General features: G+C 45.6%; 3 protein-coding genes, 2 long non-coding RNA genes and 1 pseudogene across 8 annotated transcripts; 4 read left to right on the forward strand and 2 right to left on the reverse strand.

Moving 5' to 3' along the window:
* The first annotated feature begins 32,432 nt into the window (after window positions 1–32,432).
* LOC146690077 (uncharacterized) lies at window positions 32,433–32,864 on the forward strand. The gene is made up of 2 exons (XR_014915699.1): window positions 32,433–32,505; window positions 32,604–32,864. It is a non-coding gene; the product is annotated as an uncharacterized LOC146690077 (long non-coding RNA).
* A 3,671-nt stretch (window positions 32,865–36,535) lies between these two features.
* Window positions 36,536–104,259, reverse strand: LOC146690078 (uncharacterized). Of its 2 annotated transcripts, XR_014915606.1 has the most exons (5): window positions 104,095–104,259; window positions 39,294–39,385; window positions 38,435–38,592; window positions 37,952–38,009; window positions 36,536–37,005 (listed from the first exon to the last, which is right to left on the reverse strand). It is a non-coding gene; the product is annotated as an uncharacterized LOC146690078 (long non-coding RNA). The 2 variants fall into 2 exon arrangements; XR_014915605.1 differs by lacking the exon at window positions 104,095–104,259 and having other exon boundaries at window positions 39,294–39,579.
* Window positions 41,840–43,061, forward strand: LOC146690079 (trace amine-associated receptor 13c-like; annotated as a pseudogene). The gene is made up of 2 exons (XR_014915598.1): window positions 41,840–42,082; window positions 42,248–43,061. The product of XR_014915598.1 is annotated as a trace amine-associated receptor 13c-like (transcript).
* LOC146690080 (trace amine-associated receptor 13c-like) lies at window positions 76,757–77,974 on the forward strand. Its single transcript, XM_085434604.1, has 2 exons — window positions 76,757–76,923; window positions 77,161–77,974. Exons 1-2 carry the CDS (start codon window positions 76,757–76,759, stop codon window positions 77,972–77,974), a joined length of 981 nt encoding a protein of 326 aa, XP_085290730.1.
* On the reverse strand, window positions 90,749–91,935 carry LOC146690081 (trace amine-associated receptor 13c-like). The gene is made up of 2 exons (XM_085434882.1): window positions 91,760–91,935; window positions 90,749–91,565 (listed from the first exon to the last, which is right to left on the reverse strand). Exons 1-2 carry the CDS (start codon window positions 91,933–91,935, stop codon window positions 90,749–90,751), a joined length of 993 nt encoding a protein of 330 aa, XP_085291008.1.
* A 3,499-nt stretch (window positions 104,260–107,758) lies between the features above and the next one.
* On the forward strand, window positions 107,759–113,191 carry LOC146690082 (uncharacterized). 2 transcript variants are annotated; one of them, XM_085435153.1, is made up of 3 exons: window positions 107,759–108,036; window positions 108,114–109,234; window positions 113,003–113,191. In XM_085435153.1, exons 2-3 carry the CDS (start codon window positions 108,328–108,330, stop codon window positions 113,107–113,109), a joined length of 1,014 nt encoding a protein of 337 aa, XP_085291279.1. In that variant the 5' UTR covers window positions 107,759–108,036; window positions 108,114–108,327; the 3' UTR covers window positions 113,110–113,191. The 2 variants fall into 2 exon arrangements, 1 of the variants encoding a protein (XP_085291279.1); XR_014915723.1 differs by lacking the exons at window positions 107,759–108,036; window positions 108,114–109,234 and adding an exon at window positions 111,982–112,925 and having other exon boundaries at window positions 113,003–113,067.
* The last annotated feature ends 8,705 nt before the right edge of the window (window positions 113,192–121,896 follow it).

Raw genomic sequence — 121,896 nt, forward strand, 5'->3', positions numbered from 1 at the left:
TGAGAGCCCAAGGGTGGACCATCGGAGGGGCTACCGTGCCACCCTCCTGGAGCTGAGGAGAGCACCAGATGAGGGGTCCCACGGAGTAGAAGCCAGAGGGAGCTGCAGTGGCATGCCCGCGAGCTCTGCCGGCAGCCTGCTGTCCAGAGTGAACAGGAGAGAAAGAAGAGAGGTTAGATTTAAAGGGAAGGAGTGCTCAGTGGGATTTGATAAAGTAGAAATTTAAAACTTTGTCAACATTAAAATGAATATATAAATCATCATCATCATTTCTGTGAATGATAAAAGCCTTACTGCTTTATGATTACAGGACAGTTGAAACTGAGATGTAGTGCTGAAATCGCACTTCTTTTTCTTATATTGAGACATTTCAGAGGTAAATGTGCAGGTAAACTACTTTTCACTGACAGAAACCAGGAACTTGTCTGGCCCACTTAAGATCAAAGTGGCATGTATGAGGCCAGCGATGTAAGACACAAAAGGGGAGCACAGCTGGGAGAAATCAGACATGACGAGACCCAGGGGAAGTAAAACTGAATACACTGACATAAGACAAGGACCTTCACAATAAAACATTGTGAAAAACCCAACAATCATATGACCCCCTATGAGCAAGCACTTTGGCGACAGTGGGAAGGAAAAACTCCCTTTTAACAGGAAGAAACCTCCGGCAGAACCAGGCTCAGGGAGGGGCGGCCATCTGCTGCGACCGGTTGGGGTGAGAGAAGGAAGACAGGATAAAGACATGCTGTGGAAGAGAGACAGAGGTTAATAACAGATATGATTCAGTGCAGAGATGTCTATTAATACATAGTGAGTGAGAAAGGTGACTGGAAAGGAAAAACTCAATGCATCATGGGAATCCCCTGGCAGCCTACGTCTATTGCAGCATAACTAAGGGAGGATTCAGGGTCACCTGGTCCAGCCCTAACTATATGCTTTAGCAAAAAGGAAAGTTTGAAGCCTAGTCTTGAAAGTAGAGATAGTGTCTGTCTCCCGAATCCAAACTGGAAGCTGGTTCCACAGAAGAGGGGCCTGAAAACTGAAGGCTCTGCCTCCCATTCTACTTTTAAATACTCTAGGAACAACAAGTAGGCCTGCAGAGCGAGAGCGAAGTGCTCTAATAGGGTGATATGGTACTACAAGGTCATTAAGATAAGATGGGGCCTGATTATTTAAGACCTTGTATGTGAGGAGCAGGATTTTGAATTCTGGATTCAACAGGAAGCCAATGAAGGGAAGCCAAAACAGGAGAAATCTGCTCTCTCTTTCTAGTCCGTGTCAGGACTCTTGCTGCAGCATTTTGGATTAACTGAAGGCTTTTCAGGGAGTTTTTAGGACATCCTGATAATAATGAATTACAGTCGTCCAGCCTGGAAGTAATAAATGCATGAACTAGTTTTTCAGCGTCACTCTGAGACAGGATATTTCTAACTTTAGAGATGTTGCACAAATGGAAGAAAGCAGTCTTACATATTTGTTTAATATGTGCATTGAAGGACATGTCCTGGTCAAAAATGACTCCAAGGTTCCTCACAGCGTGGTGGCTGGTAACCTAAGGATGCTTCAAAAGGTGAAAGACCTGTGGCTGAGGTGGTGAATGTGGTATGGGCATATTCAACCCACGGTAAGAATGTGGACCAAGAGGCTGGATTATGAGCAGTAACGCAGCGAAGAGTGGTCTCTGAGCTCAAACAGGGCTTGGCCCCCAGGGCCGTACAAAAGGCTCTCCAGGCCTGAGAAGCAAACTGGGGACCCCTGTCAGACACTATTTCCATTGGTATCCCAATGGGTCTGAAAACATGTTCAACCAACAGTTTAGCTGTTTCTGAAGCAGTGGGCAGTTTATCTAGAGCTATGAAATGTGCTGCCTTGGAAAATCTGTGAACTATGGTAAGTATGGTAGTCTTTCCTGCCAAGTCTGGGAGTCCTGTAACAAAATCTAATGCAATATGTGACCATGGCCGGTGTGGGGTGGATAGCGGTTGAAGCAGTCCTGTAGGGCACTGATTTTTGGACTTATTACGAGCACAAACTGTGCATGCAGCTACGTATTCCCGTACATCTTTGTCCAACGTCTCCCACCAAAAGTGTCTCTTAAGCAGAGATGGGCAGTAACGCGTTACTTGTAACGCGTTACTGTAATCTGATTACTTTTTTCAAGTAACGAGTAAAGTAAGGGATTACTATTGCAAAAACAGTAATTAGATTACCGTTACTTTCCCGTAGGAACGCTGCCTTACTGCATTACTAAAACCGTGATTTTTTTGCGAGAATGTCTCACGACAGTGACGTAAGCGAGTGCGCCGTTAGTGACAACAGCTGTGTGCAGATCAACAATGGATCACATATCGATTGTGGGAGAGAGTATGAGCGTGCAACGTTTAAAGCGTGGAAGTACTGACCTTACTTTGAGTTTGATTCCATAAAAGTGACAAAAACATTAGCATCCATCGTGCGTGGGAAGAAAACTTCTTTTTACAGCGAAAAAACCCCTAAACTTCCAAGCAAGCACCGAGTGCGCAACGACGTAATGGGAAATTCACAGAGAAACTCGCGGATTCTTCAACTGACCGCGGCACACCTGCACCAGGGTAAACCTCCGCCTACGCCAGTCCTGCTTTACAGGTGAAAATAGAGCAACAGGACCGCTGAGTCTTTGACTTTATTTATTTTCTGCTGTGTTTTACTTGCATATATTTGAAAGAGTGAGTGTAAACACAAAAAATATTTTATTATATGTGCTGGAATGTGCAGAAAATAGGTTTAAAGGTTAAACTAATTCATTCAAGTCAGAGAATGTTGCATATAATTTTATTTTTGCTTGATGCATAAAGTTAAAAGATTAAAACTGATAAAACAAGTTAAAAAAAGAGACTTTTCCATTTGATTACATTTTGTATGATGGATTATGTAGAAAAAGTAGAATTGGGCTGAAAGATCTATCGCTTTATCACCTATTCAGGTTGTAAATCGTGTTTTTAAAAAGTAACTAAGTAACTAAGTAATTAATTACTTTTGAAAATAAGTAATCAGTAAAGTAATGGGATTACTTTTTTGGGGAAGTAATCAGTAATTAGTTACTGATTACTTTTTTCAAGTAACTTGACCAACACTGCTCTTAAGTAGCATAGCTGTCCTACCTCGGCCTGGGTGACCTGTGAACTTGGCCATGTGAACCCATTCCAAAACCTTGGAGTGGGCTGCTGTGGGTACATAGCGCTTGTTAGCTGGACCGGTGCCTGGATCAGGTTCTGCTAGTAAATGGTAAATGGTAAATGGACTTGTTCTTATATAGCGCTTTTCTACTCGGTCTGAGCACTCAAAGCGCTTTATACAACTAATTCATTCACCCAATCACACCCATTCACACAAGCACTTTTTTCTGACGTAAGTGCTAAGTAGTCTACCATTCATACACATTCACACTCCGATGGATGCATCGGAGAGCAACATGGGGTTAGTATCTTGCCCAAGGATATTTGGCATGCAGACTGGAGCAGCCTAGGATCGAACCACCGACCTTCTGGTTAGTGGCTGCCACCTGAGCTACAGCCAAAAAAATTATGTGTATGAAAGTATAAAAATCCTTCCTCTCTCCTACTTATAAGTTATTTAACGTGTGGAGTCTCTGCCTGAAGGTGGAGCCCAGCAGAGCTCAGACAGTCTATCTCCCATGTGACAGCCCCTATACGACAGCTGGCAGGGAGTATGGAAGGTACTTCTGACTGCTCCGAGGCAGCTTCGAACTGGTGGGGGAGAGCATCTGGCTTAATATTCCGGGTACCTGGACGATATGAGATAGAAAAGTTGAAACGGGCAAAAAACAGTGACCAACGGGCTTGGCGTGCATTTAGTCTCTTTGCATTCTGTAGGTATGTTAAGTTTTTATGGTCTGTCCAGACTATGAATGGGTGACTATGAGGGCTCCTCAGGGACCGGGGGACATGCCGACATCAAACAGTTAGAATGGCAGAATACACTCCAGCTGATTATCTTTTGTCCAGACCAATCAAAGTGTGGATTGTGTAGCTTTAACCAAGAGTAGCCAAATGTGAGGGGATTGTCAGGCGACGAGAGGGCGAAGAAAGTGAGGTCCGCCCTATGATTTCCTGAAGTGATTACAGTCACTGGCTCTGTGTGGTGAGGTATTTGTGCAAAAACCTGGTTATTCAGTGCTCTTGCTGAAATAGGTGGGTCTAAAGGCACAAGGTGCAATCCTAACTGTGTAGCGTGGTCAAAACTGATGACGTTTTGCTCTGAACCGGAGTCAACCAGGGCCTGAAGGGAGTGCGTGGCACAGTTGATAACTAAAATGACTGTGAGAAGCAAACAGGGTTTATCATCACTATGAGAACCGCCCACCCGTATCCCCGAATTTACTGGCGGGCTGACCCTTTTACTCTCTTAGGACATGCTGCGATTAAATGCTCCGTTGACCCACAATAAAAACACACGCGTGAGTGAATGCTATATACAGAAATGTGAGGGACAGATTCCAGGGAAATCCAAGGGGGAGAATCGCTTGCTCTCCAGCTCTCCACATACACGACGGCAGTCCTCTTCTTTCACACTTGACGCACAGATTCACATGGGAAGGGTAATCCAGGGGGTCTGCAGATAACAAGACAGGAATGAGAACGATATTCATAGAAGACACTTGACTTATCTTGAGCTGAAGTTCGACTTTCACTGACGCGTGGCAGACAACGATCCAGTGAAGACCAGCAGTCACCTTCTGGCTTAAATGCCGTTCACCTTGTTGGGCATCAGGTGTGTTCTTTTCCGTGGGCGTGGGCGTGAACCCAAAATGAGTTCCGCCCCGGCGACAGAGAGGAGCAGGAAAGAGAGTGAGCACAAGAGAGAAAAAGACAGAAAAGGCTGATCAGCGTCTCGCCGATCCCTCAGGCCGTGACAGTTTCTGCTGCGGCAGTTCGGAAGTCTGAGGTAATCAGCAACACTACGGCGACCCTGGCGCAACCATAACAACTTACGGGCCGAACTGCCCTCAGAGACAGGATGAACGAATGTCTATTTAAACTCACCTTGACAGGTTTGCCTCTGCCCATTTTAGAGCACTGTCCCGTAATTTCCCTATAAAATAAGAAACCAGAGTGGTGTCGTCAATGAAGGTCCGCGGTGAGCAGCCAAATACTAGATCGCACTGAAGTAGGAAACCCGTGCAGCTCCCTGGATACCCAGAAAAAGGTTCGGGCTCCGGGGATGATGCATCGCGAAAAATTGGCCCACTTTGGGGCGCGGAAGCCGAGGCGGGGGACAAAGTGGATGGCTGTGTGTCTTGTACGGGGGCCGCAGGTTCAGGTGCAGGACGTGGCGGCGGGGCGAGGTTAGTTTGTAGAGCCTCTAAGGCAGCAAAGATCTTAGCCTGTCCCTCACCAAGGTCTTTCTGTGAAGCTAAGAGATATTGAATGGATTGCTCGTGTTGACCTAGGATGGCACCTTGTCTTTGGATGGCTGTCCGCTCTGCGTCTGCTGAGTCCATATTGTGGCCATATCTAACTGTTAAAAATTCAAATTCAAATTCAAATTCAAATTTTTATTTGTCACGTACACAGTCATACACAGTACGATATGTAGTGATATGCTTGGACAACTGCTCGTGACCTAAAGAAAACAAAAAAGGAAAAGGCTATGAATAAGAAAGGAAATAAATATGAAAAATTAAAAAGGGTAAATTTAACTAGGAAGGAATAAAATATAAATTAAGGTTAAAAATGAAATAATTGTACAACACAAATTAGAATGAAGGGTAAATTTAACTGGGAAGAATAAGATAAAGATGTTACGGCCGAGAGGGCCAGGCTGTGGGTGTGGACTCAAATGCAGACACGGAGGGAGGCAAAACAGGCGTGAACACAGTGCTTTATTTACAGTGCCTTAAAGTTAAATGCCTTAATGTTAAATTACAAAGCAGGAAACTATGAATGCTATGAACTGAGGAAGCTATGAACTGAGAACTATGAGGCCAAACTATGAACATGAAACTCTGACTGAGTGCTATGACTAGGTGCAAGATTTCATGGACGGATCCTGGGAATGGAAAAAGGGGCAGCGGCTTGGGTGGAGGTACACAGTCACTATAATGACAAAAGACAGGCAGTCAGTGGCAGTCTAGTGAATCATAGCCGAAGGATTAGACTGTGGTGGTTAGGGCTTACGCGTTGTAGGTGAAAGTGTCATGCGAGGAGGGGGTGTCCAAGGGGGTCCGGGTGAGGAGTGTCCAGAGACGGTCCAGAGACGGTCCAGAATATACTTGGAGCAAGGGACCTGGCAGGTAGGCAGGCAGGTGGAGTCTTATGATGATAAGGAAGCAACCAGATGACAGAGAACCAGCGTCCAGGCGGAGATGTGTGTAGTTCAGCTTGTGAAGCGTGACGGCCAGGTGGGTCCTATGACAAAGAAAACACAGTGAGGAGAAATGCAATTGTTAAGAGGCTCTCACAAGGGCTTGGCGGCCTAGCACTAACGTGAGTTAGCAGTAGATCTGGCAGAGGTCTGTTGTGAGCGCTGGTCTTATATACTGGTGACTTGATTGGAATCAGGTGTGAAAGCTGATTGGAGTCTCTGCCTGAAGGTGGAGCCCAGCAGAGTGGAAAAACCCCGCACTCACCCGGACCATGACAGGCCTGCCAGTACCAATCAGTTCCCTCTGAAGTCACTATTGTTAACCAGGTCTCCTGGTCCAGCTTTATGGCTCCCTTCACCGGTGATTAGCACCATGACAGACACCAACCACCATGTGCTCCTTGCAGCTGCAAGGAGCAAGGTGGATAGCATGGTCCATTTGGCATGGTCCATATCCCTTGCCTGTCTAAGAATGCTGATGATGTTGTGTCGTAGGTGTAAGTTGAAGATCTTCTGTACCTCTCAGTCTACCTCCACTATACATTTTTGTGTGCCAGATCTGTCTGGCATCCTCCCCCACCATCTAATCCGACAGTCTTGTGGAGGGTATACTGGAGCATTGATCTTTATTTCTTTTACTCAACTTTTTTGTTCTTTTTGTCTGAATCACTTTTTTCCAGCACCGCACATATTCTTTCTCTAGTTCCAAAATGACAGTACAATTCCTTCTGACCCTTTCTACACTTCTTCAACACATTCTCAAAGCAAACACTGCATCTGTAGTGCTCTTTATTAGAATGATTATGGTTATGTCTAATATGGAAAAGCACTAGTTTAATGTTAGTTAAAATTAGTACTTATTAAGTAATAAAAAAGGTTTAAGGGTTTTGTGTTTTGCTTAGCAATAGATAAATGAAAAGCTGGTCCAATCACAGCAATTTGGTGTGGGGTTTTAGGTTGTTTATTTTACTCTACTGTCCATGTCAGTATAGATGACTAATCTGAACTGACTTCATTTAGTCACATTCCTACTGTTAGCACTAACAATAAAAGTAATTCTAATTTAAGTAAGAGCAATGTGTGTTCTGAGTATGCTGTACTGGTTTCTCGCTGGTCAGGCGACACAATGTGAACACACTGTGAACAGTAAAAAAGAAAACAAACATTGCAAATAATATACAGTCCAATCCAGACGTGTTGATAAAGCACATTTAAAAACAACAAAGCTGATCGCGTTGCTGTACGTGATACTGCATGTATTTCTTGCTTCCTGCAGTATCATAACATTAAACTGTTGTATAAGTTTAAGAATATAATCCACCCACTGTTATCATCTTCACTGGCCTGTAGCTGTAGCTGCTCTGCTCTGTACCAACATAGAGCAGAGCAGCTATCTGAACGCTACCCCAACAGAGGTCGATTATCTTGTTAATAATTTTTACCTCCTCACTACGTACGACTCTGGATACTGTAGCTCCTGTGAAAACTAAGGCCTCAAATCAGAAGTACCTGACTCCGTGGTATAATTCTCAAACACGTACCCTAAAGCAGATGACTTGTAATCTGGAGAGGAAATGGCGTGTCACAAATTTAGAGGATCATTATTTAGCCTGGAGAAATAGTTTGCTGCTTTATAAGAAAGCCCTCCGCAAAGCCAGAACATCTTACTAATCATCACTGATTGAAGAAAATAAGAACAACCCCAGGTTTCTCTTCAGCACTGTAGCCAGGCTGACAAAAAGTCAGAGCTCTTTTGAGCCAACCATCCCTTTAACGTTAACTAGTAATGACTTCATGAACTTCTTCACAAATAAAATCTTTATCATTAGAGAAAAAATTACCAATAATCATCCCACAGATGTAATATTATCTACAGCTACTCTTAGTACCATTGATGTTAAGTTAGACTCTTTTTCTCTAATTGATCTTTCTGAGTTAACTTCAATAATTACTTCCTCCAAACCATCAACGTGTCTTTTAGACCCCATTACTACAAAACTGCTCAAAGAAGTCCTGCCATTAATTAATTAATTAATTATTCGATCTTAAATATGATCAACCTATCTCTAATAATCGGCTATGTACCACAGGCCTTCAAGCTAGCTGTAGTTAAACCTTTACTCAAAAAGCATCTCTAGACCTAGCAGTCTTAGCTAATTATAGGCCAATCTCCAACCTTCCTGTCATGTCAAACATCCTTGAAAGAGTAGTTGTCAAACAGCTAACAGATCATCTGCAGAGGAATGGTTTATTTGAAGAGTTTCAGTCAGGTTTCAGAGCTCATCACAGCACAGAAACAGCTTTAGTGAAGGTTACAAATGATCTTCTTATGGCCTCTGACAGTGGACTCATCTCTGTGCTTGTCCTGCTAGACCTCAGTGCAGCGTTCGATACTGTCGACCGTAATATCCTATTAGAGCGATTAGAACATGCTGTAGGTATTACAGGTACTGTGCTGCAGTGGTTTGTATCATATCTATCTAATAGACTCCAATTTGTGCATGTAAATGGAGAGTCCTCTTCGCACACTGAGGTTAATTATGGAGTTCCACAGGGTTCAGTGCTAGGACCAATTCTGTTTACATTATACATGCTTCCCTTAGGCAGTATCATTAGAAGACATAGCATACATTTTCACTGCTATGCTGATGATACCCAGCTCTATCTGTCCATGAAGCCAGATAACACACACCAATTAGTTAAACTGCAGGAATGTCTTAAAGACATAAAGACCTGGATGGCCGCTAACTTTCTGCTTCTTAATTCAGATCAAACTGAGGTTATTGTACTCGGCCCTGAAAATCTTAGAAATATGGTATCTAACCAGATTCTTCCTCTGGATGACATTACCTTGGCCTCCAGTCATTTTTGACCAGGACATGTCCTTCAATGCACATATTAAACAAATATGTAAGACTGCTTTCTTCCATTTGTGCAACATCTCTAAAGTTAGAAATATCCTGTCTCAGAGTGACGCTGAAAAACTAGTTCATGCATTTATTACTTCCAGGCTGGACGACTGTAATTCATTATTATCAGGATGTCCTAAAAACTCCCTGAAAAGCCTTCAGTTAATCCAAAATGCTGCAGCAAGAGTCCTGACACGGACTAGAAAGAGAGAGCAGATTTCTCCTGTTTTGGCTTCCCTTCATTGGCTTCCTGTTGAATCCAGAATTCAAAATCCTGCTCCTCACATACAAGGTCTTAAATAATCAGGCCCCATCTTATCTTAATGACCTTGTAGTACCATATCACCCTATTAGAGCACTTCGCTCTCGCTCTGCAGGCCTACTTGTTGTTCCTAGAGTATTTAAAAGTAGAATGGGAGGCAGAGCCTTCAGTTTTCAGGCCCCTCTTCTGTGGAACCAGCTTCCAGTTTGGATTCGGGAGACAGACACTATCTCTACTTTCAAGATTAGGCTTCAAACTTTCCTTTTTGCTAAAGCATATAGTTAGGGCTGGACCAGGTGACCCTGAATCCTCCCTTAGTTATGCTGCAATAGACATAGGCTGCCAGGGGATTCCCATGATGCATTGAGTTTTTCCTTTCCAGTCACCTTTCTCACTCACTATGTATTAATAGACCTCTTTGCATTGAATCATACTTATCATTAATCTCTGTCTCTCTTCCACAGCATGTCTTTATCCTGTCTTCCTTCTCTCACCCCAACCAATCACAGCAGATGGCCCCGCCCCTCCCTGAGCCTGGTTCTGCCAGAGGTTTCTTCCTGTCAAAAGGGAGTTTTTCCTTCCCACTGTCGCCAAAGTGCTTGCTCATAGGGGGTCATATGATTGTTGGGTTTTTCTCTGTATCAATGAAGCGCCTTGAGGGGACTTTTGTTGTGATTTGGCTCTATATAAATAAAATTGAATTGATTTGAATTGAATTGAATAACATTATACTGTGTGTGAAGGATGTGGCTGTTAGGTTTTGTATAGTTGATTGTCATTTATGCTTAGAAACATTTAACCATATATGCTTAGAGGTGTATAATCAATTGTGTAGTGATAGGATGTGTGATCTTTAACAGGCTGCAAAGGCTTGGTGTGTATTCCACACTAGAATGCACACCCACATCCTGGGAGCATGAGAGAGGTCGTACCTTGTTTTATTGTTTTATGGTAGGATTAACGTAGCTACGTCTGTTCTAGTCTAAGTGCTTTTTGTTTAGATGAACTGCTGGACTTCCTCACAGTGTTATAGGGTGAAGCATCTAGGGTGAGGGGGAGACTACCCTCTTCCTGACCAGGGATGTTTGCTTTTGTGCTTTCATGTTATAGGACCCTTTGATCAGCAGTACGACACACACACACACACACACACACAGGCAAGGTACTCTTTGTGTGTATGTAGACATCATATGTTAATGACCCTATGCATATTCATGTAACCACAATAAAAGGAGTGCTATGGGGAACCTGGCTGAGAGTCTGATGGAGGTCAAGTGGTGGAACGACACTTGGCTCCAGGCAGGTCTCCCTCATGCATGAGTAACAAGAAGAACTTTGCCTACTTCGTGTCTTGCTTGATGTGTAATTATATTGTCCTCAACGTTCCAGCGAATAGGTTCAAGCTACAAACCTATCAGTGGCATTCCTCATATAGTTAATAACAGCTTGGCCTTCTGAAAGATTTTTACAATATTATTACAAAAGTATGGTAAATGGACTGATTCTTATATAGCGCTTTTCTACTCTCCCGGAGTACTCAAAGTGCTCTATACAACATGCTGCATTCACCCATTCCTATAGTCCAGTGCAACTAATAAGCATTCACACTCCGATGAACGTATCGGAGGGCAATTTGGGGTTAATATCTTGCCCAATGAAATTTGGCATGCAGACTGGGGGAGCCAAGAATTGATCCACCAACCTTCCAATCAGTAGCTGATCTGCTCTACCACCTGAGCCACCCACGAGTATGAGCATGCATTATGTATTTGTAATATTCAGTTACAGTACTTTAAGGTGAACAGTGTCCTACTGAACAAGCATTGTCATTGAAATCGGACAATTGTTTTTCATTTCCAAGCGAACCACAAAGTTTAGACTGCTATGAAAGGTTGCATTATGTTGTTTTTTGTCTCCTTGTGAAGTTTCCTGTGTGATTTCACAATGTGTGTTTACTTTGGCACACACATGTTTTTGTTAACACCTTTGATTAGAACGACTCCCCTGAGATGGGAGTGTGTGGCCATCTGGAAATAATATAAGAAGGTGTGAATGTTCGATGACAGTGATTCAGACCAATTACATATAGCATGTTTGTTTCGTGCCTGTGTCAAGTTCTTGACATGAATCCATTTGCATGAACTGGGAGAATAATGTACCTGTGTGTGTGTGTGTGTGCATACACATACACTTACAGAGTGCATTGATATGAATGATGACATGAATCCTTGGCTACATAACAGATAACTAGGGATGACACCGGTTCTGACATAAACGGTAGTAACCAGACCGAAAAGCAGCACACATTTCGTTGCTTTATTTCGGTGCTTTATTTCGGTGCTTTTTTTTCCTGAGCTGTGATACACTTCTAGCCAATCATTTTACGTTTCCGAGGATAGTAGGCGGGCCCAGGTACATACGTTCTTTTAGAGCAGAGCTACAGATTAAAAATGACCAAGGCGAAGCGGTCAAAGTCTGGCTGTACTTCACAGCAAAATATGCAAACTCAGCAGCAACAAGTGCTTTAAGCTGATACTGTGATCCTGTCAAAGGAGGTAACACCTCAAATCCGATGAAACACCTGGCGACACATAGCGTTTTTTTTAAAAGCCCAGAAATGCGCCGTATTTGATAGCTTGCTGCGAGACCTCACACCGAGCACATCTACTGCGGGTGTGGTGCCTGTTATCGGACCCGGAGTTAGCAACATCCCCCAAAAACCCGAAGAGGAGAGTCCTGGTCCCTAGCCCTGTCAGTGTAGCAGAAATGATGACGGATGATGATGGCAGCAGCCGTTCTTCTCTGCGTGAGTAGCTTAATGTTGTTCGTGTGTAATTTACATTGAGTAGGCTAACCACGTTATTACATTAATGCATGTAAGGTGAACTAGCAAACACCATCATAGCTACATGTGGCTGTCCTCTTGTTTGATGGCAGATACTCCCTTCACCCTGGCCAAAAAGGCTAAAATGACCAAAGAAAAAGTGGAAAACAGTTAAACATGAGAGGTTTTGGACAAAGTTTGTGTTTTTTCCATTGTTTAAGCACTGCTTCCAGCCAAGAGTGATACCATATATGCCCCATAGCTGCAGAAAAGGCTAACATTGTTATCTTTTTTACAAAAAACAGCTGAACATGAGAGGTTTTTGGACCAATTTTGGGTTCTCCATTCTTTAAGCACCGGTTTGAGCACCGTTTGAGCACCGGCACCGTTTCAAAAGTACCGATTTGGCACCGGTATCGGATAAGACCTAAACGATACCCATCCCTACAGATAACATAATTTTTTTTCCTCTGTAAAAGCTACCAAATGACTTTAAAAATCTCATCTGCCACATTGTCTGTTCTGACACTTTATAACAGTGCTTCTCAAACTATTTTCACTAGGACCACCTTTGTTTTACAAGAAAATCTACCTACCTTTATTAGGTAGAGGATCATCAGGGGGTTCTTTTGTCCCTCTTTGGGGGGATACTCCCACGGGGTTTAAATCTTGGACTCTCCACCATTTAACCTGTTGAGAATAGATTCCTTCATATAGATCAGAGCTAAAGAGAATATCGTTTGTAATTTCTTTCAACATTATAATATTGCGGTTAATGGGTGTAAGAATACAAAATAGAAAATAGGCCTGGGATGGGGACAAAGAACTGAGGTTCAGGGCAGGAGGACAATCAACCCCCACCCCCAGGGCATGAAGCAAGAGTTACTGAGGCTGAGGAGCAGACAGAGGGCAAATGGACACTACCTTAAAAGGAGATGGGGGTCAGAGTGTCAGTACCCTTGGCCACTGTACTAGTGTATTTCCATTGTGGGGGTGTTTACTGTAGGCGGGAGGAGACCAGAGGTTATAACTGTAACTGTTGTGTGGAGTTCTTTAGATCAGCCTTTAGCATAGGACTGCATAGGAATGCAGTGTGCCGATCTCCAGATGCATCTGTAAGAATAATGGGTAATAAAATGACTGTGTAAAACATGGAAACATCTCAGCGTGATCTCTACCAGGACCAAAAGAATTGCAGAGACCGGCGTTGTCTCAACAGACCCTAGAACTGAATAAGCTTCTCGGATGAGAGGTGAAACGTCTTCAAGCAACCTAAAGAAGTCCAGACGCTTTTCTTTCCAAGCTCCTTAGACTACTGAGAACCTTCACAGACATAAAGGATTTAGTCATTCTCTATGGTTAAAGAAATTTCACTAATGAATTCATATTTATTATAAATAATCCTAATTATACATCTTGCTTACGTGTTTGTGTCGTGTGTCGCTAAAAATACATTCTATTTTGGTTTTATACGTTGATCAATGACCTGCAGAATCTCCTTATCATATTAAGTGATCCATACAAGTCGAACTTTATGCTTTCTCCCTCTTGAAAGTGGTTACATCCTTGCATTACATACTTTAGGTTCATTTTTTTGCTGGCAGATTAAAAAAAACAACAAAAAAGAAAAGAGGCAGATTCAGAATATAACATGCAGCGTTCTATAGATGGATACATAAGAAGAAGAAAAATAACATGTATGTGCTAACTTTCTAAACACTTTATTTGTTACATTTATGATGAATGGATTTGAAAGTATGTCTGTGAAGGTTCTCAGTCATCCAGGTCATTGTAGTCAAAGGAGCTTGCAAAGAAAAGCGTCTGGACTTCTTTAAGTTGCTTGAAGACGTTTCACCTCTCATCTGAGAAGCTTCTTCAGTTCTAAGGTCAAATGGTGGAGAGTCCCAGATTTAAACTTAGTGGGAGTATCCCCCCACAGAGGGACAAAAGGACCCCTTCATGATCCTCTAATCGTCTGAGCCAAGGTGTGAAACTGGGTGGGGGTCCCAATCAGCCAGGGTTTCGGGGGAGCTCATTGTGAAACCTGGCCCCACCTTATCATGTGATTTCCTGAGGTCAGGATTTGAAAGTAGAGTAAACACATGTGTGTCGGCCTTGGCCCATTAAAGTTCTTGTCTTTACATGAACTTTGTCTGTGTGTGTTTCAGGTACTGCACTTGTTGTCGTAAATTTTGAAGCCATCCTGATAACCTTCTCCCACCAAGGATGTGGAGATCCAACCTCTTTAGATCCAATTAAAATCAAGACACTCAAAAAGATGCTCTGGAAAAGAGTAGAATTCTTGGAACAGAGTTTAATACACTGAATCATATGAACAGCAGGAAAAATACATACAGACATTTAGCAAGAGAATTACATAGCAGAAAGCAAGCAAAGCAAAATCCCGGGGTGTACAGCCTTAAGCACAGACAGCAGAGCAACAGCAGAGGGGAAACAAGTGCTGGGGGTGTCCTCTGGTCCCCTAATATATAGGGATCAAGCATAGTTCTGTTCTGAATAACCCATAATGTTTTATTTAGGGGGTCTATATTTATGCCTGAAGTGAATTGCCATGTAAATAATTTGCATTTACTGAATATGTACTTACTAAGTAACACTGTTCAAAAGTTGAATAAAGAAACAAACAAATTTTTGCCTTTTTTTTTTTATTAAAACCGCTTTGTAGAACATAACATCAGTAACAATGTACAATCCATGTCGTTTATAGTTTACAAGTGACAAAATGTTCACATAAAATCATGACAGCATTTAAATAATATCACCCTCTACTAGCATTCTGTAATTTACTGTCTCTTTTGAAAACGTATCACTACATATACAGCACAAGACTTTTAAGAGTATTTAACAAGAGCATTTTCCCTGGTTTTACTACCACTCTGGGGCACATGTTCACCCTCACATGAAAGAAGTAATCTGATTGGCATAGTGGCATGTAGCATGTAGTTTGAAGCAGGGATTTGTGTAGCGTTGGAACCCAGTCAGGATTTGTTTCATTCATTTCATAGGCTGGTTTGCTACAATAATGAAAAACAATTAGCAACTCTATAAATAGAACATAGTTCTACAAAATTACTCATTAGGATGTTTGTTCTAATTTGCTATGACCTCAGAGAGCATTGAAAAAAAAACCAAACTAATAGGCTATAAAGAGTAATATGAACCTATATAGATCAAGCAACATCAAAGTGCCTTTTTTCACGCTGTGCGCCACGTTATTGTTTACATGAGATGAATTTCTACAATGGCGAACAGAGACAAAATATTGCTACTGTTAATCTTACTATCTGCAGTTTTTACACGCTTACACACAGTTACTGTCCCTCCATTTAGAAAAGCAGAGGTATCAGAGTGTTATTATTTAACATGTAGTTGTTTTTTCCTGTGTAATAATATTCAACATTGCTATCAATACTTCTTTCAACAAAAGCCTCTCTGTGCAAAATGGGTTCAAAAACATCAAATAACTGTGGGATACTGTTTGTCTGTGATTTGAACCGGGGGAACAAGTTGTGGCAGGATCACCCTGATATTATTTGTATCCCATGGTAACTTTATTGGATAAAGAGCAAATATCTCCAAAATTTCAGAAGTAGTTAGTCATTATAAGAAGTGTTTGTGAACTAAAAATCAAGAATGTGGAATACTGCTTGTCCATAATTTGGACAGCCTAGTGCGTGTTCCCAACGCAGGAAAATCCAATTCTGCAGGGAGACCTACCTCGGCACTTTTGCAGGTGAAGCCAAAAGCAAGATAGGCTTCACCATATTTTCTAGTATATATTCTTTCAAGAAAGAAAGAATGCATTTAGTAGAAGTCTTTCTGAAAGTGATATAACTAAGTTTCAGGATATAATTTGTCCACTGTTATCTTCTTCAGTGACATGTACTAACACAGTGCAGAACAGCTACCTAAACTCTACTCTCACAGAGGTTTATTATCTTATTAATAGTGTCACATCCTCACTCTGCATGACTCTTGATTCAGTGGCTCTTCTGAAAACCAATATTCATGAATATTGGTCCATAGCGCCAAATCACAATAACAGTCACCTCAAGGTGCTTTATAATGTACAGTAGATCATACAATGAAAAATACAGAGAAAAACCCAGGACTTCCTGATAATAATGAATTACAGTCGTCCAGCCTGGAAGTAATAAATGCATGAACTAGTTTTTCAGCGTCACTTTGAGACAGGATATTTCTAACTTTAGAGATGTTGCACAAATGGAAGAAAGCAGTCTTACATATTTGTTTAATATGTGCATTGAAGGACATGTCCTGGTCAAAAATGACTCCAAGGTTCCTCACAGCGTTACTGGAGGCCAAGGTAATGCCATCCAGAGTAAGAATCTGCTTAGATACCATATTTCTAAGCTTTTCAGGGCCGAGTACAATAACCTCAGTTTGATCTGAATTAAGAAGCAGAAAGTTAGCGGCCATCCAGGTCTTTATGTCTTTAAGACATTCCTGCAGTTTAACTCATTGGTGTGTGTTATCTGGCTTCATGGACAGATAGAGCTGGGTGTCATCTGCATAGCAGTGTAAATGTATGCTATGTCTTCTAATGATGCTGCCTAAGGGAAGCATGTATAATGTAAACAGAATTGGTCCTAGCACTGAACCCTGTGGAACTCCATAATTAACCTCCATTTACATGCACAAACTGGAGTCTATTAGATAGATATGATACTGCCCAATCAGAAGCTACGCTACAGGACGCACTCAACGACGTCGACTGGGACATGTTCAGAGCATGCGCAGTCGACATCAACGAGTTTACGGAAGTAGCAGTATGCTTCGTCAATATGCTAGCGGAGGAGATTATCCCCACTGCGAGAGTCACCACATTCCCAAACCAGAAACCGTGGATGGACAGATCGATCCGCACTGCAGTAAACGCCAGGACCGCCTCCTACAACGCGGGTCTCGCCACTGGCGATATGAGCGCCTACAAAGCGGCCTCATACGGCGTGCGGCGCGCAGTGAGAGATGCCAAACGCCGGTACCGGGAACGTGTGGAGTCCCGCTTCCACCAGGGCGACACACGGAGTATGTGGCACGGACTACGCACCATTACGGACTACAAAGCCAGGGACACTGCGCCGATCAACGCCGACTCTGCATTCACCAACGAGCTGAATCAATTCTACGCCCGTTTCGAGGTTAGCCAGGCGGCTAATGCTATCTACCGCCTGACTACCGAGGACAGTGACGTCATCAGCGAGAGACCGGTGACCAGCATCGCGGAGCATGACGTCCGAGCGGCACTGAGGAGAGTGAACACAAGGAAAGCGGCGGGGCCAGACGGCATCACCGGCCGTCTGCTGTGCTGCTGTGCTGACCAGCTAGCAGGTGTGTTCACTTACATCTTCAACGAGTCCCTGGCGAAGTCTGTGGTCCCCACATGCTTCAAAAGATCCACCATCATCCCTGTGCCCAAGAACAGCAAACCCTCATCCCTGAACGATTACCGGCCAGTTGCACTGACCTCGGTAGTAATGAAGGTGTTTGAGAGGCTGCTGAAGAACATCATCTCCTCCTCCATCCCAGACACCACAGATCCGCTGCAGTTCACCTACAGATCCAACAGATCCACAGAGGATGCCATCGCTCACGTCCTACACACCACTCTCAGCCACGTGGACAAGAAACAGGGTAACTATGTGCGAATGCTGTTTGTTGATTACAGTTCAGCGTTTAACACAATAGTGCCCTGCAGACTGTTCACAAAGCTCAGGGATCTGGGACTTAACAGCCGTCTGTGTGCATGGGTGTTGGACTTCCTCACTGGCAGAACTCAGGTGGTGAGGGTGGGCAGGTGCTTCTCCAACAGCATCACCATCAACACAGGAGCACCTCAGGGATGTGTCCTCTCGCCACTGCTCTACTCCCTCTACACTTCAGACTGTGTGGCCACCCATGGCTCCAACACCATTGTGAAGTTTGCTGACGACACAGTGGTGTTGGGTGCCATCTCCAACAACGATGAGGCGGCCTACATGGATGAAGTGAAGAATCTGGCATCGTGGTGCCAGGACAACCACCTCCAGCTGAACGTCAGCAAGACCAAGGAGCTGGTGGTGGACTTCAGAAGGGGTCAGCACAGAGACTACAAGCCCATTATCATCAATGGAGCTCCAGTGGAGAGGGTGCAGTCCTTCAAGTATCTTGGTGTCCACATCTCCTCAGACCTGACATGGGCTGCCCACATTCAGATCCAGACCAAAAAGGTTAGGCAGCGCCTGTATCACCTACGACAACTGAGGAAGTTCAGGGTCTCTCCAAAGATCCTCAGGATTTTCTATACAGGCGCTGTGGAGAGCATCCTCACACAGAACATGACATCGTGGTTCGGGAACAGCTGTGTGAAGGACCAAAAAGCTCTCCAGAGAGTGATCCGTACAGCAGAGCGCTGCTGCAGGATTGCTCTCCCCCCGCTTCAGGACACCTACACCAGGAGATGCCGGACTAGAGCAGCGCAGATACTGAAGGACCTGTCCCATCCTGGCAACAAACTGTTCCAACTTCTGCAATCTGGTAGAAGGTTCCGCATCATCCGGGCAAGGACAGAGAGACTCAAGAGGAGCTTCTATCCCCAAGCCATCCGTGCCCTAAACACACACACCCGCCCTCTCACATCATCTATAATTGACTGAGACAGGACTCTCTTCCAGACACTCTAAACCAAGGCACAATGTACATTTCAAATTCCTTTAATTTTAAATATGTTTATATTGTCTATCCTGTAAAATAGTCAGATGTCTATTCATATTAATGTACAGAATTCACCTGCTTGCTGCTACTGCTGCACATTCACCCAGTGTATATACTATATGTGTATATATATAATGTTCTTCCTCTACACCCCCCCCCCCCCCCCCCCCAATTTTTGCACATGTCGAGGAGCGTGTCAGGCTACATTTCACTGTGTGTTATACTTGTATAACTATTCATGTGACAAATAAAGAACCTTGAACCTTGAACCTTGATACAAACCACTGCAGCACAGTACCTGTAATACCTACAGCATGTTCTAATCGCTCTAATAGGATATTATGGTCGACAGTATCGAACGCTGCACTGAGGTCTAGCAGGACAAGCATAGAGATGAGTCAGAACTGAGGGGATTGAACTACCAGAAGGCAACATTGCAGACATAGAGGACAGTTACAAGTACCTGGGGATTCCGCAGGCAAATGGGAACCATGAAGAGGCCGCTAGAAAGGCTGCAACCACCAAGTACCTGCAGAGGGTCAGGCAAGTCCTGAGGAGTCAGCTGAATGGTAAGAACAAGATCCGGGCCATCAACACGTACGCCCTGCCCGTGATCAGGTACCCTGCTGGGGTAATAGGCTGGCCAAAGGAGGAGATAGAAGCCACTGACATAAAGACAAGAAAGCTCCTTACCATGCATGGAGGGTTTCACCCCAAGTCCAGCACCCTGAGGCTGTACGCTAAGCGGAAGGAAGGGGGCCGGGGACTGGTGAGTGTCAGCACCACAGTCCAGGATGAGACAACGAACATCCAAGAATACACTGGGAAGATGGCCCCAACTGACCGAGTGCTCAGTGAATACCTCAGGCAGCAGAAACCCAAGAAAGAGGAGGGAGACGAGGAACCATCATGGAAGGACAGGCCCCTGCACGGTATGTACCACCGGCAGATAGAGGAGGTGGCTGATGTCCAGAAATCCTACCAGTGGCTGGACAAAGCTGGACTGAAAGACAGCACAGAGGCACTAATCATGGCAGCACAAGAACAAGCTCTGAGTACAAGATCCATAGAGGCTGGGGTCTATCACACCAGGCAAGACCCCAGGTGCAGGCTGTGTAAAGATGCCCCAGAGACAATCCAGCACATAACAGCAGGGTGCAAGATGCTAGCAGGCAAGGCATACATGGAACGCCATAACCAAGTGGCCGGCATAGTGTACAGGAACATCTGTGCCGAGTATCAGAATCAGAATCAGAATCAGAATACTTTATTGATCCCTGGGGGAAATTATTTTTTGTTACAGTGCTCCATTATAACCAACATTAAGACAAGACAGACAATACACTAACTAAGAATAGTACAATATATACATATATATACATACATACATAAGTCACTCATAAATAAATAGCTGGAAAAGAAACATGTGTAGCTGTAGCAGCAAACAGTGTGTTAAGTGGATGCGTTGTACAGGGAGATGGCCACAGGCAGGAAAGATTTCCTGTGTCGTTCAGTGGTGCTTTTGGGTAATCTCAGTCTCTCACTGAACGTGCTCCTGTGACTGACCAGCATGTCATGGAGTGGGTGGGAGGTGTTATCCAACATTGTCTTTATCTTGGACAGCATCCGCCTCTCCGACACCACCTTGAGGGAGTCCAGCTCCATCCCCACAACATTGCTGGCCTTACGGATCAGTTTATTGAGTCTGTTGGCATCTGCGACCCTCAGCCTGCTCCCCCAGCATGCAACAGCATAGAGGATCGCACTGGCCACAACAGACTCGTAAAAAATCCTCAGCATTTTCTGGCAGATGTTGAAGGACCTCAGTCACCTCAAAAAATAGAGACGACTCTGGCCCTTCCTGTAAAGTGCTGTGGTGTTTTTAGCCCAGTCCAGTTTATTGTCAATGTGTACTCCAAGGTAAATGGCCTGTATTTGTATAGCGCTTTTCTAGTCCCTAAGGACCCCAAAGCGCTTTACACAACCTGTCATCCACCCATTCACACACACATTCACACACTGGTGATGGCAAGCTACATTGTAGCCACAGCCACCCTGGGGCGCACTGACAGAGGCGACTATAAAAGGTATTTATAGTCCTCCACAATGTCAACACTGACCCCCTGGATTGAAACAGGGGTCAAGTGTTTCCTGGTCTTCCTGAAGTCCACGATCAGTTCCTTGGTCTTTGCCACGTTGAGCTGCAGATGATTCTGCTCACACCACGTGACAAAGGAGTCGACCACAGCCCGGTACTCTGCCTCATCATCCCTGCTGATGCATCCAACCACCGCAGAGTCATCAGAAAACTTCTGAAGATGGCAGGTCTCTGTGCAGTGGCTGAAGTCTGTGGTGTAGAGGGTGAAGAGGAAGGGGGAGAGGACAGTCCCCTGTGGTGCCCCTGTGTTGCTGATTACCTTGTCAGACACACACTGTGGGAGACGTACATATTGTGGTCTTCCTGTCAGGTAATCAACAATCCAGGACACCAGAGAAGCATCCACCTGCATCGCTGCTAACTTATCACCCAGGAGGGTCGGCCTGATGGTGTTGAAAGCACTGGAAAAGTCAAAAAACATGACCCTCACAGTGCTCGCCGGCTGGTCCAGATGGGTGTAGACACGATTGAGCAGGTAGATGATGGCGTCCTCAGTTCCGAGACGAGGCTGATAAGCGAACTGAAGGGGATCCAGATGTGGTCTTACTATGGGTCGCAGCTGGTCCAGGATGAGCCTTTCCAGGGTCTTCATGATGTGGGAGGTCAGTGCCACGGGCCTGTAATCCTGGGGGCCACTGGGACGTGGCGTCTTTGGTACAGGGACGAGGCATGATGTCTTCCACATCACCAGGACCCTCTGGAAGTCCCGAGATCAAAATGGGAGATGCCCCCAAGGGTGGTGGAGAATGACCGAGCTAAGATCCTGTGGGACTTCCAGATACAGACGGACAAAATGGTGGTGGCTAACCAACCGGACATAGTGGTGGTAGACAAAGAGAAGAAGACGGCCGTAGTGATCGATGTAGCGGTTCCGAATGACAGCAACATCAGGAAGAAGGAACACGAGAAGCTGGAGAAATACCAAGGGCTCAGAGAAGAGCTCGAGAGGATGTGGAGGGTGAAGGTAACGGTGGTCCCCGTGGTAATCGGAGCACTAGGTGCGGTGACTCCCAAGCTAGGCGAGTGGCTCCAGCAGATCCCGGGAACAACATCGGCGATCTCTGTCCAGAAGAGCGCAGTCCTGGGAACAGCTAAGATACTGCGCAGGACCCTCAAGCTCCCAGGCCTCGGGTAGAGGACCCGAGCTTGAAGGATAAACCGCCCGCAGGGGCGTGCTGGGTGTTTTTATATACACACACACATATACATATATCACTGACTTTCAGCTTGTTGTGTTTGTGGATATATGACTGACTTTAATTATTAAACATTCGCACATAAATAAGTGACGTCATATTCAGTACTTTTGACAGTTCACTCTTTGGCCGCTCCATCTTATTAGGGAAATTCCATATACATAAATGTAAATTTCAAAACTCAATCCCATCATTTAATTTGTTTTTGATTGAAATTGAATATTACTTAAACTCTCTTAAATTAACTTCCAATAAAAAAGGTTTATCATTGATTGAAATTCATTCAGAAATGTTTAACGAATGAGCTGTCACAACTTTCAAATACAAAGTTGTTATGAAGTCTGTCACATTCCCCCCCTTTTTTCTTTTTTTTTCCTTTATTTATTTATCCTTCTTATTTCATTGTACTGTATATTGTTACTCTTATTTGCCTTGTATGTCTACTGTACAAACTGAACTGGAATGACTGACTTTTCGCTTTATAATTTCAATAAAGTTTGAAAAAAAAAAACCTCTTCGGCCGCTCCCTTCTGCCGTATTTTGCGGCAAAATTCTCCACACCCACCGCCGCGCTATGAATTGTGGGATATATGGGACCACGAAGCGTGCACCGGACCACGCTTGATATTTGGGGAAATCGACGGCGCATTTGGAGTATGCATTTGAAGTACACTTCGAATTGGGACAGCCGTCGTCGCGTGGCGGTGACGTAACCGCACTTAAAATGCGTACTTCAAGCGTGCAGACTCTGAATTGGGACAGAGCCTTAGTTGCTGTCTCCACTGTGCCAAGTTCACGTCTCTGTGTCATACTTCCTGTTTTACTTTGAAGGTCCGTGTCTTATGTGAATGTGTCCTGCTTTGCTTCCTTGTCTCGTCAGTCCTGATTTCTCCCAGCTGTGTCCTCCTGTGTCTCATTCCCCTTGTTACTTCCCAGTGTATTTAAACCCTGTGTTTCTCTGAGTCACTGTTGCGTCGTCTCTCTTGCTGTGTGGATCTCCCTGTGAGTTTTAGTTCATTGTTTCCCCAGTTTAGCTTCGTTTACTTTGTCTGCTCGTTTTTTATGTGACCAGCAAATAAAGCTGTGATTTTGAGTTCATCCCCTGAGTCTGTGAGTCCTGCACTTTGAGTCCTCATCTCCTGCCTGCCACACAGCGTTTCATGACACCTACAATCCGTCCTGCTCTGTAGTAAATTCAGCGACATCTGACTGTCCTGTTGCTCCCATTGAAATGTATACAGCCTATTTAAAATCTAAAACTTATAATTGTCCGTAGCCTACTGTTGGTTACCACTGTCCTGTTTGTAATGGATACTAACTAGCTAACTAACTGGATGCCCATTAACCTTATAACTCCTGTTGTGTGTGTGTGTGTACAGAGAGAAAGCCAGGTTCATAATGGATATAAGGAAGTTTTTTGAAAAAAAGGAGCCACATTCAGGTAAAAGTGTAAAATCAAATGATCTGTGAATCAAGAATAATATTGGATCAGTGTTTCAATGTTTATATCTTTTATTAGATGTTCATGTGGTTTGGTTATTTGCCTTTTGGTTGAAAGTACACTGAGAGAGGACTTTTTGTTAGTGATCTTAATATAATTTTTTTCATATTAATGTAATTTATCATCTAATTGAATACAATCTATTTGTGTATGATTGTCAGTCCAAAGAGGGAGAGAGGAAAGAGGGAACGTGAGGAGAAAGTACAAGGTCAGGAAGAAGCAGGTAACAGTGACAGGCACAACAAACTGTTAAACTGACAAAGAGAAAAAACCTGATTTTACTCACAATCTGGAAGTTGTGTCCTCCCTATATTAAAGCTGCTGTACAGAGTCTGCTAAACAAACTGGGTTGAAACATTTTGACCGTCTTTAACAACATTCCAACATAACATTATCATTGATCGGGGAGATTTTTATGTGGTTCAGCCACAACTCTACTGAAACCTCAGCCAGTAATAGGTCGGCCAACTTTTGGACCGTCCAGTTGTCTGTATGACTGCTGCAGTACGTACATCACATTTGCACACTATCAGTGCCAAACAGCCCTGGTGGAGTGAGGAGCTGTAAAGAGAAGCAGATGCTCTGTTTATATTCTAAACATGTTTTAAGCTTGTTTCAAAGATTCTGTACAGCAGCTTTAAATGTTTTCCAAAAGCACACACACACTTATCAGTGTTTCTCAAACTTTTTACAGTGTGGACCACCTGAGAAAATGTCAAGCTCTCCTAAGGACCACTATGAAAGCATGAAACTCATAAATCTAAAACACAAAATTATTATTTTTAAATTAGTAAAATTATTGTTTGCAGTAAAGATTTTTTCATAGATTGTATACATTCTACCACAGGCTGTCAGGGTTCCTGGGTCGGTGACCCAGTGTTTTCAGTTTTGTTCATGTTCAGTTTATTTTTCCACTTCCATGTGCTCACTTCCTGCTTTTCCTGTGTCAGCTCGTCTTGTGTCATTAGCCAGATTATGTTCAGCTGTGTACTCACCGGTCTCTCATTGTCATCCTCATCAGTCAGTGTATTTAAGCCCTCTGTTACCTACTCATTCACTGTCGTGTCATTGATGTTATGTTGTCGTTTCTTCCTGCGTTCAGTCAGCCAGCCATTCAGTCAGTCCTTTGTTCATTCAGTCAGCCGTCCAGCCAGCCATTTCCTACCTCTGTTCTGTTTGTTCTCTCCATCGGCAATAAACACCCACCTTCACCTACCTACCTGTGAGTCCAGCATTTGGGTCCTCCCTCTCTCATCCACGACACTACTCCTGACACAGGCAAAGTTGCCTCCATTTTTATATATATATTTTTAAATATTTTCTAATATATTTGTAATAATTTATTCTGTTTTGGAAGTGTTTTTTATGCATCTGTATTATATTATACATACACATTAAAAGTGAATCTCTTTCCAAAAAATGCAGTCAGTTTACTTTTTACTCACTATGAGCATCATTCATTAATCTCCCCAGTAATTAAGGTTAGGATATGTATTTTTTTATTCCAATCCATTCTTCGTTTGCAGCATTTAAATAACCTTTATCAGATTTGATGGGTTTTTTTACAGACTTTTCAAAAAAGTGTTTTGCTTTTCTTTCACAAATGTGGGATTAAATTGTGTTAAAATGTACAAAACAGTGATGTCATGTTTTGTGACGAGGACCCAGGCACAGAGAGACTTGATGAATTCAAGAATCTTATGATTTAGTAAAGAAATTTGCAGACTTGCACGGAGATGGTAAAATTATGATGACTGATAACAGAGACGAAGACAACAGACAATGAGGACAGGGAGGAACAGGGGTTTAAATGTACCAAAGAGACAGTCAGAGAGAACTCGGGACAACATTTAAGGATGCAGGGACTGACAGAGACAGGTTTATCTTGCCTGGCTGGGCAGCTCTCTGGGTGCTCAGCACCCCCAAAGCTCTGATCCTAGAATCGCCCCTGGGGCAAGATACTAACCCCCACTTGCTCTCCGATGCATCCATCTGAGTATGAGTGTATGTTAGTTAGAAAGCAGTGAGAACACAGAGACATCAGTGCTTGTGTGAATGCGGTGTGTTGTATAGAGCGCTTTGAGTACTCTAGGAGAGTAGAACAGTGCTATGTAAGAATCAGTCCATTTACCATAGGTCTAGTGATGGATAAGAGTTCTGGAATTTGGGTTGCTCTTTTAGTTGGTGCTTGGGAGGGTAGAATCAATAAATATCCAGTTCATGATCTTTATGACAATTACGGTACAATATAAGTTTAAAATGTAAATTAATTATCTGCATAAATTTTTCAAATTTTCACTTTCATCTACTAAACTAAGAAGATGGAAAGAAAAGGGACTCGCCACCATTTGGTTTAGAATTGAAGAAACATCTTGGATGAGAGGCGAAACATCTTCAAGAAACTTAAATCAAAAAAATTGTTATTACTGTTCAAAAATAGGTCAGCTGTTCAAGAGTCTGATGGCAGTGGGGAAGAAGGAGTTGTTGAGTCTGGATGTTCTGGATTTCACACTTCTGAATCTCCGTCCCGAGGGCAGAAGTGTGAACAGTGCAACACGTTCTCACTCCCAACTCGTCAAACGTGTGACGCATGGTCAGGCTCCCTCTGCTGCACTTATGGACGCGCAGGTACCCCCCTCGCGTCGGGAATTGACGTGAAGGGTCCTCCGATTGAAGAGATTGCCGCGGAAGTGCCTGTTGTCGGTATATTTAGACATTTTCCAAATCACATTGTAGTGACGTATACAGAACACAATAAATTATATAATGTAAACAACTACCTGAAAAACAGGTAGAACGATGCTTTTGTATCGTTTGTTGCATTTATGGAGGGAGTGATGTATGCTGGGTAATGGCACAGCTAGCTACTGGGTGACTTTATTCACCCGCTTCGGCTGTTATCAGTCCATACAATGGGCGTTATTAGCACAAATCAGTCCCATAGATATGGACAATCTCCTGCTAGATTGTTCAGAAGGTTGTTCTCATCCATCCAGATGGAGGATCACTAACAGGAGCGTGGAAGACTCCAGAATCCACTCTGGCTGCAATCCGGTGGATATGCAGTGGGTACAGGTAAGACCATTTAAACGGACAGCATTTATAGACTGACTATTAAAAGTCAGCGAGTGTCAGTAATGTTAATGTGGTTATGTTAGTAATACAACGAGTGCTAATATAACAGCTTTAAGATGCATTTGTAGATATTATTACGTGTTTTACCGTCTTTATGGTGCTAGCTTAAAGTTACGGTGTAAACGTTAGCTTATATTGGAGTAAAGCTGTTACTGTTTAAACGATGTTAGCACAGAAATATTAGCTTCTGTCATGACTGATGAAGTTACTAGTTAATAAAGTTTCCAGTAAAATGTTTAATCGCAGCCACAGACTGACAGCAAATATCTCGATTAGCTTCAGTGCATCTGTAATAATTATGTGCAAGTTTCAGTGCTTCGTTTAAACTGTATGATACTTATACTGACCCAGGGTCAGTGTAAAATACAATCCTAGCTGTGTGAACAAAGCCTGGCTCCTTTAATCCTGCATGACAAACCTGAGGATGCAGGTTATTATTACTCTTTCCTGCTGGCACACCTGTCACACCTGAGAGTCAGCTAGAAACTTACAGTGACGTGGACATCATGCAAAGACTTCCAGACTCTGTAATACTGCAAATGATCAGTGACTCAGGTTAACACTAAACTTTAAACGGCACCTCTGTGTCTCTGTGTGCTGAACATCTAGGATTGAGTCAGGCTGCATCAGCTAAAGCTGTTATTTGTATATATCAGTATTTTTTATTCAGGTGTGGGGAAAATACGTAAGACTGCAGTGAAGCGATGCACCAGATGAATCCCTGGCCAAAGGTATCGTACTTAAATCAGACTACTGATCCAGCCACATCAGCCTTTTGTGAGGTCTGTTTAAAGTAGACTAAAAATGAACTGCAGGTTCCTGAGAGGTGGACTGTGAGCACAGAAACACATGTTCATACATACAGCTGCAGCAAACTTACATTAATTTTAAATAGATTTGTTACTCTGATGTCTGTCTCTGTGTTAGTCCTCTGACAGACTGGTGACCTGTCCAGGTGTGCTCTACCTATGACTACTGGGACAGGCTCTGGCCTCTGTAAAATAAATTTTCTGTTATTCTCATTTAAAGTGCTTATGCATATGCTTAGTTGTGACACTGTTCAGTGAAAGTTTCTAAAACTAGATGAACTTACTTCAGCGTCAGCAGTTTGTGTCACGGTTCTGGGTCCGTTGGACCCAGTAGTTTGAGTTTTATTATGTTTTAGTTTGCATCAGGGATTGTTTTCTTGTTCTCTTGTAGTGTTGATGATGATGATGTTTATTATTTGAGTTTCATGTTTCTGTGGTGTTTAGGATTTGTTCTTCGGTTGTGTCTGCTTAGTATTTGTCTAGCTCCATGTGCCATTGTCTGTCTGTCTCTCTGTCGAGTTTGTGTCTTAGTGTGATGGTTTCTTGTTCCTGTTTTATTGTGATGGTCTGCGTCTCATGTGAGTGTGTTCAGTTTTACCTTTGTCTCGTCTTGTGATCATTCCCAGCTGTGTCCACCACCTGTGTGTAATTCCCCTGTGATTCTCCGTGTATTTAAGTCATGTCTGCCATCATTGTAGTTGCTGGTCCGTCTGTGTATTCCACCCTGCGTCATCTGTGTGTTTCCCTGCTGTCAACCGCTAAGTGTTTCTGCTCATGCTCATGTTCAGGTTCGTGTTCTGTAGTTAGTTTGTTCCCAGTCTAGTTAGTCATAGCTCCCTTTGCCGTTTGTATTTACTTTCATGCTCAATAAACCACCTTCACACCTTCACGACTGCCTGCGTTTGGATCCTCCTTCATTGCCTCCACACGGCTCACCTCACTCGCCGTGACAGTACGGACCAGCCAGATATGGATCCAGCGGCATTCACCCCACCCACGGAGCTTCGGGACCTCATCACGAACTCCGCTTCACAAATAATCAACCTGTGGCTAGAGCATGAGGGAGAAGCATTCCTCCACGTTCTGGAAGCCAGACTGCAACAGCTGCTCACGGATTATCCCTGGCTATTGGACTTACTACACCCACTCGCGCAAGACTTCATCCTTCACGAACTTCACCTACACCCACCAGCCGCTATCGCTTCCCAACCCAGCCGGACGCCGGAGGTTTTGCCCGGCCCGCCGGAGGTTTTGCCCGGCCCGCCGGAGGTTTTGCCCGGCCCGCCGGAGGTTTTGCCCGGGAGGAAGCGACGATCGCGCCGTCGGCCCGTCGCCCCACAGCTGGAGAATAGGACTTCAGAACTGCCGGCTGTGGTGAGTGGAAAAGACGCTCTGTCTGTTTCACCAGTTCATATGACTGTTTATACCGGGGCTGTGTTCGTTGAGTCAGCTGCTCAGCCGGTAGCTCGGTTAGCTTCCCAGCAGTCGCTAACTCAGTCAGCCACTCACTCATCACCTCCATCACAGTCACAGTCAGACCCAGTAGACACCATGTTACAGTCCATAGCCCAGTCAATAGCTCAGTTGGCAAGAGAGTCATCAGCCTTATCAGTTCAGCCAGCCACTCCACCACCTGTTACTACTTTGCTACCTGTAGCTCAGTTGCCACCAGTTCAGCAGCCTGTCCACTCATTTACCCAGCCTTTATCCTCACAGCCTCATTACAAGCAGGGAACACACTCCACACAAACTTTTGCTGGTTCATTTAAGCTGGCCATCTCAGAGGCAGTTGCTCCCTCTAGGGCCTCCCCAGAGGCTGGGTGTCAGTCACCAGCAAACTCTGGACCCCTAGAGGTCAAGACACCAGCACCAGCAGCCTCACCGGAGAACTCACCTGAACAGTCTCGGCTCTCAGCACCCCCTGAGAGCTCAAGTGAGTTCACCCGTCCGCCTCAGTCCTCTGCTGAGTGTATTGGGGAACACTTCCAGCCCTCTGAGGACTGTATCCCACTGTTGCTGCCTGAGTCTAGCCACGGTGCTGCTCAGTCCCAGCCAGTGTCCACACTGGCAGAGGTCTCCGTACCTGCTGCTTCAGAGACTGCTTTCCCTGGAGGGCCTGAGGAGCCCGTCCAGCCTCAAGTGTCGTCTGCTGGGGGTTTAGGAGAACCCAGCCAGCCTCAAGCCTCGTCTGCTGGAGGGCCCGTGGAGCCCACCCAGCACATCCTCACATCTGCTGGTGGTCCTGGAGGACCCAGCCAGCACATCTCCACATCACCTTCTGCAGCATCACCGCCGTCAGGTTCCGCAGCCGTCCCGCTGCCGTCAGGTTCCGCAGCCGTCCCGCTGCCGTCTTCATCATCTTCGCCTGGTCCAGCCTCCGTGTCTTCATCATCTTCGCCTGGTCCAGCCACTGCTTCGTCCTCGTCTGGTCCAGCCTCTGCTTCGTCCTCGTCTGGTCCCGCCTCGTCTGGTCCCGCCTCGTCTGGTCCTGTGGTTGCCACGCCGCCGTCGGTGCCAGCTCGACCCGTTCCGCCTCGCCTCTGCCGGCCGTTTTCCGGGCCTCTGAGATGGCATCATGGCCTTCGGGGACGGCCTCCGGAAGGTGTTCGTCGCCGCCGCTGGCATCACGGCCGTCCTCCGGCATCGCGGCCGTCCTCCGGACCTGCTCGGTGGCCGCCACTGCCTTCCACATGGTCGGCCTCCGGAACTGTTTGCCCGCCGTTGCCGTGTGCGCGGTCGGCCTCCAGAACTGTATTCGCGCCACCGTTGCCGTCCGCACGGTCGGCCCCCGGACCTGCTTCCTCGCCGCCGTTGCTGCACGCACGGTCGGCCTCCAGAACTGTTTGCCTGTCGCCGCCGTTGCTGTGTGCAGGGTCGGCCCCCTGAACTGTTTCGGCTCTTGTGTTGTCGGCCCCCGGACTTTACTGTGGACTCGTGTATGGTCTTGTTTTGTGTTGGCCTGTTTTTGGTTTATTCTGGTCTCTTGTGCTCCTTGTTTTTGTTTCAGACCCTCCTTCCTGGACCCCCTCCGCCCGCCCTGGCTTGGTGCTTTGTGCTTTTTTGTTTGGGGCTGTCGGGAGCCAGCCCTTTGAGGGGGGGGGTACTGTCACGGTTCTGGGTCCATTGGACCCAGTAGTTTGAGTTTTATTATGTTTTAGTTTGCATCAGGGATTGTTTTCTTGTTCTCTTGTAGTGTTGATGATGATGATGTTTATTATTTGAGTTTCATGTTTCTGTGGTGTTTAGGATTTGTTCTTCGGTTGTGTCTGCTTAGTATTTGTCTAGCTCCATGTGCCATTGTCTGTCTGTCTCTCTGTCGAGTTTGTGTCTTAGTGTGATGGTTTCTTGTTCCTGTTTTATTGTGATGGTCTGCGTCTCATGTGAGTGTGTTCAGTTTTACCTTTGTCTCGTCTTGTGATCATTCCCAGCTGTGTCCACCACCTGTGTGTAATTCCCCTGTGATTCTCCGTGTATTTAAGTCATGTCTGCCGTCATTGTAGTTGCTGGTCCGTCTGTGTATTCCACCCTGCGTCATCTGTGTGTTTCCCTGCTGTCAACCGCTAAGTGTTTCTGCTCATGTTCAGGTTCGTGTTCTGTAGTTAGTTTGTTCCCAGTCTAGTTAGTCATAGCTCCCTTTGCCGTTTGTATTTACTTTCATGCTCAATAAACCACCTTCACACCTTCACGACTGCCTGCGTTTGGATCCTCCTTCATTGCCTCCACACGGCTCACCTCACTCGCCGTGACAGTTTGAGAAAACAACTCCCTTTACAGGTGCTGATAAGGCCAAGGGCACAAAACAGCATAACCATTGATCCGTTAGGTTTCATAGCGAGACACGTGAAGTGTGGTAGGATCAGTTTGTAACTTCCTCCCTCTTCCTTGGAATGCATAAAGGAGGAGGAGCACCACTTCTGTGGCAGCGCTGACATGACTGAACTGTGATGTTTGATGTGTGTTGGCGCAGTAATAAATAGCTTGATCACAGCTCTTTCTGTGTTGCAGACTTTATTTAAAAAATTCCACGACACCCCCCCCCCACACACACACACACACACACACACACACCCTCCCACTGTGAACCTGAATTAAATATTCAGAAGACATTTGTTTAAATAGTTCTACAAATCTGAGCTGTTGGTGTGTCCTTGGATTGTGTGGTAATAATATTAGAGCCTCAATCTTTCTTACTGAATCTCTACTCTGAGTCATGTTACCTGAGATTAGTTCTATGTTTTCCTGTCAGCCTGGACAAATGTGCTGTGTGAAGGAAATTAAATTAAATCAGATCTGAACTGCGTACATTTGAGGAACCTGTTCATATTTAATTGAAATATGAACCAGTGATTTTTTTGATTGCTGATTCCAAGAGAGTCTTTGTGGAAATCCTGTTTGGCTTTTTGTTATTTTAATTCTCTTCTCTGTTTTCCAGAACAGTTCTCCACAGTCGCTGTCCACATGGGTCAGTGGGACCAAGAAGCACTCTGCTAATGTGGGACTCTGCCCAGCAACATCCAGCAGGACCCAGACAGTTTTCTATCTCCCAGCTGGAGTTTTTGTTTGTCTGTGACTGGAGAGTCAGATTTTTGTTGAGCTTCACACTTGCAGAGGTAAGTCAGTTTGCAGAGATCCCTCCCACCCTGGCTTTTATGTGCTAGATTTCTTATCTGAAACAGTAATATTTCAGTGACTGCTGCTTATACCACAGGTTAATACACGCTACTGATCCCTGATAGGAGAATCATCACCTCTGCCAACAAAGAAGCCTGGTGGATGTTTGTTTACAGTCTGATGATGGGACATCATGCTCTGCATCTTCAAAGTTTGTCTCTTGATTATTATTCATACCCAGTAATGTGAAGTATGCTCATATCTACTATAACTGAACCAACCTGGTGCTGTTCATTGAGTCTGAATGTTGGATGTTGTGTATCTCGTGTTCTCTGGGCTTTGTTGTCCTCAGTCTTTTTGCAGGTTCAGAAAACAAAACCAGGATGTAAATGTTTCTTCTCCATGATGTTTCTTCAAATGTTTCTTCTGGATGATGATAAGACTGTGACACGGGACGCCACCTTTGGTCTTGTGATGAAGCAAAGCTCAGGAAGAAGTGGGATTAAATGGTACTCGCATGTGTGCTGCTGAGAAGGATGTACAGGGGCACCTGCAGCCAAATCCAAGCCTCAGGTTAGTTGTAGTTGCAGAACGCTATAGACTGAGACAGCTGAGGCATCAAATGTTTGATTAAACGGATGAAAAAGAGAAGTTTCTTCCCTGTAATTATCACTTCTTAAAATCTGTAGCAACTTCAAGTCTGTCAGCATGCTGAGCATGCTCAGAATGTGACAATATATTTTTGTTCAATATTTAATTTCTTTCAGTTGCAATTGTTAAATGAAAAAAATAATAAAAATATATTCTTATAATTTAGCAAACTAATTTATCAAAAAAAAAAAAATACATATACCTGTATTAGTTTTAATAAATTAATTTGACACCTGTATTGAAAATACCATATTGTATTCATACAGAATCAGTTTGGTATCATGTTTTTCTGCTCACTGATTGCTGAAACTAAGAGCTACTTTGATCTGTTTAGATCTAAAGTATCCAAAGTTGAGCTCTGATGTTTCTTCACCCCTGTGTGTGATATGTGATTCCTACATGCTGGCAGAGCAGCAGTTTGTGCTCACAGATGGTGACGGTGTGGAGAGACGGTGGTGTTTCCTCAGAAGAACCAGCAGAGTCACAAAGGACACCAGTCCATCTCACCACCTTGACTTGCTGACTGATGCTCGTCTCCACTGCACAGAGGAAATCAGCTGACCGAGGTTTGTCCAGTGACGTGTTATGAAATGTATATTTGTTTTATGCTTACAGTTATGTTTTTCTTGACAGAGGCTCTGCAGAGGTTAGACAAAGCAGAGAAAATATGTGCTTTACATTTTACTGTGATTTATTGAGATATTTGTTGCCTGATGTTCAGCAGGAATGGAGAAATAGAATCAAAGGGAGATGTTTTTGCTGTTTTTGTAATGTTTCAGCAACACGTGCCAGATGCTGTTCCTTCATGGTGACATCACCAGAGACAGCCCCGCCCACCTCAGGACCTCGCCATTGGTCATGATGATTATAATGATGACAGCGAGTGCAACTGAGACTGTAAAAATCCACGACCAGAATGTTTCTTTCTAATTATTAATACTGAGAGCCTCTTTCTGTGTTTTGTCTGTTTTGTTTTTTTTACCTCATTTGTTACTAACAAAGTTCACAAACTCACACAGTTTACATGCTGTATGTTTCCATCTTTACCAGCCACACTCTAACTGCATTTAAGAAAATGATCCTTAGAAATCGTCGTTTTTCTCTTTTGTAATTGATGATAATTCAGTGAATATACTGCGCTGCTTCCTTTTATTGCGTCACACATTGCTTTAAGTTTTTCAGTGTCCGGTTATTTTTTACTGCTGTTTGAATTCTCTGTATGTTTGACCCTGTAGACTGTTTGATGGACTGCTTGTCTTCCTGTTTGTTACCGCCGCCTGTTTTTTAATAAAGATTTGGATTTCTGACTTCAACACAGCCTCTGCGTGTCCTCCCTTTGTGTCCTCTTCCTCTGTGAATGTGTTGCATGTGTCACAGATTCATTTTATTAACAGCTTTCCCACAGTGAGTTGCATCAGCATTCATTCACAGCACATTTCAGAAGGATTCAGATTAATACAGTGATCTTACAGTCAGAATGATCCTGACAGAGTGCCACTGTAAATGATCTTTCATCAGGTACATTTTAAAGTTCAGTATTTCAAAGCAGGAGTTATGAAGAATCATGCTGGCATTAGGACTAATAATATGTACTTACAAAGTCAAAGTTTTTTAATTATGCTAGAATATTGGAAGACAATCAACTTTTAGTGTTTTCTGCATATTAATTATTCTGAAATAGAGACGTGACCTTAACTGTACAGAAGCACTAAACAACTGACAATCAGTCAGCTCGGGCTGTGTTTAATCAAAGATTAAACACAGCCCGAGCTGTCATGCACAGTGAGTCTGATCCTTTGCTGTGAGAGTCTGACAAGCATGTTTCTGCTCAGTTTGGAAGAAATAATATCACAATGTTGATCTTTCTTTCCAATATTCCTTCTCTTTTACAACATAAACTGTGATCAAAGGTACTTATGTTCACAGCATGTAATAATACTGACAGTCCAGGGCATTGTGGTCTGTTGAGCTAGGGTTAGGGTTAGGGTTAGCAATTCAGACATATGTAATCAATATTAAACGTCTCTGATGTGGGCCACTGTCCGCAGTGTTGGGAAATCCATACCAGGCTGGAACGAGTCAAGGTAGGTGAGCATCCACGAGAAGACACAGCAGATGCATCCTACTAATACTGACAGGACCAGGAGACTCCAGAAACCCAGCATCTTCTCTTCAGTGCCATCCTCGCCTGTCACCCTCTCTGCCCGCAGCTCTTTGAGTATGGGGTGGAGAAGGGCGCAGAGAAACCCTTATTACTAATTTGTATTATAATTCAATTTTCATGAAATATTCATATTCAGTATCGGTCCTTTTATATTAATAACCACGTATCCCCCCCAGGCTCATGGTGGGGCAGGGCTCTGTCCTGGGATGCTTGAGTACAAGGTAATGTACACCTGACCAGGTATCCAGTCTGTCAGAATTGTTTTCAATATTTGGTTCAAAAACATGAGTGACAACAAAAATCCAACTAGGATTCTTGCATATGATGAATGAAGTCTGTCTTTGACTGTATTGTCCAGCTGATCCATCAAACCCCCAGCAGGTGAACCTTATTCATGACATAACACGGCAACAATGTAAAAAATGAAACAGCAACAGTCTAAATGTAAAGTGCATTCTAAACTCCTCTTCAATAAATCATATGCAAAGAGTCATTCAGGACTGTAAAACGTGAACTACAGAACCCAGAGTCTTCATCATTAAATCTCTGGTTGCTTCATTTTTCTATCCTCTATCAGATACTTTAAGGTTAGGTTAGGTAAACTTGCATTCTCATGGTGAGGCAAAGTGCTTTATGTGTGTGTGTGCGTGTCATGAACGGCTATAAAAGGCCTATAATTAAAGAACAAAGCGGGGTTTGAGTTAGAGTTGCGGCAGACTGTCACTACTTGTAAATGGAACGCAGCCTTCCTACGGCGGACAGCTAATAACAGGAATCGGACGCGGTCCACCCAAGTCCACAGCAACCACCATAGCAACCGCCTAGCATGACCTTAAAAACATATTCTGTCTTCATAACTATCAAACACGTGAAATGACTTGCAAAGTGTTTAAGTGTTACAGCTGCAGAGAGCTATGGCGGTATCTTTGGAAGCTGTTTACATAGCTAATAATATACGATGTAACCATGGAGACAGTCAGTCACGTGAGCTAGCGGTGCACGTTTACTACAGTAAATAAGGTGATTGCGTGCACACGCTGCAGAGGGTAAAGACATTACTTCAATATTGTTTTATATTGATATATATTTGCCTTCTGTTGACCATCACCTCAGGTTCACATCACAGTTTCAGCAGACAGATGCACACTGTCTAAATATGAACACATTCAAAAACTCATGTCTCAGAAATAAGCACAGCTGTTCATGTTTGTCATTAGAGTTTTATTTGTAAGAAAATTATGAGCTTCATATTGTGCATCAAATAAAAGAACATTTCACAACTCTGAGTCAACAGAAACAGGAAACAGAAATGTCTCTAATGTAGACATGTACAGTGTAGTGTAAGCATTAAAAGATCATAAAGGAAACACTAACATTTATGTGAAACTAATTGTAATAAAAAATGAGCAGGTGCTTTATAGATGTAAAAGAAAGAATCTGAAAACAACACTTTTTTGGTCTAAGTGATCAAAGTAGAAAACAGAACTGATGTTCAAGAACAAACCGTAGCTGCACTAATATTACACATCTCCAGTGTTGTGGTGAACAGACATGTTGCTTTTAAAACCACATGCAGTGTGTGACCGTGACTGTTCACTGAGACCATGAACGCCACTTCGCTGAAGCCTTCGCCTTCTTCTTCTTCTTCTTCTAAATTGGAAGCAGAAGGAGCTGCTTTGATCTACTGAAAGGAAAAAGCAGAACATCTGAGCTGAAACCAGTCAGCTGAAACCATTAAGACAGGAACAATCATTCAATGCAGTGTCTCAGGTGGCTTAGCCTGTTACAACTGTTGATACAAGCTAAATACGGTTAACACACAGTGTCAGGGAGCTCCAGTGTGGGAACTAGTGACTTTAGGTTTGTAGTCATTTAACTTTCATCCATCCATTCATTTAATTCAGGAGGAAGAAATGTCAGGTTGGTGCAGGCTGGTTACATGCATTTGGTCCCATGCTGTCTTTAACTAAATGACTTGGTTCACTTTATGGCTGGGCTGTATGTGGGGTTATATCATGTTATTTGGGCAGGAGTACCTGTCCCCTGTTAGACTTAGAAAGTTTCTCCATAAGTAGAGTTTCTAACTCTTCTAGCACATCTGTGGCTGACAGCTTTTTGGTGGCTCTTTTTACCCCACACTGGTTGTGAGTGTGTAAATAGCCCCACTTGTTCTTTTGGGTTGCAGTTAACTTGGGAGGAAGAGGTAGGTCTGCCATGACTAGATGAATAACAATTATCTGGGATACATAAATTTTATAATGCATGCATGTATCTCTATAAACCTGCCTGAGGGCTGCCATTTTTACATTCAGTTATTTCTTTGTTGAATCTAAATAATGAATGTGTTACAGTTAAACTGACACTGGTCAGTGTAAATGGCTCATTGGGACACAGAAACCTTTAAATTAAACCCATCACCTGATATCGAGTGTCAAACAATATCACAGCTGTAAAAGCTGTTTACAGTCACAATTTATAAAACTATGATTGTAAATAAATTCAAACAAGTGAGCTTTTCTCTTTGCGCTGAATATCAACACTGTGATTTCTTAGACTGTAAGCTTTACTTTAGCGCAACCAGTTGTAGAAGCTGCCTCTCCAAATGTCTTTTGATAACAAGAAAAAAATACCTTTTCAGTCCACGGCCTGAAGTTCTTCTCTGACATCTTCTGCAATCGGCTTTGTCTGCTGGTTTGAAGACAATAAACCACAAAAAGATGATTTAGCCACTTTGTCTGCGTCATGCAGCTCGAATGTGTCGTGTAACGATGTTGAATAGCCGTCGTTATCCCTCTGCTGTGTCAGTAGGATTGTACTGTACAGCATCTCATTGATATGTGAGGAATGCTAATGTAACACGATAACAGACTTACATCATTAAAACATAAAAGACAGGAGATATTTAGATATTTTTATATTTATATTACATTTTATAGCTGACGGATATTACTAAATAGATAGAATTTACTAAATAGCTGGATGAACATGAAAAATATGTCTATAATAACAAATGACCATGAGAGCCAGTAGAATTAATTCAACTGGACACTCAAAAGACGTCCTTAAATGCTCTTTAAGTGGCAGAACAGATGAACAAACAGTTAATTGCTTACTTGAGATGAAATCTGCTCAGCTACTTTGAAAACAGCTTCTAACTGGTTCCTCCTTTAACAGGATGACTGCTCAGGGGTAAGGCCATCATGCAGTCCAGCAACCTTTATGGTTCTGCTTTGATTCACCAGGAACTATTAGGGAAACCTTCCAGCGCCTCCTGTGAAAGACACAGGCATAAACACAAACATTTATTAACATGTTCCACATCCTGTGGACAACAACGTACATGGATGCAGGTTTATTGTTAACTTTTGTAAGGTTTATTTAGTGAACATATCCAGCTGCAGCTCCACTGTGATCCTGAGCTGGATAAGCACTTAAGAAAATGTGTCAATAAATGGACAAACATCAACTTACTATATTTATCCAAACAGATGGGACCAATAATGCTTCACTGAGTTAGAGACTTTAACGTCTCTTCTATGTAAGAATGTCTCGTGCTGATATACCTGCAAACTTGACAACAAAGGTTTTTCAGACTACATGTAGCTGTCCTCTATGTCAGCTCACACATTTACATTCATGTCACACTTATTTCTGCTTTCCCATTTTATAATTATTACTTACATTTTGATTAGATACCTTGAGTTTGTAAATGATCAGATTACATAATTGGAATACAATGTATCCAATTCAGGGTCGCGGGAGGATGAAGCCTATCCCAGCTGATACAGGACAAAGACAGGCTGCCAGTTTATTGCAGGTCTAACACAATATGTGTAACAGAAAATCCACTTACATGTTTGATATTTCTTATAATAATCAGAATTATGACTATTATTTAAAGGTTTCTTCATAAATACATTTTGATTTTTTATAACCTCTAAAATATAAACCTGAGCTGTTTCAGATTCTGACCTCTGACCTCACTGCAGCTCCCTCTTGGAAGTACGTCTGCTTCTTGTCTACCCCCAGTGTTGACCGCCTGCCCTTGATATCACGTACTGTACCTGAGGAACAAAAAAGGACAAACACTTGCCTTCATTTAAAAGTACATTCATACAGAGGTAATCTATGGAAACACACTAGTTCACCCTTTGGGAGGAATCAGTTCCTGTGAAACATTTCTGTAAATGAACATCATGTGGAGAATGAATGAAATGAGTTCTTCAGGTGACTCAGCAGTCCCACACTGACAAATGAAATCTAGTTAAACTATTAAGCATCTTTGCTCTTCTGAAATCTGTGTTAAACAACAACAAACATGAATTAGTAACAAAAATACAGCTGAGTAGAGGCTTTACAAACCACCAGCAGCCATAATGCTGAATTTTAATCTTCAAATGTTTCTGAGCCGTCTTCAACCTGCTTTTAAAACATTAAAGTCCCACAGTCAATGCAGCCTGACTCAATCCTAGATGTTCAGCACACAGAGACACAGAGGTGCCGTTTAAAGTTCAGTGATAACCTGAGTCACTGATCATTTGCAGTATTACAGAGTCTGGCAGTCTTTGCATGATGTCCACGTCACTGTACGTTTCTAGCTGACTCTCAGGTGTGACAGGTGTGCCAGCAGGAAAGAGTAATAATAACCTGCATCCTGAGGTTTGTCATGCAGGATTAAAGGAGCCAGGCTTTGTTCACACAGCTAGGATTGTATTTTACACTGACCCTGGGTCAGTATAAGTATCATACAGTTTAAACGAAGCACTGAACCTTGCACATATTTATTATAGATGCACTGAAGCTAATCGAGATATTTGCTGTCAGTCTGTGGCTGCGATTAAACACTTTACTGGAAACTTTATTAACTAGTAACTTCATCAGTCATGACAGAAGCTAATATTTCTGTGCTAACATCGTTTAACTAGTAACAGCTTTCCTCCAATATAAGCTAACGTTTACACCGTAACTTTAAGCTAGCACCATAAAGACGGTAAAACACGTAATAATATCTACAAATGCATCTTAAAGCTGTTATATTAGCACTCTGTGTATTACTAACATAACCACATTAACATTACTGACACTCGCTGACTTTTAATAGTCAGTCTATAAATGCTGTCCGTTTAAATGGTCTTACCTGTACCCACTGCATATCCACCGGATTGCAGCCAGAGTGGATTCTGGAGTCTTCCACGCTCCTGTTAGTGATCCTCCATCTGGATGGATGAGAACAACCTTCTGAACAATCTAGCAGGAGATGGCCCATATCTATGGGACTGATTTGTGCTAATAACGCCCATTGTATGGACTGATAACAGCCGAAGCGGGTGAATAAAGTCACCCAGTAGCTAGCTGTGCCATTACCCAGCATACATCACTCCCTCCATAAATGCAACAAACGATACAAAAGTATTGTTCTACCTGTTTTTCAGGTAGTTGTTTACATTATATAATTTATTGTGTTCTGTATACGTCACTACAATGTGATTTGGAAAATGTCTAAATATACCGACAACAGGCACTTCCGCGGCAATCTCTTCAATCGGAGGACCCTTCACGTCAATTCCCGACGCGAGGGGGGTACCTGCGCGTTCATAAGTGCAGCAGAGGGAGCCTGACCATGCGTCACACGTTTGACGAGTTGGGAGTGAGAACGTGTTGGAACAGTCCATGTTGGGGTGTGTGGGGTCTTTGAGGGTGGAGGCAGCTCTCCTCTGGACTCTGCAATGGTAGATGCTCTGGAGAGAGGGCAGCGTACTTCTGGTGATCTTCTCTGCAGTTGTTATGACTCTCTGCAGGCATTTGCGGTCAATGTCAGTAGTGCTGCTGTACCATGCAGTGATGCAGCTGGTCAGTGTGGGCTCCACAATACAGCTGTAGAACCTGCTGAGGATTTTGGCCGACATGCAGAATTTCCTCTGCCTCCTCACGTATTACAGCCGCTGCTGAGCCTTCTTGACTTTCAAGATAAAGACCCTATAACGATACACATAAGGCCCACCAATCACACAAACACCTATGTGCAAGCACGTGCCTACAATGGGAAGAAAAAACTCAATTTAATTCGAAAAAACCTCCAGTAGAACTAGGCTCGGGGAGGGGCAGCCGTATTGTAAACTCCCGAATCTCCTCTGAACCCTCACAAAGCAAACAGAGAGGCAGCACATTATAACTTCTTAGCCAGTTTTAGGGCTTTGTCACCCTGGTTGCAGTGACCTTCCAGCTCTCAGAGGACCTTCAGAGCAGGTCAAGGGAGCCGATTAGGTCCAACTGTCAAGCCTTAACCACTCAGCCTTCCCTTTCAGGATAAATGACAGTTTGCCATCGTCCACTCAATGGTACTCACCTAATATTCATATCACTGGACTATGGAAGTAAGTAAGAACACGTGGGGGGGAAAAGCACCACAGAAAAGCCCCAGTGGACCAGAAATTGAGAACTGTTTTACTATGAGGTGACAGTATGCTGTCACACAGTATATTACAGGAATAGAAAAACCACACCAGCAACAACAACAGAGGTGTGGAAGAAGGAGGGGAGGATGAATATAAAGACGACAGACACATTTTAGTTCAGTTTGCCGTTCTTCCAGCAGTGATGGAGGAAACTGAACTCTGCTTTCAACAACTCTTTAACACCTCCTGCATGAGGCCCAGGCGTCCACACTTTGAGATCATGCTGACTTATATTTTGCTGTCCTTCATTTCTCTGCTTACTGTGATTCTTAACCTGTTGGTCATCATCTCCGTCTCACATTTCAGGTAGAAAGATATCAAACTGAATTGATCTCAAGCAGTAAGAAAGACATTTCTTTTCACAGATAGTATTTCTTTTCTTTTTAAGCCTCTGCACTATATACTTAAATTTGAATAGCACTTGATAGAGCAAGCTAAATATAAAATATTGTGTTTTCTCTCCCTATTCAGGCAGCTCCACAGCCCCACCAACCTCCTGCTCCTTTCTCTGGCTGTCGCTGATTTCTGTGTGGGCCTCCTCTTGTTCTTCCAAATTGTGCTGATAGATGGCTGCTGGTTCCTCGGTGACATCATGTGCACTCTGTATCAATACCTAGCATATGTCATCACCTCGGCCTCCATAGGAACCATGGTGATCATATTTGTTGATCGATATTTGGCTATTTGTTACCCTCTGCATTACTCCACCAAGATCACACAACAAAGAGTTAAAATTGTTGTCTGTTTGTGTTGGATCTGTTCTGTCATCTTTCAAAGTCTGATTCTGATGGATAACCTGGAGCAACCAGGCAGGTATAACTCTTGCATTGGAGAGTGTGTCTTTGTCATTAATTACATCGCAGGACTTGTTGATGTTACTTTTTCCTTTATTGTTCCCTTTACTGTGATTGTAGTTTTGTATCTGAGAGTGTTTGTGGTGGCTGTGTCTCAGGCTCGTGCCATGAGGTCTCAGCTTGCAGTCACTCACCAGCGATCAGTAACAGTAACTGCAAAGAAATCGGAGCTGAAAGCAGCCTGGACTCTTGGTATTGTTGTTGTTGTGTTTCTTATATGTATGTGTCCATATTACTGTGTGGCTCTCACAGGCCAAGACAGCTTGCCAAGTGCTTCATCACTGACATTTGTTCTATGCTTAGCCTAATTTAACTCATGTCTGAACCCCATTATATATGTCTTTTTCTACCCCTGGTTCAGAAAATCTATAAAAGTCATTGTTACTCTTCAGATACTGCAGCCTGACTCTTCTAAAGTCACCATGCGTTAGACCAAGATTTTGAAACTCTTCATCACACACAAACAAACACACACACACACACATGCGCACACACACACACACACACATGCACGCGCGCGCGCACACAAACACACACACAAATAAATAAACTACTCACAACTAATAAAGTACTCATTGGTTTTCTTATATGTTTTGAAAAGACCCAAAGCCGAAGTCCTTTACAATGACAGCTGCATTTTTTCTTGTTGATGATTCTTTAAATAATAGATGAAGTAATGTGAACAGAGTGGAAAAAAGCCTTTGTAGTGCATATGTAGTATGTCTTTACATTTTTATGTTAGGCTAACAAACATAGAGTACTGTTCATTTTCACTTGTTTGCCCAAAGCACAAAATGTTTAATTAATGTGTAGTTAACACATTTTTACTCTTTTACTGTGCACTATTTTTTGTAGTCACCGTAGAAAAAAATGTATGCACATATAAGTAGTGTGTTGCTGCGTTGTGTCTGACAGTGAAAAGCAAAAAGATAGACCTCCAAGCAAATAACTTGCCCACTCCAGCTCCCATAACGAAATATAAACAGGTGGGACAAGAGTTAGCTCAGCCCACTACAACTTCCAAGCTTGCAGGACTTATCTGTTCATGCTAACATTAGCAGTGCCTATACACATCCGTGGCAGACATTCAATTCAGTTTTATTTATATAGCACCAAATCACAACAGCAGTCACCTCAAGACACTTTATATTGTACAGTAGACCCTACAATAATAGATACAGAGAAAAACCCAACAATCACATGACCCCCTATCAGAGATGGGCAGTAATGCGTTACTTGTAACGCGTTACTGTAATCTGATTACTTTTTTCAAGTAACGAGTAAAGTAAGGGATTACTATTGCAAAAACGGTAATTAGATTACCGTTACTTTCCCGTAGGAATGCTGCCTCACTGCATTACTAAAACCGTGATTTTTTGCGAGAATGTCTCACGACAGTGACGTAAGCGAGTGCGCCGTTAGTGACAACAGCTGTGTGCAGATCAACAATGGATCACATATCGATTGTGGGAGAGAGTATGAGCGTGCAGCGTTTAAAGCGTGGAAGTACTGACCTTATTTTGAGTTTGATTCCATAAAAAGTGACAAAAACATTAGCGTCCAACGTGCATGGGAAGAAAACTTCTTTTTACAGCGAAAACCCCCCCTAAACTTCCAAGCAAGCACTGAGTGCGCAACGACATAATGGGAAATTCACAGAGAAACTCGTGGATTCTTCAACTGACCGCGGCACACCTGCACCAGGGTAAACCTCCGCCTACGCCAGTCCTGCTTTACAGGTGAAAATAGAGCAACAGGACCGCTGAGTCTTTGACTTTATTTATTTTCTGCTGTGTTTTACTTGCATCTATTTGAAAGAGTGAGTGTAAACACAAAAAATATTTTATTTTATGTGCTGGAATGTGTAGAAAATAGGTTTAAATGTTAAACTAATTTATTCAAGTCAGAGAATGTTGCATATAATTAAATTTTTGCTTGATGCATAAAGTTAAAAGATTAAAACTGATAAAACAAGTTAAAAAAAAGAGACTTTTCCATTTGATTACATTTTGTATGATGGATTATGCAGAAAAAGTAGAATTGGGCTGAAAGATCTATCACTTTATCACCTCTTCAGGTTGTAAATCGTGTTTTTAAAAAGTAACTAAGTAACTAAGTAATTAATTACTTTTGAAAATAAGTAATCAGTAAAGTAACGGGATTACTTTTTGGGGGAGGTAATCAGTAATTAGTTACTGATTACTTTTTTCAAGTAACTTGACCAACACTGCCCCCTATGAGCAAGCACTTTGGCGACAGTTGGAAGGAAAAACTCCCTTTTAACAGGAAAAAACCTCCAGCAGAACCAGGCTCAGGGAGGGGCGGGGCCATCTGCTGTGATTGGTTGGGGTGAGAGAAGGAAGACAGGATAAAGACATGCTGTGGAAGAGAGACACAGATTAATAACAGGTATGATTCAATGCAAAGAGATCTATTAATACATAGTGAGTGAGAAAGGTGACTGGAAAGGAAAAACTCAATGCGTCATGGGAATCCCCGGCAGCCTACGTCTATTTAAATACTCTAGGAACAACAAGTAGGCCTGCAGAGCGAGAGCGAAGTGCTCTAATAGAGTGATATAGTACAATAAGGTCATTAAGATAAGATGGGGCCTGATTATGTAAGACCTTGTATGTGAGGAGCAGGATTTTGAATTAACTGAAGGCTTTTCAGTGAGTTTTTAGGACATCCTGATAATAATGAATTACAGTCGTCCAGCCTGGAAGTAATAAATGCATGAACTAGTTTTTCAGCGTCACTAAGAGACAGGATATTTTAGAGATGTTGCACAAATGGAAGAAAGCAGTCTTACATATTTGTTTAATATATGCGTTGAAGGACATGTCCTGGTCAAAAATGACTCCAAGGTTCCTCACAGTGTTACTGGAGGCCAAGGTAATGCCATCCAGAGTAAGAATCTGCTTAGATACCATATTTCTAAGCTTTTCAGGGCCGAGTACAATAACCTCAGTTTGATCTGAATTAAGAAGCAGAAAGTTAGCGGCCATCCAGGTCTTTATGTCTTTAAGACATTCCTGCAGTTTAACTCATTGGTGTGTGTTATCTGGCTTCATGGACAGATAGAGCTGGGTGTCATCTGCATAGCAGTGTAAATGTATGCTATGTCTTCTAATGATACTGCCTAAGGAAAGCATGTATAATGTAAACAGAATTGGTCCTAGCACTGAACCCTGTGGAACTCCATAATTAACCTCAGTGTGTGAAGAGGACTCTCCATTTACATGACAAACTGGAGTCTAATAGATAGATATGATACAAACCACTGCAGCACAGTACCTGTAATACCTACAGCATGTTCTAATCGCTCTAATAGGATATTATGGTCGACAGTATCGAACGCTGCACTGAGGTCTAGCAGGACAAGCACAGAGATGAGTCCACTGTCAGAGGCCATAAGAAGATCATTTGTAACCTTCACTAAAGCTGTTTCTGTGCTGTGATGAGCTCTGAAACCTGACTGAAACTCTTCAAATAAGCCATTCCTCTGCAGATGATCTGTTAGGTGTTTGACAACTACTCTTTCAAGGATGTTTGATATGAAAGGAAGGTTGGAGATTGGCCTATAATTAGCTAAGACTGCTGGGTCTAGAGATGCTTTTTGAGTAAAGGTTTAACTACAGCCAGCTTGAAGGCCTGTGGTACATAGCTGATTATTAGCGATAGATTGATCATATTTAAGGTCGAAGAATTAATTAATGGCAGGATTTCTTTGAGCAGTTTTGTAGGAATGGTGTAACCATATCACCTACGCATTGTCACATGACCCACGTCAGCTGATTTGAGGCCCCTCTCCTGATTTGCTCCTTCCACGTCGTGGCAAGTATGAAAACTGGCTGTGGAGGGATACTTTCGGGTTCGACCTCTTCTGTGGCTGTAAGCTGATGGCGTTTAGAACGGCGTTGGAAAACAAAGCGTTTTCTCCCCTCCATTCGTCTATAAAATTGTATCACCTCAGCAGTAAGTGTCCTTAACATCTACCAAAAGCAACCTTTTAGTTGTCAGTAACGAGTCGATCGTTTCCGCGATTAAAAAATTACTTTGTTCGGCGGCGTTCTCACCGCAAGTAGAACTCCGGTTCGAAAACTGTTTTTTTTTTAACACTTTTATTTATTTAAGCACTTAAATGGGTTTTCTATGAAACAAATTGCAATTGACTGATTATTGTTATGTGTTGCCTTGAATTCGGCTATGCTGTCTGTTAGACAGTTGTTTTTCTTTAATGTTGTTTCTGTATTTGTTTGTAGTGAACGCTACTGGAATGTATGGATTAAGTTACGTAGCCAAGATGATTAATAATTTAACTGTTGTACATTTGTGACTGATGATGATGATGATAATTCATGATTCGTATTGTTGCATAGACTTGCAGAAAAATGTATTTGTTTACCGGTAAACTGAATTGAACTTGATGTGCTAATGCAGTGGTCCCCTACCCCCGGGCCTCGAACCGGTACCGGTCCGTGAGTCGTTTGGTACCGGGCCGAGAGAGTTGAGGCTCATGTGTGAAATGTATAGTTTTCAGGGTTTTTATCGGTTTTCAGCGTTATTTTGTTATCGTTTTTATCGTTAACTCGGTTTTCCTGGGTTTTTTCACGTGTGTTATGAATAAATCTTCTTTTTTTCGGTACCGGTACTAGTTTTATTTTGTTGTATTTATCCGCGACACCTTAAAGGCCGGTCCGTGAAAATATTGTCGGGCATAAACCGGTCCGTGGTGCAAAAAAGGTTGGAGACCGCTGTGCTAATGGACATTTTTCTGGCCTACAGGTCAGGGTTTTTTTTCCCACCTTGAATTGATCTTCTTCATATTGAAGTGGCGAGCCGGATGGGCCATTCTTTTTTCCCCTCTTTTCCCCCACTTTGCAGTCTTTGGATTACGGACATATTTCCCCATTACATGAAGCTGGACCCTAAGGAGGAATTCCTTAAAAGCAAACTTTAAAAAAGAAACTTTAACAAAGGACCAAAAGGACACTTAACAAAAGGACTCTTGCACAGAAAAAAATCACAGAATTAATTTATTAATTAATTGTGGGCATTTATTTATGTTGTGTGTTGTTTTAATTATTTTGTTCCATCTCCCCTTTCCCCCATTTATTCAATATATTTTTGTTTTTTCCTCAACAAGATATTGCAGTCTCTGGTCTCGTCATTCACACCATCTAGGCTGCATAAAGAACTATTTCTTCTGCGCGTCAGTCAGTAAACTCTCCCATTGCAATAAAACTAGCCCTTAAATAACTTTGCGTTACAATGGGGTCTAAAAGACACGTTGATGGTTTGGAGGAAGTAATTATTGAAGTTAACTCAGAAAGATCAATTGGAGAGAAAGAGTCTAACTTAACATCAATGGTACTAAGAGTAGCTGTAGATAATATTACATCTGTGGGATGATTATTGGTAAGTTTTTCTCTAATGATAAAAATGTTATTTGTGAAGAAGTTCATGAAGTCATTACTAGTTAACGTTAAAGGGATGGTTGGCTCAACAGAGCTCTGACTGTTTGTCAGCCTGGCTACAGAGCTGAAGAGAAACCTGGGGTTGTTCTTATTTTCTTCAATCAGTGATGAATAGTAAGATGTTCCGGCTTTGCGGAGGGCTTTCTTATAAAGCAACAAACTATTTCTCCAGGCTAAATGATGATCCTCTAAGTTTGTGACACGTCATTTCCTCTCCAGCTTACGAGTCATCTGCTTTAGGCTACGTGTTTGAGAATTATACCACGGAGTCAGGTACTTCTGATTTGAGGCCTTAGTTTTCACAGGAGCTACAGTATCCAGAGTCGTACGTAGTGAGGAGGTAAAAATTATTAACAAGATAATCGACCTCTGTTGGGGTAGCGTTCAGATAGCTGCTCTGCTCTGTGTTGGTACAGGGCATTGAAGATGATAACAGTGGGTGGATTATATTCTTAAACTTAGTTACAGCGCTTTCAGAAAGACATCTACTTTGATAAAGTCTACTCTCCACCGCTGTGTAATCAATTATTGTAAATGTAAATGTTATCAGGAAATGATCAGACAGGAGAGGGTTTTCAGGAAACACTGTTAAATGTTCAGTTTCTATGCCATATGTTAAAACAAGATCTAGAGTGTGATTAAAGTGGTGGGTGGGTTCTTTTACATTTTGAGAGAAGCCAATTGAGTCTAATAACAGATTAAATGCCATGTTGAGGCTGTCATTTTTAGCATCTACATGGATGTTAAAATCACCCACAATAATTATTTTATCTGAGCTCAGAACTAAATTAGATAAAAAGTCTGCGAAATCAGAGAGAAACTCTGTGTAAGGCCCAGGTGGACGATAGATGATAACAAGTAAGACTGGTTTCTGAGTTTTACAACTTGGGTGGACGAGGCATCAGGCTTTCAAATGAATTAAAAGTCTGTCTGGGTCTTTGGTTGATTAATAGGCTGGTGTGAAAAATTGCTGCCACACCGCCCCCTCGGCCAGTGCTTTGAGATTTCTGGTAGTTAGAATGACTCGGGGGTGTTGATTCATTTAAACTAACATAATCATCCTGCCTCAACCAGGTTTCTGTAAGGCAGAGTGAATCGATTTGTTGATCAATTATTAAGTCATGTACTGACAGAGACTTGGAGGAGAGAGACCTAATATTTAATAATCCACATTTCACTGTTTTACTCTTTGGTTAAGATGTGGATACTGTATTGTTCTTTCTTTGTGATTTTTTAAGTTTAAGTTGTTTATTGGTGGTTTTTATTTTGTCTTTTGTCTGTTTGGGAGCTGAAGAATTTAAGAAGATGGCGCCGGTGAGGTCGGCTGCCGTCACGACCGCTCCGACCACTTTTTCTTTGTCTTTGCTTTTTAAGTTAGTTTTCAGCGTTTCTAAATCGGCAAAATCATCACCATTGGTTACATTAGGTATGACAGTGACACTCTTGTTTCTATTGGTATACAATGTACTCACAATTCGAAGTTTTTAACTCCGGATCCGAGCTGGCCGAGTGAGATCTTGAGGGAGAACAAAGGGAAGCAGCGGCGGCCTAGAGGGAAGCGAGCCGGCGTCAGGAACAGGCTGAGAGCTCGTGCACACCGCACACCTCTGCCTAGCATCCTGCTCGCCAACGTCCAGTCACTGGAGAACAAGCTTGACGACCTCAGGGCCAGGATAAAGTTCCAGAGAGACATTCGGGACTGCAATCTCCTCTGCTTCACCGAGACATGGCTGAACCCAGCGGTGCCGGACCACGCCATCCAGCCGGCCGAGTTCTTCTCGGTTCACCGCATGGACAGGACACGGGACTCGGGGAAGTCAAGGGGAGGCGGCGTGTGTTTAATGGTGAACAACAACTGGTGCAACAGTGCGAACGTTGTTCCTCTCACACGCTCCTGCACACCAAATCTGGAACTACTGTCCATCATGTGTCGTCCCTTTTATCTACCTCGGGAATTTACATCGGTCATTATAAGTGCCGTTTATATTCCACCACAAGCGGACACGGTCACCGCCTTATGCGAGCTGCATGAGGCACTCACACAGCACCAGACACAACACCGGGACGCTGCGCTTATTGTGACGGGGGACTTTAATAGCGCCAACCTCAAACGCGCAGCGCCGAACTTTTATCAACACATCACCTGCCCCACCAGAGGTGAAAGGACACTGGACCACTGCTACACTACGGTCAAGGATGGCTACAAGGCACAATCCCGCCCTCCGTTTGGCAAATCTGATCACGCCGCCATCTTCCTCATGCCAAAATACAAACAAAGGCTGAAACAGGAAGTTCCGGTTCAGAGGAAGGTCGCGCGCTGGACGGATCAATCAGTGGCCGCGTTACAGGACGCACTCGATGACGCAGACTGGGGCATGTTCAGAAACAGCTCCGATGATGATGTCAACGTGTTTACGGAAGCGGTTGTGGGATTCATCGGGAAACTAGCGGATGATACCGTGGAGACAAAGACTATCACAACGTTTCCCAACCAGAAGCCGTGGGTGGATAAAACCATCCGCGACGCTCTGAGATCCCGCACCGCTGCCTACAACACGGGACTCACGACGGGGGACATGGACCCGTACAAAGCCGCGTCATATAACGTGCGGAGGGCGGTAAAAGAGGCGAAGCAGCGCTACGGGAGGAAACTAGAGTCACAACTCCAACAGAGTGACTCTAGGAGCCTGTGGCGGGGAGTAAGGACAATAACGGACTATAAAGCACCAACAACCGGTATGACGAACGCGGCCGTGACTCTGGCAGACGAGCTGAACACTTTCTATGCTCGCTTCGAGGCTGCAGCTAAGGACTCCAACGATGCTAGTGCTAGCGGCGCTAACGGCTGCAGACAGGAAGATACTGCCAGCACCGGAAACGTGCTCGTCATCTCCGAGCATGAAGTAAGGAGAGCCTTCAAGAGAGTGAACACCAGGAAAGCAGCAGGACCAGATGGCATCCCAGGTCGTATCCTAAGAGACTGCGCATACCAGCTAGCTCCTGTGTTCACGGAGATATTCAACATCTCTTTATCTCAGTCGGTGATCCCCACATGCTTCAAAGAGTCCATCATTGTTCCTGTCCCGAAGAAACCCCACCCTGCTTCTCTCAATGACTATCGCCCTGTAGCCCTCACCTCAGTAGTGATGAAGTGTTTTGAACACCTGGTCAGAGACTTCATCATTTCTTCACTACCAGACACACTGGACCCACTACAGTTCGCTTACCGTCCAAATCGTTCCACAGACGATGCCATCTCTCATCTCCTCCACACATCACTCACTCACTTGGACATTAGAAGGGGGAATTATGTTAAAATGCTCTTCATAGACTACAGCTCTGCATTTAACACCATAATTCCCTCCACACTCACCACCAAGCTGGAGCATCTGGGACTCAGCTCATCTATGTGTCAGTGGATCTCCAACTTCCTAACTGGCAGACCACAGGCAGTAAGGATGGGCGGACATGTCTCAGCCTCCACCACTCTCAGCACTGGAGCCCCCCAGGGGTGTGTTCTGAGCCCCCTGCTGTACTCTCTGTACACATATGACTGCGTGGCCACTACCAGCTCCACCACCATCATCAAGTTTGCTGACGACACCGTCGTGGTGGGCCTGATCTCTGATAACAACGAGACGGCCTACCTGAAGGAGATTAGGAATCTGGAGAACTGGTGCCAGAGGAACAACCTCCTTCTAAACGTCAGTAAGACAAAGGAGCTGATAGTGGACTTCAGCACTAAGCAGGAGAGGAACTACCAGACCCCCGTCATCAACGAGTGCCCAGTGGAGAGAGTGGACAGCTTCAAATACCTCGGAGTTCACATCACGCAGGACCTGTCATGGTCCTGTCACATCAACTCCGTGGTGAAAAAGGCTCGTCAGCGTCTCTACCACCTCAGACGCTTGAGAGACTTCCAACTGCCCTCCAAGGTGCTCAGGAACTTTTACTCGTGCACCATAGAGAGCATCCTGACGGGAAACATCTTAACCTGGTTCGGGAACAGCACCATGCAGGACAGACGAGCTCTACAGAGGGTTGTGCGATCAGCTGAGCGCACCATCCGCTCCGAGCTCCCTGACCTGCACTCAATCTACAGCAGGCGGTGCTGGACCAAGGCCAGGAAGATCGTGAAGGACCTCAGCCATCCCAACAACAGACTGTTCTCTCTGCTGAGGTCAGGAAAGCAATTCCGCTCCCTGAAGACCAACACAGAGAGACTGAGGAGGAGCTTCTTCCCGCAGGCGATACGGTCTCTCAGTCACAATCACACCACCACACAGTACTGACCCACACATATAGTTCTTACACACACACTGGACATTCTGGACATTGTTTTCACTTCATCACTTAAATCACTGCTGCTGTTATTGTGTATATATTTATTTATACTTCTTGTGTATTTTGTTCATACATTCTTATATAGTTCTATATTGTGTATTTTGTTGTACAGTTATTTTATTTTCAATTTAATTTATATATTTTATCTTATTCTTTCCCAGTGTGTTGTACAGTTATTTCATTTTTAACCTTAATTTATATTTTATTCTTTCCTAGTTAAATTTACCCTTTTTAATTTTTCATATTTATTTCCTATCTTATTCATAGCCTTTTCCTTTTTTGTTTTCTTTAGGTCACGAGCAGTTGTCCAAGTATTTCACTACATATCGTACTGTGTATGACTGTGTACGTGACAAATAAAAATTTGAATTTGAATTTGAATTTGAATTTGACACAGTCTCTATGGAGATGGGTTTTGGGGGGGTAGCAGGAGGAGAGAAGCTGCAGAGAGGCGTGTAAGACTGCAACTCTGCTTCCTGGTCCCAAATAATAAATAAATTTTAATAAATTTGTCCATATTTCTAGAAATGAGAGCTGCTCCATCCAAAGTGGGATGGATGCCGTCTCTCCTAACAAGACCAGGTTTCCTCCAGAAGGTTTGCCAATTATCTATGAAGCCCACATCATTTCTGGGACACCACTCAGACAGCCAGCAATTTAAGGAGAACATGCGGCTAAACATGTCACTCCTGGTCTGATTGGGGAGGGGACCAGAGAAAACTACAGAGTCCCACATTGTTTTGGCAAAGTTACACACCGATTCAATATTGATTTTAGTAACCTCCGATTGGCGTAACCGGGTGTCATTAGTGCCGACGTGAATTATGATTTTACTGAATTTACGTTTACCCTTAGCCAGCAGTTTTAAATTTCCCTCAATGTCGCCTGCTCTGGCCCCTGGAAGACAATTGACTATGGTTGCCGGTAGGGATGGGTATTGATAAGATTTTCATGATTCCGATTTCATTTTCGATTCTGTTTAACGATTCGATTCTTTATCGATTCTCTTATCGTTTCTTTTTAAAAAAGGAGAACACTAAGGTTGATTAGCTTAGAACTTTGTTTTATATCTTCTCTTTGAACAAGATAGAAATTTAGGAGTAACATGGCCTTACAAACCCAGCAGTGAGATCTTAAGAGATCCAGCCTACGGCTCTTCAATGGGGTGTCACAGGGTCCCCAGGAAAAAAAATTGTAAATGTAAAATAATAAAATAAATATTCTTCTGTAGCAATAACAAAGTATAACATAAATTATTCTGTAGCAATTACACAACTGTCATGGTCCTGAGTCTGAGGACTCAGTGTTTTGTGTTTCCTTATGCTTTTGTTCATTCCGAGTATGTATTCTGTTGTGATTTTGCCATTTGTTAGGTTTCTGTTCTTTGCCTGCCGGCTCCCACTTCTCTGTGTTCCCTCTGTCTGTCCATGGTGTTATTGTGTCTACTTATGAGTCCGCCTGTCAAGTTCAGTGTCCTGTCTGGTTCTCTGTCTGTTAGTTTCCTGCTTTATTGTAAAGGTCTCTGTCTGATGTGAGTGTGTTCAGTTTACGTTTCCCCTGTCCCGTCAGCTCTGATTCCTCCCAGCCGTGTTGCCCTCCTGTCTCTCATCCCCTGATTGCTGGTGTGTTTATTTAAGCCCTGTGTGTTCTCCTGCCTGTTGCCGGTTCGTCTGTGTTACTCCGTATCAGTCTGTGTTACCCTGTGTTCCACAGTGTCCTGTTCCTCATCTGCGTCTCTCTGCTTCTCATCCCTTTGTCGTATGCTCCCAGGTCTGTTATTTTTAGTTCTCCCAGTTTAGGTGTCTTCAGTTATTTGTCATGCCCCACTGCTTGTTTGCCACTAGACCTTGTAAATAAACTTCACTAGCATTTTCATCCACTGCCTGCATCTTGGGTCCTCCGTGTCTTCATCCTCGCCAGCTGCAGCCTCCGTGTCTTCACCCACGCCGTCGCCTGGTCCAGCTCCAGCATCATCAGCTTCGCCTGGTCCAGCCTCTGCTTCACCCACGCCGTCGCCTGGTCCAGATTCAGCATCATCAGCGTCGCCTGGCCCAGCCTCTGCTTCAGCCTCGCCTGGCCCAGCCTCCGCTTCAGCCTCGTCTGGTCCAGCCTCCGTCTCACCTGGTGCTGCAGGGGCCACGCAGCCGTCAGGTCCCCAACTGCCGCCTCAACTTTGTCGGTCATCTGCCAGGCCGCATGTTGGGCGTCTTCGCCACCATGGCCCAGAACTGTTTCCACGCCGCTGTTGCCGTCCGCACGGTCGGCCCCCGGAACTGTTTCCACGCCGCTGTTGCCGTCCGCACGGTCGGCCCCCGGAACTGTTTCCACGCCACTGCCTACTGCGTGGCCGGCCTCTAGACCTGCCCCACTGCCGCTGCCTTTTACGCGGTCGGCCCCCGGAACTATGCTGTTTTGGCCTCCGGCGCCGTCGGCCTCCGGGTCGGCCCCCCGAACTTGTCCGTCTGGGCCTTTTTGGACTCTGTCCCTGCCTACAATTAAACACATTCACTTACCAAAAATCGGGGCATCTGCTGTGGCAGCCTTTGACCACAAACTTAGTCACTGCTCGGTGACATTCGTCTATCCTGGCAAACGTGCAAACGTTAGCGCTACTGCTGGGTTGAGATTCACGAGTCTGGAGCGGAATGAAAAATACGACATTCATTTAAGGTTATCACGTGTTTTGTGAGCAAATGCTTTTGCATATTCGTAGTGTTTCCTCCCTTAAATGAAATATCTACTTTGCAAGTATTGCAAGTTGCCCTGTTGTCATCCGTTCTCGTAAAGTATAACCAAACTTTTGAGCATTTGAGCCGCTTAGGCGCCGTGTTTCCTGCCAGGTAAATGACGCTCCGCAACGTGGTCACGTCATTCCGGTCGACTGGAATCGATAAGGGAATCGTTTGCAAAAATGGCAAACAATTCTAAGGAATTGAAACAGTGGGAACCGGTTCTCAACAAGAACCGGGTTTCGATACCCATCCCTAGTTGCTGGTGTCTCTAGCTTCACATGTCCAATTCAGTAATCCTGACCTCCAGAGCTGCAAATATGCTACATTTGTTACAAGTATCGTTACTGCTAAAGGAGGCCGAGGAGTAACTAAACATCTGACACAATGAGGAAGAAAGTGCAGGAGGGACAGGTGAAGTAGCCATGCTGCTCACGAGTCGGCTACGAGCTAAGCTAAGCTAGTGAAACAGTACAGAGACAATGGAAATGGAAAATTGTACTTAGTAGTCAGTATAAGCTTTTAATGATATAATGATAGAATACTGCATGATGACCTTTTCCTTGCTTAGAACTGATTGCTTTTTTCATTGTTTAGAACTGATTGTTCTTTATAAAACGTGTTCTGATATTTTTATCTGAATCTTCCCACAGCGATAGTAAGAAGTTGAACAAGCAGTTCTGACCTCGCACACACACACACACACAATCACATACGCATATGCTCACGTATTAACATTCCACTGAACAAATGTTTTCATTTTTCTTGTGTATTAATAAAGACAAGTGCAAGAACAGAGCGCGCACTTCACAGGGCCTCCACTCTGATGTGAGCACTCTGTGACCGCCCTTGCAAGTAAAATCTGCAGCGTGTGTGTCTCCACTCTCTGACTTTCAGCTGAAGAAGTGTCTCTTGAAATAAATCTCATGACAGACAGTGAGTAAATACTTTGGCTATAAATTAGGTAGTGAGTACACGGAAAGTGTGCTTCGGATGAAGCACGTTAAGATTATATGAAAAAAGAATGTATTTAAAAGTTTTTTAATTAAATTGCTAAGCAGATAAGCTACTCAGAAACACCCACTGGCTGTATCCCAATTCAGGGTCTGCAGCCTTAAAGGCCGCATTTTAAGGCCAATTACTTCACAGCGACGCGACGAAGGCTGTCCCAATTCAAAGGCTGCTCGAAATGCGGCCCTCAAATGTGTCCTTCATTTCATTGAGTTGTAAGGATGTGGCGGTGTAGACTTCGTGGCCCAACATATCCCAGAATGCATAGTGCGGCAGTGGGTGTGGATAATTTTGCCGGAAAAAAAAACAGCGGAAGAGGGGCGGCTGAAGAGTAAACTTTTAAAAGTAAGTACTGAATATTATGTTACTTATTTATGTGCGAATGTTTAATAACGAAGAACATTAAAACATTACTGTTGGCCACATGTCGGAAAAGTTATGTGACATTACCGATGTTTGTACTAACTTGGTTTTAAAGCCTTTAAAAAAAATAAGCGACGGCATTCTCTAAAATTTTTGATAAAAACGGAAGCTTCGAGATTGGCCTATAATTGGTAGGGTCTTTCTGATCAAAATTACTTTTTTTTAGAACGGGGTGCACTACCGCATGTTAAAAGGCAGTCGGGACACAGTCCACTAACAATGATAAATTCATTAAGAATAAGATGCAAGGCCCAATTTCCTCAAAACCTTCCTTGATAATTCGGGATGGAAGGATATCGTGCACAGAGTTTGAGTTTCTCAGTTGTTCAATTATTCCCGAGTGGGGAGTGATAACAGCTCAAAGTGAGAAAAGGTGGACATGCATCCTAAAACCAGAACAGGATTCAGCACAAGAGAGTGAGAGTGTGAAGCCTTCAGTAATAAAACCTTTCCACTAAAATGATTAAGAAATTGCTCACAGAGAGCCTGAGAGGCTAAGCTCGAAGAGTCCGGACAGGGATTTATCACTGAATTAAAAATTGTGAATAACATTCGGGGATTGTGGCTATTAGTCTCAATAATGTTTGATAGGAAAGCTGCTTTAGCTGCCTTTACAGAGTTCTGGTAGAGAAAGCGGCTCCTACAAAGAATGTCATAGGATATCTGAAGCCTGTCTTTTTTCCACCTCCTTTCAGATTGACGGCAGGCACGACGTAAGGCTCGTATAGTGTCATTTAGCCATGGTTTATGAGAAGTTCTGGGACGTTTCATCTTTATAGGGGCCACAGTATCTAAGATGGAACAACAGGTGGATAGCATAGCATTGGCAAAATCATCAACCAATGGAGGTGTGTAACAGTTTGTATCAGTGAAGTCTGGATCAAAAAAGGCAAAGTTTAGAAAGGCCGTAATGAAGTTAGCCACTGTCTCAGAGTTAATGATACGTACAGGGCGATGACAGCCTTTAGAATTTAAATCAATTGCACATAGCTCAACATCAAACACAACCAAAAAATGGTCAGAAATATCAGCATTATCAATGTCCATAGTACAAATATCCAAAGCATATGAGAGGACCAAATCCAAGGTATGACCTTTAAGATGAGTTGGTTCCCTGACCCACTGTGTAAGGTTAAAAGAGTCAATTAGGGCAAGAAAATCCTTGGCTAGGGGGTCATCAGCACAACAAATATGTATGTTAAAATCTCCAGTGATAAGAGCTTGATCATAACTTAATAAAAATGAACCTAAGAAGTCAGCAAATTCACAAATAAAATACCTATTATATTTAGGTGGTCGATAAATCACAGCACATAGAATCGTTGGGGGTCCGGCAAGCTCCAAAAGTTGAACCTCAAAACTAGAATAGGTAGGAGAAGGCAGTTGCCGAACTTTAAGTTTGTTTTTAAAAACAGAGGCCACGCCTCCACCTCTTCCCGAGGGCCTCGGTGAACTGAAGAATGCACAGTCCGGGGGTAGTAGCTCTGAAAAAGAAGAGGACTCACCAGGACGAATCCAAGTTTCAGTCAATAACAGAGCATCAAGCCAAGAGGTGAGGAAGAGGTCATTTAAGATGAAGGTTTTATTCACCAGCGATCTTGCGTTTAATAAGGCCATCCGAGAGATCGGCATCGTATCTCTGCTGGAAGCACGTCTTAGCTGGCTTAAATGCCTGAGCCGTACACCATCACTGGGTGACCCAATCCAAACACGAACAGGCAGAGAGACTACCGGAGAAACTGGACAGGCTTGTTTACCGACCGGACAGATCCAGCGATGGTTGAGCAGCCTGAAGGATGATGGATCCCGAGCAGATGGAAGTCGTATAATCCCCGCGGTGGTGAGGGAATTAGCTGCAGCTGATGCTTTAAGGTAAGCCTTTAAGCGAACCTGAAACCCACTCCGTTTGCCCCTCTTCCTATAGCGCTTCTTAGGCGGGTAGCAGAGAGGGGAACTGTATGAACCAGTAGAATAAATGATACGTGGAAAGATACATCTCCAAAATTCCAGCCTTGATCCAACCCAGCATAGGGGGGAAATGAAGATTTAACAAAGTATCCCGGTCATAGGTGATTAATGCATAACCTCTCAATTTTAAATACACGTAGACACTGAGGGCTATCAGGAGGGGCTATGTGCTTACCTGCTGCTCTCTGGCAGGTAGCTCCATGCCCTCCTGGGTTTGAAATGCACCTTAGAACACACATGCATCAACACTACATATGAGCGGGCGGAGGGAGGTTTGGAGTCTTCTCTCACCCCCGTTCTCTGTGACCTGCTGGAGCGGGGGGGCTAGGAGGAGGAGTTGGCCGTCCGACTGGGGTCTGGAGTGTGGGGCCTCCCTGCTGCTGCGGAGTCGGGGCGGTCTGCTTCTCCCCACCGCAGGGAAAAGGGTAACACTACCTGGGTTTGGGTGCAGTTTCCCCCTCCAGGGGCAAGGGTACCTAGACCCGGAGCTTAGAGTACGCTTGGGTACTGTGATTGTGTGTACAGTGTCTCTCTATGTCTGTCTCCACGTTGGTTGAGTGTGGAGTAAGTGCATATGAGAGCATGAGGGTGAGAATGGATGTCTGTATCTGTGTGTGCCTGTATGTCTGTGTCTATATGTCAGGTTGGGTACCAAACACCACCTCTCTGGGGACATCTCAGGCCCTCCAAGGTTTGGAGGCCTATCTCCCCCACCACTCCCCCTGCCAGTGGCAGACGCCCTCAGACATCGGTGCGTTGGTGGTTCTTTGTGTCTGGGGATGGGCGTCCAGGTACACACCGGCTCACTCCTGGTGGCTGCTTATCGGGGCCTGGAGCCTGGGGCTCGCTCGGGCCACTTCGGGGGTGGGGTGCCCTCAGCCTCTCGGCCTGGGGCTCGGTCACTCTGGCACAGCTGGCTGCCGGTGGAGCTCACGGGCACGTCACTGCAACCCCCCCTGGCTTCTGCTCCGCAGCTGCTGAGTGACCCCTCATCTGGGACTCTCCTCAGCTCTTTCTGGGATAGTGGCGCGGCTGCCCCTCTGTTGGTCTTCCTTGGTCTCTTGTGTTCTGGGGGCCTCTGGATGTCTGGAGTCTTGATCTCCTCCATACCTGCTTCATGCCCTGGAGGACGGGGCTGTGGCCCGTAATTATACATAATTATAATAAAGGTCAATCAAATGGACCAATATGGCAAGGCCATGATGATCCACTTGGTAAAATAAATCCGCTTGGCATCTTTTTTGGCCTTAAGACAACAATTCTGATGGCTAAAGATCCAAACGGGACAACAACAAAAAAAACAAAACAAAAAAAAAGATTCATCATCTGAATCTCAGAAGAGTTAGTTAATTATAGTTGAAAGAAGGGGTCTTCACAAGATGACAGAAAAAGGAGTTTCCAGCAATAACAGCCAGCCCACCTCCACGTCCAGAAAGTTGTGGTGTGGTCAGACAAATACAATCTGCAGGGCACAGTTGATTAAAATGAGCAAATTCCATACTTCGCTACCAGGTTTAAGTTAGGAACATAAAATCCAGGTTATTCCTAATAAAAAGATCATTAAGAACAAATGCCTTGTTTGAGATTGAACACTTTAATAGGGTCATCTTAATTGGCGAGGCTGAAACATCTCTGGTTGGGGCTCAGGGGCCTGGTGCAGGTTTGCCCTGCACACTCCCGAGGACTTGCCGTGGGACAGTAAGACGGTCACTAACATGGGCTGGGAAAACTGGTCTCAAACACGGCATCCTTATGAAACTCGTGAGGAGAAGCCATGCGTTCAGCTAGAAGTCTGTTTTAGCTAAAACATCCAATGTTGGGAGCCACAAGCAGGATGCTAAATCAGCGTTATTCCTAAATTTCCATAATCTCACTCAGATGCCCACTACCTTGCTTCCTCCAGTGACTTTTTGTCGGGGAATGGTGGCTTTGGTTTCTCACACACAGCTGATTGCCCAAGTGGTGGAGGGAAGCCTCCAAAGTGTTTCCCATATTTATCCATCGACTTTATTGCTGATTTGATCTGAAATAAGGTGTTTCGATCATAAACGTAGGTAGCTATAATGTCATCCACAGAGAGCAGAAGAATAGGTAATACAACACAAAACAGAAGAATAGAGACCCTGACAGCAGCATTGCCGAACAAGGGCGCCATCTTGTCTTGTATCTTGAGAAGACTTTTGAATTGATTGCACATCAGGGAGACAGGATCAAGGTTACCATGGTGTATTAGATGTGTGTTGGTGTATTAGATGTGTGTGAGTGTCTGTCTGCAGTCATCTGTAAAGTCTTTGTTGTGGAGTCTGACAGCAGTTGGAAGGAAAGACCTGTGTAATCTGTCTTTCCCACATCGTGGGTTCCGCAGCCTGCCACTGCAGGAGCAGCTCAGTGCTGTCAGAGTCTCCTGCATGGGGTGAGAGTTGTTGTTGTCCAACACGGATTACAGCTTAGCCACCATTCTCCTGTCACTCACCACCTCCACTGGGTCCAGAGGGCATCCTAGAACAGATCTGGCCCTCCGGATCAGCCTGTTAAGTCTCTTTCTGTCCCCAGCAGAGATGCTGCCGCCCCAGCAGACCACTTCACTCCAAAACACCTGAGTCTCTGCAGCAAGTAAAGCCTGCTCTGCCCTTTCCTGTAGTGGGCGTCCGAATTGTGAGTCCAGTCCAGTTTATTGTTCAGATGAACACCAAGGTACCTGTAGCTGTCCACAGTCTCAATGTCCATACCTTGAATGTTTAGTGGTTCCTTGGAGGATGTTTGTGCCTGTGGAAGTCTATCACCAGCTCCTTGGTTTTACTAGTGTTGATCTGCAGGTAGTTCAGCTGGCACCAGTCCACAAAGTCATGGGTCAGTTCTCTGTACTCCCGATCGTCCCCGACTATTGCAGAGTTGTAAGAGAACTTCTGCAGGAACCACTGGGTGGAGTTGTGGGAGAAGTCTGCAGTGTAGATGGTGAAGAGGAATGGAGCCAGAACCGTTCCCTGTGGGGCCCCCGTACTGCAGACGACCCTGTGCGACACACAGCCCTGAGTTCTCACATACTGTGGTTGGTTTTTGAGGTGTCCAGTATCCATGCTGTGAGGTGATGGTCCACTCCTGAGTTCTCCAGCTTGTCCTTCAGGACTGTGGGAAGAATGGTGTTAAAGGCACTGGAGAAATCAAAACACATGATTCTCACAGTGCTCCCGGCGGTCTCCAGGTGAGAGAGGGAACGATGCACGAGGTGAATGACGGCATTATCCACTCCAATTGCAGTCTTCATCAGGTGGGATGTAAGAGCCACCGTAGCTGCAGCAAAAAGAGTGCTGCAGTGGTTATTATTATATTTGCATGCTTCCAGCTCCCGTTTCAGCTCGGTGACAGCTCGTAATTTTCCACTCCCCTCTTTCTCGCTCACAGACACATAACGGGTATGTCAGTCCATTCTCCTTGCAGCACAGAATACACTGCCCATGAGGCTACATTCTTTACGGCTGTGCATGTAACACTCTGCCTGTTGCCTTCATATTAAATCATTTAAAAAAAAATATTATACACACACATATATATATATATATATATATATATATATATATATATATATATATATATATATATATATATATATACACACATATATATGACTGATTGGCGTCAAGATGGCGGCGCACACAGTTGCAGCAGCTCGATGTACCACTGGTCGGTGTGGTGTTTGGTTATCTTTGTACGTTTTGTGTTTTGTTTTGTGTGCGATCAGTCAAGCGAATAACATCTTCAGCAGACATGATCTTCTTAAGATCGGAGTGAGTTACCGTGTGAGCGTGACCATGGAATTTATCCACTCACACAAAATACCAGAGGAAGTAGCGAGGAGACCGGGTGCTCCTTGGATTACTATCCCGGCGGGAGGAAGACGCAGACGGCGACGAGAGAGAAGGAGGAAGCGAGGATGCCGGGCTGGCGTGCTAACCAGGCTAAGGAGGAAGCCTTTTAGACCACCACTCCCGAGTCTATATCTCTCGAATGTCAGATCCTTGGCGAACAAGATGGACGAACTAAGGTTACAAATAACAATGGACAATCACATCAAAAACTCATGTATTCTTCTGATCACTGAGTCCTGGCTGCATCAGTCCATTCCGGACTCTGCTATTGAGCTAGCAGGCTACACCGCACAGCGCCAGGACAGAACAAACAATTCCGGTAAGAGAAAAGGAGGGGGAATCTGTATATACGTGAATAACAGCTGGTGTACTAATACAGTGATCATAGACCGTCACTGTTCTCCGGACATAGAATATCTGACTATCAAATGCAGGCCCATCTATCTTCCACGGGAGTTCACTGTTGTGGTAATAACAACTGTTTACATACCGCCAGATGCAAATACTAATGTGGCACTAGCGCTTTTGCACACGAACATCAACAATAGACTCAATAAATACCCTGACGCAGTGCACATTATAGCGGGTGATTTTAATCAGGTGGATTTAAAAACAGCTATCCCTAATTTTCACCAGCATGTGAAGTGTGCCACGAGAGGGGCTAACACCTTAGATAAAGTCTATTCCAACATCAAGAAGGGCTACAGGGCAAGACCCTTACCACATCTGGGCCAATCTGACCATTTATCCCTGCTCCTAATTCCTGCATATGCCCCAATCAGGAAAACTGCGTCGGCCATCACTAAAACTGTAACAACATGGCCAGAGGGCGCTCCTCAACAGCTACAGGACTGCTTTGACAGAACCAACTGGAATATCTTCCAACATCAAGACCTGGAAATGTTCACAAACAGTGTTCTCTGTTACATCAAACACTGTATAGATACTGTCACAGTGGACAAGCAGATCCGGGTTTACACCAACCAAAAGCCATGGATGACCCGGGAAGTCCAGCAGCTGTTAAAAGAGAGGAACAGCGCCTTCAGGTCCGGAAGCAGGGAGAGCTACAGCAGAGCTAGAGCCAACCTGAGAAAAGGCATTAAGAAGGCCAAGGCGGACTATAGGAAGAAGATCGAGAACCACCTGGAGAGTAAGAACAGCCGGCTGGTGTGGCAGGGTGTTCAGCAGCTGACAAACTACAAGTCCAAATCAGGTATGGCTGAAGGTGACCCAGCGTTGGCGGAGGAGCTGAACATCTTCTTCACACGCTTTGAGGCCACTGCACCCTATGTCTCAGAGGAACAGCTGGATCATACAGCCCACAGCAGCAGTACCATCTTCACTCTGGAGGAGCATGAAGTGAGGCGCACCCTGCGGGCTGTTAACCCGAGGAAGGCAGCTGGCCCAGATGGTGTACCAGGACGTGTGCTGAGAGACTGCGCAGACCAGCTTGCCTATATTTTCACCAGGATTTTTAACCAATCCCTTGAACAGTCAAACGTCCCACCTTGCCTCAAGACCTCCACCATAATACCCTTGCCCAAGAAATCTCATATCTCTAGCCTAAATGACTATAGACCAGTGGCATTAACCCCGGTTGTGATGAAGTGCTTTGAGAAACTGGTGCGTTACCACATCACAGCAGCCCTACCCAGCAGCCTTGACCCACACCAGTTTGCCTACAGAGCAAATCGATCGACAGAGGACGCCATAGCAACAGCACTCAATGTAGCATTAACACATCTGGAGAGACAAGGAAGCTATGTGCGCATGCTCTTTGTGGATTATAGCTCGGCATTTAACACCATTCTTCCATACAAACTGGACGCCAAGCTAAAAGACCTGGGGCTTCCTCACAGCACTTGTAAGTGGATTAATAGCTTCCTCACCGACCGCAGACAGAGAGTGAGAGTGGGACGTTATACATCTCCAGCCCTAAATCTAAGCACTGGGTCGCCACAGGGCTGCGTGCTTAGTCCACTGCTCTACTCGCTTTATACACACGACTGCACCCCCGCCCACCAGAGCAACACCATTGTAAAGTTCGCAGATGACACTACTGTGGTGGGGCTCATATCTGGGGGTGATGAGTCTGCCTACAGAGATGAGGTGGAGAGGCTGTCTTCATGGTGCAAGGATAACAACCTTCTCCTAAACACGAAAAAGACTAAAGAACTCATAATTGACTACAGAAGACATAAGACAGAAATCCAACCACTAATCATCAGCGACGACTATGTGGAGAGGGTGGCGGACTTCCGCTTCTTGGGAGTCAGCATAGAGGGAAACCTATCCTGGAGTGTGAATACCTCTGAGCTACTGAAAAAGACACAACAGAGACTGTACTTTTTGAGAGTGCTTAGGAAGAACAACATCACACAGAGACTGATGGTGTCTTTCTATAGAGCCTCCATCGAAAGTATACTAACGTACTGCATAGGCATATGGTACGCTAGCTGCACAGTGGCTCAGAGGAAAGCACTCCAGGGGGTAATCAACGCTGCCCAAAGGACAATCGGTTGCCCTCTCCTCAAACTGAAAGACCTACACAGTTCCCGCTGCCTCAAAAGAGCCCATAACATCATAAAGGACACCACACACCCTGGACACTCCATGTTCGAACTGCTGCCTTCAGGTAAACGGTATAGAACAACATACACAAGGACTAACAGACTCAAACACAGTTTCTACCCAATTGCAATATCATGTCTCAATGCTACTAAAAGTAGATGACTTTCATTGCCCCTGCTGTCATTTGTGCCCTTGATGTTGGAATGTTTTCAAACATGTTTTGTTGGATGCCCTAACAGATTGACTGAGTGATTGATTGTCTGAGTGATACATCAACTAGGTTGTATGTTGAGTGTATGTATGGGGCCTGAGGCCTGGATTGCTTGGGTGTATTCATGAGAATACTGTATTTTTTTATATATACATATGTATTTTTATCTTTTATATCCTATCTATTATAGTTTTTAAGTATCTATCTTTCGTGATGTTGCATTGACCAGAGACATCTTTCAATTTCATTGTACTTGTGACAATGACAATAAAGAATATTCATTCATATATATATACACATAAAAAAAAACACCCAGCACGCCCCTGCGGGCGGTTTATCCTTCAAGCTCGGGTCCTCTACCAGAGGCCTGGGAGCTTGAGGGTCCTGCGCAGTATCTTAGCTGTTCCCAGGACTGCGCTCTTCTGGACAGAGATCTCCGATGTTATTCCCGGGATCTGCTGGAGCCACTCACCTAGCTTGGGAGTCACCGCACCTAGTGCTCCGATTACCATGGGGACCACCGTTACCTTCACCCTCCACATCCTCTCGAGCTCTTCTCTGAGCCCTTGGTATTTCTCCAGCTTCTCGTGTTCCTTCTTCCTGATATTGCTGTCATTCGGAACCGCTACATCGATCACTACGGCCGTCTTCTTCTGTTTGTCTACCACCACTATGTCCGGTTGGTTAGCCACCACCATTTTGTCCGTCTGTATCCGGAAGTCCCACAGGATCTTAGCTCGGTCATTCTCCATCACCCTTGGGGGCATCTCCCATTTTGACCTTGGGACTTCCAGGTTATACTCGGCACAGATGTTCCTGTACACTATGCCGGCCACTTGGTTATGGCGTTCCATGTATGCCTTGCCTGCTAGCATCTTGCACCCTGCTGTTATGTGTTGGATTGTCTCTGGGGCATCTTTACACAGCCTGCACCTGGGGTCTTGCCTGGTGTGATAGACCCCAGCCTCTATGGAACTTGTACTCAGAGCTTGTTCTTGTGCTGCCATGATTAGTGCCTCTGTGCTGTCTTTCAGTCCAGCTTTGTCCAGCCACTGGTAGGATTTCTGGATATCAGCCACCTCCTCTATCTGCCGGTGGTACATACCGTGCAGGGGCCTGTCCTTCCATGATGGTTCCTCGTCTCCCTCCTCTTTCTTGGGTTTCTGCTGCCTGAGGTATTCACTGAGCACTCGGTCAGTTGGGGCCATCTTCCCAATGTATTCTTGGATGTTCGTTGTCTCATCCTGGACTGTGGTGCTGACACTCACCAGTCCCCGGCCCCCTTCCTTCCGCTTAGCGTACAGCCTCAGGGTGCTGGACTTGGGGTGAAACCCTCCATGCATGGTAAGGAGCTTTCTTGTCTTTATGTCAGTGGCTTCTATCTCCTCCTTTGGCCAGCCTATTACCCCAGCAGGGTACCTGATCACGGGCAGGGCGTAGGTGTTGATGGCTCGGATCTTGTTCTTACCATTCAGCTGACTCCTCAGGACTTGCCTGACCCTCTGCAGGTACTTGGTGGTTGCAGCCTTTCTAGCGGCCTCTTCATGGTTCCCATTTGCCTGCGGGATCCACAGGTACTTGTAACTGTCCTCTATGTCTGCAATGTTGCCTTCTGGTAGTACAATCCCCTCAGTTCTGACTACCTTCCCTCTCTTTGTTACCATTCGACTACACTTCTCCAGTCCGAACGACATTCCAATGTCATTGCTGTATAGCCTGGTAGTGTGGATCAGTGAATCGATGTCTCGTTCACTCTTGGCATACAGCTTTATGTCATCCATGTACAGGAGGTGGCTGACAACTGCTCCATTCCGTAGTCGGTATCCGTAGCCAGTCTTGTTAATGATCTCACTGAGGGGGTTCAGGCCTATGCAGAACAGCAGTGGGGACAGAGCATCTCCTTGGTAGATCCCGCACTTGATGGTGACTTGTGCTATGGGCTTGGAGTTGGCCTCTAGTGTTGTACGCCACATCCCCATTGAGTTCCTGATGAAGGCTCTTAGGGTCCTGTTGATCTTGTACAATTCTAAGCATTCCAGTATCCAGCTGTGGGGCATTGAGTCATAGGCCTTCTTGTAATCAATCCAGGCAGTGCACAGGTTGGTCAGTCTGGTCTTGCAGTCTCGGCTGACTGTTCTGTCTACCAGTAGCTGGTGTTTTGCGCCTCTGGTATTCTTGCCAATCCCTTTCTGTGCCCCACTCATGTATTGACCCATGTGCCTGTTCATCTTAGCCGATATGATGCCTGACAGGAGCTTCCATGTAGGACTGAGGCAGGTTATTGGTCGGTAGTTGGATGGGACCGGTCCCTTCTTGGGGTCCTTGGGGATCAGGACCGTCCGACCTTCAGTTAGCCATTCCGGGTGTCTCTCGTTAACTAGCAGCTGGTTCATTTGTGCTGCCAGACGCTCGTGGAGTGCAGTCAGCTTCTTCAGCCAGTAGGCGTGAACCATGTCGGGCCCTGGTGCTGTCCAACTCTTCATACTGGAGACCCTTTCTTGGATATCTGCCACTGTGATGGTTACTGGACCCTGTTCAGGGAGGTCGCTATGGTCTGCCCTCAGATCCACTAGCCACTGAGCATTGCCGTTATGGGTTGCGTCCTTCTCCCATATGCTCTTCCAGTATTGCTCCGTCTCCAGCCTTGGTGGTGCTCTTATTGTTCCCTTGCCACTGAGAGTACACCTTTGCTGGTTCTGTGGAGAACAGCTGGTTTATTCTCCTGCCTTCTATCTCTCTGGTGTACCTCCTCAAGCGGCTGGCCAAGGCTGTGAGTCTTTGCTTGGCAGTTTCCAAGGCCTCAGGTATGGACAGTTTGCTGTATTTCTTATGTACCTTCTTTGCCGCACCTTTCTGCAACTCCGTTAGTTGGCTAACCTCCCTCCGTGCTACTTTGATCTTCCCCTCTAGCCTCCTTCTCCATGGAGGGTACTGCCCCTTGTGGCTGTTCAACTTGTAGCCAAGCATCTCACAGATCACTGCTGCCGTATTGTAGATCAGCTTGAAAGAAGGGACTGCTTTTAAATCAAAGGAACTGTAAAAATTATGAAGTTAAAAGCACCAAAGATTCAGAAATAATGCAGATATATTCCTCTAGTGATAACCTGCGAACACTTTCACTGTCCCTCTGGAGGTGTGCAGGTTTGCGTTTAAATTAGCTCATGCATATTTGTGAGAAACTTTATAGTTATCTCAGTGAGTTTCTCCTAGACTCGAAATAGTCTACCTGTCTCTTTATTTACCTTTAATTTTTTTTTTCATTTTGACTTGCCTGAATGTTTGAATCAGAGTTCAAATTTTTCTCTGCTTTCATCTTCCGAGAGTTTACCCCTCTGAGATCTGAACAGTCTCATTGCTGTTCTTCTTTTTGAGGCAAGCAATGATGTCAGTTACTGAAAGAGGATCAGATTTTATAGCTCTCATACTGCTTCATCAGTACCCAGCACATATTCTTCAATTGAAGAACAACATGGCACTCACTCCGCAGAGGCTCGTACATAATGAAAAATATGCAGCAGTTGAGCATCAAGGTCATTGTCGAATAGGATTTCTCAAGAGGGCTGAAAAGTCATCTACAGAGTGAGCAAATAAGGCCAGGTGGCTGATGAACTCCAGGAATAGTTTGACAAACCCTATCGCCAGTGACAAATTAAAGTGTCAGCGGCCGGCCTGTGTGGCATCACATTACCTGTGTTATTCTGTGATAAGTCTCATTGCCGAGCCAGCAGCACATGGTCGTCTGGAAAACAGCCTGAGACAGCTATGAAGACAGAGGTACAGTAACAGGAGACCTGGGCAGATGCTTGTCGCTGAGTATTGATTGGACCAGACGTCCAGACGACTTTAACAGCCACTGACGCAGGCTGTCGAGCTAGAGTGGAAGCTACCTCTTCTTAGCTCCCACGTCAAACTGAAAAGAAACTTGAATAAAATGTGCAGTTATGTATTGTTACATAGCATCAGCTAATATGCTAATGTTTCCTGGGGACATATAGCCTATTTACACATTCATATTCAAAGGTACTGAGCAGCCATTATGTTAGTTTGTGACACAGGCAGCTTTTACAATACATTTTCATGTAGTACTATTGCACATACTGTGTTTTCTAGATAACAGCTAACTGCTATCATTATACCAAAGAAGCTGGAAGAGTTATTATCCTATGTGTACCACTTAAGGTTGTTTGGAAGTAACATTCACGATTACTCATAGGAAAAGTAGTTTATCATACACCGTGGTCTTTAAACACAGTTTAAAGTTTAACGAGTCAGCTGTTGTTACACTTGCTGTTGTAATAAGTTAACACGTAGCCTCAGATTTTGAGATGTTTGTGATTGGACTGATCCTGTGTCTTCATTTATGTTATAGGAGAATTGTGAGTAGGGCTGAGAATGCTCCCAGGGATGTTAGTGGTGTGATTGCATGGAAAATGTAAGACTGATGCAAATGTTGACATGGTACCTCAAACTACATTGATTTAAATTCTAATGTCTTGTTCTTTATCTCTGAAATGATATGGAGAGTCATCACACCACTTATCTCTATGGACCATGCCAGTGATTTTCTCTTTAGTCTTCATAAAACACCAGAAATGGTGAATGTAGCGTGTCTACTCTAAATCTAGTTCAAAAAAATTAAACGGGGAACATAGAAAATATTTTAAATCGCAAGCTTCTATTTCTGCTGTTTCTTTGCTGACTTGCATTATGAGACTTTGTAAAATTATAAGACATGAAAAGAAATTTGTATCACCTTTAACATAGTATTAAGGTGACACAAAATACAGGGAGTGCAGAATTATTAGGCAAGTTGTATTTTTGAGGAATAATTTTATTATTGAACAACAACCATGTTCTCAGTGAACCCAGAAAACTCATTAATATCAAAGCTGAATGTTCTTGGAAGTAGTTTTTAGTTTGTTTTTAGTTTTAGCTATTTTAAGGGGATATCTGTGTGTGCAGGTGACTATTACTTTGCATAATTATTAGGCAACTTAACAAAAAACAAATATATACCCATTTCAATTATTTATTTTTACCAGTGAAACCAATATAACATCTCCACATTCACAAATATACATTTCTGACATTAAAAAACAAAAAAACAAATCAGCGACCAATATAGCCACCTTTCTTTGCAAGGTCACTCAAAAGCCTGCCATCCATGGATTCTGTCAGTTCCTTTGATTTAAAAGTTTGTACATTTTTAAGCTGTGACATATTAACAAACACAAGTGTTATAAATGCATTTTCATGATTTGCATGTAATTAGAGCAAAGTCCATCCAAAGTCCAACCGTTCCCTGAAACAGTGCAACAATTCCCTGAAAGTGACTTGAAAGTATAAAACAAAAGCCTGAGACAAATGCAAGCACTCTTGATGAACTCTTATGTGTATATGAGGAAGAACAGTTGTCATTTGTCTTTTTATGTTTGTTTATAAGTCTTTGACATAGATTCACAGTATGGACCCAAACCTATAAACACTCTCTACAATGTGAAAACTGTGAGAGTTTTTTTTTTGTACACTGAATTTTCAAACTTTGCCTGGCCTCCATCCAGTGTCCAGAGGTTTGCAAACAAAAACGTCTTTAAAGAAATTGCAAAAGAGGTCCATATTTACTTTCCCTAAAAGGATCCATTAGCCAACCTGAGAGTTGTAATACACACTTCCCTAAAGCTTAAACTTGGACCAGGGGTCAGTTGAGGGCCGTAGGCTGCAGGGCTCGAAGGTATACAAGAAAGAAACATGCCTGCTTCACCAAAGGGCATTCTGAAATTATTAAACTCTAACCTGTGTCAGGGTTCCTGGGTCGTTGACCCAGTGATTTCAGTTTGTTCATGTTCAGTTTAGTTCGCCACATTAATGTTCTCACTTCCTGTTTTTCCCCCGTGTCAGCTTGTCTCCCATGTCATTAGTCAGATTATGTTCAGCCCTGTACTCACCTGTTTCCAATCATTGTCATCATTCAACCTGTGTATTTAAGTTCCTCGGTTTCACCAGTTCTCTGTCGTGTCATTGATGTTATGTCGTCGTCTCCGTCTGTATGTTCAGCTAGTCAGCCAGCCATTCTTCCAGTCTTTCAGCCAGCCAGCCACTCCATCGTTCCTGCTTTATTCATTCACCCTCCAATAAATCTTCTTCATTTCTGCACCGTGAGTCCAGCGTTTGGGTCATCTCTTCCACGCCTCCACACACAACCTCTGACAGAATGACACGACCTGTGCCAAGAAGACACGCTTTTGACCCAGCGGACTCGGACCTTTACGAGCGGCAGGACGCAGCGCTCTCCACTTGGGCGGAGAAGCTCAGGTGGAAACAGCGGCTCTTCTTAGAGAGGGAGCACGTCTTTGAGGGGACTCGTCTGGCTCTGGGCGGGCCTCGGAGACGCCGCGGTCCTCCACCTGCTGCCTCACCTGCATCGGAGCATTCGCCGCGGAGAGTGGGCGTCACCGGCCAAGCTTCGGCCGCTCGCTCTCCCGCTGCTCCGCTCCTCGCTCGCCCGCCAGCCGTTTTACTCACCGGACCTTCAACCTCGCCATGGCACAGCGGCTCCGCCTACCACCTCGGCTCAGTGGAGGCTCCCGTGCCAGAGGCTCGGCTGTGTACCCCGCCTGCTGCCTCTTCCCGGAGCAAGCGGCGCACACGCCGCCATAAAATGGACTATTTCCAGCAATTCCCGGTGGTGAGTTCCAGCGACTGTTTTCCACCCTCATTTGACTCTCCACTTAAAACCAATAATAAACCCATCTCTGATTCATGGGATGTTTCCCTCCTGGAGGATGTGGACTGGGAAGAGTTTTTCTGCTCTGCTCCCTCAAAGACTGTAAATAGTGGTGGCAGAAGGACCAGCACAATCCCCGATAAACCTGCCAGGATCACACACCCAGTAACTATTTCCACACCCATTACTCAGCCATTTCCCACCAGCACGGCGGCCCAGACTCAGCCTTCCCCTTCAGCCGTTTCACCTCCTCAGATGGCTAGGGTCCAGTATACACCCGCACCAGTGCCAGCGCCCAGGCTGAGGGCAGCCAGAACCCAGCCTGACCTTCCTGGAGACTTGGAAGAGCTAACCGGTCCACCTGCTACTTCACCACTTCGTCCACCTCCTGACCCAGCCTTTCACGCCCTCGCACTATCCCTAGTTAGATTAGCTGACCTGTCCCCTGCCCAGGCACCAGCCTTACTAGCGCAAGCTGTAGCTTTATCTCCGTCACTAGCTCAGTCATTAGCTCAGCCACCAACCTCAGCTCCGTCGTCAGCCTCGCCTACCTCTGTTCCTCCTTTAGCATCTCCACTCCAGTCAGTCCCCTCACCTGCTGTTCAGCTTTCACTCCAGTCAGTTCCCTCACCTGCTGCTCAGCTTCCAGCCCCGTCAGTTCACTCACCTGCTGCTCAGCTTCCAGCCCCGTCAGTTCACTCACCAGTAGCTCAGTCTGCTCCTGTCCAGTCACCTGTAGCTCAGTCTGCTCCTGTCCAGTCACCTGTAGCTCAGTCTGCTCCTGTCCCCCAGTCGCCCGTCCTCCAGCCTGTCCAGTCTGCCGCCCAGTGCCCTGTAGTCCAGTCGCCTCCTGTTTCCCAGCCGCCTGTCCACCATCCCGTTCAGTTCCCGGACCTGCAGCCACAGCACACAGCACCCAGAGCCAGCTGTGAGCTCTCCCGCTCCTCAGCCAGGGGTTTCCGCACCCGCTGGCCCGGCCTGTCTCCAGCCAGAGGCTTCCGCGCCTACTGGCCCTGCCTGTCTCCAGCCAGAGGCTTCCGCGCCTACTGGCCCTGCCTGTCTCCAGCCAGAGGCTTCCGCGCCTACTGGCCCTGCCTGTCTCCAGCCAGAGGCTTCCGCGCCTACTGGCCCTGCCTCAGCCTCGGCTTCAGCTGCACCCACGCCCGGCCCGGCCTCTGCCTCAGCTGCACCCACGCCCGGCCCGGCCTCTGCATCGCCTTCAACGTCGCCCGGTCTGGCGTCGGCCTCTGCTTCTGCTCCGCCTGGTCCGGCTCCAGCCTCAGAGCCTTCGTCCTCGCCTGGCCCAGCCTCAGAGCCTTCGTCCTCGTCTGGCCCAGCCTCAGAGTCTTCGTCCTCGTCTGGCCCAGCCTTTTTGGCTTTTGTTTCGCCTGCTGCAGCTCCAGCCTGTGCTTCGCCTGGTCTGGCCCCGTCGTCGCCTGATCCTGCCTCGTCTGGTCCTGTGCCCACCGGGCCATGGCCAGCACGCCTAACACTGGAGAACCGCCGCTGCCTTCCGCGCGGTCGGCCCCCTGAACTGCTCCGTCGTCTCCTTCGCCGCCGCCGCTGCCTTCCGCGCGGCCGGCCCCCTGAACTGCTCCGTCGTCTCCTTCGCCGCCGCCGTTGCCTTCCGCATGGCCGGCCCCCGGACCGCCTTTGCCTGAGTGGCCGCCGTTGCCTTCCGCACGGCCGGCCCCCGGACCGCCTTCGCCTGAGTGGCCGCCGTTGCCTTCCGCACGGCCGGCCCCCGGACCGCCTTCGCCTGAGTGGCCGCCGTTGCCTTCCGCACGGCCGGCCCCCGGACCGCCTTCGCCTGAGTGGCCGCTGTTGCCTTCCGCACGGCCGGCCTCCCGAACTGTGTCCACGTCGCCGCCGTTGCCTTCCGCACGGTCGGCCCCCGGACCTGTGCTGTCGTCTCCGCCGTTGCCTTCCGCACGGTTGGTCCACCGGAACAGTCTCGTCTCGACCGCCGCAGCCGCCTACCGGACCGGCTCGCTGGTCGCTGCTGCCTCCCACGTGGCCACCCACCTGAACTGTCTCGTCTCGGCCTAGGGCCGCGTGGCCACCCTCCTGAACTGTCTCTGTGTGGACTCCGTCCCTCCGTCCTGGGCCCCCTCCGCCCGCCCTGTTCTGGTTCTTTTTCTTTTGGCCGTCGGGTGCCGGCCTTTGGGGGGGGGGGGTACTGTCAGGGTTCCTGGGTCGTTGACCCAGTGATTTCAGTTTGTTCATGTTCAGTTTAGTTCGCCACATTAATGTTCTCACTTCCTGTTTTTCCCCCGTGTCAGCTTGTCTCCCATGTCATTAGTCAGATTATGTTCAGCCCTGTACTCACCTGTTTCCAATCATTGTCATCATTCAACCTGTGTATTTAAGTTCCTCGGTTTCACCAGTTCTCTGTCGTGTCATTGATGTTATGTCGTCGTCTCCGTCTGTATGTTCAGCTAGTCAGCCAGCCATTCTTCCAGTCTTTCAGCCAGCCAGCCACTCCATCGTTCCTGCTTTATTCATTCACCCTCCAATAAATCTTCTTCATTTCTGCACCGTGAGTCCAGCGTTTGGGTCATCTCTTCCACGCCTCCACACACAACCTCTGACAACCTGAAGTCATCTAGCATAGCTTTAAATTCCAATTTAACATGTTCAGTCATTTTTTGATTGCAGTGCAGTGCTATGTGTTGCACCCCAATCGACAGCTAAAAGCCTATACACAAATGAGGACTTTCTGTAGCAGAGGAATGAGGAAGATTCACTTTAATCTCCATAATATAGCTTCATAATGATTACAGGACATCAGACTACTTGTTCTTATTGCTTAATAATGCAGAATAATCATATAGAAATAAAAAACCTGAAGGTGTGCGCTATTTGAACACGTTTCCTGCCTGCAGCACTAAAGGACTCCATGAGAGACGTCTGTCTCGCCGTAGCAGCACCTGTCCCTCTCCTCCTCTTCAGTTCACCTCAACATACGCTCATCATATTCTGTGATATGATTTACTCTGAGCACGCTAATGGCGCATGCGCACTCACAAAGGAACCTTCTGACCAACGTTACACAAACATCACATTGGGGAGACATGTCAGAAAGGTAGGCTGATAGGAAAAAAACGACGAAAATACATAACATGAGGTGAGAGGAGGAGAACAAAAACTCCACTCAGACTGAGCTCCTAGTGGGAGAACAGTTTGATAACAGAAAAAACACCTCAGCACAAAAAGCACATGACTATCAATACACCATAGAAACACAAGACAAGCAACAGGGGCGGGTAAAGGGTAAGATAGAGCCGGTGTAGACAGCGCATCCGGTCCTGCAGCATGTCTGCGCTGGTCCAGTCGACCGCCATCTTCCCCGGGAGGGGACAAGCATCGAAGGCGTTTGGAAAGGGAGGGGGGATGAGTGTGTGCATATCAGTGTATGTGTGTGTGTGTCCAGAGTGCAGCTGAGACAGTGTCCTTCGCCCTGCCAGGCTAAGTAAACACTCTGCCAGCCAACCCAGGTGGCCTTGCATGGAATGGGGGGAACAGTCTAAACACAGTCGTTATCAGGGTGTTGTTGTTCAGCTCCAGCCTTGAGGCCGCAGCTGGCGCCGAAGGGGTCTCCGCATGAAGTGATGATGGCTTTTACTTTAGTGCGAACAACTCATATGAATTTCAAAGCTGTTCTAACAGTCCAACACTGGTCTCTCAATCTCCCGTTGGAGAGCCGCCAGCTTTCTATGATGTTATCCAAACTTACGTTCTGTGATGTTGTCATTCTTTTTGCCCAAAGAGCAGGTTCTGAGAATTCACGACCGCAGTGCACTTCCCCAAGATGTGATCGAATTTGCACTCAAAGGTGTTGTTCGAGCGAGCCCCTCCAGATATAATCCAGTTTTTCACTCAGAGGTCTTGTTCTGAGTATTCACGGCAACTGTGCGTTCTCCAAGATCTTCTCCGTGCTGCACGCCTCATCCCATCATTTCAATCCCAGCGGGCAGCCTTGTGGGGGGTTTGAACAGCCGGTTCCACTTGATTAATTCTTTGATAAGTCAGGGCCAAGCCAGCGCCGATCAGCAAGAACCCTGTTACCATGGTTCCGAATAGGTAGATATCTTCAGCGCTCAGGCTCACCCGAGCCCCGACTTCTCGTTGAGAAGGGGGTGTCAATTGCATTTAGGGACCAGTTGATCAAATCCATAATTCCTCTTTTAGGTTTTAGAGAACAGACTGTGAGAGAGTGTTCCAGGGAAAAGTAAGTACAAGCTAGCTTGGCGAAACTCCAAAAGCTGGCCACTGTCCTTGACCCATGCAGGTAAATAAAACTATTTTTTAACTTATTGTTACTGTTTCTTCAAAAAGCTCTATAGTTGACAATTATTGTGGAGATTAATATAGACTTTCCTGAACTGTCTACTACAGGTTTGTGACTGAGCTTCTTGGAGGTGAGACATACTTTTCATATTCAGTGGTCTTACCTGCTTTCTGCCACCTGCATCACACCTTGGAGTTGTCCCACCCCCCATGTCCATGTCTATTATTTGATTCTGTCACCCACTAAAATCCTTTTAAATAAAAAAAAAAAGGATTTGTGCTTTGAGGCAATTTTTTTTGAGCGATTAACTGCGATTAATCAAGATTAATTCATTACGAAGCCTGTAATTAATAAGATTGTTTTTTAATTGAGTCCCACCCCTGCTTTTTACATATTTCTATCACTTAGTACTATTTCTGCTTCTGAAGGTGTGGCATTTAATAAAAAGGGGAGGACAAAGATATATGCTGTATGACACAGAATATGATTAGCAGCTCGCCTCACTGTGATGATGGAGGAACCTGAACTCTGCTTTCCAAAACTCCTTAATATCTCCTGCAGGAGGCCAAAGCGTCCTCACTTTGAGATCATGCTAACTTACATTCTGCTCTCCTTCATTTCTTTGCTTACTGTGATTCTTAACCTGCTGGTCATTATCTCCATCTCACACTTCAGGTATGAAAATGTTTCATTATCTCCAAATATTGAATAATTATTTTAATAGTTTAGTTAATTGTGCTGTGTAGCAACATAGCAGTAATAGTAATTAAAACCATAATATGATCTGTATCTACAAGTAAGAGTAGACCTTTTTTTAATGAAGTGCATTTCTATTTCAGTTTTTTTTGTATGTGCATCCACATGCATTTTTTGATGCAGGAAACTAAATATGATGCTCCTTTTTCTCTCCAGGCAGCTCCACACCCCCACCAACTTCCTCCTTCTCTCTCTGGCTGTCGCTGATTTCTTTGTAGGTCTCCTTATGTTCTTTCAAATAGTGCTCATCGATGGATGCTGGTTCCTCGGTGACATCATGTGCACTCTGTATCAGTATCTAGCATTCATTATTACTTCAGCCTCAGTAGGAACCATGGTGATCATATCTGCTGATAGGTATTTGGCTATTTGTTACCCTCTGCATTACTCCACCCAAATCACACAACAAAGAGTTAATATATGTATAAGTTTGTGTTGGTTTTTTTCTGTGATCTTTCAGAGTTTGATTGTGAAGGATAACTTGAAACAACCAGGAAGGTATAACTCCTGCATTGGAGAGTGTGTCTTTGTCGTTAACTACATTGCTGGGCTTTTTGATCTTTTGTTTTCCTTCATTGTTCCCATTACTGTGATTGTAGTTCTGTATCTGAGAGTGTTTGTGGTGGCTGTGTCTCAGGCTCGTGCCATGAGGTGTCAACTTGCAGTCACTCACCAGCGATCAGTTACAGTAACTGTTACGAAATCGGAGCTGAAAGCAGCCTGGACTCTTGGTGTTGTTGTAGTTGTGTTTCTTATATGCATGTGCCCATATTACTGCGTTGCTCTCACAGGCCAAGATAACTTCCTAAATGCTTCATCTGCTGCCTTTGTAATTTGTTTGGTGTACTTTAACTCTTGCCTAAACCCTATCATTTATGTCTTTTTTTATCCCTGGTTCAGAAAGTCAATCAAACTTATTGCTACTCTTCAAATACTGCAGCCTGACTCCCGTGAGACTAACATGCATTAAGAACACTTTTTAAAACCGTACCCATAAACAGGACAATGTACTTAGTCACAATGAAGACTTGAAAGTTCAGATAAAGCAATATGTTGGCAAACATATTTATATATGTATCTGCTTCCACATGAGTACTTGCAATTACAAAAAAACAGTTTCCTGGTACTTTGTACTCTAAATTAAGATAAAATACTTTCTCGAGCACTTTCTGTGACCGCAGACATTAGCATATACATTTTATTTTGTAATGTTTTCATAGGCTTGAAGGACAGCCATCAACAATATTAGGAAGTAATGTTTTAAAAAAAACAAGTAAAAAAAAAAACAGTTAAACAATGTTTTTTCTTGCATTTCTTGCATTTTAGATTCTTAAAAATAGCCACTTTTGCCTGCTCACTGCCGGTCAAAAGTTTTTGCACATAATTTTTCCTTTTTTGTTATTGAATATTATGCAGTTTAATGTCTCATTGCACTCTGAAATGAAAGCATGGTACAACTAAGTTATTGGGATTAAAAAAGAAATCATGGAATTAGTTTATAGACCAAAATGTATTCTAAACTTTTGACTCATTAAAGTACCCCCCTTTGGCAAATATAACAGCTGAACACACCCGTTGCTGTAGGATGAAACCCCGATTAACTAGGTGTATATTGCGGGTATTGCATGGCGCTGCAGAATGCTGTGGTAGCTGTTTTGGTTCAGGGTGCTTCTCACTCTGTAAGTCACCAACCCTAGATGCAGCAAATAGCCCCAAACCATCCATTTGCAGCATTCCAACGGTGGTGTTTCATGGCTGAGACAAGCCTCTTTGTCTTATCCTGACATCATACCAGTGGTTTTCTTGCTGCAACTTGTCCTGTCAAATCTGCAGCTCAGAGTCTTCTCTTCACAGTTGAAACTGAGACTTGCTCATGTTGGGATTCAGAGATTCTTTTATTGCTACCATATAATTTGCCTTATGTAGAATGTATTAATAACATGTTTCACAGTATCATTTATCAGTAATATTTCCTACAGGGTTTATATTGCATTGAATATGTCTGTCATCACATTGACCTTTCTATTCTTACAGGTTGAGTTTATTTTATACACAATGCATAAATGTGCTTGGTTAGAGTTGATGTTCCATTCTAGAAGGTTTTAAGCTTCACTGGCGTGACTGTCCAGATGATACATGTTGAGAGGAGATGAGAACATAGCAGGTTAATTGCATGCACGCTTACGATACACATATTAATCTAGTAGCAGGTCTGAGTGAAGGCCTAAGCGTCTTCTACTTCAGTTTGAGACTGGCTGCAAAGTACTCTACTTAGTGATTAATGACGAGGGTCCATTATTAGCTCTCAGAGATGCTAAGACCTGAAGTTATTACCTTAAAAGGCAAGCAATGTAGAAAAGAGAAGTTATATGTCGGTTTATGGTTATTAGAAGTGTACGTGATGTACCCTTGTCTGTACAAGTTGAACTTTTGCCCGTCTGTCACCATGTATTTTTGAACTGTATTGACGTAGGTGTGATATTTTATCCTATAAAACCAGAACCCATTGTATTCTTGTCAGAGCAACCCATTCCGTATGCTGATGGTTGGTTGTTCTCCTGTAATAATAAAACTCATCGTTTGATTGCACTTTTCCGGAGCCTCCGTCGTTTGTTGTCTGGTCTAAAGTTGATCGATTTCGCAGCACTCACTACGACCACTATTAAGCTGTGCTTGAAGCTGTTGTTCTGTGAGACGCCATCAAACAAGCTGTTAGCTCTCTGAAACTGTCCTCTGATTCAGTTGTGTCTTTGGGTCTGCAGACCTCTTCCTGTCAAAGTTTGTTTCTGAGACTTTGGATGGTGAAGGAAACTGTACTCACCAACACCTTTATTTTCTTTGCAATTTCTCTGTAGGACAGACCTACATTTATAAGTGTTATGATGGTCCGTCTCTCTTCCCTTGTTAATTGGATTTTTCTTGCAAAACACTACTTTCTGCAGTACAATACTGTTCAACTGATGCTGACAAGGGTATGGTACCACAGTGTGTTCCAGCACTGCTTTTATGCAGACAGAGGAGGCTGTAAGTCATCCAGAAAAGTTGGAATACCTGTTGGAGTTAGTAGCAGCAGCTTTCAAGGCCTCATCAACCTCCATTGCACACACACACACACCCACACCCACACACACACACACATGCTCGCACATGTATACACACACACCACACCCAGTGCTTTTAACTGTTATGATACACACCATCTATGGTTTTGCAATGGGTGTTTGTGTAAATGTTTGTCACTGAATAAGAGGCAGCATGGGGACACTGGTAGTTGAAGTTGACTGGGATCAGGTGAGGAGCTTTCAGGTCCAAGAGCCGACCAGGCTTCCCTTGTGCAGCAAGTGTAAACTGACTGAGAAGAATTGTCTTGCTTTGTTCACGGTGATAAGTCTCTGAAACAGCGGGGCCTGCGAGTGCAGACCCAACATTTATTTGGTCCTTCAGAGCTGGATCCCAAGAACTGGCCTTCCACCGAGGAGGGGGGAGGACACACCAAAGTCTGTCGACAGCCAGGACACCCAGGGCGCCTGATGAAAGCCCCGGAATATGAATTTGTGGCCCGGATTGCACAGGACCAAGCTGAAGAGGAGAACTGCCACAAGACTGCTGCAAGGTGGAGAGGAAACCAGAGTGGAAGGAGCAGGTGAGGTTGTTTAGTGTGGGAAATCAAAATTGGGTTAGCAAACCTGGGAGAAAAACTGACTGCTGTAAGTGGGAAAATTGAGAAGGTGTCTGAAGCACTGCAAAGAGAAAGGTACAGAAAGTCACACACACAAACAGAAAATGCATTAATCCTACTAACACATACACACATACAATAAAGCTCATGAAGACCAGACAGCATCATAAGCATGTGTTTCTGTTTTATCATCTTGTCCGGTTCACGTAGTGAGATGAAAAGTGATATGTAGACTAGTGGACTAGTATTATATTAGTAAAAATGACTGAATTATAGTAGGGGTGAACAGAATGCTGGAGAGGGGTTCTGAATGAGTGAAACTAATAGATCATTGAGTTTCTTGTTTCTCATGTGTGGCGAAAGTTTTAACATAGCACGCATCTGGTAACATGGGAAGAAACTCATTGTGTCTCTGAAACTCACTGTTTCAGAGACTTTGAGACAGCTATCCATGCCTTCATTTTATCTCGCCTCAATTTTTGTAATAGTCTTTACTCAGGTGTCAGTCTGTCATCATAGTCAACTGCAACTGGTCCAAAATGCTGCAGCACGGTTACTAACTGGCACACACAAGTGACACCACATATCCCCCATACTGGCATCCTTACACTGGCTGCCAGTTAGTTTTCCAATTGATTTTAAGCTTTTGTTATTCATTTTTAAGGCGTTGCGCAGGTTAGCACCCACATACCTTTCTGCTCTTTTGAATGGAAACACTCTTGCATGATCAATGAGGTCTGCAGATCAATTGCTCCTGGCTGTCCTGAGGTCCAGATTCAAGCACAGAGGAAATCGGACCTTTGCTGTGACTGCTCCTTCAAATCAGGACCACCCCAACATTAAACACTTTCACAACCTGTTTGAAAACCCACTTTAATTCCTTGGATTTTAAATCAGAATGAGTTTGTACTACATTTGTCTTTTTTATTACTCAGACTTTCTCATTTTATGCTTCTTTTCTTAAATTTTGTCATGTCTTCTTATGTTTTTTTCTCTTTTGATTGTTTTAAATGTACAGCACTTCAGTCAACAGTTGTTGTTTTAAATGTGCTGTATAAATAAATTTGACTTTAGCTTTATATAGCGCTTTTCTACTGTACTTGAGCTTTCGATTGGTTGTATACAACATGTCTTATTCACCCTTTCACAGCCAGTCATAAAGGCATTTTTTAATGCTTTTCTACCTAAGTGCTTTATATTTAAAATGAACTTGCATTCATAATCCAGTGAACACAAGAGAGCAACTTGGGGTTCAGTATCTTGTAGACTGTAGCAACTAAGGATCAAGCCACCAACTTTTCTATTAGTAGATGACCTGGTGACTGACCTACCTATCTACAGGCATCTCTGCAGAACCATCTTTAGCTGCAAGAACTTGAAGACTTCTTGCAGTAGTAGGTGCAGTTGTGAAGTAGGTACAGGTGGTAGTGCTAGGGAGGCGACAGGGCAGATTGGGCTGATTGGATAATCAGGCTTTCACCTATATCAAGAAGTGGCAGGGACCAGAGAAGAAAGCTGTGCTGGAAGCTAAACAGTTGAAAAGTTGCACAAAACAGACTAAAAACAACTGACTGCAAATAAAAAATCCCCAACCCTGCACCTGTGTATGTCACGATTCGGCTGTGTGGCAGGCAGGAGAGGACCCAAACGCACACTCACGGGGACACGGGGAATAAACTCAGAGAGCACAGCTTTATTGCTGGAAAGGCAGATCACGGGTAATACAAAACTAAACTGGGAAAAACTAAATATAAAGCTCACCAAGAAACACAGGGAGAATCACACACAGCATGAGGGAGAACGCGACACCGAACTGAGGGAGACACAGACAGAAATACACAGAGGGTTAACGAGGGAAGTGGGAACACACGGGGAACACAGCTGACACAGATAACCATAACGAGACAGGGCAGGAGTGAACACAACATGACGCATACTGACGAGAGACTGTCAAAGTAAAACAGGAAGTACACGGAGGTTCAGACAGGAGGAGAGAGAGCACGGGGAGAACACAGACATAACGGGCTGGGGAAAAAACGGAATAAAACACAAGGAGAGACGAGGGCTCACAGATACACAGGGGCACACAGGAGGTAACCAAATAAGGAACATCTTAACTAAATAACCTAGGAACCAAGGCATAAATAGGGAACAAAACACAAAACACACAAAAACTAAGAATACTGGGCCAACATGGCCCAGGACCATGACATCACCCCCCCCTCAAGGGCTGGCTCCCGACAGCCCAAACCCGAGAACCAAAACAAGACAAACAGAAAACAACCCACCCAGGGTGGGAGGCGGGGGACCCGGACGGAGGGAACGAAACCAAACAAAAGACGAGGAGCATGAACCGAAACTGAGTCCACAAAGACACAAAAACAGTTCAAAACAGGGAGATAAATGTCCAAAGAGGTCAGGTCGACCCGGAGGGGCGACAGCACAAAAGTTCACAGTTCGGCTGTTCCGGGGGCCGGCCACGTGGAAAGTGGCAGTGGCGGCAGAACAGATCCGGAGGCCGGCCGCGCGGAAGACGGCGGCGGCGGCAGAGCGGGTCCGAAGGCCGGCCGCGTGGAAGACAGCGGCAGAGCGGGTCCGGAGGCCGGCCGCGTGGAAGACGGCGGCGGCTCCCAAGCGTCAGGCGTACTGGTTGAGGCTTGGTGGGCACCGGACCAGACGAGGCAGGACTAGACGAGGCAGGACCAGACGGTGGCGTGGCAGCCACAGGCGACGGAGCCGGACCAGGCGAAGGCGATGACGGAGCCGGACCAGGCGATGCGGGGGCCGGACCAGGCAAAGCGGGGGCCGGACCAGGCGTGGCAGAGGCAGAGGCCGAAGCGGGGGCCGGACCAGACGAGGATGAAGACTCGGATGAAGCCGAAGCCGGACCAGGCGACGGCGTGGATGAGGCTGCTGGTGGAGCAGCTGGTGGCTGAACGGGCCCCTCGGACCCTCCAGCGGAGACAGGTGGCTGAACGGGCCCCTCGGACCCTCCAGCGGAGACAGGTGGCTGAACGGGCTCGCCAGAACCCCCAGCGGAAGAGGCGTGAGGCTGAACGGGCTCCTCGGGCCCTCCAGTTGACGTGGCGTGAGGCTGAACGGGCCCCTCGGACCCTCCAGCGGAGACAGGTGGCTGAACGGGCCCCTCGGACCCTCCAGCTGACGTGGCGTGAGGCTGGACGGGCTCCTCGGGCCCTCCAGCTGATGTGGCGTGAGGCTGAACGGGCTCCTCGGGCCCTCCAGCTGGAGCAGTGGCAGGACCAGTAGGTGCAGAGACTTCTGGCTGAGGGGACGCTAACTGTAGCTGCACAGGGCACGCAGTCGGCTTGGGATGCAACGGCTGGGGCTGTGCAGGGCAAACAGTCTTATGCTTAGCAGGCAAGAGCGAAGCGGAGTTTACACAGGCAGCGTCTGAGTTAGCTTTTTCGAGTTGTGGCACAGAAAAAACCACAGCCTGAGAAAGTGACGAAGCAACATTGGGAGTCACAGATACAGGAGCTGGTGTAATGAGTAAACTGTTCATAGCAGAGGAATGGATAATGGTCTCTGTGTCGCCTGGCTCAGGCAGAACACTAGGAGTGGATGTTACATTGGCTTGCTCAGCAACACAGGTCTCGTTCTCAGTAACTATTTGAGAAGCTGAGAGAGCAATGGCTGGTTGAGGAGTTGGCTGGGAAACATCAGAAATGTCTAAAGACAAAACAGGCTGGAACATGAAACAGTCACTAGAAGGAGCATCAGCTATGGAACACACAGTTTCAGGGGGTTTGTGCTCCTCAGCATGCACTCTTACATCCTGAGCTGATGATGGTGGTGTGTGGCTGAGCTCAGACTGAGAAACCTCAGAACCTACAGGCTGAGTAAAACGGTTCTGCGGTGCTGCAATGCTGGTAGCAGTATGTCGGTGAGTCTGGTGTAGAATAACAGTCTTTGGTTCCGCTAACTCTACGGGTGAAACATTCATACTGGCTAACTCAGAGGAAATGCTGCGAGCGTTACAAGAATCTGATTGCTCTGGAACACAAAGATCGCTAGGTAGGACGGTCGGTGAATAACTTGGCACCGAGGTGTCACTCGGAATAACGTCTTCAGAGTCCAAACACACAGTGGCGGAGTTATCCAAGTCAGGCAACACAATGGCAGGCAAAACAGAGTTACTCACAGTGGTGGAACAGTCATGGGGTCCGGGATCAGACAACTTGGGCTGAGTGTGTGGCTCACAGTCACTCTCTCCCACGGGTGCAGCCAGCTCAGCTGTACTGCGGCGCTGAACCACTACAGGGGACTGCACTGAAGTCTGCACAGGGGGCTGCACTGAAGTCTGCACAGGGGGCTGCACTGATGGCTGTAGCAATGGTTGTGGTGAGAGTGGAGTAGGTGACTGCACAGGAGAATGAACTAGAGGTGACTGCGCAGGAAACCGAGCTAATGGTTCTGTTGCAAACGTAGCTGCTGCTGATGGAGCAAATGGCTGTGCTACAGGGAGCTGGGACACAGGAAACTGAGCTAGTGGTGGTGGTGGTGAGAGAGGAGACTGGGCTGACCGGACGGGAGGAGACTGGGCTATGGGCGACAGAGTGGCACACTGAACTGAGGGCGACGGAGCTACAGAGGACTGGAGAACAGGAGACTGAATCACAGGGGAGTGGAGGACTGGAGACTGGACTGCAAACTGAACAGTAGGAGAGTTAACTGACTGGGCTGGCGAAGCTAATGGCTGAGCAGGGGTTGGTGAGGCTAATGGCTGAGCTGAGGGCAGATTGTAATCCACAGAGGAAAATACGGCTTTACTCTCGATGGGTATGTTATCATGATGTCTGGGATCTGAACGCTCGAGCGGAACGAGAAAAAGACAGTCGCTCTCGCCAACGGATGAAAGCTGCTCCGCTGCTCGGGAACGCCGGCGACGTGAACGCCGTTTTCTCCGGGAAGGGGGAGGAGACGAGCCGGGCCGCGAATCCTCCAGCGGACCGGGCTGAACTCCCTCCGACTCTTCGTACTGGAGAGGCAGCTCCGGGCAGATGCGTACGGTGGAGACGAGGAAGTCCTGGATGTGGGGGTGTAGTGCACCGAATAGCCATGGGAGTCCGGACACCATCCTCTGTAGACGGATGGCTACGGTCTCCCGGTATTCTTCCCCTGGCAGCGCTACCCACTCCTGACAGTGATACTCCACTGTATAGATTAGATCCTCACGGAGCTCAGCGGAGGGGTTGTGAGCTGCTGGGTCCATGTCGTGGTCGCGTTCTTCTGTCATGATTCGGCTGTGTGGCAGGCAGGAGAGGACCCAAACGCACGCTCACGGGGACACGGGGAATAAACTCAGAGAGCACAGCTTTATTGCTGGAAAGGCAGATCACGGGTAATACAAAACTAAACTGGGAAAAACTAAATATAAAGCTCACCAAGAAACACAGGGAGAATCACACACAGCATGAGGGAGAACGCGACACCGAACTGAGGGAGACGCAGACAGAAATACACAGAGGGTTAACGAGGGAAGTGGGAACACACGGGGAACACAGCTGACACAGATAACCATAACGAGACAGGGAGGAGTGAACACAACATGACGCATACTGACGAGAGACTGTCAAAGTAAAACAGGAAGTACACGGAGGTTCAGACAGGAGGAGAGAGAGCACGGGGAGAACACAGACATAACGGGCTGGGGAAAAAACGGAATAAAACACAAGGAGAGACGAGGGCTCACAGATACACAGGGGCACACAGGAGGTAACCAAATAAGGAACATCTTAACTAAATAACCTAGGAACCAAGGCATAAATAGGGAACAAAATACAAAACACACAAAAACTAAGAATACTGGGCCAACATGGCCCAGGACCATGACAGTGTACAAATAAAGAACTGAAGTAGTGGCAGTCAGCTGGTTCAGGTGGAGCAAGAGGGGATGAGTGACAGAAAAACTCAGATTAATCATAGAATCATTGAGTTAAAGACATGACAGAATATGTAAATGGACTGATTCTTATTTAGCGATTTTCTACTCTTTTGGACCACTCAAAGCACATATTACAAAATGCCATATTCACCCATTCATACAAGCACGTTTTTCTAAGCTTGTATGCTATCCTGTGCTTTCTATTGTTATGAAATATAATTGAAGAGCCTATTTGCTGAGTATATATTAAAGTATATATTAAAGTGTAATGTCTGTGAAGGTTCTCAGTATTCCAGGTCATTGCACTCCAAGGTGCTTGGAAAGAAAACCGTCTGGACTTCTTTAAGTTGCTTGAAGATGTTTCACATCTCATCCGAGAAGCTTCTTCAATTTTAGTGTAATATTAAAGTGTAATGTTAAAGGCCAGATTTGAGGGTTTATATTCTGTGCTCTAGGTCATTAGACTGCTTGGCAACATTAAACTGTGATAAACAGGATCTTTTAGTGCAGACTTCCCAGAGAGTGTTACCTATGTTTGTGCTGCTAGATGATAACAACAGGAGACAACCTTCGGGTGGTGGAAGCGAGACGTGAGGAGCGGGGGTGTAGGGTATATCACACACATCCTGTCGGTAATGCATTAGATTTGCAGGAGGCTTTGTGCGGTGCACATCTCCCTTCCATTGTGCACATTTGCAATCAGGTTTTGTTGAATAAAGCATATATTTTGAATACACTGAGTTTGCGTCTTCTCTGACAAGCCTGAGGAAAAAAGAATCGGGTCAATAATTGGTGCCGTGACCCGGATCCAAAACAGGGTGCAATTTGGATGAACTAACGATTATCTGTTGGCTAGTTGGCAAGTTAAATTACATTCGTGAAAAATTCTTCCAGTGTCTGGACTTTAGAGCAAGATACTTTTTTTTTTGTTTTGGTTTGGTTTGGGGTTTTTTTGCAAGTTGATGTCTAACGTGTCGAGTTTGTCCTGGTTCCCCCCCCCCCCCCCCCCCCCCCGGCGTCTGGATGCAGCATTGGACCAGCGGCGTCTGGAGGTCTAGGTTTATAACCTGAGAACTGAGGACACCCAAACCATTCTAGAATAGTGCAGAGCAAGAGACGTTTGCTAAGAACTGCAGGTTGATGCTTGCTGGCCATAAAGTGTAAAACCCGTTTAAATTAAAAGGACTTTAGGAGTCCCATGTAATGTGACCCGTCCCACAGGCAAATTTTTACTTTGTAGTTTGAGTTGTTGCCTTCCGGCCGCCGTTTTAGAGTGCCTGTGAGGAAGACTAAAAGACTCCAGGTTTCTTTTCTCCATACTGCATTTTGTCTCCTTAATGGCAAATAACCGTTCTTGGACTTTGTATCACTATTATTGCCATTATTATTTTATATTATTGTTCTGTTTATTTTTATCCTGCTGCTAAACTAATTTCCCCTTGTGGGACAATAAATAAATTGAATTGAATTGAACTGAACTGAACTGAATTGAATTGAATGAAATTGATAATCATTAAGTAAAATCATTATGGTTGTGGAAGCCAGACGTGAGGAGTGGGGGTGTAGCGTATATCACACACATCCTGTCGGTAATGCATTGGATTTGCTGTATTTTGAATACACTGAGTTTGAGTCTTCTCTGACAAGCCTGAGGACAAAAGAATTGTGTCATTACTATCTAACATTCACACAAATTCATACTACCATAAAGTCAGCAACTGGGGGTTCAGTATATCTTGCCCAGTGATATTTGGCATGCAGTCTGGGGCAGCATGAGATCAAACATCGAACCTTCTGATGAGTAGACTATCTGTTCTACTTCCTGAGTTACAGCCACCTGATGTGGAGTGGAGAGATGTGTGGAGCGACATAGGCCAGAAGTAATTCCTAGTTAAAGGTTTGCACAGTACATCCTGAGGCTATGAAGATGACTTCATTTCTCTATGTTTTTATCCATTATTATACCAGAAGTGTGAGATTTAAAGATACATATTTCAGCTTAGTCTAATAATAACAATGATCACGTGTACATTCAGAAGTCACTGGGTATTGAATTCTTTTCTTTTCTTCTTTTTTTGTTTAGACATTTCCTATAAAAACCTAGAGACAGCTGTCTGGCAAAAATCGATGCAGACCACCAGCCTGTCTGGCACCTAAAACCAAATTCAGGGTAACACGTTTCCCCTTCCCCTTCTGGTGCTCAGTTTTAACTTTAGCAGGTCAACTTCACCATCTCCACATGCCCAAATGCACTGAGCTGATGCCATGTAGTTGGCTTATAAGATAGTTGCCTTAGTAAGCAGTGGAATATGTGTACATAACAAAATGGTATTTCTAATTTAAATTCTTGTTCTATGATTTGTGTTCCTGAATGTATAAGAAGAATGAACATACATGTGCAGTACATTTCTCCCCGATTTGTGTTTCATTTCTTTACTTGTAGGTGCCACTTTTTTCATTACATAGAGTGGGGCAAAAAAGTATTTAGTCAGCCACCGATTGTGCAAGTTCCCCCACTTAAAATGATGACAGAGGTCAGTAATTTGCACCAGAGGTACACTTCAACTGTGAGAGACAGAATGTGAAAAAAAAATCCATGAATTCACATGGTAGGATTTGTAAAGAATTTAACCGTAAATCAGGGTGGCAAATAAGTATTTGGTCACCTCAAACATGGAAAATCTCTGGCTCTCACAGACCTGTAACGTCTTCTGTAAGACGCTTTTCTGTCCCCCACTCGTTACCTGTATGAATGGCACCTGTTTGAACTCATCATCTGTATAAAAGACACCTGTCCACAGCCTCAAACAGTCAGACTCCAAACTCCGCCATGGCCAAGACCAAAGAGCTCTCGAAGGACACCAGGAAAAGTATTGTAGACCTGCACCAGACTGGGAAGAGTGAATCTACAATAGGCAAGCAGCTTGGTGTGAAAAAATCAACTGTGGGAGCAATCATCAGAAAATGGAAGACATACAAGACCACTGATAATCTCCCACGATCTGGGGCTCCACGCAAGATCTCATCCCGTGGGGTCAAAATGATCATGAGAACGGTGAGCAAAGATCCCAGAACCACACGGGGGGATCTGGTGAATGACCTGCAGAGAGCTGGAACCAAAGTAACAAAGGTCACCATCAGTAACACACTAAAACGGCAGGGAATCAAATCCCGCAGTGCCAGACGTGTTCCACTGCTGAAGCCAGTGCATGTCCAGGCCCGTCTGAAGTTTGCCAGAGAGCACATGGATGATACAGCAGAGGATTGGGAGAATGTCATGTGGTCAGATGAAACCAAAGTAGAACTTTTTGGTATAAACTCAACTCGTCGTGTTTGGAGGACGAAGAATACCGAGTTGCATCCCAAGAACACCATACCTACTGTGAAGCATGGGGGTGGAAACATCATGCTATGGGGCTGTTTTTCTGCCAAGGGGACAGGACGACTGATCCGTGTTAAGGACAGAATGAATGGGGCCATGTATCGTGAGATTTTGAGCCAAAACCTCCTTCCATCAGTGAGAACTTTGAAGATGAAACGCGGCTGGGTCTTCCAACATGACAATGATCCAAAACACACCGCCCGGGCAACAAAGGAGTGGCTCCGTAAGAAGCATTTGAAAGTCCTGGAGTGGCCTAGCCAGTCTCCAGACCTCAACCCCATAGAAAATCTGTGGCGGGAGTTGATAGTCCATGTTGCTCGGCGACAGCCCCAAAACATCACTGCTCTCGAGAAGATCTGCATGGAGGAATGGGCCAAAATACCAGCTACTGTGTGTGCAAACCTGGTAAAGACCTATAGTAAACGTTTGACCTCTGTTATTGCCAACAAAGGTTATGTTACAAAGTATTGAGTTGTATTTTTGTTATTGACCAAATACTTATTTGCCACCCTAATTTACGAATAAATTCTTTACAAATCCTACCATGTGGATTCATGGATTTTTTCTTCACATTCTGTCTCTGACAGTTGAAGTGTACCTCTGGTGCAAATTACTGACCTCTGTCATCATTTTAAGTGGGGGAACTTGCACAATCGGTGGCTGACTAAATACTTTTTTGCCCCACTGTATTTCAGTTACACCAAGCGTATGTTTGAATTGACTGTCCCTTTTTTTAGTTGGTAAACATTTTGGTAGTGTGTCATTTCTTTCATTCTGTTTACATGATATTGGTGTCACAGGAGCCAGACTTCAATATTTTAAGTGTAACAATTTGTTTAACAGATTTTCTGAACCAGGGGTAAAATAAAGCATAGATTAGAGGGTTTAGACAGGAGTTTAAATAGAACAAACACATTACAAATGCAACAGATGAAGCACTGAGCATGGCATCTTGACCTGAGAGTGTGACACAGTAATATGGGCAGAGACATATTAGAAACACAATGATAACAACACTGATGGTCCTTACTGCTTTCATTTCAGACTTCTTAACATTTGTACTTACTGACCCCTCGTGTGTCAGAGCTGCAATATGTGACCGCAGGGCACGAGCTTGAGTCATAGCCACAACAAATATGTTTAGATAAAGAACTACAATCACAATGACAGGACCAATAAAGGACAACAATAGATCTGCAACTCCAAAAGCATGGCCAACAACAACCACACACTCCCCATAGCAGGAATTATACCTGCCAGGTTGCACCAGGTTTTCTTTTAGCACAAGACAGTGGAAGACTGAAGAACAAATCCAACACAGATAAACACATGCTTTTGTTCTTTTTGGGGTGACTTTGGTAGAGTAATGGAGAGGGTAACAAATAGCCACATAACGGTCAATTGATATGAGAACCATGGTTCCTACTGACGCAGAGGTAATAATGTAGTCCAAGAGAAAATACATACTACACATGAATTCACCAAGAAACCAGCAACCATCTATAATTATAATTTGAAATAAAATCAGGAGACCCACCAGGCAATCAGAGACAGCCAAAGATAGGAGGAGGAGATTGGTGGGGGTGTGCAGCTTCCTGAAGACAAAAGACAGCGACACAGTTATTATTATTATTATTATTTGTAGCAACAAGTGCAATTTTATACAGATATATATATAAGAGAAAAACAGACATTACTACCGACACACATTTCACTTATACTCTAATATGTTATCTTCATTTTACTGATCCACAAAACCTGATAACCTTATCTATGACAAAATTATTACTTGAAATGTGAGATGGAGATGATGACCAGCAGATTAAGAGTCACAGTCAGTAAAGAGATGGAGGACAATGTAATATAAATGAGTATAGATACTGAGTGAGGTCGTATGGGCTTCCTGCAGGAGAAGTTAAGAAGCTGTGGAAAGCAGAGTTCAGTTTCTTCAAACATTTCCATCATTAGTAAAAAGGAAGAGATAGCTTGCTGTGGAGTTCCACCACCTTTCTGTCTGAAGCTCTTTGCCATATCCTGACTTATTTACTTTCCTGCTTCACATTGCTCCTCCTCCCTTACCTCTGGTGGTAGCTGTTGTTGGAGTGAATAGCTAAATGTTGTCATTGTTGTGTTTAAATTTGTACACCTTGTCTTAAACTGCATGTTTAAATGTTTTTCTGTATAGCTGATGCTATAGCTATAGCTATAGTGTTTAACTGCAGGCACATTCTAAGTAAGGTTCTGGTTTCCTTATTTAGTGAGGAATGTTTACTTCCTGCCCTTTATGGCCTCACCTGTGTTTGTATATGGTGGACCGTTAAAGGAGATGAGCCATATACAGGGGTGAGGGGAGATGACCCTTTTATGACCAGCAAGAAGTCACGTATACACACACATGCATACACACACACACACACACACACACCTATACACACACACACACACACATACACACACGCACGCACACACGTATACACACGCACGCACCCACACACACACACACACACATGCTCACACATGCATACACACACACCACACGCAGTGCTTTTAACTGTTATGATACACACCATCTATGGTTTTGCAATGGGTGTTTGTGTAAATGTTTGTCACTGAATAAGAGGCAGCATGGGGACACTGGTAGTTGAAGTTGACTGGGATCAGGTGAGGAGCTTTCAGGTCCAAGAGCTGACCAGGCTTCCCTTGTGCAGCAAGTGTAAACTGACTGAGAAGAATTGTCTTGCTTTGTTCACGGTGATAAGTCTCTGAACCAGCGGGGCCTGCGAGTGCAGACCCAACATTTATTTGGTCCTTCAGAGCTGGATCCCAAGAACTGGCCTTCCACCGAGGAGGGGGGAGGACACACCAAAGTCTGTCGACAGCCAGGACACCCAGGGCGCCTGATGAAAGCCCCGGAATATGAATTTGTGGCCCGGATTGCACAGGACCAAGCTGAAGAGGAGAACTGCCACAAGACTGCTGCAAGGGGGAGAGGAAACCAGAGTGGAAGGAGCAGGTGAGGTTGTTTAGTGTGGGAAATCAAAATTGGGTTAGCAAACCTGGGAGAAAAACTGACTGCTGTAAGTGGGAAAATTGAGAAGGTGTCTGAAGCACTGCAAAGAGAAAGGTACAGAAAGTCACACACACAAACAGAAAATGCATTAATCCTACTAACACATACACACATACAATAAAGCTCATGAAGACCAGACAGCATCATAAGCATGTGTTTCTGTTTTATCATCTTGTCCGGTTCACGTAGTGAGATGAAAAGTGATATGTAGACTAGTGGACTAGTATTATATTAGTAAAAATGACTGAATTATAGTAGGGGTGAACAGAATGCTGGAGAGGGGTTCTGAATGAGTGAAACTAATAGATCATTGAGTTTCTTGTTTCTCATGTGTGGCGAAAGTTTTAACATAGCACGCATCTGGTAACATGGGAAGAAACTCATTGTGTAAGAGAACAACAGGGTTGTGTGGTGTGTGTGGCTGATGGATGGATAAATGTTTTGGGGATTAATCTGGCTGATGCATTTTTCTTTTGTTGCAAAGTTGAACCTTTTTACTTTCATGTTACACTAAAAGTTTTCTTTGATGATCTCTGTTATTTAAGCAGATCTGCATGATTGGAACTGAAAGCGCTACACAACATGTTGTCGGAGGAATGGTCGCAAAGTAAGCTTCTCCACATTAACATGGGCTCTGGAGAAAGTCATTTATTTGGGACACAATCAGAAAGTGAGGCTGTCTCTCACCTTTTACCTTTCCCTGTTGCTTGTCATGTGTTTCAATGGTGTATTAAGAGTTTTTCACATGCTATGCGCAGAGGTGGGTTTTTTTCTGTTCTCAAACTGATCTCCCTGTTGGAGCTCAGTCTGGGGGGAGTTCTTTTTTTCCTTGTCTTTCCTGATGTTTATTTTCCGTTGTTCCGTTCCGGGTCGCTGCTCGTGCGGCTGACCGGCCAGCTACCCAGCCTGACCTGTCTCCCCAATGTGATGTTTGTGTATTGTATGTATGGTCGGCAAGGTCAGTCTCTCAATAGCCCCTCTGGTATGAATAAAGTCTTCTGAATCCGAATCTGAATCTGTACAATCCTTAATATATTTCGTGTGTGTGTGTGTGTGTGTGTGTGTGTGTGTGTGTGTGTGTGTGTGTGTGTGTGTGTGTGTGTGTGTGTGTGTGTGTGTTGGGGGGCAGAGGGAGTGTTTGCTCAGGGCACCAAAAGCCCTGGACCACTGGGGATTAGGCAGTGAGTCCAGGGGTTTTTCCACCGCTGTATGACAGAGGTGAATAACATAAACCTGACCTTGGAAGCGTGTGATTTGTTACTAGGCTGCAAAGGAAGGATGGGGCAGTGGGTAGCCCAGGGGTCCAAATGGTCATGGCTCATTTCATGGGGGAATTAAGCTAAGCCAAATGGCTCCCTAACCTAAGTTGGGCAATGGGTGTGGCTTGTGGCTCAGCTGCAAAGGAGAGATAGGACAGTGATTTCAGGGGACAGTGCCAGGAGAGGATGGTTGACAATTGGTGATTATTGTTTAATCATGCCCCTCATACTTAGAAAGTGCGCTGGGACTCAGAGGAAGGAGAATTGAAGAGGAGATGAGAGACAACTGTCTGCCTACAGTCTGCATGTAAACAGTTTGTGTGAAAGAACAGTGTGAAACAGCTGGCAAGAATGTCAAAAGTCAATAACACAAGTATGGAGGCCTTTCTTCCCTCACCACACTCCCTGCGGGTGGCTAATGCCCTCAGGCATCGATGCTTTGGTGGTTTTTGGTGTCCAGGGCTGGGCGCTCAGGTATGTACTGGCTCACTCCCAGTGGCTGCTTGGCTGGGCCTGGCATCCATGGCTCGGTCGAACCCCTTCGGGGGGTGGGGGGGCCCTCAGGCCTCTGGTCCTGGGGCTTAGTCCACTCCGGCGCAGCTGGGCTATGGCTCCCCACACCCTCTATGTGTTATAGTGGCGCCTAACTGTCTAGTAAAACATGCCAAACCCACAAAGCAAACAACCAGCGGAGGTACAGGCATAGATGGTGACGGAGCTAGCTGCGATGCAATGGGAACAGGGGGATGCCGAAGCTGTGGTGCTGAGCCCTCTGGTGGTAGCAAGGAGCCACTTCAGTGATGTTCGCCTGGTGATCATAGACTAGCTGGGGCTTGTGCGGGAGGACCACTGATGACACTTCCAGGGAGGTCAAATGGGGCTAGAGGATCGACCTTTCGCTTGTGCTAGGAGGCTGCATTACACAATGATAATGTGACTGCAGCCCAGCCCCAAAGAGGGAGAAGCTTGTTACTGAGCCTCGATGCTCGAGCAGTTCATGGAGGGGCAGGAACGGCGGAGGCGTGTCTTCTGCCACTAACCAGCGAGAGATATGTACAGTGTGCCGGCATGGTGCCAAGGGGGCATATGCAGGGCTATGATGGACTTGAGCTGTATGCCCGGGGGCATTGTTGGAAGCAGAGTGTGGAGGTTAGGTGTGTGCATAGAGCAATCTGCAACTATTCCACGTGAAGTCATTAATTCCAGTAATTCACTCCATGAAAGATTTTTTACTAGAGAAGATGTGACAACACTCTACGTTCGTCCTTTGACCAAGTGAATAAAAATAATGGTCAAACGGTGTGTCCTGACATAGCATCGATATTTTCACATTTTTTGATGATTAGGGAAATGTTATATCCAGTGAGTCACAACACACAGAAAGAGGACAACCAGCTGGCTTATTATACCTGATGGCTGGTCTCACGGGATATGATAAAACTCTAGACAGGCGGATGTGTGCTGGTGGTGTGCAAAAATGGTGGAAGAGAATTCCACAACCGTGGTGCCACTGCCTGAAAGGCAGGTTTTAAATCGAGTGTGTGGGGCCACCAGCAGTCTCTGAACTGATGACCTTAGAGTTTGGAAAAATGAATGCGGTTTCAGCAGGTCAGATAAATATTGGGGAGCTTGACTATGTAGGGCCCTAAAGGTTAGAACTAAAATTTTAAAATGAAACCTAAAACTTACAGGCAACTGTCCTTATTCTTTACTTGAGGATGAGAACAAACAAACACTGGTCTTGATGAGTTCAGTCAAACAATGATTTTATTGAACACACACGTGGGGAGATGTATACAGTAGCATCATCAGCATAGATCCTTGCTAGAAAGCACACTTAAAAATGGTTTTGATATGTCAGGGTTCAGCCGCTTGTGTCAGCAAATAATATAACATGCATTAGTTACAGTTAGTGACAGTTAAACAAGTTTTCGTTATCAGCAACATTTTTACCATACATGGCGTTTTCAACCGTCTTACCCTCCAGATGTTTCCTGTTGATTTGCACTTCTTATGCTTATCTTTAGCAAATCCTGTACCAACTGTTGCTATGCAGGCACAAATGCAGTTACAAGCAAAAATATATCTCACCTCTGAACTAAAACTCATCAACTGTTATTTGTGTCTGTAAGCGTGTTTGGATTGAACTTTCTGCGCTCTGAGTCACCTTACACCTTATGACCTTAAAAGGACTGAGCGCCAACTCTTAATGAGCACATTTGCAATGTGTGTATAAAAATAACTACAACTACACATTTAATAAAAGTTTTAATAAAATGCCACTAATAAAAGCCATGTTAGCAATTATGTATTTTCTTTTATTTCCACATTCCCTCTCTTGACCTTTGGAAAAAAGGTCACCACACTTTCCATTGTGTAACTCCTCGATCCATTTGGCCGCTTCCAAGCATTGCAGACATAAAAAAAACCCTTCCATTGCCCAAAGAGAGAAGTCATCCAGCTCTCCAGCGGGTTGTCAATTCTTGAATGTTCGTGCATGGTTATAGATAAAGTTTTCAGCCCCGTCAAAGCTCGATTTACGGAGCCATCTGGAGCGGTGTTGTTGGGGATAAAGATACAACACAAGTCTCCAAACATGGCAGACACACCCCCTTTCTCCGCCAACAACATGTCCAGAGCCATTTGATTTTGCACTCCCATCAACGAGGTTGGCCCCAGCTGCTCTGCGAACCGCTCCATGGCGTCGCTGGTTAAGTTTGAGAGTCTCAGCACATTGTAATGGACATCATTTATGCGGTCAACATTTTTATTTGGAGTTATCCATATGAATATACTTTCAAACCCTGCAGCTATTTGATCCACTAGTTTATACTCGTTCGGAACTCCCCTTGGCACTCCTATTGAGTCGATCTAGATAGGCGAGTCGGTTCTAGGGTCATAAGCATGTGTTCCTTGTTAGTCCCCGTAGGGAAATTACTCCTCTGCATTTAACCAGTGAAGCAGTGGGTAGCCACCAATGCAGCGCCCGGGGAGCAGTGTGTAGGGACAGTACCTTGCTCAGGGGTACCTCAGGGTAGGCGTTCAGTGGAGTCAAACCCCCGACCATCCAATCATGGGGCAATCCTTCTACATACTGAGCTATCCCTGCCCCTAAATCCCTTGTGGTATGGCTTTTACATTTTGTCCCCAGTTAGCATGTATGTATGCTGTACAGTGCAGCGAGGAATGCCCAGACCTCTACATTGGAGAGACCAAACAACCACTTCACAAGCGCATGGCACAACATAGAAGAGCCACCTCCACAGGACAAGACTCAGCAGTCCATCTGCATCTTAAGGATAAAGGACACTCTTTCGAGGATGCCAATGTTCACATTTTGGACAGAGAGGACAGATGGTTTGAAAGAGGAGTGAAAGAAGCCATCTATGTCCACTGTGAGCGACCATCTTTGAACAGAGGCGGTGGTTTACGGCACCAACTGTCTGCCATCTACAGTGGAGCAAAAAAGTATTTAGTCAGCCACCGATTGTGCAAGTTCCCCCACTTAAAATGATGACAGAAGTCAGTAATTTGCACCAGAGGTACACTTCAACTGTGAGAGACAGAATGTGAAAAAAAAATCCATGAATTCACATGGTAGGATTTGTAAAGAATTTAACCGTAAATCAGGGTGGCAAATAAGTATTTGGTCGCCTCAAACATGGAAAATCTCTGGCTCTCACAGACCTGTAACGTCTTCTGTAAGACGCTTTTCTGTCCCCCACTCGTTACCTGTATGAATGGCACCTGTTTGAACTCATCATCTGTATAAAAGACACCTGTCCACAGCCTCAAACAGTCAGACTCCAAACTCCGCCATGGCCAAGACCAAAGAGCTCTCGAAGGACACCAGGAAAAGTATTGCAGACCTGCACCAGACTGGGAAGGGTGAATCTACAATAGGCAAGCAGCTTGGTGTGAAAAAATCAACTGTGGGAGCAATCATCAGAAAATGGAAGACATACAAGACCACTGATAATCTCCCACGATCTGGGGCTCCACGCAAGATCTCATCCCGTGGGGTCAAAATGATCATGAGAACGGTGAGCAAAGATCCCAGAACCACACGGGGGGACCTGGTGAATGACCTGCAGAGAGCTGGGACCAAAGTAACAAAGGTCACCATCAGTAACACACTAAAACGGCAGGGAATCAAATCCCGCAGTGCCAGACGTGTTCCGCTGCTGAAGCCAGTGCATGTCCAGGCCCGTCTGAAGTTTGCCAGAGAGCACATGGATGATACAGCAGAGGATTGGGAGAATGTCATGTGGTCAGATGAAACCAAAGTAGAACTTTTTGGTATAAACTCAACTCGTCGTGTTTGGAGGACGAAGAATACCGAGTTGCATCCCAAGAACACCATACCTACTGTGAAGCATGGGGGTGGAAACATCATGCTATGGGGCTGTTTTTCTGCCAAGGGGACAGGACGACTGATCCGTGTTAAGGACAGAATGAATGGGGCCATGTATCGTGAGATTTTGAGCCAAAACCTCCTTCCATCAGTGAGAACTTTGAAGATGAAACGAGGCTGGGTCTTCCAACATGACAATGATCCAAAACACACCGCCTGGGCAACAAAGGAGTGGCTCCGTAAGAAGCATTTGAAAGTCCTGGAGTGGCCTAGCCAGTCTCCAGACCTCAACCCCATAGAAAATCTGTGGCGGGAGTTGATAGTCCATGTTGCTCAGCGACAGCCCCAAAACATCACTGCTCTCGAGAAGATCTGCATGGAGGAATGGGCCAAAATACCAGCTACTGTGTGTGCAAACCTGGTAAAGACCTATAGTAAACGTTTGACCTCTGTTATTGCCAACAAAGGTTATGTTACAAAGTATTGAGTTGTATTTTTGTTATTGACCACATACTTATTTGCCACCCTGATTTACGAATAAATTCTTTACAAATCCTACCATGTGAATTCATGGATTTTTTCTTCACATTCTGTCTCTCACAGTTGACGTGTACCTCTGGTGCAAATTACTGACCTCTGTCATCATTTTAAGTGGGGGAACTTGCACAGTCGGTGGCTGACTAAATACTTTTTTGCCCCACTGTATAATCCAGTTTTGAGTTCCCTCCCCAGACGCCTTAACGCCCACTCACATCCTGGGCCATCTGACCTCAGGAATTCGCATGATAAGGTGGGGCCAGGTTTCACAATGAGCTCACCCGAAACCCTGGTTGATTGGGACCCACACCCAGTTTCACACCCTGGCTCAGGCGATTAGAGGATCACCAGGCGGTCCTTTTGTCCCTCTGTGGGGGGATACTCCCACTAGGTTTAAATCTGGGACTCTCCCCCATTTGACCTTAGAACTGAAGAAGCTTCTCGGATGAGAGGTGAAACGTCTTCAAGCAACTTAAAGAAGTCCAGACGCTTTTCTTTGCAAGCTCCTTTGAGTACGATGACCTGGATGACTGAGAACCTTCACAGACACGGTGACAGAGCGTCTTTCACCACTTGGTTAAAAATGCCAGGAGACAGAGCAAAGCCTTACGGTAGGCGCGTGTACCTGAGTTACTGGCCTTATACGTAAATGAAAAGATGTCCCTCAGGGACTCGTGTAAAGCGAGACAGAAAAACACGTTAGCAAGCTCGATGCACGTGAACCACTTCTGGTCCGTTGTTATTGCCGTCAGCGCTGTATAGGGATTTGGAACAGGTACAGTGTCAGTACGGAGAATGGCGTTAATGGCCCTGAGGTCATACACCATCTGCACTTCCCTTTCCGATGCTTCTCCACTAGCAAAAAGGGTGTGTTCCAAAATGATTGTGAGGGCTCAAGCACTCGTACTTTCAGTAGCCCTTCAGTGGTTTCTGCAATCCCCTCTGCTTCTGGCTTGTGTCTGTACTGTGGTCTCCAGATTGGTGCCTCAGACTTCAGCTGGAACAGCACGCGCAAACAGGTCGCCAGGCCCACGTGAGTGGGCTCCGCGGACCACAGAGTGTCAGGGAGTGTTGAGAGTGCGGCCACTGCATCAGGATGATCAGTGCTCTCCCTGCCATGTGTTCTTAAAATTTGCTGATGTTCTAGTACCACTGCGTCGTTTGAAAGATAGGTGATACGATATATTTTACATGTAGGTACGTACCAAACATTTGGAATCTGTGTGGCCTGCCACCAAGCACTGTCCAATGCTCACTTGACCATTGACCCCATCTCCTTCGCCTGATGACCTTCATGGACCGCCAATGTGATATGGGGTGCAGAATCAGACCCCATTTTGTAAAAATAAACCTGGTTGACCTCCAGGTTGGATTATTGTAACTCTTTGTACTATGGTCTTCCCTCTTCTCTTCTTCTTAGACTGCAAACAGTCCAAAATGCAGCAGCCCGCCTTCTGACTGGTACCAGGAAATTTTGCCATATTTCTCCTGTCCTAGCTAGCCTGCATTGGCTACCCATAAAGTACCGTATTCAATTTAAAATATTACTCCTTACTTTCAAAACTATTAATAAATTAGCGCCAAGTTATCTTAGTGAACTTCTCAAACCACATACTCCTGCTAGAACACTCAGATCTGCTACTCAACTACTTCTGACCCAACCCATATCTCGACTGAAGTCCCGGGTGACCGTGCGTTTGCTCTGGCTGCCCCTGTACTGTGGAATACCCTTCCTCTCGACCTCCGCGCATCTGATTCCATTGCACTTTTCAAATCACGATTAAAAACCCACTTATTCAATCTTGCCTTTCCCTCTAGTTAATATTTCTTTTATGATTTTATATCATGCACTTTTATGCTCATTTAAATTCTTGTTTGCTCTGTACCTGTTGCTTTCCTATGTATCAGTGACAGTTATCTGCTTGCATACTTAGTACTTGCTTTGGTCCTATTTCTATTATCCTCCTCCTATACTCTATCTTACTTGTTAAGCACCTTGGCATACCCTTGGTTTTTAAGTGTGCTTTATAAATAAAGTTTATTATTATTATTATTTTGTACCAAGGCAGTTGTTCGTCCGTAAATTTTACTGCTACCGCGACCACCTCTGGGCCTACATAGATGTTGTGTGAACATACATTCCAGGTCTGACTTTCAAGAACAGACGAGAATTGTTCTCGGTAGATGTCATCATCGTCCCTATCGTAAAAGAGAGCAAAATCGCGGGGTGGGGAGTAGATGGCCAGACTCTTGATCCAAGGCCTCCACAGCTGGTATTGTCTCAAAATGCCTTCCTCCACCAGCTGTCCCCAGTATATATCGGCTGTAGGTTGTGCACAGTCTTGTACCAGGTATTGGTTTTTTGAGTACATCCCCAAGCACAGGAACTGTGTTCCTCTTGGAAGGGTAACAGTTAGTCCATCTGCAGAGCACATGATAGTAGCTCCCAGCTTAATGAGCAGATCCCTGCCCATCAGATTTACAGGCACTTGAGGAGACACCACATATCTGTGTTTCAAAGTCTGTTTCCCCAGCTTGATCAGAGCTGGATCGGTTACTGGCAGTCATTGGAACCCCAGAGAAACCCACCACACACACTGTGTGGGCTGCTTGGTGTAGCTTTCAGCATTGAGTAAGTCGCTCCAGTGTCAGAATCATCAGAATCAGAATACTTTATTAATCCACCAGGAAGGTCATCTCTGTGCCTTCCACTGTCATGGATAACAGAGGATCTGCCATTCCTATGTTGTCTTGTCTCTCTGGGTCCCTTCAGTACTACTCCTCCCCCAGCCCCAGTCAACCACTAGTTACTGAGTGAAGGGCGCTGCACCTGGATTTGGGGCCTGGTGTCTGCCCCTGTAGACTCCTCTGCCTCTGAAACCTCCACGTGCCTGGGGTCCATAGTCTTGTTCTTGTGGTCCCTGGCCGACTCAGTGCAGTCCCGAGCCCAGTGTTCTTCACCTCCACATCTTAAACAGGCATTTCAAGACATAGTTCTGGGAGTCCCCGAACCGCAAGCCCTTGGCCCTCCCCTTCTGTATCCACCACGCCCTCTCTGCGATATGCTGGCCCCCCAATTCCCCACGGGTCACCTCTGCCTTGGGCCACTAGCAGGCCACCGGTCATCAGGGTACAGGTTCGGATCGAGATCCGGCCAATCAGGCATCAGATCAGCTTGGGACCTCACCACCATCATTTTCTTGGTCCCCTCCTTAGCCTTGTTCATCTCCTTTTTCTTGTCATTTAGTTTATTTCGGGCCTCGGTCAGCTGTGTTAAGATTCGTTCGATTTGGGTAAGAGAAGAAAGCAGGCCGAGTCCAGGTAGGTGGCAAAAAATAGTGATCTTTTATTACACACTTTGTGCACTAAGTGTGGGAAGAAACTTGCAACAATCATCTCCGCCGGGCGGCGGCTCTCCCATATCTTTTATATTATCCATGATGACATCACACAGACCTTACTGGAAATGATATCAGTTCACCACAATTCCAAAAGTCTTCCTTATATAGACATCGGATGATAACTTTTAGAGAAAAACAAGTGTGTTATGTGTATTATTGGTGTGTATCTTGTGAGGCTGTGTGTCCTTATAGAGAGGATGTCCTGAGACGACCTCCTTTTCTTAATATGTGTGTATGTGACCGTGCGTGGGTTACATGACTCTCTGTGCATGTTATTAAAGGCCTGAGTACGTGCAGAGCTGAATGTAGACGGCCAAGGTCCAACAAGACCCACCTATTCGAGTGGAGTGAACACACTGATGTGGTGCAACAGCTTAAGCAGAACAACCATAGACTGATTAAAGTAATGGGAATATGTGTACATTAATATTTTACTCAGATTAACATAGATCTAATTAAAAGGTTATTCTGTCAACAAATTCAACAATGATAAATGATTAATCAATGATAGTTATGATTATATAATGTCACCATAAGAATACAAATTAAAATATCTTTTCTCCACACTCCTCCTCTTTGGCCATCGGCCAACCTTTACCAAGATTTGTTTCACTCCTCCGTCCAGGCGGCCTCTCGCAACGGCATCATATACCCCGGACCAGCTGAAGCAGCTGAACCAGAGTCTAGGGCCCTGCTTACCAGTTTTACCAACACACGCCTTACCAGAGGAATGAGACAACATCCGATCATCAATATACCTAGAAAAACTATAAGAGAAAACATGGCAGACATAAACACACCCTTCCATTGCCCAAAGACAGACGTGATCCAGTCTCCCAGCCCCGTGTTCACGCCTGATTGCTCATGCATGGTCCTGGATAACGTTCTCAGATTCTCAAGCGCCCGAGTGACCGTTCCGTCCGGAGCAGTATTGTTGGGAATAAAGGTGCAACACATGTCAGCAAACATTGCGCATACGCCCCCTTTCTCAGCCAACAACATGTCCAGAGCCATTTGATTTTGGACTCCCATTAACGATGTCGGACCTAATTGTTCCGCAAGGCCTTCCACTGCGTCCCTAGTGAGATTAGAAAGCCTCAACACATTATAATGGACATAGTTAATGCGATCAACATTTTTATTCGGAGTTATCCATAAAAACACACTTTCAAAGCCGGCCGCTATCTGATTAACTAACTTATATTAATCTGGAACTCCCCTGGGAACTCCTATTGAGTCAATCCAGGTGGGCGAGTCCCATCTTGGATCATACCTGTGCATACCCCTTGTACTTCTCCTTCGTCTGGGCGTCGACACATTCGTGCCCTGCTGTGGAAGGGTTCCTAGTCTACTCCCAATAAGCATCAATGGTGCACCTAAGCGCACCAAAGCACAGGTCCCCACACTCCCCAGGGGAACCTGCACCAAAAGGGTATACTGCCCACAATAATAATATAGCCCACCCCTTGCCCAGGTGCCTATACTTGTGTTTGCGTCACTTACATTATTGGTAGTCCTGCCTGGAATCGTCCTCTGACACCAGCTTGGATCAATCCTCCCTACCGTATATCTCACTCTGTCTGTAGAGAACTCAAAACATGTATAATTATCCCGTTTAGGTGTGAATGAACCTGGTTGTGTACGTTTATCAATTGGCGGATATAAACTTGACAAAGTAGTGCAATTACCTGTGTTCGCCGCCTCTCTAGTTAATCTCAACATACAATCATATCCCCACTTATCCTCTGGATACAAAGGAGCGGGTTCAGTAAACAGACGAGGTCTAGCGGTAGCACAAGCAACACAATCAACCACTCCCTGCTCTTTAGCACTTTGAGCCACCCAATCTAACCAAAGATTCCTATCACCGAAACCCGTGGCGCGCTCTATTAACTCTTTAGGTTTTAATCTAGTGTAATCAGTGGCCACAAACCAGTTCTCTCCCGAGTCCTTGTAAGTAACTGTCTCTATGGGATTCATTTGCTCCGTGAGATTCATTACCGTGTCGTTTCCTATCCGTTTAGATCCTGGATTAAATAAATTCACCCGAATTACCCCGAATGGATCTGTTCCTATTTTATCTATCCCTATGACTAGATAAAATGCACCCCCGTCATACCCCGCTTCAGGGACTTTGCTCCATGGTCCTAGGGAAAGAGTGACAGGGTTATTCGTAACAGAATAATCTCTTTGAATAGCTATCCCTTCAAGGGCCTTTGGCACTGTTGGCTCCCATCCTATTCCTGTCCACGCAACCACATCCTGCCAAGAACACCACTGATCTGTTATATAAATGTAAACGTTTCCTTCCATGGATGGGCCCCACAACGGCTGAGGGTAGCACACCATTGGGTGATAACAAACCCACACAGCATATGTCCTCCAGCTGCTACCGTCTTCTGGGCATTTAATTACCTCACACAAATCGAATGTGAACGCCGTCGTGGACCCATTAACATACCCAAACTCGACACCGCCCCTGGCCTTGAGACAGTCATCGTTCCCACCTGAACCAACCTCCCGCTTGAATTTTCTTGACGACTTAATTGGTTTGGACTCTGGAGCGGATAGACCTCTGCGTCTGGGCAATTCACCTGTCTGCCAATAAACAAACAAACACGTTATAACACTTATTAACCCCAATATCCCCGTTATTTTCCAATTTTCCCACAGTTTCATGGTCACTGTTCCCAGGCTCTTTTACTTTTACTTTGTAATAAGAAGATAAGGTTACAAGAAGAAGAGTATAAAGTTATGAGTATAAAAATATGCGATTAACATACAAAACTATTACGATTCCTTTACACTATCAAATACTTTAGACTAGAGCCCTAGCCTATTAAGAGCCTGGAATGGATTACTTCTTGGCGTGTGACGTTCCTCTTCTTTCTTCGCCTCCACCAGGTTAGACTACTGGTGAGGACCGGTGCAGCGGAGTAGAGGATTATTCTGCCTCTATATTTCCTCCGTGTTACTTTGGGTGGAGCTCATCTCAAGTAAGCTCTCATCGGCCACGGCACATTGAGAATCAGAATCAGAATCAGAATCAGAATCAGAAAGGGGTTTATTGCCAAATGTTGAGCAGGTTTACAACATTAGGAAATTGCTGCGGTGCTTCAGTGCAAACATAGTGTCATAAATAGCACTTAAATAAACATGAAAAAATAAAAGTAGGAATAAGAATTAAAAGTGCTACGTAGAAAGATATGTGCATGAGATATACATGAGATATATACATGAGAATAAGAATAAGAGTGCTACGTGGAAAGATATATACATGAGTGCAGGTGGTGATCAGTGCCAAACATGGAATGGTGCAGTGACACAGCGTAGGGTCATGTGTTAGTGGCGGGGACAGTCATATGGTTATTGTTCATGTGTCCAACAGCAGAGGGGAAGAAACTGTTCTTATGGCGAGAGGTTCTGGTGCGAATGGACCGGAGCCTCCTGCCTGAGGGGAGCAGGTCAAACAGACTGTGTCCAGGGTGAGAAGGGTCAGCTGAGATCCGAGCTGCATGCCCCAGTGTCCTGGAGGTGTACAGGTCCTGCAGAGATGGGAGTCTGCAGCCAATCACCTTCTCAGCAGAACGCACAACACGCTGCAGTCTCTGTTTGTCCCTGATAGTGGCTCCAGCGTACCACACGGTGATGAAGGAGGTGAGGATGGACTCGATGATTGCAGTGTAGAACTGCATCATCGTCCGTGTTGGCAGGTTGAATTTCTTCAGCTGCCTCAGGAAGTACATCCTCTGCTGGGCTTTCTTGATGACGGAGGTGATGGTAGGCTCCCACTTCAGGTCCTGGGTGATGGTGGTACCCAGGAAGCGGAATGAGTCCACAGAGGTGATGGGGGTGTCAGTCAGGATGATGGGGGGGAGTGGGGCTGTGTGCTTCCTGAAGTCCACAATAATCTCCACTGTCTTCTGGGCATTCAGCACCAGGTTGTTGTGGCTGCACCAGGACACCAGACGTTCAACCTCCCTCCTGTAGGCAGACTCATCCCCGTCCGCGATGAGCCCAATAACGGTGGTGTCATCTGCAAACTTGATTAGCTTGACAGACTGGTGGGTGGAGGTGCAGCAGTTGGTGTACAGGGAGAAGAGCAGGGGAGAAAGAACACAGCCCTGAGGGGAGCCGGGAGACCAATGAAACCAGGTCTCCCCTTTCCCCTTCAGACGGACCGCACTGGTGGTTCGGGCCGTTACTTCGAATGGTCCGGTCCACCTTGGATCTCTCCACTTCCGCTTGATGACCTTCAACAACACCGCCTTAGCGTCGGGGACGGACCGGTCCTCCGCATTCACCCCCTCTCCAACCTGTTGTGTGAAACTAGTGTTAAATATTTAGCTGATTTAGAGTTTAGAAATGTGTTAACATAGAATGTAGAGACACTGCCCTCAATATGATAAAGGCCTAACTGTGTCGAGGAGTAGATTCTAGGAGACCCCTCCCCCACTTGAACTGTGAAAGTAAAACAAAGAGTAGGACCTCTCCCCCACTGAGTGGAAATTCCCCAGAGGAAGCTTTAGGGTGGAGGTCGCAACATTTAGACCAAATAAAATTTCATTTTTGGGGTTTAAAGTCAGTAGAGTTAATAAGCAGAGATTTTTATTTTATTCGGGCCTCGGTCAGCTGTGTTAAGATTCGTTCGATTTGGGTAAGAGAAGAAAGCAGGCCGAGTCCAGGTAGGTGGCAAAAAATAGTGATCTTTTATTACACACTTTGTGCACTAAGTGTGGGAAGAAACTTGCAACAATCATCAAATAAGCAGAGATGTGTAGCTTTAGGAGTGATGAAAACATATGCAGTCACAGTGAATAATGAAAGTCTCTCAGTCTGTCGATTACAGGTGGGGAACGGACCTGGATCAATTCTCCACCGGCAGCAGTCGGAAGAAAATTGTAGGTTAAAATCATTAGAAAAAAAGAGAAAACACTCAGCCAGAATTTTTTGGCTGAATTGTTTTGCAGCTTCCCGTCCTCATCCTGAACAAGCAAGCTCCAAGGAAGCTAATCTCTCCCTGAAGACACCGAGTGCAGTTCCAGAAGCACGAGCATGAACATCAACAGTGGACAGCAGTCCAAGAGACAATCTGAGCAGAGAGGTCCAGCAAGCGCTGTGGGCAAACGGCATCAGAAAGAGAAGAACCACCATCTAGATTTGTCACGGTCGGACGGCCCTTTCCGGACGACCCTGCTTGTGTTTATGTTTTCTGTATATGTGTTTGCTTCTCCCTCCCTGGCCCTCGGGGTTGTTTACGGAAGTGCGCGCCGTGGGAGAGGCGTGTCCTGGCGACTGTCGTCATTGGGAGTCCCCCTTCGCTGTTGCCGGCCCACCTGCAGCTGATTACCTGACCAGTGGTTGGTAATCATTCCTCCAGGCTAGAAAGGGGTATTTAACCTGGACTCACGGCGACAGTCGACGTGGGATTATTACTCCGAACTGGTACAGTCTGTGCGAGCAGTGTGAGTGTGTTATTCGGCTAGCGTGTGGCTAACGCTGGATTTTCCTTCTTCCTCCAGGAGGGGCGAGCGGAGAAGCGAGTTGGGGAGCACACACACGAAGGGAGTTACTACACGGAACGCACTGGGAGCAAGGGACGAGCACGATTGGAAAATTGCACTTTTGAATGGATTGTTGGACTTGTCTGTTTCACTGTAAATAAACGCACTGTGTTTCTGTGAGCAAGAACCGCGCCTGGGTCCCTCTTTTCCGTGACAGAATAATCCCACCACCATGGACCCAGCGGATTCTGCTTCACGCCAGCTGTCTATCCAAGCGGAGGTTTTGGACCGACACGAGGAAATGCTGAAGCACGTTTCAAAGGAACAAACCGCGCTTCTGCAAGCCATGACAGAGCTTAAAGGTATGTTGATTTCCTCACCTAATACGGCTCCAACGCAGCCCGCCCCTTCGCTGGAAGCCGCGGCAGCCTGTCCGCTTCCTCCTTCACCTCCACCGCGGCAGCGGGAGTACTCACTCCCCGCACCCGAAAAATTTGATGGCGAGTTGGGGAGGAGCCGGGGTTTTTTGACGCAATGCTCTCTTGTGTTTAGACAGCAACCTTGTGCCTTTGCCTCTGATTCTACTAAAATCGCTTATTTGGTGCAACTTATGACTGGGCGGGCGCTTCAATGGGCTCAGGCAGTTTTAAATACCCAGCCCTCTGTGTCATATGACGTCTTTCTCAGCAAGTTTCGCTGTGTGTTTGATAAAGGCGCTAGCTCGGATGCTGCAGGTCATCGCATGTTTTCTCTGAAGCAAGGTAGGAGGAGTGTTGCTGACTTTTCCGTGGAGTTCTGGATCCTGGCGGAGGAGTCGGGCTGGGAGGAGAAAGCACTGCGTGGAGCCTTCCTCAACAGCCTTAATGAGAATATTAAGCGTGAGTTAGCAACCAAGGAACTGCCCAAAGCTTTGTCTGCTCTAATCAATATGTGTATTAACTTAGACGACCACATGCGGGAGTTCGGCAGAAGAGCCGGGGATGGTCGGCGGCCTGCTGGGGGCACTGGTACATCTAGGGACCTTCCTACTCTGATGTGGAGAAGTGAGGAGGAGGAGCAACACGGGGATGAAGAGCAACCCATGCAGCTCGGCGGAGCCAAGCTTTCCTCCTCTAGACTGGGGCGCAAACAACGGACTGGTGAGTGCTGTCTTTGTGGAAAAAGAGGACATTTTGTTGACTCCTGCCCAGACCGAGTAAAAGAGTCGGCCCGTCAGTAATTGTGGGGATACTGGCGGGCGCCACAACAAAAGTGTTCCCTCACCTCAGCTGCCCTGCTAAATTAATGTCTCACTCCCTCACTCACTCCTGCTGCGCACTCATTGACTCTGGTTCTGAACAAAATTTCCTAGACGAGGAGTTAGCCAACATCTTAGGCCTGCCCCTACTTCCCCTTCCAGAGGTCCTGAAGGTCTCAGCCTTAAATGGCAGCCATCTAGCCTCCGTCACACATCGCACTCAGGAGATTACACTCATTATTTTGGGAAATCACTCTGAGAAAATCAGTTTGTTGGTATTCAAAGCCCCCCACACCCCACTGGTACTGGGATTTCCTTGGCTCCAACATCACAACCCCCAAATCGACTGGGCCAAAGGGTGTGTAACTGGCTGGAGCACGCGGTGTCATGAACAATGTTTACTTGCCGCTGTCCCGGACAATCCTGGGACCGCCTCTGCGAAAAGCTCCTCACCCCCCGACCTTTCCTTGGTGCCCGCCGACTACCACGACCTCGGCCAGGTATTCAGCAAAAGTAAGGCGTTGTCTTTGCCTCCACATCGGCCTTACGACTGTGGAATCGACCTACTCCCAGGCGCTCCCCTGCCAGCAAGTCGGCTCTACAGTCTGTCTAAACCGGAACGCGAGGCCATGAATGCTACATAACGGAGTCTCTGGTCGCAGGTATTATCCGCCCATCTACTTCGCCTTTAGCAGCAGGATTCTTCTTTGTAAAGAAGAAAGATAAGAGCCTGCGTCCCTGCATTGACTTTCGAGGGCTGAACAAGATCACTGTTAGGAATAAATATCCACTCCCCCTGCTGGCCTCGGCATTCGAACTATTACAGGGGGCAGTCCTGTTCACCAAACTGGATCTTCGGAGTGCCTATCATCTGGTTCGCATCCGCAAGGGTGACGAGTGGAAGACGGCTTTCAACACCCACCTGGGGCACTTCGAATACTTAGTGATGCCCTTCGGTCTCACTAACGCCCCCGCGGTCTTCCAGGCCCTGATTAATGATGTGCTCAGGGACTTTATTAACCATTTTGTCTTCGTGTATCTGGATGACATTCTGATTTTTTCCAGGTCGCAGACTGAGCACATCAACCATGTACATCTGGTTCTACGGCGCCTATTGGAGAACCGCCTTTTTGTGAAAGCGGAGAAATGTGAGTTCCATGTGGAAACTGTTTCTTTTCTGGGTTTCATTGTGGAACAGGGGCGTTTGCGAACTGACCCGGCCAAAGTCAAAGCCGTAGTGGAATGGCCTATTCCCAAGACCCGCAAGGAGGTGCAGAGGTTCCTGGGCTTCGCCAATTTCTACCGCCGCTTTATCAGGGATTTCAGCAAGGTAGCCCTTCCTCTAACCAACCTAACTTCTCCTAAGTTGTCTTTCCAGTGGGCCTCCGCAGCCCAGCAAGCGTTTGATCGGCTCAAGCACCTGTTTTCCTCGGCTCCGGTCCTCGTCCAGGCGGACCTCGGCCGGCCTTTCGTCGTCGAGGTGGACGCGTCCGATTCGGGCGTGGGGGCGGTTCTCTCCCAACGGATCGACGGCAAGTTGCATCCCTGTGCGTTCTTCTCCCGCAGGTTGTCTCAGGCCGAGAGAAATTACGACGTGGGCGACCGGGAGTTGCTCGCCATCAAGTGGGCCCTTGAGGAATGGCGACATTGGCTGGAGGGCACTGAGCAGCCTTTCGTGGTGTGGACGGACCACAAAAATCTGGCGTATCTCCAGGCAGCCAAGCGCCTCAACGCCCGACAAGCCAGGTGGGCCTTATTTTTTACTCGTTTTCACTTCTCCATTACTTACAGGCCCGGTTCTAGGAACACTAAGCCAGACGCGTTGTCGCGCCAGTTCGCACCCGTGACCGATGAGGACGAGAAGGAAAAACCCATCCTGCCCCCCACCTGCATTGTGGGTGCACTAACATGGGAGATTGAAAAGGTGGTCAGGGACGCCCAACGACAGGAGCCCGACCCTGGCACGGGCCCGAAAGGGAGACTATATGTTCCGGCCACAGCGCGTAGTCAGGTCATTCACTGGGCACATACTGCCAAGTTTTCGTGCCACCCAGGTAAAAATCGCACGGTCTCCTTTCTACGACGTTTGTTTTGGTGGCCCTCTCTTGTTCTCGATGTCCAGAACTATGTTGCGGCATGCCCGGTGTGCGCACGGAACAAAACCACCAACTCGCCTGCTTCTGGCCTCCTGCGACCGTTACCCACTCCAAAACGCCCATGGTCGCACATCGCCCTGGACTTCGTCACCGGCTTGCCTCCCTCTGCAGGTAACACCTCCATTCTAACCATTATTGACCGTTTTTCCAAGGCTGCCCACTTCATTGCTCTGCCCAAGCTCCCTTCTGCCTTGGAGACGGCCCAGTTACTGACGCAGCATGTGTTTCGGCTCCACGGCATACCCCAGGACATCGTTTCCGACCGTGGCCCTCAGTTCACCTCGCGGGTTTGGAAGGAGTTCTGTGCAGAATTGGGAGCTCAGGTCAGTTTGTCCTCCGGGTTCCACCCCCAAACTAATGGTCAGACCGAAAGGGCCAATCAGGAGCTGGAGGCCATGTTGCGTTGCGTCGCATCATCGAACCAAGCGACCTGGAGCGAGCAGTTGGCCTGGGTGGAGTATGCCCACAACGCCAGCACATCATCAGCGACTGGACTCTCGCCCTTCGAGGCGTCGCTGGGGTATCAACCCCCTCTCCTCTCCATCTCTGAGGGAGAGCTGGCGGTTCCCTCGGTCCAGCACCACCTTAGGCGCTGTCGTCGGGTCTGGCGGGCCACGCGCGCAGCACTCCTGAGAACGGCCGAGCGGAACAAGGCATTGGCGGATCGCCGTCGCACTCCTGCTCCGGATTATCAGGTCGGCCAGCGGGTGTGGCTCTCCAGCAAGCACATCCCTCTTCGGACTGAGTCCAAGAAACTGGCCCCCCGGTCTCTTGGCCCCTTTGCCATCCAGGAGGTCCTGAACCCGGTGACGGTCCGGCTGGCCCTTCCGCCTGCTATGAAGGTACATAACGTCTTCCATGTTTCTCAGGTTAGGCCCGTCCGGACCAGCCCTTTGTGCCCGCCCCCTGGGCCCCCGCCACCCGCCCGGATTATCGACGGCGCCCCGGCGTATTCCATTACTCGCATAATGGATGCCCGGCGCCGCGGTAGGGGCTTTCAGTTTTTGGTGGATTGGGAGGGGTACGGTCCGGAAGAACGTTCTTGGGTGCCGCGGTCTGCCATTCTCGATCATCGCATGGTGAGAGAATTCCGCCGCCGGCATCCGGACAAGTTTGCCAGGTCGCCCGGAGGCTCCCATTAGAGGGGGGGTACTGTCACGGTCGGACGGCCCTTTCCGGACGACCCTGCTTGTGTTTATGTTTTCTGTATATGTGTTTGCTTCTCCCTCCCTGGCCCTCGGGGTTGTTTACGGAAGTGCGCGCCGTGGGAGAGGCGTGTCCTGGCGACTGTCGTCATTGGGAGTCCCCCTTCGCTGTTGCCGGCCCACCTGCAGCTGATTACCTGACCAGTGGTTGGTAATCATTCCTCCAGGCTAGAAAGGGGTATTTAACCTGGACTCACGGCGACAGTCGACGTGGGATTATTACTCCGAACTGGTACAGTCTGTGCGAGCAGTGTGAGTGTGTTATTCGGCTAGCGTGTGGCTAACGCTGGATTTTCCTTCTTCCTCCAGGAGGGGCGAGCGGAGAAGCGAGTTGGGGAGCACACACACGAAGGGAGTTACTACACGGAACGCACTGGGAGCAAGGGACGAGCACGATTGGAAAATTGCACTTTTGAATGGATTGTTGGACTTGTCTGTTTCACTGTAAATAAACGCACTGTGTTTCTGTGAGCAAGAACCGCGCCTGGGTCCCTCTTTTCCGTGACAAGATTGGATGGATGGAGATGCGTTTCCAGCAAGCTGCAACCTCACTGTGTGTGAAGGACTTTTGAGAAGACTGTCTGAGTTTGACACTTGCCATGTTTGGAGTGAGATGGCAATGAAAGAGACAGTGGGACAAAGAGAGACACGGGACAAAGCTGAAGAAAACTGACTGCCATTGGACTGAAAAGTGGGAGAGAAGAAAAGGAGCAGAAGAGGGCTGAGGCGGCTGTTTTAGTGTGGGGAATCAAATTGGGTTAAGGAATCCAGGGAGACAAGCGACTGCCTGGAAGTGGAGGATTGACACAGTGTCCAGACCACCACAAAAGGGGGAGGAAGACAAGCACTGAGGTATGCAAGTGTACTCTTAGGAAAATGGAAAGGTGACAACACACACGTAGATAATATGCACCAGAGATAATAAAAATCATACACAAAGTGTTACACATTACAAGAGGGTATTTGGAGAAGGGGTTAGCAACACACAGCGTGGTTGCCTATGGTAACCTGCAAGCATTTGGGGTTTAGCTGTGCCTGACTAAGACAGAGTTTTTCATTTAGATGTTTCTGAAACAAAATTTGGAGTGAACGGAGTTTTGTTTCAGAAAAAAGGGGGAAGGTACAGGAAAGGATACATAAAAACAGAAAATGTATTAACCCGACTAACACACACACACACACACACACACACACACACACACACACAATTTTAAGTTGGTAATACTGTTAACATCATCCTGTCTGTTTTATTGAGTGGGTTGAGAACTGACGACTGAAGTAGTATTATTTTGGGGAACATGATAACAGGGGTGAACAGAATCCTGCAGCCAGAGTTTAAATGAGTGAAATTAGCAGATTTTTGTTTTGTTTTGTTTTGTTTTTTGTTTTGTTTTTGCTTTTGTTTCTGAAGTATGGGTGTTTTCTCACCTATAAGAGAAAGAACATTCTGTGACAAGTCCTAAGATCGGGCTTCTGTATTTTTATTTTCTTTTGTTTTTCAGTTTTATTGGTCATTTTTCATTTTATTTTTATTTTTGAACAGTGCACTGATTTTTGTTTGTCAATTTCTTTTCTTTAAGCAGATCTGCACGTCGGGAATTAAAAGCGCTACACGTCGTCAAGAAAATTGTTGCAAGTGAGTTCTCCACATTAAAATGGGCTCAGGAGAAAGCCACTTATCTGGGACAATTAGAAAAAATGAGAGTCCCTTCCTAAAAAGGATTCAGCGAGGTAATCCGATCTAAAGTTTTTCTTTTTCTTTTGAAATGACGTCATTTTGCTGAGAGTGGAAACTAAATGCGACGACAGGTTCCACTATCAGCAAAGAAAGAATGAATGTAGGAATGAATGAATGGAAATAAAAACAAACTGACTGACTGGCAAAAGCTGACAAGACTGACTGACTTAACACCATTGTGTGAAGTCAACCCCCACCTGACAAAGGTGTGGATGTATCTCTGTGTGTGTCTCTGTTGTAGGAGCAGAAGGAGACCACAGGAGGAAACTTGGGTCACATGACTATGTGAACTCTGAAACTTTAACCTTTTTAGTTTAAATTCTCTGTCTGTGAATTTACCATGTGTGTGTTATTCATGGGCTTGTGTTGCTCACAGAAGTTACTGTGAGAAAGTGTTCACACCTGCGCAGCGCTAATATTTGCATTCTTTTCTACAGCATTACAGTTCTTCATGTGATTTGATGATGTGATTTCTAACAGAACAATTGGTGGATGTTTGTTTCTCTACTACAGGTTATGAGTTGGTGATGCTGTTACACTGTGTTGTTGGGAAAATGTGAAGGTTACTTTGATGATGTGAATAACATGTGAGAAATTTTCTGTGTTGAAAACTAGTGTCACTTCTTTCCACAGCTATGGATGGTTGACTTTATGGTGTTTTTATGGCACCTCTGGAATGTGGATGGCCGACGCCTGCCCACCACACGATCCATGTCTGTTGCTAATGTTTGTTTTCTTCAAGAGTGTATTGTGGAGGATTCAGCAGAAGTGGACAAGTGACATGAGAAAAACAAATAAGGGATGCAGTGTTTATGGAATAGTTGAAGATGGGCTATTGAGCTCATAGTGATAAAATGGGTGGAGTGACATTGTTTAAGGAAAGTCACAGATTAAATTGTGGAATAAATTGGGATGATTCATGATTTGGGACGAATTATGGTAATAATAGTGATTTAATGATTGGAGAAAACCTGCACATGATACTTGTCTGTGATGCTGAATACTTTATTACTCTTATGATCTATAGTTGGTTGCAAATGTGAAGTTTGATTTAACAGATTTGTTTTCCAGGTTACAGGCTCCAGGTGGAGCTGGGAGTTAAACAAGCTTAACATGTGACTGCTGACTAATGTTTTTACACAGGGTTACAGCTTGGAGTGAAGCTGCTCCAAGGGACAAACCCTGGAGATTGTTTTAGGGAGACTGTGCAACATTCATGTACATGTCTCATTGGGGAGTTGACACATGGCGAAAGCCGTGTGGGGAGAGGAGTGTTATTTTTTAATCTGTAGATGTCGTGAGGTGCCATGACGAGAAGGAGTGGCTGAGAGGATCGTCCACAAAATGGGAGCTGAGGCCAGGAGAGAGGCTTCAGGAGGATCAGAGATCATCTTCAGCACAGCAGACATCACACAGAGAGCTGTGCTACTGAGCTTCCAGGAGATCAAGAGGAGACTTCCCACAGCAAGATTTTAAATAAAATGAAAGACTCAACGTTGACGCTGAGGAAGACAACTAAGGTGTACGACGTGCTCTGCCTTAAATCTTCAGCAGCGTTGGAACATGAAAACTCGAGGGATGGAGAGAGCGTGCCAAGCTCTAAAAGTGACAGCGCAGAGGAAGTCCAGCGATGATATTGTGATTCTGTGTGAGGCACAAATACTAGGAGACTAGGAAATAGTTGACACCACTTTTCCCAAGGATGAAGATCACCTAAAGTGTGTCACTTTGCCATGCAGATTTGATGCTCTGCAGAGAAGCCTTCTGTGAGGGAGAGATGTAAACAGACGAGCCTTTTATCTACATTTAAATTATGTTAACTTCTCTAGGCTGGTTGAGGGGGAATTGGAGAGAAACGGTAGTGTTAGGAGAGATAACTGTTGTAATTGTAACTGTGATTTTTTTATATAAGTGAATTGCCCAGTAACAGATCTGAATCCATTCCAGCGACTCCACCATCACAGGCCACGGTGAAGCGAACCAAACGTAGTGAAGCAGGTAAATCAGATGAGTGTTTAATTATTATGGCAGTGTAGAGTTGGACTACGTTAAAGGGTCCACAATCTCGTGTACATGTGATCTTTGTGCTGTCATTAAATGCAAGGGCTTACTGAACAGTTGAGTCCAGCGTCTTTAATGGCAGTACTAAATCGGATGGGGTTAGATATGTTGTTGGGAGAAAAAGGGGGCGTTTGCGCGATGTTTGGGGATATGTATGGTATTTTTATTTTCAATAACACAGTTCCTGGACGGCTCTGTGATCCGAGTTCTGGAAGGCCTAAAGACGTCCACCGCAATGTAGGAGCATTCGGGATTAGATGACCCGCTGGAAGCGTGGATGACCTCTGTCTTTGGGCAATGGAAAGGTTTCATTATGTCAATTATGGTTTCTTGGTCTGTTTTATTGTAGTATTAGTGACATGTGGGTGTTGTTGTGTGCCTTGTATCAGAGCCTTGTTCGTAAGACAAAGGCAGACAGCATGGTGCCACTTTTGGGAAATGGGGAGTCACAGGATGAAAACATTATGGTGAGAGATTTAGTTTAGTTTTATCTGCCTTATAGCAGATAAAAAGGGGGAATTGTTAAATATTTAGCTGATTTAGAGTTTAGAAATGTGTTAACATAGAATGTAGAGACACTGCCCTCAATATAATAAAGGCCTAACTGTGTCGAGGAGTAGATTCTAGGAGACCCCTCCCCCACTTGAACTGTGAAAGTAAAACAAAGAGTAGGACCTCTCCCCCACTGAGTGGAAATTCCCCAGAGGAAGCTTTAGGGTGGAGGTCACAACATTTATGATACCCGTAACTGTGGTCTAGAAGGGAGAGGGGTTTATGACCTCTAGAGAGTCATCTACCCCCACCGTGTTTTAACTGTCACGCACACACATCCACACGCACACTCACTCATGAGCACTCACACATACACACAGGTATGCGCACACAGTCACACACGAGCACTCACATAGACACAAGGGAGCGCGCACAGGTAGGCATTCATGTGCTCGTGCACATAGACACGGACAAAGAGTTTGCAGCACACCGTAGCGGGGGTTTTATGATAGGGGACTCTATAAAGCTAGCTGCAACGAACAAAGGGTTGAAGATTTTAGGAGAGGGACACCGGCCTCGTCTTCCCTTCTAGAAGTGCATGCTTAAATGAAGATGAATAAAGTTTTGTGAAAATGACTACTGAGTTCCGGTGCCATCTCTGGAAGTTTCGACGAAGAAAAGAGCCGGGGAGAAACTGGCTAAAGTGACACTAGACACAAGAGCTTTTAATTCTTTCCAACATTCAGCATGTTTTCTATTAGTTTTCATACTTTCTTCCGTCGGGACTGTTGTCCAAGGACCTGGAAACTGTCGTCCTGTCAACAGCTCATATGGTGTGAAACCTGTAGATTGATTAACACAACATCTTATTATCATCAATGCAATTGGCAAAGCTGCCACCCAATTTAGCCCCGTCTGAGCAGAAATTTTAGCAATTTTATTCTTCAGGTTTAGATTCATTCTTTCTACCTTCCCCTGAGACTGGGGATGATATACAGAGCCAAATCTGTGTTGCAATCCCAGCTTCTGTTCTACCTCTGCCAAATCTTTATTTTTGAAATGAGTCCCATTGTCTGACCTAATTCTTTTAGGAAAACCGTGGCGGGGGATGTAATGATTGATTAAACACTTAATCACACTTTTTGCATCCTCCCTCTTTGTTGGCCACGCTTCGGGCCATCCCGTCAGAGCATCCACACTTACCAGCAAATACCGGACTCCTCCTGGTCCCATGTCGATCATGTCAGTGAAATCAATGACAATCTCTTCACCTGGTCTTTCTGGAATGGGGAACTTACCTGCCTCTGGTTTAATCACTGGCTTTGGATTGTGCCTCCCACAAATCAGGCACGTCCTGGCTTTCTCCTTAATCATATCCTTCAAAAAGGGATGCCACCAATGGCACAGATGTCGCCCCATCTGGGCCACACCTACATGACCAAGCCCATGCGCTTCGGCAATCTTCTGTTTTGCCAGGTTGGCCGTCAACACTGGTCGTCCGTCAGGTCCTCGCCAGAGACCTCCTTCTTCCCAGGCTCCTCGACTCTTCCAGACCCCCTTCTCTTCCGGGGCCGCTTCCTCTTGGGACTTCCTGGCCTCCTCTAACATGTTGACTCCTTGTTCTTCCTCCACGGTTATTTGCACCATCTGTCGTAGTGCTTTATAGCCCGCTGCCTCTTTCGCAGCTCGATCGGCTTCCTGATTTCCTCTGGCCACCATGCCAGTCCCTGAGGAGTGACCTTTGCATTTTATGATACTCACCTCCTCTGGATCTCCCAATGCCTGCTCAAGTTCCTCCATTTCCTTCTTGTGGCAGATTGGTGCATTATCTGCTGTCCTGAATCCTGCTCTTCTCCATTGGGCCAGCGCCACATGAGCTGCTCCAAAGGCATAAGCTGAGTCCGTGTAGATGTTGACCCTTTTTCCTTTTGCAAGTCTTAGAGCTCGACTTAGAGCAATTACTTCTGCTCTTTGGGCTGACTGCTGCCCTTCAAGTCTTCCCGCCTCCTTCACTTCAAATTCAGCCTCTTTTCTGCAAACCACCGCGTAGCCTGCTTTCAATCCTTCCTCGTCTCTGTAACAGCATCCATCCGTGAACCAATCTTCAGCTCCTGTCAGAGGTTCTGCTTTCAAGTCTTCTCTTATCTTCTCGTCGACTTCAGCTCTCTTTGTGCAATCATGGGGTTCTCCTGCTCCCATTAAATCTGCCATGTTAATTCCTTCATGTGTGAAGGTCAAGTTGGGAGCGTCTAAAACTTTAGACACTCTCTGTTGTGTGAGTGGTGTCATGGTGAAGGCTTGTGAATTAACATATGCCACCACACTGTGGGTGGTCAGCACCTTCAACGGATGGTCCCTCACTATATGTGCTGCCTTTTGTATAATCTTTGACACCCCAATGGCATGCTGTGTGCATCTCGGGTGCCTTGTCTCTAATGGATTCAGTCTGACGCTGACGTACATAAGTACATCTCTCCCTCCCCCTTTTTTCTGAAACAACACCCCATTGACTATCCCGTGTGTTTCTGAAACATCAAGATAGAAAGGGTTATCATAATTAGGAATGGCAAGATCAGCCAATCTCGACAAATCCTGTTTCAATGCAATGAACGCCGACTCAGTGGCCGATGTCCATGGCAGTTCAGCCTTAAGGTTTCGGACACCTACCGTTTTTACCAAATCCCTCAAAAGGGCTGTTTTCCCTGCATAATTTGGAATGAAGTGACGGCTGTATCCTGTTAAACCTAAGAATGAGAGCAACTCCTTAACCGTACGCGGTTTTGGATGTGTCAAAATCTGATCGCGATGGGTGTTTAGCAAACCCACTGATTTGTGAGCAATGACACGGCCCAGAAATGTTACTTCTGGTCGGACCAACTGCAACTTTTCTTTACTGACTTTAAACCCGCACTCAGCAAGTCTCTTCAGTATGGTAAGTGAGGCTGCCGTACATGCCGAAGCAGACGGAGCCGCAATGAGCAAATCATCAACATATTGCACCAGTGAACACCCCTCTGGTAGGTGGCATGACGATAAAGCTTCTTTCAACACTTGGTTGAAAATGCCAGGGGAGAGTGCAAACCCTTGTGGCAACCGTGTGTATCTGTACTGTTGCCCCCTATATGTGAATGAAAAAATGTCCCTCAGAGACTCATGCAACGGGAGACAGAAAAATGCATTCGCTAGATCAATACATGTAAACCACTTCTGTTCTGGTGTTAATGCCGTCAATGCTGTGTATGGATTTGGAACAGGCACCGTGTCAGTACGTAAAATGGCATTAATGGCTCTTAAGTCATGTGCCATCCTGTACTTTCCTGTCCCGTGCTTCTCTACTGGCAAAATAGGAGTGTTCCAGTAGGATTGAGAGGACTCAAGGACCCCTACTTTCAATAGGCCTTCAATGGTTTCTGCAATTCCCTCCTCAGCTTCTCTCTTTTGCCTATACTGCGGTTTCCAAATTGGCGTCTCCGACTTCAGCTGGAACAGAACCGGCGAACAAGTTGCCTGGCCCACATCCGTAGGCCCTGATGACCATAAGGTGTCAGGAAGAGTTGATAGTGCGGCAACTGCATCTGCATGGTCTATTCTTTCTCTCCCATGGATTCTTGAGATTTGTTCATGCTCCAACATCACTGTGTCCTCTGATAGACAAGTGATACGGTAAATTTTGCATTTTGGCGAGTACCAAACGTCTGGAATCTGAGTAGCTTGCCAGCCTGGTTCATCGAGGGCTCTCTTGACCATTGTTCCCAGCTCCTTCGCCTGGTGACCATCATGGACCGCCAATGTAATGTGGGGCACTGAATCAGGTCCCATTTTGAACCAAGGCCGTTGTTCTTCGGATAAATTTACTGCTGCAGCGACGCCTTCAGGACCGACATAGATGTTCTGAGAACGCACATTCCAAGTCTGACCTTCAAGGTCAGACTGGAACAGGTCCCTATAAATTTCATCATCATTCCGATCATAATAGAGGGTAACATGGTATGGATCCCGGGGGGAAGAATAGACCGCCAAGGCCATAATCCAAGGTTTCCACAGCTGATACTGTCTTAGAATGCCTTCTTCCACCACACGACCCCAGTAAATGTCAGCTGTCGTTTGTCCACAGTCTTTCAGCAAGTACTGGTTCTTTGAAAAAGTCCCCAGGCACGGAAACTCTTTTCCTCCTGGAAGTGTAACTGTTAATCCATCAGCTGAACACATGATAGTGGCCCCCAGTTTAATGAGCAGATCCCTGCCCATCAAGTTCACAGGCACATGGGGAGACACCACATAACTGTGCTTCAATGTCTGTTTTCCCAGCACCGTCAGGGCTGGATTGGTTGTCGGCAGCGTCATTGGTACCCCAGAGAACCCCACAACACTGACCACGTGATTGGAAAGCGTGGCACCGCTTGGTTTTTGTCTCAGCGTTGAATAAGTAGCTCCAGTGTCCACAAGGAAGGTCATTTCAGCTCCTTCCACTCTCATTGACAACATAGGATCTGCCATTCCCATGTTGTCTTGTCTCTGTGGGTCCCGTCAGTACAGCTCCTCCTCTCCGCCCCAGTAGGCCAGGGGATACTGAGCCACTGGCGCCATACCTGGGTTTGGAGCTTGATGTCCCCTTGTCTGGACCACTCTGCCTCGAAAAGCTCCCTGTGCCTGGGGTGACGATGGATAACCAAGTTCTAGCTGTCGTGGTGTAGGACAATCACGAACCCAATGTCCTCGTCCTCCACACCTTCTGCATACATTCGGGTCCAGCATAGGTCCCCCCAGACCACGACCCCTTGGTCCGCCTCCCCTTTGGGATCCACCACGTCCCCTCAACGACCTATTAGCCCCCCAATTCCCCGCGGGTCTGGCTTGCCTTGATCCATTGGCGGGCCATCGGTCATCAGGGTACAGAACCGGATCCAAATCT

This window comes from Copadichromis virginalis, linkage group LG16 (genome assembly GCF_057382275.1).
Source record: "Copadichromis virginalis isolate Kocher_CV1m ecotype Utaka linkage group LG16, C_Virginalis_male_GT1.1, whole genome shotgun sequence".
Classification (NCBI taxonomy): Eukaryota; Metazoa; Chordata; class Actinopteri; order Cichliformes; family Cichlidae; genus Copadichromis; species Copadichromis virginalis.

What these genes read in the sequence shown, in the direction of transcription:
- LOC146690080 (XM_085434604.1), top strand. Translation starts at nt 76,757, where the DNA reads ATGATGGAGGAACCTGAACTCTGCTTTCCAAAACTCCTTAATATCTCC. An exon ending in ATCTCCATCTCACACTTCAG is followed by an intron (nt 76,924 to 77,160) that starts GTATGAAAATGT and finishes TTTTCTCTCCAG; the next exon opens with GCAGCTCCACACCCCCACCA.
- LOC146690081 (XM_085434882.1), bottom strand. Translation starts at nt 91,935, where the DNA reads ATGATGGAAATGTTTGAAGAAACTGAACTCTGCTTTCCACAGCTTCTT. An exon ending in ATCTCCATCTCACATTTCAA is followed by an intron (nt 91,566 to 91,759) that starts GTAATAATTTTG and finishes TTTTGTCTTCAG; the next exon opens with GAAGCTGCACACCCCCACCA.
- LOC146690082 (XM_085435153.1), top strand. Translation starts at nt 108,328, where the DNA reads ATGGACCCAGCGGATTCTGCTTCACGCCAGCTGTCTATCCAAGCGGAG. An exon ending in GGGGCGCAAACAACGGACTG is followed by an intron (nt 109,235 to 113,002) that starts GTGAGTGCTGTC and finishes TTCTTCCTCCAG; the next exon opens with GAGGGGCGAGCGGAGAAGCG.